Source organism: Panthera tigris, chromosome B2 (genome assembly GCF_018350195.1).
Source record: "Panthera tigris isolate Pti1 chromosome B2, P.tigris_Pti1_mat1.1, whole genome shotgun sequence".
Taxonomy (NCBI): domain Eukaryota; kingdom Metazoa; phylum Chordata; class Mammalia; order Carnivora; family Felidae; genus Panthera; species Panthera tigris.
The window spans coordinates 41,857,836-41,998,155 of NC_056664.1; the positions used below are offsets into that span (position 1 = coordinate 41,857,836).

Here is a 140,320-nt window from a genome sequence, read left to right on the forward strand (position 1 = left end):
AGGGGGGAGACACAGCCCTGCCCTCAGGGAGACCCAGTCTGAGCGGGGGGGGGGGGGGGGGGGGGGGGGGGGGGGGGGGAGACACAGCCCTGCCCTCAGGGAGCCCCAGCCTGAGGGGGAGACACAGGCCTGCCCTCAGGAAGCCCCAGTCTGAGGGGGAGACACAGCCCTACCCTCAGGAAGCCCCAGTCTGAGGGGGGAGACACAGCCCTGCCCTCAGGGAGCCCCAGTCTGAGGGGGGAGACACAGCCCTGCCCCCAGCGAGCCATAGTCTGAGGGGGAGACACAACCTTGCCCCCAGCGAGCCATAGTCTGAGGGGGAGACACAACCTTGCACGCAGGGAGACCCAGTCTGAGGGGGGAGACACAGCCCTGCCCCCAGCGAGCCATAGTCTGAGGGGGAGACACAACCTTGCTCCCAGCGAGCCATAGTCTGAGGGGGAGACACAACCTTGCCCTCAGGGAGACCCAGTCTGAGGGGGGAGACACAGCCCTGCCCCCAGCGAGCCATAGTCTGAGGGGGAGACACAACCTTGCCCTCAGGGAGACCCAGTCTGAGGGGGGAGACACAGCCCTGCCCTCAGGGAGCCCCAGTCTGAGGGGGGAGACACAGCCCTGCCCTCAGGGAGCCCCAGTCTGAGGGGGGAGACACAGCCCTGCCCCCAGCGAGCCATAGTCTGAGGGGGAGACACAACCTTGCCCCCAGCGAGCCATAGTCTGAGGGGGAGACACAACCTTGCCCTCAGGGAGACCCAGTCTGAGGGGGGAGACACAGCCCTGCCCCCAGCGAGCCATAGTCTGAGGGGGAGACACAACCTTGCCCTCAGGGAGACCCAGTCTGAGGGGGGAGACACAGCCCTGCCCTCAGGGAGCCCCAGTCTGAGGGGGGAGACACAGCCCTGCCCTCAGGGAGCCCCAGTCTGAGGGGGGAGACACAGCCCTGCCCTCAGGGAGCCCCAGTCTGAGGGGGGAGACACAGCCCTGCCCCCAGCGAGCCATAGTCTGAGGGGGAGACACAACCTTGCCCCCAGCGAGCCATAGTCTGAGGGGGAGACACAACCTTGCCCTCAGGGAGACCCAGTCTGAGGGGGGAGACACAGCCCTGCCCCCAGCGAGCCATAGTCTGAGGGGGAGACACAACCTTGCCCCCAGCGAGCCATAGTCTGAGGGGGAGACACAACCTTGCCCTCAGGGAGACCCAGTCTGAGGGGGGAGACACAGCCCTGCCCTCAGGGAGCCCCAGTCTGAGGGGGGAGACACAGCCCTGCCCCCAGCGAGCCATAGTCTGAGGTGGAGACACAACCTTGCCCTCAGGGAGACCCAGTCTGAGGGGGGAGACACAGCCCTGCCCTCAGGGAGCCCCAGTCTGAGGGGGGAGACACAGCCCTGCCCTCAGGGAGCCCCAGTCTGAGGAGGGGAGACACAGCCCTGCCCTCAGGGAGCCCCAGTCTGAGGGGGGAGACACAGCCCTGCCCTCAGGGAGCCCCAGTCTGAGGGCGGAGACACAGCCCTGCCCTCAGGGAGCCCCATTCTGAGGGGGAGACACAGCCCTGCCCCCAGCGAGTCATAGTCTGAGGGGGAGACACAGCCCTGTCCTCAGGGAGACCCAGTCTGAGGGGGGAGACACAGCCCTGCCCTCAGAGCACCCCAGTCTGAGGGGGGAGACACAGCCCTGCCCTCAGGGAGCCCCAGTCTGAGGGGGGAGACACAGCCCTGCCCTCAGGGAGCCCCAGTCTGAGGGGGAGACACAGCCCTGCCCTCAGGGAGCCCCATTCTGAGGGGAAGACACAGCCCTGCCCTCAGGGAGCCCCAGTCTGAGTGGGAGACACAGCCCTGCCCTCAGGGAGCCCCAATCTGAGGGGGAGACACAGCCCTGCCCTCAGGGAGCCCCAGTCTGAGGGGGAGACACAGCCCTGCCCTCAGGGAGCCACAGTCTGAGGGGAGAGACACAGCCTTGCCCTCAGGGAGCCCCAGTCTGAGGGGTGAGACACAGCCCTGCCCCCAGCAAGCCATAGTCTGAGGGGGGAGACACAGCCCTGCCCTCAGGGAGCCCAACTGAGGGGAGACAAGTCCTGCCCTCAGGGAGCCCCAGTCTGAGGGGGGAGACACAACCCTGCCCTCAGGGAGCCCCAGTCTGAGGGGGAGACACAGCCCTGCCCTCAGGGAGCCCCAGTCTGAGGAGGGAGACACAGCCCTGCCCTCAGGGAACCCCAGTCTGAGGAGGGAGACACAGCCCTGCCCTCAGGGAACCCCAGTCTGAGGAGGGAGACACAGCCCTGCCCTCAGGGAACCCCAGTCTGAGGGGGGAGACACAGCCCTGCCCTCAGGGAGCCCCAGTCTGAGGGGGGAGACACAGCCCTGCCCTCAGGGAACCCCAGTCTGAGGGGGGAGACACAGCCCTGCCCTCAGGGAACCCCAGTCTGAGGAGGGAGACACAGCCCTGCCCTCAGGGAGCCCCAGTCTGAGGGGGGAGACACAGCCCTGCCCTCAGGGAACCCCAGTCTGAGGGGGGAGACACAGCCCTGCCCTCAGGGAGCCCAGTCTGAGGGGGGAGACACAGCCCTGTCCTCAGGGAACCCCAGTCTGAGGGGGGAGACACAGCCCTGACCTCAGAGAGCCCCAGTCTGAGGGGGAGACACAGCCCTGCCCTCAGGGAGCCCCAGTCTGAGGGGGAGACACAGCCCTGCCCTCAGGGAGCCCCAGTCTGAGGGGGAGACACAGCCCTGCCTTCAGGGAGCCCCAGTCTGAGGAGGGAGACACAGCCCTGCCCTCAGGGAACCCCAGTCTGAGGGGGGAGACACAGCCCTGCCCTCAGGGAGCCCCAGTCTGAGGGGGGAGACACAGCCCTGACTCAGGGAGCCCCAGTCTGAGGGGAAGACAGAGCCCTGCCCTCAGGGACCCCAGTCTGAGGGGGGAGACACAGCCCTGCCCTCAGAGAGCCCCAGTCTGAGGGGGAGACACAGCCCTGCCCTCAGGGAGCCCCAGTCTGAAGGGGAGACACAGCCCTGCCCTCAGGGAGCCCCAGTGTGAGGGCAGACACAGCCCTGCCCTCAGGGAGCCCCAGTGTGAGGGCAGACACAGCCGTGCCTCAGGGAGCCATAGTCTGAAGGAAGAGACATGGCCCTGCCCTCAGGGAGCCCAGGCTGAGGGGGAGACACAGCCCTGCCCTCAGGGAGCCCCAGTCTGAGGGGGGAGACACAGCCCTGCCCTCAGGGAGCCCCAGTCTGAGGGGGAGACACAGCCCTGCCCTCAGGGAGCCCCAGTCTGAGGGGGAGACGCAGCCCTGCCCTCAGGGAGCCCCAGTCTGAGGGGGGGGGAGACACAGCCCTGCCCTCAGGGAGCCCCAGTCTGAGGGGGAGACACAGCCCTGCCCTCAGGGAGCCCCAGTCTGAGGGGGGGGGAGACACAGCCCTGCCCTCAGGGAGCCCCAGTCTGAGGGGGAGACACAGCCCTGCCCTCAGGGAGCCCCAGTCTGAGGGGGGGGAGACACAGCCCTGCCCTCAGGGAGCCCCAGTCTGAGGGGGGAGACACCGCCCTGCCCTCAGGGAGCCCCAGTCTGAGGGGGAGACACAGCCCTGCCTTCAGGGAGCCCCAGTCTGAGGAGGGAGACACAGCCCTGCCCTCAGGGAACCCCAGTCTGAGGGGGGAGACACAGCCCTGCCCTCAGGGAGCCCCAGTCTGAGGGGGGAGACACAGCCCTGCCTCAGGGAGCCCCAGTCTGAGGGGAAGACAGAGCCCTGCCCTCAGGGAGCCCCAGTCTGAGGGGGGAGACACAGCCCTGCCCTCAGGGAGCCCCAGTCTGAGGGGGGAGACACAGCCCTGCCCTCAGGGAACCCCAGTCTGAGGGGAGACACAGCCCTGCCCTCAGGGAGCCCAGTCTGACCAGAAGAGATAGGAGGTGTGCCTTCAGGGAACTTCCAATGCGATGAGGAAGTTGTACTGACGTCTGCCTAAGGGAAATCACCCTGTGAAGAGGAGGCTGAGCTCTGCTCTCAAGAAGCCCCAGCTTAGGCGTCCATGTCTGCAGGAACACATGCTTGAGTGAGTGCTGTGCCTTTGGGTGCTGGCACCTTTCCTGTCTTCCTTCAGACCCCCTACTCTGGTGGGGGAGACATGACCCCCACCCCGGGAGAGCTCTCTGTCTGAGGGCATGTGTGCCCACGAGCACGCAGGCTGAAGTGAAGGGGAGTGGGGTACACGTGACTCTGTGGAGGCCCTGTTCTTACTAGGGGATGCCTTCCTGATGGGGGCGGGGGGAGGCGGGTAACTCCTCACAGGAGGGAGGGAGGATCCTTGGTTGAGCCCGGGTTGGGGATCTTCCCCAGAAATGCTCTGAGAGCCTGGAAGATAGAGGGTGGAGGGACACAGAAGTGCGGCCACATCTGGTCTGGGGGTGGCCGGGCGCGCTGCCCCAAACAGCTGGGCCACATCTGGCTTCCAGACATCCACTCTTGCTCCATGATTCACTCCAGCCTCACATGTCTGCCGAGATGCAGAAGGCAAGGGCTTCAAGCTGCACATGTTGTCCCGCACGCATGCGCAGCCCTGGCACACCCAGGAGAGGGTGCCTGGGGCTGGGAGTCGGCAGGCGCCCCTTCTTTTCCTACCCCTGGCCCCGGTGTCACCTCTCACACGAGCGCTGCTGCCATGGGGATGGGGGTTCAGTTCGCCCTTGAGTCACCATGACTCAGTCTCCCGCCTGGAACCCTCACACTCAGGCTTCGTGGGCTTTACACGGGGACGGTGAGCAGGGTTGGAGTCAGCAGGAAGGAGGGGGCAGAGCCAGACAGGAACTCCTGATGCCCCTCACCCAACCTTTCCTAGGCAAGGAAACCTCCGTGAGAGCAGGGGATGGGGCCAGGGACAGAAAATAACATGCCAAGGAGGGGAAAAGTAAGAAGCATATGGCATTCCCCCCTCACACACTGGGGTTCCCTGAGGACAGGGCTGTATCTCTCCTCAGACTGGCGCCCCTGAGGTAGGGCTCTGTCTCTCCCCTCAGACTGGGGTCCCTGAGGGCAGGGCTGTGCCTCCCCCGCTCAGACTGATGCTCCCTGAGGGCAGGGCTGTGTCTCCCCCCTCAGAATGGGCTCCCTGAGGGCAGGGCTGTGTCTCCCCCCTCAGACTGGGACTCCCTGAGGGCAGGGCCATGTCTCCTCCTTCAGACTATGGCTTCCTGAGGACAGGGCTGTGTCTTCTACCTCAGACTGGGTCTCCCTGAGGGCAGGGCTGTGTCTCCCCCTCAGAATGGGCTCCCTGAGGGCAGGGCTGTGACTCCCCTCAGACTGGGGCTCCCTGAGGGCAGGGCCATGTCTCCCCCCTCAGACTGGGACTCCCTGAGGGCAGGGCCATGTCTCCTCCTTCAGACTATGGCTTCCTGAGGACAGGGCTGTGTCTTCTACCTCAGACTGGGGCTCCCTGAGGGTAGGGCTGTGTCTCCCACCTCAGACCGGGGGTCCCTGAGGGCAAGGCTGTGTCTCCCCTCAGACTGGGTCTCCCTGAGGGCAGGGCTGTGTCTCCCCCTCAGAATGGGCTCCCTGAGGGCAGGGCTGTGTCTCCCCCTCAGACTGGGGCTCCCTGAGGGCAGGGCTGTGTCTCCCCCTCAGACTGGGGCTCCCTGAGGGCAGGGCTGTGTCTCCCCTCAGACTGGGGTCCTTGAGGCAGGGCTGTGTCTCCCCCCTCAGACTGGGTCTCTCTGAGGGCAGGACTGTGTCTCCCCCTCAGACTGGGGCTCCCTGAGGGCAGGGCTGTGTCTCCCTCTCAGACTGGGGCTCCCTGAGGGCAGGGCTGTGTCTCCCCTCAGAATGGGCTCCCTGAGGGCAGGGCTGTGTCTCCCCCCTCAGACTGGGGCTCCCTGAGGGCAGGGTTGTGTCTCCCCCCTCAGACTGGGGCTCGCTGAGGGCAGGGCTGTGTCTCCCCCCTCAGACTGGGGCTCCCTGAGGACAGGGCTGTGTCTCCCCTCAGACTGGGGTCTCTGAGGGCAAGGCTGTGTCTCCCCTCTCAGACTGATGCTCCCTGAGGGCAGGGCTGTGTCTCCCCCCTCAGACTGGGACTCCCTGAGGGCAGGGTTGTGTCTCCCCCGTCAGACTGGAGTTTGCTGAGGGCAGGGCTGTGTCTCCCCCTCAGACCAGGTCTCCCTGAAGACAGTGCTGTGTCTCCCCCTCAGCTGTGATTTCCATGAAGGCAAAGGCTGTGTCCTTCCCATCAAACCAGATCGGAACTGGATCTCTTTTAGCTTTAGAACGGGTGATGCATAGACCAACCATATCTTTTGGGTTTTTCAGGCCGGTTGGAGGTAGAAGGGATCAACTTCCCAACAAACTCCCATCCTGAAGGACGACAATTGTCCTCGCTGGCAGGGGCTCCCTCAGTGAGCAACCTGTTCCCAGCAACCCAGCCACCCTTCTGAGTGGTCCCTCCTGCAGTCTAGCCCCAGTAGCTCACACTAAATCATCTGCAGGGTAGGGTGGCCCCTGAGGACGTGTGTGCAGGGCCCAGCTGGACGTGGGAGTCCAGATGAAAGAGTCGGCACTCTCTGGGGTCACCGTCTCATATCTGGCTGCCCTCAGCGGCAGGGGGGTAGATCCAGCTCCCCTTAGACCCGAAGCCAAGCTTGGGGAGCAGTAGACAAGCCTGGGTATCTGTGGCCTGGGAAGGCCAGGCTGGACAGGCTCCGGCTTCCATGAGTCCAAATCAGCACAAGAAGTGGGTCCCAGCCCCCTCAGCTAGTCCTTTTCCAGCATGGTGGCCCCTGGATCAGAGAGGAGAGGCCTCCTATCCCAGCAGGTCACTGCAAGAGGGCCACCCCATCCTATAGTGGGTACGTTCGGTAGTGAAGGAAGCAGGAAGCAGGACGGACAGGCCTGGAATCTCTCTCGAGACCCTTTGTCACCTTCCCATACCCGTAGCAAGGCTCGCCCCAATCTTCTATCCCACTCCTTCCCTCCTACATCTCTTTCAGGGAAATGAACCAGGAGGTCACGCAGCACTGGGGTTGGCGTGGTCCAGAGGAAGCAACAACTTCTGGCCCTCCTTGTCCCACTGGCCACCCCACCTTCAGGCTGGTGGGATCAGAGAGTCCGTGCCTCCCCACCTGGTACTGAGAATTGGGCATTGCCGTGGCTGAGACTGCCCCAAGATGCCAACCCCACTGTACAGATGTCCTGGGACTAAGGCAGAGCCAGGGTGGGTCCAGCCCTGGAGTGAGCCGGCCACTCTGCCTAAGTTAGGGTGGTCCCTCTCCCAGTCAGGCTGTGAGCTCCCTGAGGTCAGGGACTGGTCTCCGGCTTCCTGAAAGGAGCTTGATAAATGTGGGCCGGCCCTGGGGTAGGAGTGGGGGATTCAGGCAGGAAGCCTCCGACCTCAGTGTTGTGGTTGCCTTATTGGTGTCTCTGGCCCTAGTCCTAGAGAGCACACAGAAGCTCGTAGGATTCTCCACATCCTCTCCTCCTTTCCTTCACTTTGTATTGCCCCCCAACCTGACCAGGCTGGCTGCAAGGCCTCCTTATCTCCAGGCCCATCTTTGCCCACAAGTTCCCCTTCTCCGTTCCTGGAAGCCCCAGGTTCCTGGTGCCTGGGGAGGGAGGGTCGAGGGTATACAGGCAGACCTGCCAGAACGGACCATCTCTGAAGTTCCGGAGCCTGATGCAGGAACCCTCTCCCCCATGCTGGCAGGAGGACTGGCAGAAGCCGTCGTGCCAACCTCTGTCCCTGGGCCCCAGACAGGTGGCTGTGCTAGGTCCAGCTCGACCAGTGTCCCGTCCTCTCACCCCTTCCCCTAGCATCACCCCTCTTTCAAGTACAGGCCTTGCTGCAACCGGATGTCCGGGCACAGGCTTGTCCCCAAGAAACCCATCCCCTGCCCTGCCAGTTTCTGCACATCCTGCCCTCCCTCCCTCCTTTCCCCACCCGAGCCATCTCCCTCCGGGCCACTGTGCTCACCACACTCTCTGCAGAGCCCTGACCCACGTGGAGAGCCAGCCATGCCCCGCCCCGCAGCCAAGGAACAACAGAAGGGTCTCAGCAGAGACAGAAGGAAAGGAGAAACGACCCAGCTTCCCCAATAGCTAGCATGCCTCTGTCTTCACCCCAACCCGCTCTCCTATCTCTACCTGTTCTCAGCCTATGCCTGCTCTCAAGGCAGCAAGTTCGCTAGGTGTACTTCCCATTGTGTGGGCGAGGACATGGTCTCTCTCTTATCGGATGCCAAGACTTGCTGCAACCCGACTCGGCAGCAGAAAGAGTTGTCGTCAAGCCCAACCCTCAAATTCACACTGTAATCTAGAGGGAGGCTCTCACAGAACCTTCTGGCTTCAGTCACTATTCCTACGTTATCCAACCTCTTGGTCAGGTAGCTTTCTTCTTTGTACATCTCTTAAATTACACGGGAACACAACATTCACCCTCTTTACCATTTTAAAGTGCAAGTTCGGTGGCATTAAGTGATTCACATTGTTGTGCAACATTACCGCCATCCTTCTCCAGAAGTCTTTTTATCATTCCCCAACCGAAACTCTACCCATTAAACTCTAACTCCTCATTCTTCCCTCCCCACAGCCCCCGCAACCATCATTCTACTTTCTGTTTCTATGTGTTTAGTACCTCATTAAAGTGGAGTCATACGGTATTTGTCCTTTTGTGGCTGGCTGATTTCACTTCGCATCATGTCCTCAAGGTTTGTTCTTGTTAGTAGCGTGGGTCAGAATTTCCTTCCTTTTTAAGGCTGAATAATATTCTATTGTACGTATAGACCACATTTTGTCTCTCCTCTTGGGTAGCCTGTTTATTAACTACTTTTTTATCTTTTTAAATTTTTTTAATGTTTATTCATTTTTGAGAGAGAGAGAGACAGCACATGAGTGGGGGAGGAGCAGAGAGAGAGAGACAGACAGACAGACAGACAGAATCAGAAACAGGCTCCAGGCTCCGAGCTGTCAGCACAGAGCCCGAAGCGGGGCTTGAACTAATGAACTGCGAGATCATGACCTGAGCCAAAGTCAGATGCTTAACCAACTGAGCCACCCAGGCGCCCCAATTAACTACTTTTTTAGAAAGTTAAGCCACTATATTCTCAGAAGAAAATGTCTGAAGAGTTCAGAAGCAAAAAAAAAAAAGGGGGGGGGAGTTCACCCCAATCTGCTCAGAGCAAACCCCTGAAGTTTTTGAAGCAGAGGGCAGATAGATTTATACACAAATAGCGTTTTTTACACAAATAGTGACACACTCCTCGCCGGTACTTCTCAAATGCAAAATTCATCAGAATCCCCTTGAGCGTGTGCTAAAACAGACCTCTGGGCCCCAGCCCCAGGGTTCCTGACCTAGTTGTTCTGAGGCCACCCAAGATTTGGGGTCTGCGGAATGCTGGTGCAGCCCAAGGGGGTACACTTTGCTGACTTCCACCATCTAAGCAGTGTCCTGTCACTTGCTTTTACACTTAGTGAATACTGACACTGAAAGCTGAACCTCATTCTTTTTTTAAAAAAGATTTGATCTTTAAGTAATCTCTACACACAACGCGGAGCTCGAACTGACAACCCTGAGATCAAGAGTCATATGTTCTTCTGGCTGAGCCAGCCAGGCACCCCTGGAGCTCATTCATTTTAACCACCGCATACTACTCTGGTCTTTGAATGCCCTATAACATAGCTAATCAGTGCCTTATGGATGGGCTTGACATTGCTTCCCATTTTTTTAGATCTGGAAATAAAATTGCAGTGAACACAGTTATACATATACTTTGAACACTTGTGACAGTGTATCTGATAAATTCCTAGATGTGGAACCCCTAAGCCAATGGTTTGTGAATTAATTCTGCTCGTGTGTATGGCCAACCCCCTTCACAGGTGCTGTTGCCTTCCCACCAACTCAGAGGATGCCTGTATCCACAGTCAGATTGGGGGAAAAAAATCTTATTGTTTCTTAATTTTGATTTCTTGTATTGTGATGGAGGGTGGGCATTTGCACCTGTTTATTGGCAATTAGTACTCCCTTTTCTGTTCATGTGTTTTGCCCAATTTTCTATTTGCTTTTCTTTTCCTTGTTGACTGTATGAACTCATCTGTCATATATATTGAAAGTACTTTTTTCTGGTTTATTTGCCTTTAGACTTTAAGATACTACTTTTTGAGAGAGAGAGAGAGACAGAGCAAGTGAGCAAGGGGCAGAGAGAGAGAGGGAGAGAATCCCACAAGGGGCAAAAAGAGAGAGGGAGAGAGAGTGGAGGGAAGAGAGAGAGAAGAGGGGTTCAGCCGAAGCAGGGCTCGAGCTCACCCTACGTGGGGCTCAAAGTCAAGAACCACGAGACCATGATCTGAACCAAAGTCAGATGCTTAACCAACTGAGCCACCCAGGTGCACCAAGATATTACATTTTTATGCAGCCCATTTTTTTAAGTCTTTCCTTTTGTGACTCCTATGTTTTGTGTCATACTTTCCCCAATCCAAAAATATGTATTTTTTAATCATGTTAATATTTTCTTCTAGTAATTTTATGATTTCCTTTTTACATTTAAATATTTGGTCCATCTGGGATTTATTTCAAAATAATGAATAGAAAACTGGGCTTTTTTTTCCTAAACAGCTAGCAAGTTGTCTAATTTGATTATAATTCATTTTTTTTTCTCTAACATGTTCCTTTATCACATATTCAATTTCCATTTGTTCATGAGTGTGTGTCTGGACTCTATTCTGTTCCTTTGATCTGTCTGTCTGTTCTCGTGCCAGTACCCAACTGTTTTATTACTGGAGCTTTATACAACATTTTAGTAGCACTGGCCACCCCTCATAATGCCTGTTTTTCAGAATTTTCCGAGCTCCTTTTGTATGTTTACTTTTCCAGATGAACTTTAATATAATTTGTCAAGTTCAAAAGATCTTGCTGTTTTTCACATCCACGAACAGATGTGATTTTCTAATTTCTCAACCCAGAGCAGAAGAGAAACCAGTGAAGAATGAGGTGGGGTTGTGGTCTGCAGGCAAAGTGACGGTGATTGATAGGGCAAGCGACCGCTGATCGGGAGAGAGTTGATGAAGTGAAGGGAATAGAAAAAGGAGACACAAGAACCGTGAAACGTAGCCATCATGGAATGGGCCTTTAGTGGGGGGCCCAACAAGACTATATTACAACCAGGATAGTGATGGCCACTTGTAACCACAACTCTGAGTCATAAAGACTCACATGGTCTGTAACCTCTGATTAAGAAGGCAGGAAAGTGTGTAATACCCACTAGTGATTTCCATTCCAAAATACCTTTTTAAGGGCTCAGATATTAATGTTTGGAAAACTAATGTGAAATGGTTCATTCTTGGATGATGACAGAAGTATGACAATGTTACTGGTTCCACTACAGTTTTCTCAAAACCCACCCCTAAATTCCAGTGAGCTGCCAGCTCTGGGATTTGAATTTATTCCATCCGTGGAGATGCAGCTGAGGGAAACGTCCCCAGCCTCTCAGCCAGTTTACACACAATAATACAAAAAGATTTAGCTCTTACTGAGCATCTGTCTCCCAACACGTGAGGCATGTGAGATGCAGACTACATTTTAATTCCCAACAGCCCCCCGAGATGAATGCCATATTCCCATTAGACAGGAAAATGTAGCTCAGAGAGCTCAAACTTGGGCAAGTTCAAGTTAACGTGTGTGACAAAGAACCCTCAGCCACCGTCACCCACATGCCGCTCACCAGCCCCCTTCTACTCATTCCCACTACCACTACAGGAGGTCCAAAAGGGAACCAATCCTATCCACACACCCCTTCACAAAGCCTGGTCCCTGCCTTACCCAAAGCCTGCACAGCTTAAAGAGGCCTCATCCCATGTCTCAGCCATAGGGAGGGTGGAGTGAGGATACTAAGTAAGGAAGAAAGGGACAGCTCCCAAGCCACCCACTTACCAGCCCCTTGAGATCAGGGACTCAGGAAGTCCCAGGAGGGTGCTCCTGGGACTTGGCACACACTTCCAAGACCAGCACCACCTGCCACAGCCTGGCATGGCCTCCCGGCACTCACTGGTTATGTCAAGGCATAGACTCTGTGTTCACCATACCACACCTCTGCCAGCAGTGTGGGCTGAGCCCAGTCCCATGCAGGACACCCCAGGGAGTGGGAGTCTGCAGGTGACAGACAGTGGGAGGAGGTGACAGGGAAAGGCACACCCTTGGGAGTTCCCCATCTCAGAAAAGATAGAGGTCAAAGCATTTTTCCTTGACAGCCGGTTTTGAAGGCCCTCTAGAGGCCTTACCGGCCTGCCCTGGATTCAGGTACAGAGAAGTGGGAGGGTGAGGGCCTCCAGGCTGAAAGCTACTGGGGCAAAGGCAGGGCTATAGGCTCCTGAATCTAGTCCCCAAGGAACCAGAGTTTTCAGCCCTCCACGACCCCCTGCCCCAGCCTAGGAACCTGCTGACTGTAGAGCAGTGACCCCGAGGGTGAGGAGGGCAAGCAAATCAATTCATTCCAGCACCCACTAATCGCGAAGCGCCTACTATGAGCAAAGGACCGTGCTATTGGGGTGGAAGATGAAAAGGGGACTGGGTAGAGGTGAGGTTCGCTGGAGTGGGGACGGAGGGCGGTGGGAAGGCCTGGAGCAGCGGAGGCCCTACTCCCTGAGCATCCCCAACCTCGGCACACAGAGGAGCCGCTCGCTCCGGAGCCCGGCGCGCGCGCGCTCAGGGCACGCGCCGCACGCGCACGCGCGCTCGCAGCCGCTCCCCCGCCCGCGCGGCTCCGGCTCCCGCGCGCGCGCACTTGAGGCCTCCCTTGTGCGTCTCCTCCATTCGCTACGTGCAGAATGGTCCGTCGGCAGCAGCTGCAGCGCCGGGTGGGAGGGGGAGGAGGAGGGGAGGGGGAGGCGGCGCCCAGGTCTGGAGGAGGGGCCGCGGCGGGCCTGGCTGGGGAGAGCTGGGGGAGAGGGGCTGGCGGAGAGGGGCTGGGGGAGAGCCCGGGTGGGCGCATCGCTAACCCCTTTCACCTCCCTCCTTTGCCATCGTCCGCTGCTGCTAGACCATTATGGCCATCCCCCTGTTCCCAGCTTGGGCGTCCTGGAACCTAGCCGATCGGGTTTTTCTCCGTGTTGTCCCCTCCCCAAACCCCAAACACAAGAAAGAAACACTCCTGGTGTCCCGTCGCCCTTCCCCCCCTCGCGCCCCCCCCCCCCCGCCGCCCCGTCGCAGTCCCAGTAACATTCCCAGGCTTTTGTGTGAGATGACCCAACAGTAAGCCTTTCCCCACCTTTCATAGGGTGGGGTACCTAAAAGATACTGTAGCCCCACTCCCCTTCTCCTCTCTATTATGTCCCTGGAGGAAGTGGAATGTTCAGGATGAATACAGAGCCTATTTCCCAGTATTTCCAAAATGGGAAGGCCAGAATCTCACCATGCACACCCTGACAGGATGGCAGAAAGGTCTGATGGCCCAGAAGAGCAGGCTGCTGCCCAGGGCCCTAGGGCCACATTCACAGAAATGAGTGTCAGGGCCCCTCCTAGACTGCAATGAATTCACCCTTATTACCAGTTTGTGCCCTAGACACCTGTTTGTAGAGAACTCTCCAGAAATGTAATGGTGAGAGGCCACCAAGGGATGGATCTTAGATCCCTGGTGGATCCCAAATTGACCAGCTCTCCCTCCTACCAGGAATCCAAATGTGGCCCGATATCCACAGCAGCCCCTCCCACCGGGTGGGATAACAGCTATTTTCTGTGGCACCTCCCAACCCTTCTCCCAGGGACAGGGGAGGAAACGTGCCATTGTCCAGTGCCCCTTCCCCATTAGGGCTGCTGGGAGGGGGCAGCTCCCTCATCCTTTCCTTCCTGGCCCCGGGGGGGGGGGGGGGGGGGGGGGGGGGGGGCCACCTGGGTTCATCTCCAAGACAGCCACCTGGGTTCAGCCTGCAGTCTAACCTCTGGCACTCTGCTGACAAGTTAAGTCCAGATCCTCAGGAAGTAAGGCATCTTGGGTCAGTTTCATTTTACACAAACGGACCCATGAGCCTGGACTTTGTACAGAGCTGGATCCAGGGAAGCGGATTGTCTGTTCCTTCCCTGGTGCCTCAGTCTTTGGGGGGCGCCCTCTGCTGGCCACTGGGAAGTGCAGGAAAGAACAGAGTTCTGCAGATGCACTCTCGGAGGGTCTGGAGAAGGGGACAAGAGTCAGAGAAACAAGTGAAAACCAGGAGCCAGCTGAGAGTGGCATACTGACCACAGATAAGAGAGGCATGCTGAAGCCTTTCTGGAGGTGGGGAGTTTTAAGCTGGCTTTCAGTAGACAGAGGAGGGGAAGCCACGCTGGCAGATGGGGGCTCAGGACATACCAGAGGCAGCCTTTTCCGTGTGTGGAACCCTGCCCTGCCCTAAATGGCTCACACACCCACTGATGTGTGTGGTGCCCTGCCAGGACTGGGAGAAGTGGCCCCCAAAAGAAGTCCGCAACTGACAAATCTCTGCGTCCATCCCCCCCCCACCCCCCCCACCCCCAAACACAAGGATGGCCCAAGCCCAGGTCTGTGGCATGGTGGGGCTCAAGGTGGGGTAGGGGCCTGAGTCACAGCCTGGTGTGGTACTGCCCTGTCTCGGGAAAGGCCAGGTCAACAACCCATCACTCTGCCTCTGGCCGCCAGACATCCTCCTCGTCACGTCTCACACGTGGGGCCAGGGGGGTGTCAGGGCAGTGTCAGGGTGGTGTGGGCCATGTTAGTGCTAGGGCCTGTGCTTCAGGGCCACAAATGGGCAGGAGAAAAAGAATGAAGGGCTTCTCACTGCTGTAGCTGGAGGAGTTTGGGTTAGAGGGAGGAGAGACTGGATGGACGCCTGGGCATCTGGAGTGCCTCCTGGTATGTCAGGTAAGGGAGGCAACAGGTGCCACCAAGAACTGGCAGCTCCTAGAATCTGTCCCTGAAGTTGCTTTTTCTAAGGAGGGTCACCCTCAGGGCCTCAGTATCTGCACAGGCCCTTGGGCCAGGTCTTAACCTCCAAAGGTGGCCCACTGCTTTCAACCATCAGGCCCCACAAGGGTCTATGTACCCCAGACCCCAAGAAAGGCGGAGGCTCTGGCTACCCAGACCACTCCGCAAAAGTAAATGGTTCTGTGGGTTTCTCTCCTCCCCTGCTCCACTCACTGATTCCCAGACTTCCACCCTAATGGCCAGGCCTCCTTCCAGACCTAGCCTGGGTGAAGGGGACTCCCAGGGGCGGGGATTGAGGCCCAGGAGGGAACAGAGAGCACGGCACTTTAATTGGAGGTAATTAGTTAATTTACTCTGAAAGCAGTAGGGGGAGGGGATGGGTCTGTGTCCTAATAGGGCTCAAACTCTGCTGAGTCTCTTTCTGAATAGAGCTGACCACCCACCCAGGAGACCCACTCTTTGGCCCCAGGTCAGAGCAAGGCCCAGAGCAGACCTGCAGTGGAGCTGCAGAAAAAAAGCAGGTGCCTTGGGGTGGTGGGAACAGGCCTTTTGAGGTTAGGCAGGGGGGAACTGGCATGATTGGGGAGGTGCAATCTGGAATTGGAACTGGTTCCTCTCCTCTCACCTATACTTCCATCCCTCCCAAGGTCATTGCCCTCCCAAGTTGGGAGCCCACCCCCCTCCTATGGTCAGTGACCTCCCAGAGCTGCCCACCCTAAGGGCAGCAGGGCCTGAAGGCTAACCTCACTGCCTCCTGCTTCGGGAAGCCATTCCAATAACCAATAACCGGGAAAGGGGCGCCAGAGGGGAGAGCCCCTGGCGGGCCCCAGGGGGGCGTGTCGTCGGGGCCGACGCGTCGTCGGCGGCAGGAGGGAGGCCGGGACGGCGTGGCGGGGACTCTGGGCGACAGCCTCCGGAGCCCCGTCTGAAGCAGCTGACCCGCTGGTGGCGGGCCAGGTCGCGGCGGGGCCGGGAGGCAGCAACGTGCGGCGCGGCATGTCGCGGCCGCAGCGGCAGGGAAATGTGGGGGCGGGCCGGCGCGCCGCCACCCCCACCCCACGCAGGCCCATTCATAAAACCCGCAGGCATTGCCCGGGCCTGGCAGCCTCCTCTCCTAATTGCAAACTCATTAAGGAGTTTGCATCTAATTTGCATGGAAATCATTTCCTGGCCCTAAACAGAGCAACTCCCCCTTCTTTTCAGACCCCTCTGCCCTGCTCTACGCATACAGCCTGTGAGAGGAGGTGGGGGGGGGGGCATTATCTCTGCCCTGAGCCCCCTCCCATGCCTCATTTCCCCCATCCTCCTGGCCGGGAGCCGGGAGCCGGGGAGCGGTGTTGGCAGAGCACCCACCTAGCTGGGAGTCCTGCCTGTGCCCTAGGTGAGCCCGCCCTGCACCAGTGGGTCCAAGCAAGGGGAGGTACCCGCCAAGTCATTTGCCCCCCGGCTTGGCCATGCCCAGGGAAGGGAGGAGGCGGACGGCGGGCAGCCGCAGTAGCTGGTTGTACCTGGCAGGAGTACGGTTGGTAGGTGAGGCTGTTCGTGCCCAGCCTCACGTACGTGCCCCCACCCCCACACCCCTCACCCCACAGAACAAGCGCCCAGTGACTACAGAAACAGACACCCAGCCTCTGCTCACAAAGGCACCCACACCAGGCCAGCCATAATGGCTGCCGTCTTGGCAGCTACCCTCAAGGGCAGACAGATGCCTTCACAGGCCGTTTGGTTCTTCTCCAGCACCCAGACAGGGTTGGGGGGAAGGGGCTTCTTTTAAGACTTCTCTTAACACTTCTCTCTTAAGGCTTCTCTTAAGCCTCATAGAGGGGCTCCCTTCTGTACCCAAATGCGGCCTCATGCCCTTCTTCTCCCACAACCCATATTCATGGAGGTCCCCCAAGTGCTGGGCCCTACATGAGGATCTACCCGGCTGAGGGGGACACAGGGGCCTCTAACCCAGGAGGGACAGTGGAGGTGGCAGCCCCAGAGAAGGGGGCACCTAAGTGCTTCCCCAGATGGGCTCTCTCCTTCCTGTAGTAGGTGGAATGTTCCCCAACCTCTGGGAAGGGGGAAATGGCATGGTTTAAACTGTTGGAAATGGAACAGAACTACCTGAAGTACCTGAAATCAGGTACTACCTGGGGCACAGTGCCCTGGTCCTGTATGTCCTGAGACAGTGTAAAATGCAATCACAAAATTTTCAGCATCAGGATCGAAAATTAAAACCTGCCTCTTGTCTGGATTATCTGGATCTCTCCTCAGACATGGCCCTGCTTCTGCTTCCTGTCTGCCCACACTCCCACCTGCTGTCCCTGAAGTTTCTCCCTTCCATTGCTAGGTCCTGGAAGGGGTGGGCAAGGGTGTTCTGGAACACTGACCACACATTCATCTTGAGCAGAGTTGGACCAACACTCTCCTCTCATCTCCTAGAACAGTTGGGGCTAAAGTATTGTGTGTATATGAGTACAGAGGTACAGGAGGAAAATAGTAGGGCATCTATTTTTTTTTAATCTCCTCTTTTCACTTAGGTTGAGTGTGGTTTATAAGGTAAACAACATAAAAATATGCTTATATTACTAGTGTCTCTCAATAATGTTTTTTTATTGTTAGGGAGCATGGCCAAACACTCTTTGGAGACCACTGGTCTAGACTTCAAGTCTAGACTTGTGACTGCAGGTGGGGGGGGGGGGGGCTTGTCTTGTCCCTCTTAGTATCTGTCCTTGAGAAGTGGTCAGTACAGAGGCCAGCAGGAGGCAGGAAGCCGGGACAGTGTATTGGATGAACAAAGTCTGCCCCTGGAATTGACAGGTAAAGAAATTGAAATAATTCTGGGTGGGGGAGTTTGCTCAGAGAAGCACATGGGCAGACAGAGTACGTCTCATTGCTGCTGTGTGTGCAACCTGCACATGTCCAATACCCACAACGAATCCAGACTCCACTCCCAGCCACCCCAGTGGATGTGGAAGTGGTTCCTTCCTCTGCCTGGGGGCAGCATGACCTGTCTGAGCTCCTCTCTAGCCAGACAGCAGGGCCACCAGCCACATCCACTCCAAACCCAATGGGAAGCCTGCTGCAAGTTACCTATCCTAGGACTCTCTGGAAGTAAATATGGTGTAGGAGAAAGAATTTAGGCTCCAGAAAGCCCTCAATCCTTGTCCTGCTGGGTAACCTCAGGCCCAACACATAACCAGTATGAGCCTCGGTTTCCTTGTCTATAACATGGGACTAATAATCGTACTAACCCAGAGGGTTGTTGTCAATACTGAATGGCCAACTGTGTGTACAGAGTCTGCACATAGTAGGTGTTCAGTAAAATTACCCTATGTGTGCAGCAGGTGCCCCATAAAGAACCTGTTGAATTGGGATTTGCTATCAGCATGGGAGGGAGAATTCTGAAGGCAGACAAATGAGGCTTTGTACAACACCTTCCTGCAGAAATTAACAGCCATCCCACCATCCCGGGCCCTCTCCAAGCTCACCCACTCCCAGAGGGGGTGTGGGAGGGGAGGGATGGGTCCTCCTCCCTTTCTCCAGCCAGCTCCTTTTCCTCTTCCTGTGCTGCTTTCACTTCAAGCATGAGCTGAGGGTGACACCTGACGGCCATTCCTGTAGCTGCAGGACCCATACCAATGACACCACAATAAGAAAGGCAAGAGGTCTGGTGGGAGAGGGAGCCATTCTTTCCAGCACTTTCCTTCCACTTCACACCTCCCTTCCAGGGCCCAAGGAACCTCTAGAAAACCACCCCTCACTCCACCTGAGAGAGCTCTGACACTCATACCTGCCTGAGGGGTGTGATGATCAAGGAGGCCTCTGCCCAGACCCTGCCCTGGCCCTAGGCAGAAAGCAGAAAGATGAAGGTTACTCTTCCCCCATGTGCATTCAGGGCCTTATAGGCATCATCTCATTCAATTCTTATCACTAGGGCCTATTATCACAGCAGGGAAAGCAGGTACAGCAAAGTTAAGCAACTTGCTCAGGGTCACACAGCTCCTAAGGATCTAAATGATGAAATGAATGGGACACCTGGTAAGCCTCCAGGTGACAGAGGAGGCCAAGAGGAAGTGGCCTGCCAGAGGGTTAGAAACACCAAGTTCCAACCCAGCCTTGCCCAACTAGTGGAGTGACCTCCCTCAAGGGCCTTCTGCTGGCTCGAGGGCAGTGGGGTGTTGGATAGAGCAATGATTCTCAAACTGGCCCTCCCTCCATGAGAATTATCTGGGGAGAATTAAAAAAAAAATTAATGTTTATTTATTTTAGAGACAAGAGAGACAGAGCACAAGTGGGGGAGGGGCAGAGAGAGCCAGAGACAGAATCTGAAGCAGGCTCCAAGCTCTGAGCTGTCAGCACAGAGCCCGACGCGGGGCTCAAACCCACGAACCATGAGATCATGACCTGAGCGGAAGTCAGACACTCAACCGACGGAGCCACCCAGGTGCCCCGGAGAATTTTTTAAATACCAATGATTGCCCCAGCCCTGGCTGATGAAATCAGTGTCAGTACGAGTGGGGCTGAGGTATGGGTATTTTTAAAAATCTTTCTAGGTGATTCTAAATGAAGCTAGGGTTGAGATTGTGGCCTCTGGGAGTTTTCCATCTTTAGACCTCCCTGCCCTCCAGAGGTCAGCTCCCCAGGGCTTCCCCTGTCCTGAGGGCTCTCCAGAGAAACCACGCCTTCCTTCCCCAGTGTTCTCTGGACATCTTAACGTGTCCACCCAGACCCCCAGGGCAAGCTGCCTCCTCACCCCTCTGTGGCCCCAGGGGGGAATACTGTCCATCAGCTCTTCCCAGAGGGGGCCCAGTGGGCTTGAGCCTCCTGAATCTCTGACCCCAGGCCTGGCCACTGTGATGGGGGCAGGGAAGGCCACTGAGAGCTTAACCCCAACAGGATGAAGGCGCCATAATTAGGGTCAGGTGGTTGGCTCAGCCTGCGGAAATCCCCAGCTTAGTAGGGATAGGGGGGCTTCAGCCTGGGAGGGGAGGGGGTCAGAGCAGAAGTGAGGGGGCAGGGGAGCCCAGGCACGTGGAGACCCCAGGACCTAGCCCCTAGCCACCTCCTGGGAAGGCCCACTAGAAGCTCAACCCAGTTCACCCCACCCTGGGTCGCTGACCCCCAGGGAGACAGGAAAAGACTGACCAGCCCCCGAACCCCAAATGCCCCGCTGCTCCTTCGGGCTGGGGTGTGCCAGGATCAACTCCCAACCCCAGCCTTTGGTGGGAGGAGGAGGAGGAGGAGGGTACTGGTGGGAAAGGGCTACGTGAGTGTTCCCAGGGCAACACAGGCTTCTCTCTGGCCCATAATCCTCAGGCCTTGAGTGAAGGATCGCTTTCTTCTGTGGAATGTAACAGTGAGGGGACAAAATGGGGCAGAAGGAGAGGGGGGGTGGAGGGAGCAGATTCCAGGGAATAAACTTTGCTGGAGGTTCTTGCCAGCCCCCAAATGGTGGCAGCTACAAAGAGAAATCCCCACCACTCCCAGATCACCCCAGGGCACAAGGTCTTGGGCTGGGCTGGCCAGGTAGCTCCCAACAGACCCCCACCCAGAGTCCCAGGGGGCCTGAGTGATCACCTTTGCTAACTGGGCATTTGTGAGGGAAGAAATGGGGTCTAAGAGATTAGAACCAGCCAAGTCACGTAGCATCAGAACCACACCCAGAAGCTCCAGCTTCCCAAGAGACTACCCAAGTGAGCCAGCAAGAACCAAAACCTGCTCCCACACTCACCTGGGCCAGAGTCCCTCTGCCCCCAAGCTGGGCACCCCTCCCCCCTGCCATCGGGGTCATGGGCTGGGCATGGCTGAGCAAGCAGGGGGCAGGTACATACCAGTCCACAGGCCATGATGGCTGGGACCAGGGGCCAGCCCACTGGCTCCCTCATTGAGATTCAAAACTTATCCTCCAGGAAGCCTTCCAGGCTGTTCCACAAAGGGCTGGTGGTGCCAACCCGCACACACTCAGCCTTGACCTCCCAAAGGATGTTTTCCCCTCCCTTGACTTCCCCTGGCCCATCACAGAGGTCCTACATAGGCCCCCGTTCTGCTAGCTCTAGGCTCTCCCAAGAACCCCTGAGGGCAGGACTGTGTGGGCACAAGGTACTGTGCCCAGCCCAGCACCAGCAGCAGGGAGACTGGGGAACAAGAGTCTCTTAGAAAGGGGCCAAACTTGGGGCCCCTGGGTGCTCAGTCGGTTGAGTGTCTGACTTCGGCTCAGGTCATGATCTCACTATTCATGGGTTTGAGCCCCACATCGGGCTCTGTGCTGACAGCTCAGAGCTTGGTGCTTGCTTCAGATTCTGTGTCTCCCTCTTTCTCTCTGCTCCTCTCCCATTCTCACTCTCTCTCTCTCAAAAATAAATAAACGTTAAAAAAATGTTAAAAAAGAAGAAAGAAAGAAGGAAAGAAAGAAAGGGGACAAACTCAGCTGCAGTCACAGAACCTGGAAAGGACCTGCAGTGGGAAATCACCTCAAAAGGCATCTGGTTCTGGTTCAGCCCCCACCCCCCACACCCCGTGACCTTGCAGTTGTGGGATAGCCTTCTGTCTCAACACCTGCAGAGATGGATGTCCCTTCACGGATCCGTTCACTCATTCATTCACGCAATGCTCCTCACCCAATCATCTTCCACACCTCAGGGGCCGAGGCAAATTGTTTTCAAGGTCGTTGCGGGGGTGGTATCTGTCGATCACCCTTCCTGGGCCAAGCACAGTGCTAAGTGGAAATAAAAGATCCCGGCTGGCAACACACGCCCGTGTTCATGTTGCGCCGTGGCACTTACAGTTTGCACACCCCATTATTCCTTTCAGACCCCAAGCAACCATCCTGGGTGGTGTTGGTCCTGCTCACTGGCAGCAGCTGAGACTCCGAGGGGGCATGTCTTTGCAGCTGGGAGAGGGGTGGCCTCAGGACACAGCCTGCACAGCTGCGCTTCCGGTCCAGCGCTCCCTTCACGCACCCACTGCCGGCCCTCTGCCAGCTGGAGTTCCCATGTGGGAGACAGGCTTTGCCCAGGGGAGAAGAGGGCTCCTAGCTATAAAAATAATAGTGGGGAAGAGTCAGACTCCCGCTGGGTCCCAGACACTGTGCCGAATCTGTTAGCGGCAGGGGAGTCAAGTGCTGACCCCGGAACTCCCACCACCTGTCCTCTGGGACCGGGCCCGCAACAGGGACCCGCACAGCTGGCACATGCATACGCGCACAGACACACCCAGGTGGCATGAGTCCCTGCACGTCCTAGGAGACGGGCTGTCCCGGCCCATTCACTCCCCTCTGATAACCCAGCAGCTTCTAGCAGGACACGCACGTACCTCCAGGCTGGTCACCTCGGGCACATGCCAGGCCAGCTGCCAGGGCCCAGATCACCAGCCCTGCTGGGCCCTAGAGCGTGACCTCCTCCATGGCTCACCCTGTTCGACCTCAGGAAGGGGCGTGACCCCATGGGATGTGAGGTCCAGAGGCCCCACCGACCCCTCCTCAGGGCCAGCAGGTGCTGCAGGGCTGGGGTCTAATGAGGAGCCTCAGGGACACCCCCCGCCAGGCTCCGTGCAGGCACCCAGCTCGTGGGCACACTCCAGGGAGATGCAGAGTAACAAAGAGAGGCCTGGAAGGGCTGACAAGGCTCTAGCAGGGAAGGGGGCGGAGGGGGAGGGGGGAGGCAGAAGGGAAAGTAGGAGTAAATCTGGGAAAGGTGGAGGTCGAGGTTTGGGATCAAGGAGACGCACAGAGAGGGCTTGGCCAGGGAATGCTAACAGGGCAGCTGGAATTTAGGAAAGGGAGGACCCGTGGGGCGTGAGCAGAGGCAATTAAGAAATGGACCCTGGAGCAGGCAGAGCTGGGTTAGAATCTTTGTCCAGCCACGTACAAGCTGGGTGACCTTGGGCAGGTGGCTTACTCTCTCTGAGCACCGTGGTATAATAGTACCTGCCTCACAGACTTGTGGGAAGTAAATGAAGCAAAACGCCAAGCACGGAGCCTGACACACAGGACCTGCTCGACTCATAGGAGCTGTTGCAAGGAAAATCCAAAAGGCTCTGAGGGCAAACCTGAAAAACAAGTCAAGCCTGCCCTGGGCCTAGCAGAAAGGGGGCTTAGGGAGCAGAGAGCCCGGGGAGAGACTGGGGCCATGGACCCAGGGCAGCCTCCCCACAAGGTCCTTGTCCCTTGAAGGGGATAGGGGGTGAAGAAGAGGGCAAGACAGCCACTGCCGCCATGTTGGCATCATTCCAGGGATTCTGAAAGGTCCCAGGAGTGCTTCTCTCCACCCCAGGCCCTCATCATTCACATGAGAGGACCTAGGTCCAGCGAGAAAAAGGAACTTGACCAAGGTCACTCGGAGACGGCAGATCTGCTAACCCCCAAGCCAGCCTCCTTTTCCTGGCGAGGCACCCTGGGCCCTGTTCAGAAGCAACAACCAGGGAGAAAGACCCCTCAACTCCATGAAAGGGAAAGACCTAGAAATCATATTCCCTGGAAATAAAGATGAAAAACTCCACTCCTATTCCCACTTGCTGAGGCCTGGAGAACACCCATACTTCCTCCGAAGCCCAGACCAAAGGTACCGCCTCTGAGAAGCCCTCCCTGACCAGCGATGGCAGTTGTGCAGGTGACATTCTGCAGGGCCCTCTCTCTGAGGCCTCTATCTAGCCACTGCTATAGTCAGTGGGTGTGTTTTGTTTTGTTGTGTTGTTTTTTCCCTCCACTGAGCTGGAGTTTTTGAGGCCAAGGGCAGGGTCTTAATCAAGTTGGAGGGCCCAGGTCCGACATCATGATCCAGCCTAGTGCTGCTGTGTGTGTGAACGAAGGAACCAGTTGGATCCAGATCTGCCGGGGCAAGGACACCCTAGGGGTGGGGACGGGGCTCTGGGGCAGCTGCCTTCCTGTCCTGGCCAGTCTCTCCCTCCCCCAAGCCTGAGAGCCCGTGCTAAGAACAAGTTCCTGGTGCAGGCTGTACCCTGTCCCGGATGCCTGGCATTTACCAAAAGGGCAGAGACAGTGAGAAGGGCCTCACCTGTGCCATCCACTCAGAAAGGAGCCGGGCGGCCGGCAGGAGGGAGAGGAGTTAGGTTTCAAAGTGCCCGAAGATGACAGACTGATGGCGGAGGCTGGCCATCTCAGAACCTGCAAAGGATTAGTACCTAGATGAGATGATACAAGGGGCATCTGCAGAGCTACGGGAGGATGGCAACCCTACCCCCAAAATGGGCAAGAGATATGAGTGGGCAGTGAAGGGAGACAAGACCCCAAAAGCGAACACACATGAGAAGAGGTGCTGAAAATCACCAGACATCACTTCTTTCCAATGGATGGGCAAAGATGAGAAAACTGGATAAAGCCCAGTACTGGTGGGGATGTGGGGACACGGGAGCCCTTTGCATGGCAGGCGTCGGCCCGATGGCACACCGTGGACTCGGGGTGGCCATGCTTAGTCAAGTGAAATACCAGGTGTCCTGTGACCCTGCAGCTCCCCTTGTGACTACATATTGAGAGTCTCAGGCGGGTCCCTCTGGTCCAGGCAGAGCTGGCCCGCAGCTCATTCCCTCCAGGGGGGTGGGCAGAAAATTGTGGGGTTGGCACATCATGGGATAAATGACAGCAGGTTGGAACAAAAAGTTTTGTTTTTTTTTTTTTGAAAGGGAGAGAGAGAGAGAGAGTGGGGGAGAGAGGCAAAGGGAGAGGGAGAGAGAAAAAATCTTGGGCCCCATGCTCAGTGCAGAGCCTGATGCGGGGCTCAGTCTCATGATCGTGAGATCATAACCTGAGCTGAAATCAAGAGTCAGATGCTTAACTGACTGAGCCACCCAGGTGCCCCAACAAGGCTAGATTTTAAAAGAGTGCTGAGCAAAGGAGATTGTGACACAATGACATTAACCGAAGTTGTTCCAAAACAACAGTGCCTATTTGCAGGAAACATACAAATGGAAAGATCCACATCCAATATTGTGAGGGGGGAGAGGAGCGGTGTGGGGGGCTGAAAGGAATATATGCACAAACTAGACAGGCCAGTGATACCCACTAAGCCTGTACCCGAGGGCCACAAAGGGGGATGGCCCCAAAGCCCTGAGCACAGGCCACAGGTGGAGCCAAGGGCCCCATGCAGGTGGGTCAGAGCCCTGCTGACCTCAGAGGTCACCCTCCACTCTGGCAGAGAAGGATCTTGGCCAAAGTCAATCCACTGCACACTCAGAGCCCACCCAGCATGGGCATCTTTCATGCCCTGGAAATGGAGGCAGAAGGAACCTCGAACCTATGGCAGTGGGGTTCCCCTGAGCTGGAGGCAAGGAGGAAGTGAGAAGTGAGTCCCTGACCTCCCAAAAGTCTCTATGATTAAGGGGCTTTGTACTTTTCTTGAAGGAGAGTCTTTATCTTCAGATGTACATTCAGGGGCATCTGGGTGGCTCGGTCGCTTAAGTGTCCTGCTCTAGGTTGCAGCTCAGGTCATGATCTCATGGTTTGTGGGTTCAAGACCCCCATGAGGCTTGTGCTGACAGCTGTGGAGCCTGCTTGGGGTTCTCTGTCTCCCCCTCTCTCTGTCCCTCCCTTGTTCGTTCTCTCTCTCTCTCTCAAAATAAATAAACAAACATTAAAAAAAAAGAAAAGAAACATCTGTGAAATGATATGCAGCCTGAAGTGTGCTTCAAAATCATCTAAGGGTGGGGGCAGGGGAGAGTGGATAGGTTGATGAAACCAGATTGACCATGAACTGATGGCTGCTGAGTCTGGGGATGGGTGCATGGGAGTTCATTATGCTTTATTCTCTACTTGTGATTGCAAATTTCTCTAATAGAAACTTAAAAAAGGAAAAAGTTCCCCCTAAGAGAGTCTATCATCTGAGGAGAGTAGCCCCTGAGCTCAGGGAGCTCCCAGTCTGATAGGGGAGACACAGCCCCCACCCCCCGCAACTGCCCCCCACCCTCTGTGTGGCCACGGCCTTCCTGCATCTTCTCAGCCTGCCTAACTGGTCAGGGACCACACGTGGGACAGAGGCATGGTCCTGTCACTGGGAGCTGAGCCCCCAGACCTGGCCTTTGTCACTGAGCCCCAAGGGTCAGGCACGGGTGCCACGCCTAAGCAGAGCTGGCTCTGGTTCTGGCTCTACCTGCTTGTGGCCTAGGTTCCTCACCTTTACAGCACCTGCCTGAGGAAATGCCCCGGGGGGTCCAGCTGTTATCAGTGGGGAGACGTCTCTGTTGACCCAGCCCCTCCCTGACCAAGTCTCCCTGTCCGTATTGTGGTTACTCGGCTGTTGCTGCCTCTGCCTCCCTGCTTGTATGATGAGGACCAGCGAGTTGGAGGCAGTGTTTCATAAATGCTCACACTGTCACCAGGACCAGGGGAAGGAGCTGGCCAAGGTCACACAGTCAGATAGTGGCAAAGCTGGCTTAGTCACAGGTGCAGAACACTGAGCCAGCTGCCCCCTCACTCACTATGAGGCCTGTAGGCCGACAGACAGAGTGCCCTCGTTCCGAGTTAGGGTGGGGTCCCCGGGACAGTCCCCTTCAAGCTCCCAGTCCCACTGCCAGGACCTCTGACTCAGAGGAGCACCAGAAACTCCACGTGGGTGAGACGCAAGCCAGAGGGGGGAGGCTGGGGAAAGAGGGAGGTAGAAGCCTTTATCCTGCACCCCCTCCAGGTACACAGAGGGGTCCAGGGACATCTGTCCAGGAAAGCAAGTCCAGACTCAGGGGCTCTGCCAAGAGCTGCTGGGTGAGTCAGGAGTCTTAGGCAGGCCTGGACACCCCTCTCGTGACAGTGGTAATAGCAGTCAACGCTTGTATAGTGCCTGCTGTGTACAAGGCAGAGTTTACAGATGGGAAAACCGAGGCATTGAACGATTAAGTAATTTCCCTCAAGTCACTCAGCTTGTAAACGGCAGAGCTAGGGTTTGATCCCAGGCGGGCTGCCTTGAGTCTGTGCTCTCAGCCACCCCAGTACACTCTCCAAGGGCAACAGTCTGGCTTCTCCTGAGACAGTTCTTCTGATTCCCCAGGGGTCTGGTGGCCGTTGACGTAAAGAGGGGGGGCCTCTATCACAAAAGGGCATAGGCCAATGGCCACAGCTCCTTCCGCCATGAGAGCCTGAGAGCTCCTGGGAGCCCAGATGGTATAGAGACCGGGCAAGGCAGCAGCTAGAACCCTGTTTATACCACAACCCATGGGATGGGCTCTTCACCTGGGGCAGACCGCACTGCCCTGGGGCAGGACCTCCACTCATCTCTTGCTCTGGAAAGCAGAGTAGAAGGTAAGTGGGCAGGGAGTGACTGTGTCAGAGAGATGGGCTTGTATTTATTTATTTTTGTTCTTAATTAATATCATTCACAGAAAGTTAACCAAGAGGGGAGCACCCGGGTGGCTCAGTCAGTTGAATGCCCAACTCTTGACATTGGCTGAGGTCATGATCTCGTGGTCACGGGATCGAGCCCTGCGTCAGGCTCTGCACTGGGTGAGGAGCTTGCTTGGGATTTTCTCTGCCCCTCTCTCTCTCTGTGCCCCTAACCCCCTCTCAAAATAAATAAACCTCAAAAAAAAAAAAAAAGGTTAACCAATATCAGCAACAAATTCTTTGTGAAACACCCTCACAACCAGTCACCACGTGGGCCCTGGAGAATCTCTGTCCTCTACTGAATGGGAGCAGCTGAGGCCACCCCCTCCCCCCTCCTCCTGAAGCGTGGCCCTCTGCCAAAAAAAATGCCACACCGTGTAGTGGTGGGTCGGGAGTACGGACTTCCGGAGCAGAAGCCGGGGCTCTGGGTGAGTGCTGCCACTTCCACACTGAAGTGCAAGACCACATATTAGGTGACTTCTGGGCCTCGGTTTTCTCATCTGCAAAGTGGTGGTGATAATACCATCCCCTCACAGAGGGTTACGGGGTTGTTGTGGGTTGTGTTTTTTTTTTTTTTTAATATTATTTATTTATTTATTTATTTATTTATTTATTTTGAGAGAGAGCGAGAGAGAGAGACCAGAGGAGGAGCAGAGAGAGAGAGGGAGACAAAGAATCCCAAGCAGGCTCGGGGCTGCCAGTGCGGAGCCAGACACAGGGCTCGAACTCACAAACCATGAGACCGTGACCTGAGCCAAAACCAAGAGTCAGACGCTTAATAGACTGAGCCACACAGGGGCCCTAGGTTAGGGGGTTTTCATGAAGTAAGGTATGTCAAGTGTTCAGCCTGGTGCCTGATACATAGTAGGTGTGCAACATTGGCTTCTTAGCGTTACCACTGCTGTCAGGATCAGCCCCAACCAAGCTGTGAGCTCGTTGGCGGAAGGAACCACATCTTGTTAATCACGGTCTGTCTCAGCATTTTGCACAGAGCTTGGGATACTGTAGTGCTCCTGGCTTTAGGTCAAGTTCCCCAGAAGCAGATCCTGCGATGGGGAATCCCAGCTCATGACTTCCTAAAGCAGTGCTCCCAGGGGGATCAGGGGCCAGGGGGACACTGAAGAGAGACTGGGGGAGGCAGGGGAGGCCCACAAGGGTGCAGAGGCTGGCTTCATCCTGTCCTGCAGGGGACTCTGCTGTGCACGTTACACCTCAGGGCTCTCCCCATGCCACGCAAGGGAACTGAGCCCTCTCTCACCTGCACTCCATTTGTTGGCTAAGAGCTACTTTGGGGGGCGGGGTGTAAACTTCCAGGCACTTCCACTATGCTCCAGGAGCTGAGTGCATTATCTAGAAAGAGAGCCTACAGAAGGGAAAGCACACAGGGGGCAGGGAGGGTGCATGGAAATGGGAAAAGGGAGAGTAGCCCAAGACAGCCGACTTTGAGGATTGGGTGTGGGTGAGGAGAGGGTACACATAGCTGCTAAATTCATCACTCATGCACCCCCAGAGGAATTTAATGCAGTGTTCAAGGATGTCCGGCTACTACTTAATAATGACAATCTCCTCAGGGAAGGGGCAGCACATGCATTTGCCCAGTATAACGGGTCAGTTCACGTCTGTGAAGATAGAAGGATATGAAGATCAGGTCTTAATTACAGAACACGGTGACCTGGGCAATAGCAGATTTTTAGATCCAAAAAACAAAATTTCCTTTACGTTGGATCATTGACGGAAAGAAGCAAGTGACCCCCAGCCAGAGGACGTAGATGGAGGTCTGAAGTCTTGGAGAGAATCCTGTGACAGTGCTTTAAGGGCCTATGTGAAAGATCATTATTCCAATGGCTTCCGTACTGTTTACGCTAAAACTATAGGTGAGCAACAGATCATTACTGCATGTGTTGAAAGCTACCAGTTTTAGCCTAAAACCTTCTGGAATGGTCGTTGGAGATCAGAGTGGAAGTTCACCATCATACGACCTACAGCCCAGGTTGTTGGAGTACTTAAGATTCAGGTTCACTGTTACGAAGGTGGCAATGTTCAGTTGGTTAGTCATAAAGATGTACAAGATTCAGTAACTGTTTCGAATGAAGTCCAAACTGCCAAGGAAGTTTATTAAAATCATAGAGCATGCAGAAAATGAACATCAGACAGCAATTAGTGAAAACTATCAAACAACGTCACACACCTCATTCAAGGCCTCGCGCCGGCAGCTTCCGGTTACCCGCATGGAAATCGACTGGAACAAGATACTCAGCTACAGGACTGGCAAAGAAATGCAGAATGCTTAAGAGGCTGAATGTAAGATTCTTCAGTATGCGGAAAGAAAGGATTCGACATGCGGTCATATGATAAATCAGTGATTTATAAACAAGAGTGATATTTTGCAGGTTTTCTAGCCTCATGGAATGCTGTTTAACCTTGACTCTTTTGTGTTCTCTGCCTTGTAATTTTCTGTTTTCACTACATTTAGTTGTTTTTTTTTTTTGTTTTTTTTTTTTTAATTCTGCCACATTTAATGATGGAGAAGGAGATCTATCCTGGAGTCATTTTACCTTTTAGAAATTTTTCCTAGCCGTGAAGCCCTGTCATTGATATAGACAGGTAATACACTCAGCACTTTTCTATTCTATCCCTATCCTTCAGAGCACTTCTGGTACTTCCATGGTTTTTACTGATCCACCAACCGCTAACGATGCTATGTTACAAACGTGCTGAAGGGAAGACACATTCATCCTCTCCCTCTGACTGCTTTGATCATCATTTATAGCATCCCATAACTGTAGTGTTCAAAAGTTTGGATAGGGCTTTTCAGGTCCTTTTGTGGGGGCAAAGGAAGTTTTCTGGAAATGCCATCATAGCCAGCTTCTCTGGGGAAGTTGCTTTTAAATCCAAAGACTTGAACCACATTCCCTGCACATGAACGTGTTTGCTTTTTTCTCTTCCCTCATTGTCTCTTTCCAATCTAGCACCATTATGGTTATAGACATCTGCATTTTTAGAAGAGTTTTACTCATTTACTATTCTTTTTTTTTTATTATTCAAGAACTGCTGACATACTAGGAATGCAGTAGAGTCGAAAACGTGAAAAAGTGCAGATGTTGAAGGAAGAATAGGTATCTTGTGCTTTAATACTTTGTGGCTGGATTGTACTATAAACAGATGATTCAAACAACTAAGTAAATCACAAACAAAACCAAAAAATGAACCAAAGTGAGAAGGACACGTCCCAGGCAGTATCTTTCTATTGTAACCTGTTATTTGAAGGGATACTAGGGATTTGTTCTAAACAGGATGGAAAACTGCTTCCAATTTACTTGTCCTCAGTCCTGCCTGCCAAGAACATGAACATAACTGTGATACAGCAACCCTTCCCAGGTATACTGGCGGGTGTATGTGTGATCTCAGAATACACGGGGGACACAGATATGGTATGACAGCTGGTCATGGTGGATTCATTTCCATTGTTTACACTTCTATGACCAGGCCTTATGGGAAGGTCAGTTTTTAAAAAACCAAGTAGTGTCTTCCTACCTATCCAAATACATGTCAAAAGAGAAGGGTGCTTGTTTTTGCTCAGTAATATAGTTAAGCAAGTCTGTTTCCAAGTGACCTGTTGACCTATATAAGCATTTTTGTTTACTTCAAATAAAATATATTTGTATTAAAAAGAAAACGAAAAAAGAAATGGACAAAGGGCCTCAGCGGATCTTCTATGCTCCAGAAACATCTTCTTGGTTGGCTGGAAATCAGTCCCAGCCCAGCCTCTGAAGGGTCACGGATCCCTGCTAGTCCAGGGAGGTAGAGGCAGAGAGGCACAGACCGCAGGGCAGAGGGCAACAGCTCTAACTTACCTGCAGAGTCCCAGCCTGTCAGAGCCAGGAGGGTCCCCTGAGCAGCAGCCTCTCCCCTAGCTGAGCAAGGGTGGGGCTGGGGCCGCCTGACGTGGTCTTGAGAGCCCCCCTGCACATCCGGCATGGGTGCTAAGTTCTTCTCATGGGTCACTCGCTTCACTCTCATACAGCCCTGGATAGTATCCCGGTTTAGACACCAGGAAACTGAGGCGCGCAGAAGGCAAGGGACTTGCCAGAGTTCCCCCAAAGAGTTCAGGGCAAAGATGATTAATGCGATTAGTCATTAGGAAAATGCAATCAAAACCCACAATGAGATACCATTTCACACCCACGAGGATGGCTATAAAAAGGAAAATAACCAGTGCTGGCAAGGAGGTGAGGAAATTGGAGCCCTCACATGCTGAGAACATATAATGATGGAGCTGCTGTGGAAACAGTTTGGCGGGTCCTCAATAAGTTAAACATAGAATTGCCATATGATCCCTATGATTCCACTCCTTGTATGGACCAAAAGAATCAAGAACAGGTGTTCAGATGGAACTTTCATAAGGATGTCATAGGAGCACAATTCACAACAGCTAAAAGGTGGAAACTACCGAAATGTCCATCAACTGACAAATGAATAAACACAATACAATATATCCATACGGCAGAGTATTATTCAGCCATAAACAGGAACGATGTACTGACGCGTGCTACAACATGAGTGAACCTTGAAAACATCGTGCCGAGCAAAAGAAGCCAGTCACAAAAGGCCACATGTTGTAGGGGGCCATTCATATGAAATGTCCAGAATAGGTGAATTTGTAGAGACAGAGTAAATGGGTGGTGGCCAGCGGCTGGGGGAGGAGGCATAGGGAGGGACCATCTAATGGGTGTGGGAACTACATAGCAGGGATGTTGCAGAACCCTGTGAACATTCTACGTGCTACTGAGTTCAGTACACCTCAGTGTTTAGTTTATTTATTTATTTATTTATGAGGGGGTGAGGTGAGGCTCAGAGGGAATGTGTGTGTGTGTGTGTCTGTGTGAGAGAGAGAGAGAGAGAGAGAGAGAGAGAGAGAGAGAGAGAGAATCTTTAGCAGGCTCTGTGCTCAGCGCACAGCTGAACTCAACACGGGTCTCAGTCCCACCACCCTGGGATCATGACCTGAGCTGAAATCAAGAGTCAGATACCAGTCAAGTGCCTGGGTGGCACAGTCAGTTAAGCCTCAGACTCTTGATCTCGGCTCAGGTCATGATCTCACAGTTTATCAGTTTGAGCCCCCCATCCGGCTCTGTGCTGATGGCCTGGAGCCTGCTTAGGATTCTGTCTTTTCCTTCTCTCGGCTCTCCCCCACCATCTCTTTCAATAAAATAAAATAATAAAATAAAATAAAATAAGTTGGACAATCAACCAAGACACCCAGGCACCCCCTGAATTGTACTTTTAAATGGTGCAAATGGTAAATTTTATGTTACCTTACCACATTTTTTTTAAGTTTTAAAAAAAAGTGACTTTTTAAATTATCCTATGTCCTTATTTAACAAAATGAGATGCCAGCAACCCTTGCATCAGTTCCCAAAATGACTTTTTTTGCAATTTTGTTGGTAAATCCTCAAATCTAAGAAGCATGGTCCTGCCCGACCTGCCCGTCAAGTTTCCCTCTTCTGGCAGAGGGTGAATCGGGTCTCACTTACTCAGTGAGTGGGAGGAGGGTGGGGCCCCTGGGGACCATCCCTGGCAGGGTGGCTCTTTGCAGCCTGCCCCCCCCCCTGCTGCCCCACCCCTTCACACAGCAGCATCCTCACTGGCCAACCTCTGCTTACCCCGAGGCTGCCTCCTGCATCCTGGTACCAGAGGCCTGTCCTCCAGCAGCAAAGGGGGACACGTGGCACCCTGCCACTCTCCCATTTACCAGACCTCTAGTTTGGCTTAAGAAGAGGCAAGCCATGGGGCTCCTGGTAGCTCAGCTGATTAAATGTCTGACTCTTGATGTCGGCTCAGGTCATGACCTCACGGTTCCTAAGTTTGAGCCCTGACAGCACAGAGCCTGCTTGTGATTCTCTCTCCCTCTCTTTGCCCCTCCCCTGCTTGCTCTCTCTCTCAAAAATAAATAAACTTAAAAAAAAAATATATATATATATATATATAATATATATATACATATATATTATATATATATATATATATATATATGGGCAAGTCATGTTCACGGACCAATTTTCTTGTGAACCAAATGAGGCTTCATTAGACCGTGTGGACCACACTCATCCTGAGCAGCTCACAGCCAAGTTCTGAGGGGGCTGTGGGCATCACTGGGACCTCTTGGCCCTCTCCAAGTTTCTCAGACTAGCCCAGACCATTCTAGGTGTGATGCTGATGCTGAGGGCATAGTCAAGGCCTCTGATGCTACAGCCAGGAATGTACCACAAACTGCTCACTTAAAATCCTGTTTTGGGCTTGGCAGTAAATTAAGTGGCAGAGACCTAGGGCTTGTGTGGGAGGCACTGCTACTCCAGAAGAAACCATTAGAAACCATCAGGAGACCATGGGGAGCTGTGAAGGGAAAAGAAGGGAGAAGAACAAGGATGGACAGACAGACGACAAACATGGCCTGAAGGCCCACTCTGGGCCAGGCACGGTGCTTGGTGCTAAGAGTAGAGCATGAAAGAGACATACTCCCTGCCAGGAGCAGGGGCATACACCTGAATGCCTGATGAGCAGGTGGAGAGCCGGGGCCAGGACTAACACTTATCAAGCCTGGTCATCTCCATAATCCTGGAGACAGGAGCTTCATCCTCAAGAGCTCACGAGCTGCCAACCAAGTCAAAAAGTAGGAAACTTCCAGACCGAGGTAAGACTGAGAAGAAAATAAACAGAAGGCGGGACAAAGCAAAATGGAGCCAGCAATTCAGGGGGTGGTTGCAGAGGGCCTCTCTGAGGAGGGGACATTGGAAATGAGGTAGAGGAGAAGGAAGAGCATTCCAGGTGGGGAACAGCAGGTGCGGGGGCCAGGAGACAAGAAAGGACCTAGCGTGTTCAAGAATGAACAGTGTGTGGAGGCTGCTGTGGCTGGAGTGTGTACCCGCAGAGGGGCCAGAGACAGGTCAGGCAAGACCTTGCTGACTGCAGCGAGGAGTCTGGGTTGGGTAATGAGAGCTTCATTTGCATTTAGCAGATAAGGAAACTAAGGTTCAGAGAAGAAAATTTCCAGGGCGCCTGGGCGGCTCAGTCAGTTAAGTGACAGACTCTTGATTTTTGGCTCAGGTCATGACCTCATGGTTTGTGGGATCGAGCCCTGTGTTAGGCTCTGCGCTGACAGCAGGAAGCCTGCTCAGGATTCTCTCTCTCCCTCTTTCTCTGGCCCTCCCCTGCTCGCGCTCGTTCTCTCGCTCTCAAAATAAATAACACTAAAAGGAGAGAGAGAGGGAGAGAGAGAGAAGATTCCTCCACACAGTCTGTTGTCAAAACCCACAGGTCTTTATTTTCTCAACAGGCACTGGAAACCAGACAGTGATTAATGACAGCTGATTTAATGACAGGGGCCTGGAGGTGGCCAGTTCGCCAGGGAAGCCTTTGTGGTGGTGCTAACATCTGAATTGGGCCTTTAAGGATGAGGAGGACTTTACCAGGCAGAGAAGTGGGGAGGGAGAGTTCAAAGCAGCTTAAGTAGAGGGGAGACTGGAAGCACGTGGTCGGTTTGGGGGATGAGAAGCAATGGAGAAGAGGCGCCTGGGCGGCTCAGTCAGTTAAGGATCTGACTCTTGATTTCAGCTCAGGTCGTGATCTCATGGTTTGTGGGTTTGAGCCCCATGTCAGGCTCTGCACTGACAGCACGGGATTGGGATTCCCTCTCTCTCCCTCTCTCTGCCTCTCTCCTGTTCATGCTCTTTCTAAACAAACAAACATAGAAAGAAAGAAAGAAAGAAAGAAAGAAAGAAAGAAAGAAAGAAAGAAAGAAAGAAAGAAAGAAAGAAAGAAAGAGAGAGAATTGCCGAGTTGGAAGACAAGTGTGATAAGGCAGGTTGGGCCAGATTATAAGGGACTTGAGTGCCTATCAAGGATGTCTGAATTGACTCACAAGCAACAAGAAGCCAAGGAAGGTTCTTGAACAGGCTAAGCTGTTCTGTGCTTTAAGAAGATAACGCTGGTGCAGGAAGCAGGAGAGGCTGGGGATGGGGGGGAAGGGACAGCTAACATAAATAAGGGGACAGAATCTGAGGGAGAAGAGAAGAAGGAGGAGGGGAAGGGGGAGGGGGAGGAGGAGCGGGAGAGTAATGAGTTGTGAACTGCAGAGGGAGGTGAAGCAGGGTAGGACCCCCTCAAATCCCAGAGATCAAGACCACCAGCACTGCTGGTACCCCCCTGCCACCACTTCCAGCCGGGGACATACTTATCCTGATTATACATGACCTCCACAACCTGTCTGGTGGGTACTTGGGAGAGCAGAGGAGTTCAGGCCGCAGATAAGGAGGTATTTTGCAGGACCTCACCCCAGGACCCCACCCTGCTTCACTCCACCCACCCCTGGCCTGGGTCCATGGTCCATTCTTAGCCAGTGGCCCCAGGCCCTGGTGCCGGTGATCCCATCAACCCCAGGCTTCCTGTCCATGCCCACAGCCCCCAGGCCCATCTCCTTCCCTCTTTGCTTTCATGATGATCCTGCCAGATGATTCCTGCCAGGACTCAGGGATTTAGCATCTGGGCCTCACCCTCTGCCTCACCCCCTCAGGCAACACCTGCCCGCCTGCTACAGCTGGTGATGAGGAGCTCAACTGGTCTGAAGCTTCCTCTGCCCCTGAACCAGTGCAAGCCCCCCAACCCTGGTTTGCCCACAGCAAACCCCAGCCAGCCCATCCCTGCCCCTCTGCTGAGGGGCCCAACCAGGCAACCCCTGCCGGGGCTGTCCAGACACCAGGATGGCGGCTTGGGCTCTGGGACCGGGGAGCTGGGAACCCTTCTGCCCACTAGATGTCGTGATGCGCACAGAAATGTAGGTTTTACAAGCCGGCCTCCCTCCTCACCTGCCCAGGGATGGAATTTTCACCACGCCCTTTGTCTTTATCTCGTTTTTTATTCCCACTCCTTGCCCCCACCCACAGCCAACCATTTGTATGTGTTCTTGCAAAACAGGTGCATGTATTTTGTAATTTCCTGTTTAGTATGTCATATATTTCTTTGTTTTCTCAGTACCCTATTTTTAAGCCCTATCTATGTTGCTAGGCCCCCGTGGGTACCTTCCACAGTTTCTGGCTGAGAGGGTGACAGGCACCCAGGTTCCCTCCAACGCCCCTCAACAATCCTGCCATGAGCGCCCTTGCACATGTCCCCTGTGGACCTGCCTAAAGATTCAAGGAGTGGAACTGCCCAGTCACAGGGTTGACCTGATGATTTGAGTCCTGCCAGCCAGCTCTCAACTCACCCAATTCATGGATGCTTACCGGGAAGAGACTCCAGGCCTCCACCTCCTGGACTGCCTGGCCTGGCCTCCCTCCCTCCCTGTGGGTGACCCTGAATCCATCCAACAGGAATCTGCCTGGGCCTTAGGAGAGTTGGGGGATGGCTGTCCAGAGTATCTCAGTGACTGAGAGACCTCAGGTCTCGCGGTCTCCCCTGGGCCTGCTCTGCCCACCTGTACTGAGTGCTCACCAAGGCCCCGCTGGCCCACAAGGGCCCCACGTCTCTGTCTTCAGGACTCTTCCTGGTAACAAGGCCCATTTTCTCCCTCTTCCCCTCCCAGAGAACTCCCTCAGTTTCCTGCTTCTTCCCAAGTTCTTTCTCTTCCTCGGCCCATCCCTTCTGTGTGATCAGTTCTTCGCTTTCTAGCTGTGTCTACGGGCAACTTTAGACTCTCCAAGTATCCTTGTCTATAACATGGAGATAAGGGATATCATTACTAGTAACAGACACACAGACATGATCCCTCCTCACCTCTGCACACAGCCCTCTTTCAGACTCCCTGCTGCCCTCCTTCCTACACATGGTCAAGTCACTTGAACTCCTCCTTCAGGAAGTCATCTCTGATTGAACCAAATATGGTTCCTAAGCCATGTTACCTGTCACCTAGTAAGAGCTCAAATGTTTTGTGGGCTGAAATTTGAAATCACAATAATGACTGTGATTCATCGATCACGTGCTATGTGTTAGGAGTACTTTATGCTACTTCACTCACACAAGAGCCCTGGAAGGCAGACATTAGCATCCCCATTTCACAGAAGAGGAAGTTGAGGCTCGGAGAGTTGAGGTGACTTACCCAAGGTCACAGGCAGATAATTGTCGAAGTCAGGACTGGAATACAAAATTGTCTGACATAAGGTTTTATGACCTGACCCCACACCACCTCCTTCAGAATCCCTTCCTCCTTTCTTTTTTCCTCCATATACCCAGTATGTATGCTGCATTTTAAAATGAGTGATTTATTTATTTATTTATTTATTTATAATGTTTATTTATTTTTGAGGGACAGAGACAAAGAGAGACAGAGCACGAGCAGGGGAAAGGCAGAGAGAGAGAGAGGGAGACACAGAATCTGAAGCAGGCTCCAGGCTCTGAGCTGTCAGCACAGAGCCCAATGTGGGGCTCGAACTCATGAACTGTGAGATCATGACCTGAGCTGAAGTCAGACACTCAACTGAGCCGCCCAAGAGTCCTTAAAATTAATTTTAAGTATACAAATAATACAGAAGTATATTCTCCTCGGAAACATTAAAGCACTGTAGATAGAGCTTTGTCATATTTGAACAGGATTTCCCACCCTCCCCATAGTACCCCCTACTACTAACTGTCCTGGATATGATCTCAGTCCTTTTCTATGCATTCACACACATTTTTCTACATGTGCAGAAGTAAGTAATATTGTTAAGTGATTTTATTTTTACATAAATGGTGTGTGTGTGTGTGTGTGTGTGTGTATCAATCTTCAACATGCTTCTCCCCACCCCACCCAACAATATGTCTTAGACAGCTACGTCTATTTACACCTACACCATTCTTTCTTGGAACCGTTGTACCTGGATCGGCTTTACCTATCAAACCGGCCCTTCCTGCTGGCTGTTCAAATTGTTCCCAGTTTCCATTATTAAAAACGGGGCCGTGGGGCACCTGGGTGGCTCAGTTGGTTAAGTGTCCAACTTCAGCTCAGGTCACGATCTCACGGTTCGTGGGTTCAAGCCCCTCGTCAGGCTCTGTGCTGACAGCTTGGAGCCTGGAGCCTGCTCACATTCTGTCTCTCTCTCTCTCTCTCTCTGCCCCTCTCCCACTCACGCTCTCTCTCTCAAAACTGAATAAACATTTTAAAAAATTAAAAATAATTAAAAATTAAAATGGGGCCAAAATGAACATCCTTGTACAGACTTCCTTGTACACTGTACCAGGAGGCCTTGTCTGTCACACTGTTAATGAACACCGCTGATGGGAGTTCTCAACCTGGAAGCCACTGAAGGCCTCGGGGGGCCTTGAACCCCTGAAATCATACATAAATTTACCTACATGTGCCTCTGCATGTTTGGACTATTCTGGGGAGAGGGGCCATAACCCTCACAGGTTTTCTGGTTTTCAGAGGCCCTCATAAAAGCTAAGAAGCACTGACCTGTGTTAACTTTTGTGCCTTTACGAAATACCATGTTATGTGCTTAAAAGGACAAGGTGGACAACATAAAACAGCTTCCCTCCCAGCGGTTTTGCTGACAAGGATTCCATCTACTGCTGAGACAATCTCTGGAGCCCAACCTAGCCCAAATTCTGGTGCCACCCCTCACTGTGGGCAACTAATGAACACCAGCCTCAGTTTCCACTTTACAAAGTGAAGAAATGCCTGCCTCATAGGACTGCTGTGAAAACAATAAGATCACCGGTGCCAAAGTGTCCGGCACATGCATTAGGCGCTGCTCTGTGTCCTTGTCCTTGGCTTCCTTACTTCTGGCCAAGATCTTTAGACAACCTGAACCCTCTCAAGGGCAGGGACTGAGCTCACCCAAAGTCTGCAATCCCCTTGGGCTCAGAGCCTAAATCCATTCTGGACAAGTTGGGATGCTGTGAGCAGAGTCCTTGCCCTGCCTCTGCGGGTCACACCACAGCAAAGCCACAGGACAAGCCCGGCGCCTGAAGAGGTTCTGCTGGGGGGACCTCTGACTGAGGTGGTATATGCATGTGTGTGCACGTGTGTGTGCATGCATGTAAGTACATGCGCATGAACATGGATGTGTTCATGGGAGTATGTGTGTGTGTGTGTGTGTGTGTGTGTGTGTGTCCATGTGTGTTGGAGAGGCAGAGACCAAAGGTGAAGGCCAAGGTTTCCTAAGAGGCAGGATCCCCGGCCCTCCCCCCTTAAGGAGCTTCCAGGTTGATTTAACAAATATGCAATCACCTACTGTGTGCCCAACACTGCTTCCGTCCTCGAAGAATTCATAGGGGACAAAAGCAAGACAGTTGGGTTCAAGCAATATTTCCAGGTGGTGGCCTTGTCCCCACCCCTTAGAGTCAGACTCATAATTCCACTAGTGTAACCTCATACATGGCGCCTTGGAACAGAAGCGTGTTCAAGGGGCGCCTGGGTGGCTCAGTCGGTTGAGTTTCTGACTTCGGCTCAGGTCATGATCTCACGGCTTGTGAGTTCAAGCCCCACATCGGGCTCTGTGCTGTCAGCTCGGAGCCTGGAGCCTGCTTCCAATTCTGTGTATGTCTCTCTCTCTGCCCCTACCCTGCTCACACTCTTATCTCTCAAAAATAAATAAACATTAAAAAATTAAAAAAAAAAAAAAAAGAAGCAGCAGCATGTTCAAGACCCAGAGTAGAAAAGGGTGGAGTCAACTCTATCCTGGGGCCACAAACCCACTGGAAGAGAGGGGGCATTTCCACTGCCGGGCCTTGCCAAACCTGACCCACGATGTCCCCCGCAAGGCACTCTCCTCCCTTTCCCACACATGGTCACTGAGCCTTGCTCAGTGCAGACCCCTCTTCTGCACAGGCAGGAAACCATCGGGGCCCAGCGCCCTAGTGCACTACCAACCCCTTCTCCATTCTCAGCTTTCTCCCCCAGGTGGGCAGCTGGTCCCCATCTTTCCCACCCCTACCCCACTCTCAGCAGACAGCCTCCCTCTTACAAGGCTTTCAGGAGTGAACCCTTCAATGTCCTGCCCACCCAAACCTATACAAAAACTGACCTCCCTGAGCGCCCAGCCTGCCACCAGGCTCAGGGATCAGGTGTCCCTTCGCTTGTTCGGGCTCCCCTGCTTCCCCCTCTGTTGGGGCCTCCTTCCACCAGTCACCATGCCTCCACCTCCAGCAACAACTGCACAGGCCCAGCACTCCAGCTCCATTTCCTGGCCCAAGGACCTGAGACAGCGGCTCCACCAATCAGAGCTTCAGTCCCCACGTCAGCACAGGGCACAACCCAGGAACACTGACAGAACCGACCTCCTGAGGTTTTGGGAAGATGAGATAACATCAGCACATGAAATGCTCAGAAGTGGGCTGGCAGGCAGGGAGTGTTCACTAAATGTGATTGCAATTGCCCTAACCCCTAGGCGACACCCACCTGCCACAAAGGCACCTTCTGGTGATCACTAGGTGCCCATGAATGCAGTCCCCCTGCATGGGACGGCACCGATAGCTGCCTACCTGCCCCGTCATATCCACTTGTGGTCTAAGTCAGAGGACCTTCCCCCAATCCAACCCTCCCAGGGCCTCTGCCCATCTCCACCCGAGGCCCAGGCTCTCCATCAGGCAGCATTTTGTTATACTTTCCTCCCAGGGGTCACTTTCCTTGGGTCTGGGCATCACTAGAAGGCCTTCAGAATGAAACACAGTCCATGCTATGGGGTCTTCTCATGCTGATAATATTGACCTAGTACTTACCAGGTATCAAAAGTTCCAAAATAACAGAAGTAAAACCAGTGAATCATCCAAGCAGTAATTTTTTTTAATGTTTATTTTTGAGAGAGAGAGAGAGAGAGAGAGAGCGAGCATGAGTGGGGGAGGGGCAGAGAGAGAGAGAGAGAGAGAGAGAGAGAGAGAGAGAGAGAGAGAGAGAGTTACAGAATCTGAAGTAGGCTCCAGGCTCTGAGCTGTCAGCAGAGCTCAACATGGGGCTTGAACTCACGGACCAAAAGGTCATGACCTGAGCCAAAGTCGGATGCTTCAGACCACAAGGTCATGACCTGAGCCAAAGTCAGATGCTTAACCGACTAAGCAACCCAGGCGCCTCCAAGCAGTAATTAATAAAAGTTTATTGTGCACACACACCAAGAAGACAGTTTACAAACCAGCGCTCAGCACTCCCAAAACATGGTATGAGGGAGGCTCCGGGTGTACTGTTTTAAAGCAGTTTACACAGTGAGAAAGCAGTGACTGTTTATTCTGCACAGTGACTGGTCATATTAGACTCCTCTTAAATGACTGGGAATTAGAGGTTACTTCCTATCAACCTTGGGAAAGTTTCAGTTTTGCTTGTGATTTCCAGAGGCATAAGCAATGGCCCAGGTCAAGTTTGTCGTGCAAAATAAGCTCAATTAAGCTTTGCTTGTATGACTAACCTGGTTTTGTCTGCTCAGGGAATTTTAAGTGTTTTTGTTTGTTTGTTTTTAACGTTTATTTATTTTGAGAGAGAGAGAGAATCCCAAGCAGGCTCTGTGCTGTCAGCCCTAAGCCTAACACAGGGCTCAATGTCACTATCTGTGAGAGCCACCCAGGTGCTCAGGGAATTTTCAACGCTGGTCTCCATTTGTTTTTGATTTTCACATATGCTAGCATCTTCTTACCAAAGACCCCCTCACAGCAAGGAGGAGAATCCACCTGTCTACAAACTGCTCGGGTCTCTCCCAACCTAAAGCATCTCTCATGCTGTCCTCTCTCCTCTCCCCTCGTCAAACAAACTTCTTGAAGAAATTCTCCTCCTTCCTCGTGACTGTCTGCTTGCTCCCATCCCTCCTCGCCCCACTGCAGACTGCCTCTGACCTCCCTCCACCAGTGACAACCATGTGGTCACTTCACCCGACCCTCTGTAGACCTCACCCCAGATGCAGACCCCCATCTGACAAGTGGGGTGACCACTTCTTCCTCACACCTCACCTCTGCGCCTCCAGGACTCCACTCCCCAGCCCTCCTCCTCCTCCCCATTTCGTGTTGATCTCCTGCCCAGCTTCCTCCTCCTGCACCCACCTCTTAAATACCAGTACTCTCCAGTCTCTCCCCTTCCTCTCCCTGAGGGTGGGGAGGCGGGGGGCAATGGGTTTCCCGATGCCTCTGAAACCTTTCATCTGTTCTCTCCTTGACCTTGTGTTTAGACGATGTCCCCCCAACACTTACAGCTCAACAACCAGAAAAGAGCTTCCTTCCTCCTCTCCTCTCCTTTCTCAGGGACCCACCAGCCCCCCAGGCTGCAGACCTAGAAGGCACCCTGGCCTCTGTCTACTCCCAAATGTTCACCAGATCCTGCCCATTCCACATTTGGGCAGTTCAACAGTTGGCTGGCCCAGTAGGTTTAAGACCCAAGGTGCAGGATGCATGGATGCCCTTTTATTTCAGGAAAGTGGCTCAGAGGAAGGCAACTGAGCAAGCCCCACACCTCTAGTCACAGGTAGTCCGGCCTGGCCTCCAGGTGGCCCCAGCTGCATCGGGGATGCTGCAGGCAGCTTCCTCTCCCTGCCTTGACCCAGGCCACTGCCAGTCACCCTCTGAGCTTGCCTCGCTCCCTGCCACAGGCACAGCTGGCATTTGCCCCATGCTCAGCGGCTCCCCTCCCCACCCACTCTCCTGTTTCCCACCACACGGTTCCTCTGAACACAAACCTCAGCCCTCAATAACCCATCCCCACAGCCCAGTTGTGCTGTCTTGAGTTTCTAGACCCCTGCCCTGTCTCCCAACATGACTCCCCTATTCCAAACTGTCTCAACCTGCTAAATACCTATTTCCCCCAAATATGTCCTGAATCCCATCCTTCATCCCTGCCTTGCCCTACCCTGGTGCTCTTACCATCTCTTCAACTTACTGATTCCCCTGCCACCTACCTGGCCCTCATGCCACCCCTTAGAGAGGTCCTCCGCACAATAGCCTGGCCCAACTTGACAAATGCAATCTGGGATGAGGAGCTCTGGGGGCATTTGAAGCCAAGTGGTGAGGAGGTCAGGGTCCCGGGGCTGGTGCGGCCCTGCCAGCCTCCACACTCACTGCTGGCCTCCAGGGTCCCCAAACCATTGGCAGGTCATGGTCCCTCTCACTCAGTGTCATACATCTGGCTTTGGCTAGGATGAAAGTAGCTTCCACTTTAGATGTCACTTGACCAATCTTCTGGCTTCCAGGAATCTCTTCAGGAAGTCTTTCTGGGTCCCCCAGACCAATGGCTGCTGAGGCAGAAGCTTCCTGACACTTCCCATAGAATGAACCAACCCCATCACCTCCCAGGAGCTTCTCAAGGGCAGGGACCATTGTTTGCCATCTGGGTTCCCACGGTCCATGTTTGTATCCGGCAGGGTCCTAGCAGGTCACAGGTGGCCCACTCCAGTCAAGATCATCTGAAGAGAGTTAAACAAAGGTGCAGGCAGCACAGTGGGCTCCATGGTGCCCCAGGGGCACAGCTCTTGGAAGGAGAGTGGCAGAGCTGCTGTGAGAGGGGACTGAGGGTGCGGCCAGCCCTACAGGGGCAGGGGACCATGACAAGTGCTCCGTACCCATCCTGTGCACTCCTGTTAGCGCTTCCCACTGGCCAAACCCAACTGGAAGTCAGAAGGCATGGGAGTCCATACAGGTTACCCTCCAGGACATAACTAGGCAGAAAGGGGGCATGAGGGGCCCCAAAGGGCAAATTAAAAGATGTCCAGCCGGGGGCCCAAAAAATGCCAGTTGATCCAAACTAACTGATGAGGTGTGTGAGCAGGGCTCCATAAGATGACTGACAGCGTCTCCAAGAGGAAAGGACACTCCAAGCTGAACATGTGCAAAGGCACAGCTGTGGGCTCGTGTGGCTCACCTGGGCATAAAGATACCAGCCAAGAAGGAGGGGTTCGAGAAACAGAGCCAGTTCAGGTCTCCACGCTGATGGCACCTGGCAGGCAGAGCTGTTTAGTCGGCCTATACAGGACTTCCTTGGCCTGGGTTTTGCAGGTGGGAATGGGTTCAGAGAGGCAGAGGCAGCCTTTCGTGGGGCTGGGGAAAGACCTATGCTTGATAAATCATTCAGCAAACACTGAGAAGCGACCTGGTAACTGGGTGCTGAGAGCTGAGCCGTGAGCCAAGACCAGGTGCCAGCCCCAGGGAGCCCAGTCAGCTGGGCACAGAATGCAAGGGGAGGCCCACTTCCTTGGCCAGAGTTGAAGCTCAAGTTGCAAGGGACAGGACACTGTGCTGATAAATAAGGCAAGGAGCAGGCCTCCACCAGCAGGAAGCACTGCCCTTGGCTGGCTGGCTGGAACTGACCTCAGAGAAAACTGGAAGCAACTGTGGGTATCTGCCATCCAAATGATGCTTCCGGGAGACAACTCAGCTGAGGGAGGGCACGTTACCAAGGAAGATTTCCACCACAGATCAGTGCAGCAGAAGGAGCGGGAGCTGTGAGGTCAGACGGGCCTGACTTCAAATCCCAGCCTGCCACCAGCCTGGATTTGCTCACTCACATATCAGGCACAACACTCACACAGTGTCATCACAAGGGCTACTTGGAACACAACGTGTAAAGTGCCTGGCACAAAATCAGCCTCATACATGGGTTACTCTTCTCTGTTCCTACCACCATGCGCTACAGACCCCAGGCTGAAAGAGGTATGATGTCTACACCGAGAGCCGTCTCTGGTGGGCGGCTGCATTGTCACAGTGACTCGGCAGCAGACAGCAGCATGTCGGGACTATGTGGGGCCCCGGGCTGGAGGAGTGCCACTCTGCTCTAGGAAAACGGGCAGCACTCTATGAAAATTAATAATAAATAAGGAAAACGGGACAAACCCAAAGGGATTCCAAAGTTGTAAGATCTGTGAGGTAGTAAGGCTGCTGGTGCCACCACTAGGACAGTTGTGGAGAATGGGGGCGGGGGCGGGGACAGAAGCCAAAGCTCTGAGAAAAGCAACTAGCCTCAGTGACCTAACCCATGAGCAGGTGGCTCAGCCCAACCTCCAGCCATGCCCTCAACCCGAGCCCACAGCTGAGACCCAGTCCAGGGCCCAGTCCTCTGATGGTGACTCTGTCGGTCTATTTCTCAACGCTTCAGGAAGCTGCAACCCTTCTAAATCCCCCACTACCTGCTGCTCTACCTTTAGGGCTCAAGCCAAGGCAATGGCAGATACACTGTGGTCAAGTACAGAGTTTCATGGATTTCAGTGTTAGAGGGTTTCACTCCTCTAATTCAACACCATTATTTAGGAACCAGTGGTTCACTGTGACTCCCGGATGTCCTCTGTTCCCTCACGCACGACTAGTCTTACCCCAGGGTTTCTTATCCTTGGCATTATCAATACTTGAGGCCAGATGGCTCTTTGTTGTGGGGTCTGTCCTGTACATCATAGCATGTCTAGCACTGACCCTGGTCTCTACCCACTAGATGCCACCCCCAGTTGTGACAACCACCAATGCCTCCAGATGTTGACAAATGTCCCCAGTTGAGCACCACTGCCTTATCCTTTCCACAGCTTTCTTTTCTCCTAAACAGGGTGAAGATTTAAAAAATCTTGGGGCGCCTGGGTGGCTCAGTCGGTTGAGTGTCCGACTTCCGCTCAGGTCATGATCTCACGGTCCATGAGTTCGAGCCCCACGTCGGGCTCTGTGCTGATGGCTCGGAGCCTGGATCCTGCTTCGGATTCTGTGTCTCCCTCTCTCTCTGCCCCTCTCCTGCTCTTGCTCTGTCTCTCTCTGTCTCAAAAATAAATGAACATTAAAAAAAAGATTTTTTTAAATTCAATTTAGGGGTGCATGGGTGGCTCAGTCAGTTAAGTATCCAACTCTTGATTTCAACTCAGGTCATGAGCCCATGGTTTGTGAGTTTGAGCCCCACACCTGGCTCTGTGCTACCAGTGTTGAGCCTGCTTGGGATTCTCTCCCTCTCTCTCTCTGCCCCTCCCCTGCTCACCTGCTCTCTCTCTCAAAATAAATAAACTTTTTAAAAAATTCAACTTTAGTAAGAAGCTCATTTACTCAATATCTTCCTGGGTGGGGACGGTGGAGGAACCAAGATGGAAGAAGGTGGAAAAGCTCTGTCAACAAGAAGCAACTAACAGCCTAGGCACTTAATGCTGAAACCAACTTCTGGTGGCACATTGTCACTCTGTCACATGCATCTCTTCCTTTCTTTTCCATTCTCTCTTTCTGTCCCGACTAAGACTGAGGACTGCTGACTGCTTCCAAGGACATCATTTAAATCCGATGAACTTGAGGCAAAGGTTGAGCTATGTATGTTCATCTCACTCCTTCCATCCATCCCATAGACATTTGTCCAGCCTGAAGGGACTGCTGTCCTCTAAACCCTTGTACAAACAACTGCCTCACAAGCCACCTTGTAACTCTCTTAATTGTTGCCTAAACATTTGAAGGTTACTAAAATTTTTGTATGAATGAAACCAAGTTTAGGAGGGGGGACGGTATTTTATTGTTTGGGAAAAAAAGAAAGCAAGTTCCAGTAAACGGTTTCCTTTTTCATCCTGGCTAGTCCTGGAAAGAGGTATCAGAGGTATGGCCAGAAGCCCCACTCATCATGGGTTCTCTCGAAGAAAGCACATACTGATGGTTTGGACATGAATGTGAACTCCAGTTTCGCAGGGTTACCAGCATGGGCAGACATCCTATGAGCTGGAAACTCTGGGCATCCACTGTGTGGATGAAGTCCATGGGTAAGGATCTGCACAGAGACGTGCGACACTGTCCAGCACTCGTCCTTGGAAATACTCCGTAAATGTCTCAATTTTTGCCCATTCCTACACTAACCATCTAAACACAGACTCCTAAATTGAGAATCCAGATTTTAACCTTTGAGCTGTCAATACTCTTGTGTACCTACTGAGCACCCGGGAGACAGCAGAGAACAGGACGGACACTCCTGAGTAATTGGGCCTGCCCAATTACAAAGTGGTCTGAAAAGTGCCATGCTGAGGGGTACGAAGCACGGCGGAGGCCCCACAGATCATAAAAGGAACGCTGGGCCCAACTCCACTGCGTACTCAGTCAGTTTTCTATCTATGAAATAAAGACCTAGCACCCAGAGTCGTCACCGAGGCCGCAGTCACAGAGCGCAAGGCTGGGAGACGCTGTTGCAGTGGGTGCGAGGGAAGACCACCGAAGGGAGAGCTCCCCAGAGGCAGGGGTTTGCCAGTGGCGGTGTCCACAAACCAAGCGGACCCCTGGGAGGAAGTGCCCTGCTTGCTACTCAGGGGAAGGAAGAAAAGGCAGAGAGGTGGGCTCTGAAGCGCTGGGACCCCGGGGGCGGACACAGGGTCCAGGGGAAAGGCTTCAGCCCACGGCAGCAAGAGCGCCCTGCCTCCTCCCCAACCAGCCCCACGGCACCCCCGCCCCACCCATCCCGGTCACCCCACACGCCTAGGAGTCTCCCAGCTCCTCACACCAATAACTGCTTTCTGCCCCAACAGGTTGGGTGGGTGGGTGGCCCCTTCCAAAAATGGTTTTCAGAAAGTTCACCATATTTCTAAGCTCAGTGGTGACAGTGCTCAGTGATACTGTGAGGTGCAGCGAAAAGAACTGGACTGAGAACCAGAAAATCCTAGTTCTCATGCTGAAACTGCTTCTTTTGTCTGTGAAATGTGGGGAGATCCTCAGTCCTCCAAGTCATAGTGAAAGATTCAAACCACACCAGTTTTCTTTTGAAATAAACTCAAGCCACAGTGGGTTAGAGCTGACATGGCCCGTGAGAGAGGGACCCTATGCTCCCAGCCGGGTGTCACAGAAAGGAAAACTCAAAGTACATGCTAGACGAACAGTAGTTACTTAGGAAGCACAGAATTCTCCTTTCCTTTTTTTTTTTTTTTTAATGTTTATCTATTTTTGAGAGAGAGAGAGAGAGAGAGAGAGAGAGAGGGGCATGAGCAGAGGAGGGACGGGGCGGGGGGCGGGGACAGAGGATCCAAAGTGGGCTCTGCGCTGACAGCAGTGAGCCTGATGCAGGGCTCAAACTCACAAACTGTGAGATCATGACATGAGCTGAAGTCGGACACTCGACCAACTGAGCCACCCAGGTGCCCAAAGTTCTCCTTTCTTCTTTTTTAAATTTTTTTTTTTTTTAACATTTACTTATTTTTGACAGACAGAGCAAGACAGAGCACGAGTGTGGTAGGGGCAGAGCGAGGGGGGTACACAGAATCCAAAGCAGGCTCCAGGCTCTGAGCTGTCAGCACAGAGCCTGATGCGGGGCTCGAACTCACGGACCGCGAGATTGCAACCTGAGCCGAAGTCAGCCGCCCAACCGACTGAGCCCCCCAGGTGCCCCCTCCTTTCTTTTTAAACGCTCACCACAAACTTGAACAGACATGATTTATGAATTCAACACTTACTGCATGTCTACTGTGTGCCATATGTTAGAACAGAGTTACAAACACTACAGCCACATTCCTGAACTGGAGGAAGGAAAGAATACAAACCAAGCCCAGGCCGTGGGGCCAGGGGAGGGACAGTGAGAAAGGCACAGCCAGAAGCAGGAGCGTGGGCAGCAGCGAGCAGACTGAACAGCTTCAGCTCCTGCCATCTGAACCGTCCGGTCCCCAGCCAGCTCAGAGCCACAGGCTCAGGGGACCCACAGTCTGGGCACTGACTAATGGGAGCACATTTCAAACACAGGTTTGATTTTATCATTAGAAATTTTTTTTTAAAGGCAATAATTCCTTTTTCTTTTATCCCTATCATTATTTTGAAAATGTCAAACCTAAAATAAATTGAAAGAATAGTAGAATCCCCATATACTCCTTTTAGATTCACCAATTGATAATTTTCTACAGATATCAAGACACTTAATTCCTAAGTACTTCAGCATCTGGCTTTTTAAAAACATAAATACATGACCTTCCAAAAAATGGAAATGGGAGGAAAACTCCCAAACTCATTCTATGAAGCCAGCATTACCTTGACTCCAAAACCAGACAAAGACCCCACTAAAAAGGAGAACTACAGACCAATTTCTCTGATGAACATGGATGCAAAAATTCTCAACAAGATACCAGCCAACTGGATCCAACAATACATTAAAAAAATTATTCACCACGACCAAGGAGGATTTATACCTGGGGTACAGGACTGGTTCAATATCTGCAAAACAATCCATGTGATACATCACATCAATAAAAGAAAGGACAAGAACCACATGATCCTCTCAATAGATGCAGAGAAAGCATTTGACAAAATACAACATCCTTTCTTGATAAAAACCCTCGAGAAGGTAGGGACAGAAGGATCATACCTCGAGATCATAAAAGCCATATACGAAAAACAAACTGCTAATATCATCCTCAATGGGGAAAAACTGAGAGCTTACCCCCTAAGGTCAGGAACACAACAGAGATGTCCACTCTCACCACTGTTATTCAACATAGTATTGGAAGTCCTAGCCTCAGCAATCAGACAACACAAAGGAATAAAAGGCATCCAAATTGGCAAGGAGGAAGTCAAACTTTCACTCTTCACAGACATGATACTCTATGTGGAATACCCAAAAGATTCCACCAAAAAACTGATAGAACTGATCCACGAATTCAGCAAAGTCTCAGGATATAAAATCAATGCACAGAAATTGGTTGCATTTCTATACACCAACAATGAAGCAGCAGAAAGAGAAATCAAGGAATCGATCCCATTTACAATTGCACCAATAACCATAATATACCTAGGAATAAATCTAACCAAAGAGGTGAAACATCTATACACTGAAAATAATAGAAAGCTTATGAAGAAAACTGAAGAAGACATGAAAAAAAGGAAAAATATTCCAGGCTTATGGATTGGAAGAACAAATATTCTTAAAGTATCGATACTACCCAAAGCAATCTACAAACTTAATGCAATCCCTATCAAAATAACACCAGCATTCTTCACAGAGCTAAAACAAACAATCCTAAAATTTGTATGGAACCAGAAAAGACCCTGAATAGCCAAAGAGATCTTGAAAAAGAAAACCAAAGCTGGAGGCATCACAATCCCGGACTTCAAGCTGTATTACAAAGCTGTAATCATCAAGACAGTATGGTACTGGCACAAAAACAGACACTCAGATCAATGGAACAGAGTAGAGAACCCAGAAATGGACCCACAAACGTATGGCCAACTAATCTTTGACTAAGCAGGAACGAATATCCAATGGAATAAAGGCAGTCTCTTCAGCAAATGGTGTTGGGAAAACTGGAGAGTGACATGCAGAAGAATGAACCTGGACCACTTTCTTACACCATACACAAAAATAAACACAAGATGGATGAAAGACCTAAATGTAAGGCAGGAAGCCATCAAAATCCTAGAGGAGAAAGCAGGCAAAAACCTCTTTGACCTCGGCTGCAGCACCTTCTTTACTCAACACGTCTCCGGAGACAAGGGAAACAAAAGCAAAACTGAACTATTGGGATGTCATCAAGATAAGAAGCTTCTGCACTGCAAAGGAAACAATCAGCAAAATTAAAAGGCAACCGACAGAAGGGGAGAAGATACTTGCAAATGACATATCAGACAAAGGGTTAGTATACAAAATCTATAAAAAAAACTTATCAAATTCAACACCCAAAAAACAAATAATCCAGTGAAGAAATGGGCAAAAGACATGAATAGACACTTTTCCAAAGAAGACATCCAGATGGTCAACCGACACATTTTTCGAAAAAATGCTCAACATCACTCATCATCAGGGAAATACAAACTAAAAACACAATGAGATGCCACCTCGCTCCAGTCAGAATGGCTAAAATTAACAACTCAGGAAACAACAGATGTTGGCGAGGATGCAGAGAAAGAGGATCTCTTTTGCACTACTGGTAGGAATGCAAACCGGTGCAGCCACTCTGGAAAACAATATGGAGGTTCCTCAAAAAATTAAAAATAGAACTACCCTACGACCCAGCAATTGCACTACTAGATATTTATCCAAGGGATACAGGTGTGCTGTTTTGAAGGGGCACATGCACCCCAACGTTTATAGCAGCGCTATCAACAATAGCCAAAATATGGAAAGAGCCCAAATGTCCATCGATGGATGAATGGATAAAGAAGATGTGGTATATATTTACAAAGGATTGTTACTTGGCAATCAAAAAGAATGAAATCTTGCCATTTGCAACTACGTGAATGGAACTAGAGGGTATTATGCTAAGGCAAATAAGTCAGTCAGAGAAAGACAGATATCATATGACTTCACTTGTATGTGGAATTTAAGATACAAAACAGATGAACATAAGGGAAGGGAAACAAAAATAATATAAAAACAGGAAGGGAAAAAAATAGGGAGGGGGACAAAACATAAGAGACTCTTAAATATACAGAACAAACTGAGGGTTGTTGGAGGGGTTGTGGGTGGCGGGGATGGGCTAAATGGGTAAGGGGCATTAAGGAAGACACTTGTTGGGATGAACATTGGGTGTTATACATGGGGGATGAATCACTGGAATCTACTCCTGAAATCATTATCGTACTATATGCTAACTAACTTGGGTGTAAATTAAAAATTAATTTAAAAAAAAGATAAAATAAAAACAAATACATGATCTTATAAATAAAAGGAGTAAAAAGTAAAAACTAAAATTAACTTTTATATGGAACAAAAGGGAGAAAAAAAAAACGTGTATATATGGACTCTCTCTGCAAAAAGTCACCTACCAAAAATCAACTTAATTAAGTACAAAGGGAAGCCTATGGGACAGGAGATCTGCGGCAAAGTCTCTTCCAAATACGTGGAAAACTATGTAACTAATGCTCAATGTTTCGCGTATTTTGGGGACAAACCTGGAGAAACAAAATCCACAGACAACCCTAAAACTTCATTTCAAGCAAGGGTTTCATTCTCCTTCACCAGCAAACCTTTAACCAGAGCTGGCAGCAAATCAGTACGTTCAGGTAGTTGGTTAAGGACAGGGACAACGAGGTCCACGGACTAAGGGAAGCTCCACCCCCTGGCCCTGTGTGCCAACCAGGAAGGGCACTGGCTTAGTCTGTGGGCATGGGGTGGCACAGCCACCTCCAGCCTGTGACATCCAGTACAGGCCAGGAGCAGCATCCCTTGAAAAAGCCAGCATGTGAGAGAGGCCTCTTTCTCTCTTCTTGCACTGGCACTGTGCCCTCCTGCCTTCCGGAGTGGTACAAATCAACAGGGAGCCCAGAGCAGGGAGTGGGGACCTGGGAGGGTGGCTCTGATCCCACATTGGATCATCAGTCCCGATTGACCAACAGTTGCCTCTATTTGGCAGGTAAACATTTGGCCTAAAAGCAATTTCAAAGGAAGGTTTCAAACTATCCAAGGGTATCCCGATTATTCAAGAGCTCTTGTGAAATTCCCAAAATGTTTAAGTTCACTTCCATTAAAAAAAATAAAAACAAAAACAAAACCAGCTTATAGTATGTCTTGAGATAGTCTGTCATAATATCAAGCAAATGACAAGAGGCATTACTGTTCCTGAATCTGGCTGGAAACCACTGGCGTTAAAAAATCATAAAGGCAAAAAAAAAAAAAATCATAAAGACACTAGCTTGATGCTGAAAACTGAGAAGCAAACTCATGACCACTGTGAACCTGGGAACTCCCAACAATTTGGAAAATGACTAATATTTGGGAAAACAATTCAGCAAATGTCCAAAATGCCAAGGGGTACTGAACTGTGATCTCTATCCATCCTCCAGGTGGGAAAGAATAAAACAAAATCCTGAAACTTTTTGTTAAAGGTTGAATTACAAAATCAGAGGAAGGAAGAAATGCAGCTGCCAGAACAGATTTGAATTTCAGTTAATCATTTGATTCCAGTATCATGCAATTTTCATCAAAAAGAAGAATTCTCAGCAGCTGAGAAAGAACCAGAGAGAACATGAGGAAGAGGCCAAGAAAGGCAATGAGGGGAGGGAGCAGGAAAGCTAAGGAGGCTGTGCCCAGGAGAGGCCAGAGCCTGTGGGCTCCAGAGGAGGCAGCCCCTGGGGCTTGCTCCCCTGCTGAGGGAGGGGTTCCTCTCCTCCCATGAGTCCTGCCTCACAATGGTGTCTCTCTCTCTCTCTCTTTCTCTCTCTCTCTCTCTCTCTCTCTCTCTCTCTCACAGCCCGCCCTCGCTAAAGCAAGGCCGGGCTTAAGTCTCAAGAGGGAACTGCCCTTCACCCAGGAAGAGACCACCCTGCCAGAGGTGCCTGGCTTCTGTTTGCCAGGAATGTTGGTGGCAACAGGATGATCTCTGCACATTCTTTGACCAGGTCCCCACCTGCAGCCAAAGACATACTCTTCAAAGTGGCTGGGGCAAGGGCTGCAGCCAGAAGCATGTCTGGACTACTCCAGAGGCACCCCACTGGCTGGGTCCCCTGAGCACCAGGCCCCTGTGCAACTCCCTGAGGCTGTGGCTTGCCCAAAGTCACAAAACTAGGAAGTAGCATAGGCCCAAGTGGAGTGCAGGTCTCCCAACCTACAGCCCTTCCATCACATTTCTTTGATGGCGCTGTAGCAGAGGGAGTAAAACCACAGGTAGAGCCAAACACTGCAGGAGGCAGAGTGATGATGCCTATGAACCAAGAGACATGAGGCTCTTTGACCTGTCAGGGGCAGCTTCTTAAGGGCGCGGAAGGGAAAAAAAACAAAAGCAAGCTTATACTCATAGGGAAACATAATCTGTGATTATAAATATTTCATGAGCAAAGAAAGTGGTACTGGCTGAGAGACTGGGGCGGGGAGGGTGGACAGCAAATTAGATCCCAGTTTGCAAAGTGATAGGGCAGCTGGAAAAGCAGCAAAGCTGAGGCTATTCTGGGCTGTGCGCCGGGAAGGCCTGCGTCACAGGCGGAGAGCAGGGTCCGGCCACTCGGCTTTGTGGAAACCACAGCCTTCCAGTGGTCAGCACAGAACACCTTGGGGAAGAGTGAAGAGCAGAGGAAGGGACAGTGAGGACAGTCATTTGAATGACTTGGGTAGGCCCCAGCGGCAGAGGGAATGCGGCAGAGCGGCAGGACCCTGCAAACTCATGAAAGGATCCACACCACAAGCTGGCTGCTGACTAAGGGCACAGGAAGGAGTGAGTCTGACCCCAGAAAGCAAGTGACCTGTGACGACAAAGGGTAGCTCAGGAAAGAGCAAAGGCCCAGCCCCCGAGCAGGTGGTACCCGGCTGAGAATAACAGTTCTGCTTTTCCTTTGCCTCAGGACAGGGGTCTCTTTCCCCCAAAGCCTTTGGGAAGCAGCAGCCCAGAAAGCAGAGAAATTAAGAGCTTGCTGAGTACCAGCTGCTACAGTTGGAGACACTCAACACTGACAAAGCAGGACCCAGGCTGCGTGTGATCCCTCCTCCTTGGCCACGGTGAGCCACTGCAGCAGAGCATGTCAGCCACAGACTCTATCAGTCCTTCCACAGGGCCAGATGGAAAAGGACGTTAGCTCCTCAGGTACCCAGGGGGACCCTGAATCAAGCTTTGTCGGAAGGGCCCTGGGGAGCGGTGCACGCCTCAACCAAGTAGACGGAAAACTACGAGCCCTCACCTCACTGCAGTCAAGACATAGCAGGTAACAGGCTCCAAGGTGTACCCACTGACTTCAGGAAACGCAAATTATCCTCTAGGCTCACAGCTAGAGAATCCATTCAAGGTGGGGAAGACTCATCGACCACAAAATTAAGACCCCATAATGCTGTGGGAAGACTCCGCAGTTACAAGTCCCAGGATCTGACTTCCAGACCAGCTTTACTACCTAGGAGTTTTAAGACCCTGTGAAATCAAGTTACCACTGAAGCTCAGTGTCCTCATCTAAACCATGGACCAATGCCTGCCAAACCTAAGGACTGTGAGGAATCCAAGGACAGACATACACATACTTTCAAAACAGATACTAAGTGCCATTCCAATTTAAGAGATCATTTATATCCAGCTACCTACCTGATATCTCTTGGATGTCTCAAAGGCATCCCCTTCCAGATGCCCCTAATTGCTCCCTCCCTGCTACCCAGACCTCTCCTAGGGTACTGCCCCCTCACACCATCCAGGCATGGAAGCCAGAAACCCATGACCCATTCTTGGCCATCCCCACCATCTTCATGCACCACCAAGCCTAGTCAACTGTACTTCCTAAAGGCTTCTCCTTCCCTCCTTTACTACCCTCCTCACCCAACACATCATCATTTTCACAGGGCCTGCTGCAGAGCCTATGCTACCCATTTTGGCTTCCCTCAGCCCCTGTCCACAGAGCAAATCTAAGCACATCTCCTCTCCCACCACCCCTACCCCACATGCTAAATACCCCACAACAGTACCCTCAACGTAAGCTGGAAAGGCAAGGGAAGCTGCCTGGGGCCTATGAGGCCTCGCACAGCCTGGCCCTGCTCTTCTCCTACTCTCAGCCAACACCACACTCCGTCTCACTCTCCCTGCTCTGGCCACACTGGCTTTTTCAAGTCCCTGGTACTTATACCATTCACTCCTGCCACAGGGCTTTTGCACATGCTCTTCCCCCTGCCCGGAACATTTTTCCCTCCTCTCTAGCCTAACTAATGCCTACTCATTGATTTTTGCTAAGGTATAATAAAGCACAAGATGTGCATAACTCAATAATTATTTATAGATCTATACCCATAATTCCTGCCTAGATAGGTTTCCCTCTTCCCCTTTCCTGTCCACACTCCTCCCCACCCCCACCACTATCCTGACTTCTATGACTTCTATTCATTTCTCAGAAAGCAGCTGATGCAACCTTTTCTCAGAGAAGCTGCCTCCAATCCCTCAGAAAAGTCCAACCCCTCTATCACAGGCACTTTCACACCTGAGAATTTGCATTTGAATTATGTGAGCTGTGTTGATTTCCCAAGGGACACCGTAGGCTCCATGAGGGCAAGGACCATCCCTACTTGCACTCACTGCTGTTTCTCAGTGCTGGCACATGCATAGAAATGACAACAAAAAACAACTAATACCTACTGAATGCTCATTATTGCCAGGTACTCAGACGTACTACCTCACTGAACTCTCACATCAATCCTACCAAGTAGGTGCCATTGTTATATCCCCATTTTACAGGTGAAGAAACTGAGGAACAGAGAAGTTAAAGAACTTGCCCAAAGTCATTAAGTGGTAAGTGGCGGAGTCAGGATTCAAACCCAGGCAGTCTGGCTACAGAGCCTGTGTTCTTTATTTTATTTATATTTTAAACGTTTATATTGAGATAGAGTGAGCGCGCCTGTGCCCACAAGCACAGGGAGGGGCAGAGAGAGGGAGAGAGAGAATCCCAAGCAGGCTTTGCACTCTCAGCACAGAGCCCAACACTGGGCTCAATCTCACAAACCATGAGATCACGACCTGAAATCAAGAGTCAGACGTTTAATCGACTGAGCCACCCCGGTGCCCTGGAGCCTGTGTTCTTGATCATTGTGCTACTCTGCCTCTCAGAGGCCACTGGAATATACTACAAGCATGTGCTCAGGATAACTTGAGTGAATGGACTTACAAACGAGTTGATGAGATTTCGTTAAGGGAACTAAGGGAGACCCCCCAAATCTCCCTGAGAAGATCAACAAACAAATGGGACCCACCTACATAGGCCCAAGATTAGGTCATCTGCAAAACCTAAGGGCTCGTCCATTCTCCCGGCAGTCAAGGGCAGAAGCTTTCTACTGAACACAGAGGAGTGCTTCTGCTCCCTAGCAGAGGGTACTCCACAGCAGAGAGAGGATTACCGTCTGGGTTCCATTGAAGCCTGAAGGCAATATTCCACTAGATTAAACAAGTCCCTCTGCTCTTTTTCATGCTAACCCTGTAATCCCCATAACCATTTAACATCTCAAACCCTCTGACACACAAAAAAATTTCTGGCTGGCAAAAAAATAAAACAAAATAAAATCTTGCCTGGTTAGAAAGTGACAGAGTCCGGGGCGCCTGGGTGGCTCAGTCGGTTAAGTGGCCGACTTCGGCTCAGGTCATGGTCTCGCGGTCCGTGAGTTCAAGTCCCGCGTCGGGCTCTGTGCTGACCGCTCAGAGCCTGGAGCCTGTTTCAGATTCTGTGTCTCCCTCTCTCTGACCCTCCCCCATTCATGCTCAGTCTCTCTCTGTCTCAAAAATAAATAAACATTAAAAAAAATTTTTTTTTAAAGAAAGAAAGTGACAGAGTCCAAGTGCACATGAATGAATTGGCATTTGGTTTATACATCCATTCTCCAGAGCTTGACAATCCTGGATGGGCTCATAGGCTACTTCCTGCAAAGACCGCCATCTTGTGTGGCCAGACAAGGGTTGGCCACCTTTTAACTGCTTTGGTGCCATTTACCTCATGACTACATCCCAGAAAGCTCAGGAAGGAACACACAGGAAAAGGTTTATTTTTTCACAGGACACTGTTCCCTGGCATGAGGCCCCAAGTTCCCTCCCATGAGTCCCAGTGCAGCCAGTGGCCTGGCCACTGCTCACACAAAGTTCTGAGCAATGGCCAGCACTTTGGAAAATTCACCTTCCCTCTGGCGCAGGCTGGTGGGGATGGGTGTCTTAATTCGGGTCCCCACAGGGTTCCCATTGTCCTCAATGAGGACCACATTGTTAGAGTCAAACCTGGGGGTCATCCGGGGACCAGGCATGCGATGCCCCACAATGAGTGCCTTTTTCTTCTGTCCCTTGATGGCCAGCAGTATCCGGTCACCCACCTTGCCCACCCCACTCTTGTTATAGACGTGGATGCAACGAGGAGGGCGATGGTACGGGGTGTTCCCCAGGGCACTGTTGTCCACCACACGTACGCGCGTCATCTTCTGAATTGCATCGAGGCTCCCAGTGGTGCTAGGGAAAGAGAAAAAATGTCTGAAGTCTGTATCTTTCCTGGCCAGGGTGCAGAGGCCTCAGAGGGCAAGGCCTGGGAGAGATCAAACGTTAGCAACAACATGCTGAACAGAGCAAAACCCAGGGCCCTGACAGAAAGTCGGGTTCTTGTGAAGACTTCTCTGTGACCAAGACAGTTTCCTCACAGTCAAAAGCTTCTGCTGCCAGGTCAACATCTCAGCTTGGAGGGGTTTTAAGGAGAACCCGATTCTCTGTTACAACAATCTTCATGGCAACCTAACTGAAAGCCTTTAGTATTCAAAAGAACTCTTGAGGATTAAGGGAATATTTTACAGGCCAGGCCTCACCCATTACCTAGCCTGCAAAACCTGCTCCCCCACAATACACCGATTCCCAAACTTCCCATCTGTGTGTTGCTGGGAACTAGACAACATGAGTAGGTTTGCTAAGGGGGTCCCCTGACATAATATAGGAGAAACCAGAAATAAGTCAAGGTAACAATCTTTTGTCTCAATGCATTTGCCCCACTAGACTGGAATTGGTTTTAAAGAATACCTATTAAAGGCAGACAAACTATTATTAAGCAGTCAGATAACAGGTGGATTTCTATTTTCCTGAAGTGCTGGCATTGTCCCGGGTAATCCCAGGCTCTCCCCTCCAATTCCACATGCTTGCTCCAGGTAATCTCATTGGTTCCCTCTGCTTCCAACTAGTAAATTTCATCTCCGGCCCCACTTCTCGCCTATACTCTAGCCCTGCATTCACTCCAAGCTCCCCGCAACGTGTCCTACTGATACTGCAGGCTCAATAGGTCTCACAATGACCTCATCGTCTCCCCTTGCAAACCTCCCCCTGCTGCCATATTTTCTTTCTAGAAAATGGCTTCTCCAGCCCCCAAGCCATAAACCTCTCTCTCCATCAACACCCTGGCTGCCAAGTCCTATTGCCACTACCTGCAAAGCCCCTCTGTCCCTTCCCTCCAACCCCACCAACACTGTCAGTTCCACAGCTTTCTCTCTTGCGCCAAGACTGTTACATTAGTGTCCCAAGTGGTTCTGTGTGCCTCACATTGCAGACCAAGGGCTCTCATCAGAACATTAAACTGAGGCCAACCCCCCCACCCCCACCACCACTTAAAACTGTACAGTGGTCCACCACTGTCTACACTGTCGACAGTCTGGCCCCCCCTTACCTGCTAAGGTCCACAAACTCTTCCCATTGACCAGAGTGACCTGTGCCCTCCGGGCACACCATGCCTCTTAGCCCTCCCTGGAGGCCTGGACGGGCCTACTCCCACTTCCCTTGTGGGAAGGCTGCCTCCGCTCTCCCTTCCCCCTCCTCGTCCATTAGCAGCTCCTGTCTCAAGCCATCCAAAGCACCGTACAAACCTCTATTATTATACTGGTCACATTTCCTCAGAGTTATTTGTTTCCAAGTTTGCTCCTGTGGCCAACTGTGAAGACTCTTTCAGGACAGGAAGCAATTCTTATTCATCTATGACCAACCCTAGGCACAGTGCTCAGTAAACGCCAGGGAGTGAGTGCACGAATGGGGCCAGAAGGCACGTTTGCCAACAGGAACACACCCAGTGCTCTGCGTCCTGGCTTAGCATCTATAAGGAGGGGAGGCTGTCATACTTCCACCGTGCCTGAGTTTTGGTAGTAAGCATGTAACTTTTTAAAAAGAGATTCCAGGGGTGCCTGGGTGGCTTGGTCGGTTAAGCGTCCGACTTCGGCTCAGGTCACGATCTCACAGTCCGTGAGTTCGAGCCCCGCGTCGGGCTCTGTGCTGACCACTCAGAGCCTGGAGCCTGTTTCAGATTCTGTGTCTCCCTTTCTCTCTCTGCCCCTCCCCTGTTCATGCTCTGTCTCTCTCTGTCTCAAAAATAAATAAACGTTAAAAATAAAAATTAAAAAAAGAAAAAGAGATTCCATTTTTAAAAGAAAAGGTTTTCATGCACTGGGGGAATGACAAGGTCAAGAAATGTCAGAGTCCAGCAAGGACCGAAGTTACATCTACCGTAGGCCACTCCCCACTCTACCTCCAACAGCAAAGTCACCTCCTTACCAATCCTCTTACCTGACCTGACCAAACCCCAGCCGCTCTGGCCCCTTAAGCTTTCCCAGATGCCAAGCCTACCTCTCTGGGTTCCCACTCCCTTTCGAGTCATGTGATGCCCAGCCCTGATGGGAGGTTTACTCAAAGACACAGCTTTTAGAACCGAATGGGAAAGTTACCTGAAACTGCGCTGGCTGAGGGCTCTGCCTGCACAGGTGAAGGGGCACCAGAGCCCAGCAAAGAAAGCCATGGCAAATCCTGCAGGAAAAGAGGGGGAAAGGGGTTATTTCTAAGTCAGTGTCCTTACTCAGAGCCAACCTGCTGGGGACTCGTGTGGGAGGTGGTACTTCTAGCATAAGATCATTAGTCACTAAATATAAATCTTAGTGGTTAAAAGATACACAGATGATTAGGTGGAACTCTAGCTCCAATTTTGCTGATTCATATTCTCACTGGGGTCAGAGAGCTGGCACGGCCCACAGCAGTTCTTGCTATAATACAATAGCACAGAGGATGCCTTCCTGGTTACAGACTTCCATCGGCAGGAAGAAAGCAGGAATCCTCTGGTACACAACCAGCCAGTGACTCCTTCCCAAGTCCTCCACAGAGGAGAGCCTACACACCAGTGCCTCTGACACTCCTGTGTCTCCTGAAACCAGAACTTTTACTCCCTGAAAGCAGACTGCCTGACCAACTGCCAGCTTGTCTTGTCACCATATCACCTTTCCCCAGATATAAAAGCCAGAACACCTGGATAGCTCAAGGCTAGTCAAGTAGAGCCAAAGGATGCCCTCGCCACGTCACCGACCAAAGCCTCTATCTGGGTCAGTCTCCCAAACAACAATATAACACAGAAAAATTACCTGCCCCACTCTACAGCTGAAAGCCGTGTTTGGGACAACAAGGTGGAGACAGAAGAACAAACACCAACCCCAAACCGACTCCTCCAACTTGCAGAACCCCAACCCCACAGCTCCCTAGCCCCAACAAATATGGCAGCCCCAGCTGCCTGCAAGACCTGGGCATCAGTTAGGGGTACGTTTAAGAAAATCCTATAGCCAGCCAGCAATTCTAGCTGCAAAACATGCCCGTTCTTCTATCCAAATATTTGGCTACAGAGGGCCTCATCGAGAACTTTCTGCTGAGAAAGGCCTCTACCACTGGAGTATTTACACACAGCCTTCCCTCCTGTAACTTCAAAGCACCTCAGATAAGATTTTATTTAACAAGGGTGGGAGCGGGAGCCACTATTTACTTCCACAGAAACATCTAGACACTCCAGAAATGCTTATTAACTACAATTTAGCCTCAAATTACAAGCTTATTCTCCAGTGTTTTCCTTAAGACAACCCAGAAAGCATTGACCAAAATGTAGTTATGATCAGAAAATTAAATGCAAAGAAAGGCAGCTAACTTCTAGAACTACTAACGTCTGACATACCGAATCAAAGACAATCAGAAGAGGCCAGCTTTACCTTTACAGCTAGGTGACCCTGGACAAGGAACTATGAGCTTCAATTTCCCCATCTGGAACACCTACACACAGCTGGTCATGAGATAAGCCATGAAAAGGACAGAGCATGGGGGAGCCTGGGTGGCTCAGCTGGTTAAGTGTCCCGATTCTTGACTCTGGCTCAAGTCACGACCTCACAGTTTGTGGGTTTGAGCTGCACATCAGGCTCTTTACTGATGGCACGGGGCCTGCTTGGGATTCTCTATCTCCCTCTCTCTTTTCCCCTTCCCCACTTGTACTCTCTCAAAAATAAACAAACATTAAAAAAAAAAAAAAAAGATGAAAAAAACAAAGGACAGGGTGCCTGGGTGGCTCAGTTGGTTAAGCATCCAACTTCAGCTCAGGTCATGATCTCGTGGTTCATGGGTCTGAGCCCCGTGTCGGGCTCTGTGCTGACAGCTCAGAGTCTGGAGCTTGCTTCGGATTCTGTGTGTGTGTGTGTGTGTGTGTGTGTGTGTGTGTCTCTCTCTGAAGCCCCACAGCTGGCCATGGGCAGAACCAGAACCAGAACCGGGCCCAGCTTCAGCCCAAGGGTCTTCCCACACACTGTACAGCTTCACTCTGCCATGCAAAGCTCACTTCTCAAAAGGGAGCTTAGGGCAAGAAGCAGTTTTAAGGGTCATCTGGTCTTTCTCGGTTTTCTTTCTTTATGAAAATTTACCTAATAGTTAAAAGCATCAGGCACTAGACTAAGTGCTTTACATTATCATCTTCTTTAAGCCTCACAAAACTATAAAATAGGTATTAGTATCAGCCTCATTTTACACATGAAGGAATGAGGCCCTGCGAGGTTAGATAATTTGCCCAAGGTCACACGGCCAGGAGTGACAAAATTGAAATCTGAACCCATGCTCTTACTCAACAGTTAACGTGGTTTAACTTTAATTTTACTATTAGTATTTTTCCAACTGTTAAATCATCCCCATTCCATCACTGGTATCACATACACATTTTACTCATCCCCAACCCAGTGCTTGCTGAATCAACCGAACTATATAAGCACCAGGTGAAAATTATTCACTTTAATCCAATTTAAGTTTTTGAGGACAATGTGTAGTGTAGGTGGCAAGAAGAGTTCCACACTCTGAGCAATAACTAAAAATTGGCCTAAAAAAAAAAAAAGGCTCTGAAAAGCAGTCCGTCTGGTCCAGGCGGCGGCTACCTCCGATCTCAGCCAAGCTTTCCCATCTGACGCTGGCGGGCCCTTGTTCTCACTCCCAGGGAGGAAAGAGGCTCCTCAGCTCCTCCACAGAACCCTCAAGATTAGCCCAGCACCACCCACCCACATTCCCTCTCCCGAGAACTGCAACACCCTGCCTCTTCACACCGCACCTCTTCCTCAGTGACACTTACGTTAGTCCCAGGGCTGCCGAAGTGCTGGGGGCTTCCCAGAACTTTCCCGACTTGGGTACAACAAACCCACGACTCAAGGCACCTCTCTAAAATCCGCAGGGCAGCCTGGGCACAAACCCAAAGCCAGACCTCCTCTCCGTGCCTTGCTCACAAGCCGCCCCCACAACCTATGCCCAGCTCTGCCCAGCTAAATCTGCCCTAGTGCCAATCGCATCTCCCCCAGGCAGCCTTGTGTAAAACCACAGCATCACTTGCTACCCCTCCTGCACACCGAGGACATCTGGGGATCCTGTGCCAGAGGAACTCTCACAGCGCCAACGTTCACTATCCAAACTCAGTCACCGCATAAATTTAGATACTTTTTTGAGATAAGGCTGATAACCCCTAACATTCCAGTCCTTGCTACTCTCCAAAACTCAGAGACTCTGCAGAGATCTTGATAACATGGCATCTGAACTCACTACAGGAATTCAGGGGTCATATAGACTCAGATCACGAGGATTATATGTACTGCCCTCAGACACAGGAGTAATACATTGACATCTCCAGCAGGTACTTCCATTTTCACAAGAAAAGGTCCAATTCAAAGACTTTTCACTAGCCCTTCAGTGGATCTGATAGTGACCTCCACACCCAAAGGACTTAAGACATCAAATGGACAGCAGTAAGCATTCCCATGAACTTGAAAGCACACAAGAACCAAATATATTCACTTATTGTACACGTGTCCCTTATTTCTCAAAAAAAAAAAAAAAAAAAAAAAAAATCTGTGGTCCCCTCTACTCCCACCCCAGCAGGTCTTGATAGAATAGGAGTGCAATGAATACCTGTTGAATAAAATAAATGAGGTGGCCAGGGCACCTGGGTGACTCAGTTAGTTAAACGTCTGACTTTGGCTCAGGTCATGATCTCGCAGTCCCTGAGTTTGAGCCCTGCATCCAGCTCTGTGCTAACAGCCCAAAACCTGGAGCCTGCTTCGGATTCTGTGTCTTCCCCTCTCTCTGCCCTTCCCCCAAGGGCAAATTTTTTAAAAATTTTAAAATGAGGTAGCCAACAGAAAGAGAGACTCCCCTCACCCACGGCTCCACACAGAAGGAAATCCAGACCCTGTAGAGCTGTTATCTGTGTATCAGGAACCAGGACATCACATGCAAACATGCTTTGGGAGAACCATGGTGCTAGTCATGGGAGGATTAGTCCGTGCCATGTATACCAGCCCCTGGAATCATCTCCTGGGCCTAGTGCCTACAGTGCCCACTGTGGAAAGGTCCCTCATCCCACCACTAAATAACTGGTTCGGATCAGGCAAGAGTAATAATGGAAGCAGCAATTTACTTCAAAGCAACTCCAACTGACCCTGATGTTATTTCCTAGCAAAAATCCATCATGCAGACACAGCCCTGATTCACTTCAGTCTATATATAATGCTTTGTTTCACAAGCAATGTCACTCTGAGTCTTGTGTGCACAGGAAACTAACCCCAATGATATTTCCTCCTCTACAACACTCTCACTCAGAGGCCAGCTATTCGGAAGACTCCAGTGCCAGAGATGGCTTTTCATGCCACTTCCTGGTCAGCACCAAGTATTGCCCTCCAGGTTTAGAGTATGAATCACAACCTCTCCAGGGAGAGGGGGATGGGGGAGCAAGAGAAGGAAGGAGGGAAGGAATGAAAAGAAAGAGAGAGATTACTTAATAAAATCCAAGAATTGTGCTCACTTTCCATCCTGGTTTAGCTTTAAGATCTCCCTTCGGTTTTGGAGGCCAGGGAGGGCCAAGCAGGTGAGTATTTTACTTAGCATGGCCCTATAGGTCCCATCAGAAAGACATTCAGTGAGGGCAGGGACCTGCACACTCAAAGGGCTCAGCACAATGTATCCAAATGGAGTTCACTAAGTATCTGTTAAATGAATACAATTAATCTACAATTGCAATTCGTTCCCCTCCAGTCCCAGAGAGGCCCCATGCTGGGGTTGGGGGGGGGGTCTTTCTTGTGCCCTTCACTCTGGCTCCTAGTGACTTGGGGAAGCCTCCAAGACACAATGAACATGTTTAGCTAATTTTAACACATAGAGACTAAGCTGGAAAAGCAGACAGAAAAGAGCCTATACCTCTGGTGCTTTGTGGAAAGCAGGAATGTACCATTCCTTGAGCAAGGAGTAGCAAAATGGTATACTTAGTGTCACAGGTACATGTTATATATACATATATATTTATTTATTCATTGTTTCCACCTGAACAATTTCCATCTTTAAGTGCCTGGCATGTTAGGTACCATATAAAGCCGTCTAAAGAGGAACGGACTCTTAAGAAAAGAGACAAAAATAAAAAGTTCAGCACAATCACATAGGCATGTTCAAAGGACATGTCAGTAAATGAAAAGAAACACATAACAAATGCAAGGCCCAGCCACAAAAAGGAAATACACCTACCGTAAGGATAGAAATGTCCTTCTTAATTAAAGCAGGAAAAAGGAGAAACTTGCCGGCTTCCAGGAATCAAAAAAAGGACTCCCTGACCTATCATGCAGGAGTCCCTCCCATCTCCTGCAGATCTCACCCCAATCTTTCTGTACCAATAAGTACCCCTACTTGTTGCTTTAAAACTCATTACTGTTTTGTTGCCCAATTATTCTCTTTTAGGAAATTTTGTGGGTTTTTTTTTTTTTTAACCTCACACAAGTATAACATGCTACAATTCTCAAAGTACTTTCATAGATCATTTTGTTGGGTGGTTACTTTTTCTTTTGAGATTTTATTTTTAAGTAATCTCTACACCCAACGTGGGGGGCTCAAATTTACAACCCCAAGATCAAAAGTTGCATGCTTTACCGACTGAGCCAGCCAGGAGCCCCTGGATGATTCCCTTCTTGAGCACCAAACAGAAACATATAGACAAATGATAAAGAGCAACAGTCTGTAAGGGGTTGACTCTGTTAAGGGTTTTGAATAGTTCTGGGGGCTCAGTAAAGTACCATTTTGCAGATAAAGAAATGAAGTCCAAAATGCTAAGCAACTTGTCGACTGTCCAAGGTCAGAAAGCTGTTTCCACTGTACCCTACACAGCTAAGATGCTGCTTTAACCATTAATAAACTTCACAGAAACAAGCATGCCACACAGAGGGCAAGCGCTCTTTCTCCTCTGTCAAATCTTTTAAAACTCGGAAATTAAAAAGCTGTCTCTTCATAGGCACCTGGGTGGCTAAGTCAGTTAATGGTCTGACTCTTGATTTTGGCTCAGGTCATGATCTCACAGTTGTGAGATTGAGCCCTGTGTTGGGCTCCACGCTGCGCTAGGAGCCTGCCTAAGATTCTCTCTTTCCCTCTGCCCCCTCCCTACTTGTGCTCTCTAAAAAATAAAATAAAATAAAATAAAATAAAATAAAATACAATAAAATACAATAAAATACAATAAAATACAATAAAATACAATAAATAAAATAATAAAATAAAATAAAATAAAATAAAAATAAAATAAAATAAATAAAATAAAGCTGTCTTTTCAATAAATATCTACACTACACCCAGCCCAGATTAGGACCGAAGCTGAGCTGATCTGATTCACTGGCCAAAGTGTCAGTTTTCCCAGCATCACTATCAATAAACAAAGCATCCCTCCAAGGCACAGTGGGCTGTTTCTACAAAGGCTACCAGTGAGGACCCCATTTCTCAATGTGATTCACAAAGATAAAATGTTTCCAGGGTCCTTGACCTAGGCTTGTTTATTTATTTACCTTATGCTCCACCCTGTTACAAAAGTATTTAAATAGTGGTTCTTGGGACGCCTGGATGGCTCCGTAGTGACTCAGTCCATTCAGCTTCCGACTCTTGATTTTGGTTCAGGTCAATTCACCCGATGGAGCCCCCTTGTCCTGCATCAGGCTCTGCGCTGACAGCACAGGCTCTCTCTCTGCCCCTCCCTCTTGTGTGTGCAGGAGCACACTCACTCTCTCTCTCTCTCAAAATAAACACTAAAAAAAATAAAATAGTGGTTCTTTAATGTATATGACAATTCTCAATTATTCAAGTTGGTTTTTCAATATGTGGATTTTATCTACTCTAGACTTGCTCCCCCTCCTTCCTGACCTCACAGGTGTGCAAACACCTATAGTTCCAGAAGTAAGTTTGTAACAATCTTGGTTTGGTCAAAACTCAGAAAAACCTATAAGGCAAAGTTAAGTTCTACTTAATCAGTTACATACTTCCCTCCCATTAGTACCTCTACTGGGCCAGTGGCAAGGAGCCAGGTTTATGGAACTGTCAGTTGGGCAGGCCTGCAGTAGAGAAAAATAAAAGCCTAGGGGAGCCCCTGGACTCAAAGAGAGGATGCTGCTGACGGAAAGCATATCTCTTCCACCCTCACCCTCCCCTGGAATCAACCTCTCCAGGCCTCAGCAACTCTCTGTCAAGCAGGGGTCATAGTGAAGAGAGAAGAGGCATGGAAATGAAAATGCTTTAGCGGGCCTCATGAAGAGGGTCATCTTAAGCGGGGAATCCCTCTCTGGATTAACCAGTAAGGACCAGGTCTGCACTGTAAGCAGTTTGTTTCCCAGATGCTGACCAGGGAGAAGAGCCTTGCTCCCTGATTCTCAAGGCAGCACTATGGGTATGTCTTTTAATTAACTGATTAATTAATGTTAATGTTTATTTATTTTGAGAGAGAGAGAGACAGAGCACAAGCAGAGGAGGGGCAGAGAGAAGGAGAGAAAGAATCCCAAGCAGGTTCCACGCTGCCAGTGCAGAGCCTGATATGGGGCAAGAACTCACGAACCACGAGATCATGAGCTTAGCTGAAACCAAGATCTGGACACTCAATCGACTGAGCCACCCAGGTGCCCCTACATTTTTTAACATTTGTTTATTTTGAGAGAGAGAGAAAGAGAGACAACACAAGTAGGGGAGGAGCAGAAAGAGAGTGAGAGAGAAAATCCCAAGCAGGCTTCTCACTGTTAGCACACAGCCAGACATGAGGCTTGATCTCACAAACAGAGATCATAACCTGACCCAAAATCAAGAGTTAGACCCTTAACCAACTGAGCCATCCAGGTACCCCCCACTATGGGTCACTCACTCCTAAAAGTGTTTTTCAGCTAAAAGTAAACATGGAAAAGTGCTCCTTTCCTTTTCTAAAGACATAAATGATTTTTAGAAAGTTTTTGACAGGGGGACTTTCCCACTCTGAGTTGTGTTTCAGGAATAAATAATGAGCTAACTGATGTGTTAATAAGAAAGCATATTACCAGGGCGCCAGGGTGGCTCAGTCGGTTGAGCGTCCAACTTCGGCTCAGGTCATGATCTCACAGCTCGTGAGTTTGAGCCCTACGTCAGGCTCTGTGCTGACAGTTCCGAGCCTGGAGCCTGCTTCAGATTCTGTACCCCCCTCTCTCTCTGCCTCAACCCACTCACATTCTGTCTCTGTCTCTCTCAAAAATAAATAAACATTAAAAACAATAATAATTAAAAAAAAAAAAAAAGAAAGAAAGAAAGCATATTACCTCACCCAGAGCAACATTTCTGGAATTTGAATCAGTTCTCTCTTCCAACCTGGTTGTCATTGCTAATACACATGTAAAATCGCACAACGGTGAGGTACAACCCAAAGAAAACCATCAGCCTCTAAAATGAGGGCTAACTCATAACCTCTAAAAGGAAGGCTAACTTGTAACCTGATTTTTGAGACCTTCAAAAAGAGACCTTTGGGGGCCCCAAGGCCCCCCGCCACACAGCCATAATAACTATCCAAGTAACAAAAACAAAAGGAAAATCCATTTTCCCCAGCACAAAATTGGGACAAAATAGGTTTTAAAGGACTTTTACATCATCTAAGATTCTAAATGTCGAGGAGAGCCTAAATAATCATGTCTAGCACCCAACAGAGTACCACCCAAAAATGGACTCCATGCAAGGTTTTTATCCCTGACATTCAGGAGCAATAATAAAATGTTTTGGCCACCATTTCTTCATGGATTCCACAGCACATTTGATTCAATTATCATTTCAGGCTTTTTGAAAAGTTCCTTCTTCTCTCCAGTAATATGTGGTTTAAAAACCTTAATTAGGCACAGGCAGAAATAGACCGGGAATCCCCCACATGTTCAGATTAAGAAATAGTAATACATAGGGGTGTCTGGGTGGTTCAGTTGGTTAAGCATCCAATTCTTGGTTTCGGCTCAGGTCGTGATCCCACAGTTCATGGTATTGAGACCGGCATCAGGCTTTGCGCTGACAGCCCCAGGCCTGCTTGGGATTCTCTCTCCCTGTCTCTCTGCCCCTTTCCCCACTCATGCACACACACTCTCTCTCCCTCAAAATAAAGAACTAAACTTACAAAAAATAGTAATACATAAGAAACACCTTGTAGTGATCCTCAGAGATCCACTTCCATGACAAGTGCTATTTGGCAATGGATCACACCAGCTTTACAACCATAAAATCAACATCATATGCAAAAATGTCCATAGGAAACATACACCCAAGAAGCTCTAAGGGTTAAATGAACAATTCCATCCGTGAAAAAACAAAAACCAGAGCACACCCCCTTTCATCTAAACTCCTTGCTCCCACTCAAAACAACTCCCGGAATCCAAACTTACAAAGACCACCAGGGAGTGTACCAAAGACAGGTTCATCCTCCTTTCTATCCTTCCTAAGTAAACCAACGTACTTCCTACTCCAACAAAATGCTTGTTCTTCAACTGCATGTATCTCCACGAGTGAAGAGTAAATTGTCCTTCTTCTTGGAAAGTACCTCTCTCAAGAGACACAATCTGCTCTTTACTGTACGTTCCCAGTGTGCTGAGTCTTGTGTACATTTTCAAATGACTGAACACTCAGGCTGAGGAAGGAAAGGCAGCAAACAGGAAGATAAGGGAGACCAATCCATTTCGAAGTTTTCTGTGACACACAAAGAAACACATGGTATTAACACTTGACACATTCACATATGTATGAATGTATGTATACCTGAAGCAAGTGTCAAGAAACAATACTTGGTCTTACTAAGTAAAATGCGCCCTGATGGCTTCTACCTTTTTTTTTTTTTTTTTTTTAATGATGGCTGTGATCCACTAAACTGGATTTCAACTAACCAATGGAACTCAGTTTGAATGGGAGTTCAGTTTGAAATGCAGTAAATCAAACCTTACTGTTGCATTCCACAAGCTTTTAATGATCCCTTTAAAAAGCCAGCAGACAGTAGAGACAATGACCAATCACAAGAACCAGACACAACCAGGTAAGCAGTGCCCTTCCTCTGTCCAGCAGCCCGGGTTTAAGTATCTCCCAATCTCCCAGCTTTTCCCAGGTAACCCAACATGACTCCATCATATGCCCTTTTGTTACCCCGTTTATAAATTCAGTCCATTCAATCTCCCAGGATGGCAAAGTTCATTTACTGCCCAGTATGGAACGCAAAACTTCCTTTTTGTTCCCAAACCTCCCTCTTCAAGCCTGAAGGGAAGATAGAGCCTTCCAGGAACCCAAAATTCAATGAAAAAGTTTGTACTCTGCGTGCCTTTGTGATCTATTTGCGTAGGTGCTATAAAAGAGGATACACACGGCCTGTCTGTTCCCCCCTCTCTCCCCCTCTCTTCATCTTTCCAGTCTTAATCCCTGGCTGATGCAGCCTCTGGTGAAATGAGAAACCAGGGAACCCCCTGGAACAGGGGGGAGCCACTCATCGGCATGACAGTGAAGGCAGTGGACTCACTCTCCACACCACAGAAGCGCCTGGCAAACGAGTCACAAAGTCATCTCAAGACCCAAGCTGGAAAAGGGAAGGGAAGACAAGAGAAGCAGACAAACTCAAGGAGCCGGGGCTGGGTAACGGGCCGGAGGCCAACTCGCCAAGGCTGGACCGCAGCCCGCCCCTCACCAAGCCAGCCCCACATCCCTGGGAAGGGCAGGTGAGCGCAAGCGGGGGTCGCGGGGTGCAGAGACCCCGGGAGCCCCCGCGGCCCTCGGGGACCGGGGTCAGAGGCCTCCCCTCCCCACTCTGACCCCTCCCACTGGCCCTCTGCCCCCAAGGGGGCCCACTAACCTCCCACTCCGGCTTTTCCCCGTCCACCCCGGGGAGTGCGCCTTCCCTAGTGCAGGGGAGAAAGGAAGCGGAGAAGGAGGAGCGTGACGCCCATTCCCCCAGTCACAGGGTCGTACCGCTCTCACCGCCCCGGAATATCCCGCGGCGGGCCTCTCTGGCCCAGCGCCGCCTTCCTCCCCCACGCGGCCTCTCCACTGCGCCTGCGCGCCCGACCCAGCCAGGCGAGCGCCGATCTGAGAGTGCGCGCGCTCCTTGCGTGTTCTGGCGTGGGGGGTGGGACCTGTGCGGCCCCGCCCCCTCCTCATCCCCCTCCCTCCTCCCGCTCCCCCTCCCCCAGACACTGCCGCGGCCGCCGCAGGAGCCCGGAGCTCGAGCCGCCCAGCGACTCCCCCTCCCCCTCCCCCAGCCCCGCCCCGCCCCAACCCGGGGCTCCAAGCCGGAGCCGAGTCTGCGCCTGGGGGTAAGTACGCGACCCTTCCCCAACCCCTTCTCTTTTCTTTGAGGCTCCTACCACCACCCAAAGAAAACCCCAGACTCAGCTACGTGTCCCCTCCCTTCAACCTCCTGCGGGACCCAGAGGTGCCCGGGCCCGCGGGACCCAGTGGTGCCGCGCGCTGCCCCCAACCTCGTACCATCCTGAGCCAAATGCGAGTCCTCTGACCCCTGCCGAGGGTCCAGATGTGCACCGCCGTCTGTCCCCACCCCTAGGGAGATCCCGAGGGGTGGGACCCCCGCCCCCGGCCCCCAAGCGCCACTCTTCTCCCACCTGCCGGGTCCAGGTGCGCGTCCCCCCGCATGCCGCTCCAGGGTTCCAGCTGCGCCCCCATCAGCTCGCCGCCGCTGTGGGGAACCTGCCGCCCCCGCCCCCGAGTTTTGGATTCCAGGGTCGCCAAGTCCAATGTCCTCGGTCTCTTTTATCTTTTCTCCTGTTCCCGGGGCCGAGAACCACCCACCCCCCCAAGCCTGCCCGGGGCAGGGGTTCGGGCTCGGACAAGGGCAGGGTTCGCAGGTGCTGGCTGGAGGCCGGCCGCTGCCCCCAGCCCGTCTGGGGACTGGTCTCGGGCTGAAGAGGCGACTGGCCCCGGGAGCGTGTCCTCTCCTTGCGCCCCGCACAGTGCAGTTCATTCATGAGCCGCCCGGGCCTGCGTTGGAGGGTGCGGTGGGGAAAAGCTTCAGAGGCGGAACAAGGAGTGGGGCAAAGGCCCTGTTGGGGGGAGGGGGCGCGCTTTGTCCCTCCTGGCCTTCTTGACCGTCTAGCGAGGACAGCCCCAAAGATTTGGCGCCTTGCTCCTCAGAAGAGAAGGTCGCTTGGGAAGTGGAGAGGAGAGGTCAGAGGGGCCAGCTGCCCTTGGGGCTCTGTGCTGCCACCTGCCTGGGTCCCCTGGGGGGAGCTCTGGCCGCTCAGCACTCCACTTCCCTGCGGGGCAGGAGGGTCTGGGCTTCTGTACCCAATACCACTCTCTACCCTTTCCCTGGGTCTGCCCGGGAAAAATGAGGCTGTGCTCAACCCCTCTTGAGTAGGGACCCCCAGTCTTGCTTCCCAGGCCGTGAGAGGAGAGGAGTGGGAGTGTCTACCAGGCTTCCAGCCCTGGTTGTGCTGGCAGCATGACTGTCCTCCAGGGCACCAGAGGGTCCAGGCCCTGGCTTGCTCCAGGTGGCACAAGCTGGGGCCTGCTGTTGGCTCATCCAACTCAGTCTTGGCCTATGGTTGGGTGGTGGGTGGGGATGTGGCAAGGCAGAAGGCAGGTGGTGAGTAGCTAAAGGTAGTTAGGGAAGCTAACCCCCTTTTGGACATCCTACAAGTTCCCTCCGATTATGAGTCTTGGAGACCTCAGTTCAAATTCCAGATCTGCTATTCTTTAGCTGTGTGACCTTGACAAGTTACTTAACCTGTCTGAACCTTAGTTTTAATTAAAAAGTGCATTTACTACCACCTCCTTACGAGATTTATCATGAGGATCAACTAGATAACACAGGTAAAGAGCCTGGCACCCTGCCTCGTTGTTGATCAATAATGGGTTCTCTTCTCTAAACTTCTGACCCATCTTGGCATAACATCACCCTCCTGGGCTCCCACCTTTCTGGTCTGCTACAGATGGATTGGATATGTCTGAAGAGTCTGGGAACACTCCCTGCCACTCAGCGGCAGAATCCTGAAGGCCATATAAACCCTTTAGTCTAAACAAGAAGCCCATCCTGACTGAGGGGCTCTGTCACGTTAAAGTCTGTTTTCCTTTATTTTGATTTTTACCAGTTTTCCTTCACTAAACCAACCCCTTTTATGCCAACACTTTATTAATAACAGTACCTAATATTTTTAGAATCTGTCATGTGCCTTGAACTGTATTAAGAGCTTTACATAAGTCATCTTGTTTAGTTCTCAAAACAACCACACAACTGAATTGTGATTCCCATTTACTGATGAGGGAACTGAGGCCCAGGGTGGTGAAGTAATTTGCCCAGGTCAGTAGCCAGCTCTGTCTCATCCTAGATAAAGCCTGAAATCACAGTCCCACAGTCTGAGTGGGAGGGTCTGGCAGCCACAGGCAAGAAGGAGGGCAAACAGGTAGAAATAGGGTGTGGCATTTTTCCAGAGCTGGAGCTGGCAGCCCCCACCCCCACCAGGTCCCTGATGGAAGCTTCTCCTCCGGCCAGGGCAGCAGCATGCGGTTGTCAAGACCACACACTTAAGCCGGACTGCCTGGGTCCATATCTGGATCTGTGACAGACTGACTGTGTGACATCGGGCAAGTTCTGCACCCTCTCTGTACCTCAGTGTCTTCTCAGGGTTGTGATGGCTAGTAAATGAGCTAACATGTGTAAAGCACTAAGAACAGTGCCTGGCACAGAAGAAGAGGGAAATCAATATTTGATAAGTGCATTCTTTTCCTACTAGTTTTTTTTTTAATTTTTTAATGTTTATTTATTTTTGAGAGAGAGAGAGACAGAGCACGAGTGGGGGAGGGGCAGAGAGAGAGGGAAACACGGAATCCGAAGCAGGCTCTAGGCTCTGAGCTGTCAGCACAGAGCCCGACTCCGGCTCCAACTCTGGAACGGTGAGATCATGACCTGAACTGAAGTCGGAAGCATAAGGGACTGAGCCTTAAGACGTCCCTTTTCCTGCTACTATTTATCCTCTTTTGCAGATACTTTTTAAAAAAAAAAATTTTTTTTTAACGTTTATTTATTTTTGAGACAGGGAGAGACAGCCTGAACGGAGGAGGGTCAGAGAGAGAGGGAGACACAGAATCTGAAACAGGCTCCAGGCTCTGAGCTGTCAGCACAGAGCCCGACGCGGGGCTCGAACTCACGGACCATGAGATCATGACCTGAGCCGAAATCAGATGCACAACCAACTGAGCCACCCAGGCGCCCCTGCAGATACTTTTTTTACCCATCCCTGTGAAGCTTGGAGGGGTGGAGCAAGGATATTAATACCTCTTTGCTACAGTTTGGAAGACTGAGGCCCAGGTTACATAGTAGCAGAACTGGCCCACATCATCATCCCCTCCCTTCAGAACACACAGCCTTCCTGATCCCAAGCCCTAAATGAAATCTTCCCAAGTAACTCTGGAAGAAAAAACTTTTACCTTCTAACTCCCTCACCCTCACCATGCACACGCTTTTTAATGGTAACATAACAACATTTAGATAGCTAGAACTAAAATCCTCCGCCATTTTGGGGGCGCCTGGGTGGCTCAGTCGGTTGAGCGTCCAACTTCGGCTCAGGTCAAGATCTCACGGTTCATGAGTTCGAGCCCCGCGTTGGGCTCTGTGCAGACAGCTCAGGGCCTGGAGCCTGCCTCGGATCTGTGTCTCCCTCTCTCTCTGCTCCTGTCCTGCTCACACTCTGTCTCTCTCTCAATTTTTTAAAAATTTAAATAAATAAATAAAATCCTCCTCCACTTTCTACATACTGCCAGCTAAAGTCTCAGTGTCAGACTAGAGAAATTCTAGGATACACCTGGCCCAGGGGATGAACTGCCCCCTCACTTAGTCCTCCCCCCAAATATTCCGCCTCAGTTTCTTCCACCCTCCCAGCTGCTCTCCCTAAAAGCTTTGAGCAGCTGCCCTAGGTGAAGTTCAGCCCCCCCCGCAACCCTGCCCCCCACAATTAGGAGCACCAAGGAACCCAGTGAGCCTGAAGAGCCACTGGCCCTGACTCCACACTTTACCTGCCCTGTGACCTCATGTGAGTCGCTTCTCCTTCTCTCTCCCTGGGCCCCTGCTTCCTCCCCTGTAAAGAGGGGATAGTGATCTGATCCAGCAAGTACCTAGCCTTCCTTGGGGGTCAGGGGTAAGATCAATGCAGTTGTTGGGGGAGGGGGGGAGTGCTTTGTGACTGTAAAGAGGGAAGCAGCAGATAAACACCATAATTTCAGTTACTAAGCATCTACCTGGACCTTCACCCACCCTATGGGGCCCCCTTACTGCAGAAGCTCGCAGAACGTTCCACCTTCTTTCAGTGTGGACAGGACTGGGGGGGGGGGGTGGTGCGTGGTACTCCAGGGGTTTGTACCCATTGCATTCTGGTCTGATGGAGCCTTGGAGTTGGGGAGAGAGACAGGCAAAAACTAGGAATGGGCTCTCTTGATTGCTGGAGTATACTGGAGCGGGGGGCGGGGGCCACTAATTCAGAGGGCTGCCAACCATCACAGACCCAAGATCCAAGATACCTATACCTACCTTTAACCTCCACTTTAACCCTGGTACCGCAGGGTTCTACACACCTCACGTTTACATATCCAAGCTTCTAGGCACACCCACACACCCCCCAACTTACACACCAGTCTCCTACCTCCCCCCCAACACACACACACACACATCAACACATGTCTGCACACCTAAACATACACATTCCCACAATGCTCTAGTATTCTCTAGCTGGAGAATGAGCATTTATGAAACTTCTGTGTTTTGTGGAGTCCTCCTGTTCTAGGCACATCAGAAAAGCATGGTGCCCTGAACAGTGTTCTAGCTTTAGAAGGAAGTTGACCTAGGTTTGAACTCCATCATTTTATGAGCAGTGTGACTTAGGGAAAGTTATTTAACCTCTCTGAGCCCCTGTGCCCTCATCTTAAAATGGCAATAAGATCCAACTCAGGATTGTCAAGGATTAAACGAAATTGTGTATGTATTATTCTTGAAACAGTGGGTACTAGATAAGTGATGCCTGTTGTAATTACTAAATTCATGGGGTTTTGGGGTTTTTTTAAGGCAACTTGGGCTGGAAGGGAAGAGGGAGGCATAAACACTGGGCAGTTACCACTTTAGCCTTCTTAATACAGGCTTTTCAGAGACTCCCTGGGACCAAGTGAAACATATAAACAACCACAGCTTCCCCCTCCACTTGAGAGCTGGTGCCTCTTCCCCTGCAACTGAAGTGTCAGGAAGGGGAAAACCAGGGATCGGTGGGCAGGAGAAACCCTCTGAGTCCCCCCAAAGGGCTAGAGGATGCTTGCTGCCAGAGTTACAGTCACTGATTCTCGGTTTGTTGTTCTCTCTCTTTGTCTGGTTTCCTCTCTTCCCTAGGGACCCCCACCCCCACCCCAGGCAGAGTTTCAGTGTTGTCAGCAGAAGGGGCCCCCAGGGGCCCCCAGTAGGACGGGGTGGAGCAGCGTGCCTCGGCCACACTTCTCCACCGTAGGAGCCTCCCCAGAGCCCTGCTAGGTTCCGTCCCCAGACACTCCCAGAACCCAGGTATCCGGGCTGGCTGCCCCTTCCCTCCTCCTCCCTGCCCCACCCACCCAGCCCAAAGAGGGCCGGGCAGCCCGGCAGTGGGCAGTGGCGGGGAACCGGGCTGGAGGGCAGTACCCTGGCTGCCGGGGACTTGGGCGGGCTAAGAGGCCCCTGCCCACTCTCTCTTCCTTTGCCAATGGAAAAGCTCGCTGGAGGGCACAGCATTCCCAGCCTGCCCTACTCCGGAGGCAGGAACAGGGCACTCTGGGAGTTGTAGTTCTCACACCACTCAGGTGACCCCTGTGCTGAGATCGTTGGAGAGGTGAGGAAGCTGGAGGGGAGGAGCTGCTTCCAAGGCAGAGAAAAAGGAATGAGGGTAAGCAGGAGTGACTGGGACCAGGCAGATAACGCAAACCCAGAAGTCCTAACTTTTTAACTGACTTCCCACGCTGACCCCATCCTCAGGTCCCTACTCTGAGGACAGAGAGCCAGCTCTGAAGCTGAGCATCTTTTTTTTTCCTTGTTGTTGTTGTTGTTGTTTAATGTTTTTATTTATTTTTGGGACAGAGAGAGACAGAGCATGAGCAGGGGAGGGGCAGAGAGAGAGAGGGAGATACAGAATCCGAAGCAGGCTCCAGGCTCCCAGCTGTCAGCACAGAGCCCGACACGGGCTCGAACTCACAGACTGTGAGATCATGACCTGAGCCAAAGCTGGACGCTCAACCGACTGAGCCACCCAGGCACCCCCCTTTTTTTCCTTTGTTTTGAAGCCAGTTATATCGAGAAAGTGATTAACAGTGCCGAAATCTCTAAGCAGATGAAATCATGCCATTTTTCTAATAGAGGTAGAAAGAGAAGATCAGGATGAGGTAGCTGGTTCCTGACTCATCTTCCCCTGGCCTCCTCACCCCACCTTTTAGCCTTGAACCCTCAGACCTAAGACCTCTCCCCATCTTCCCTCATGTCTCTGCCTGAGACAGAGAGAGAGGGAGAGAGAGGGAGAAAGAGAAAGCAAGCATGAAAGTGAATGTGTGTGTGTGTGTGTGTGTGTGTGTGTGTGTGTGTGTGTGTGTGTTTGGAGAGTGTTTGTGTGTGTGTATGGAGGTGGTGGGAGGTAGGCAGCAGAGACTCACAACTTCCAACTTAGAAAAACCAGTCTCCCCAGTGCAGATCTGGGCCAAGTTCCCCAGACCCTGGGTGGGGTCTCGGCCTCAGAGCCAATGAAGGTAAATCCATGTGACTCAACCCTCCCCTCCCCAGGCTCTTATCTCTGGAAGCCAGTGCTTCCCCCCACCCAGGCAGCCGGTGATCTGCCCTCACTCCCTCTCCCCATGCTTATGCTGGGAGCCATGAGGGGGACAGGGGATGAGCCCAGCTGACCATGGTGCTCTCTGCTCAGGAGGACCATGCGGCAGTAGCAGCCATGCTGCCCTTCCTTCTGGCCACCCTGGGCACCACGGCCCTCAACAACAGCAACCCTAAGGACTACTGCTACAGTGCCCGAATCCGCAGCACCGTCCTGCAGGGCCTGCCCTTTGGGGGTGTCCCCACCGTGCTGGCTCTTGACTTCATGTGCTTCCTTGTGAGTGCCCACACATGCCCCCCCCCGCCCCCCATGCCTGGCATCCACACCCTGTACCTAGCTAGCTAACACCTGTAGCTCTAACCACTCTTCCACCTGACCCTGACTCCCCAGGCTTAACTATGGGAGGGATCCGTGTCACGCAGCCCAAGCCTAGCCTCTGGCCATTCACCCAAGCCAGGGTCAGCCCTTTCTAAGGCCAGATTCCAGCCCCTCTGCCCCTGCCCTCCAGGCTAGTCCCGTGGGTGGACGGTCTCTCTACCTGCCAACCATTCCCTCTGCCCACAGGCACTGCTGTTCTTGTTCTCCATTCTCCGGAAGGTGGCTTGGGACTATGGGCGGCTGGCCTTGGTGACAGATGCAGACAGGTAAGGCTTGGGGACTCTGCCTCACCCCTGCACACATACACATGCACACTCACTGTCACTCACTCAACACACACCCATCACTCCTCGGGGATAGGAAAGAGCCAGCCCTCTCTCATCCCCCTTTGTCAGGGGGATGAAGAGGGACCAGTCCCAGAACAGCCATGGGGGACATGAAGGCCTACAGTTGGATCTGTGTCCTTTGTCAGTCCCCCGGGACCCTCCCCCACCTCCCCTGTTAACCCTGTCTGTTCTCTGTCCCCAGGCTTCGGCAGCGGCAGGAGAGGGAGCGAGTGGAACAGGAATAGTATGTGGGGCACCTGCCCCCTCATCCCCACTAAACCAGCTTTCTCTTTTCTTCTCTCATGCTTCTTTTCTCTTCCTGCCTCATTACTGGTTTCTCTTTGCAGTTTTCTCCTCTGCAGGCTCATGTTTCGGACTAACGCAGGCGGTGTGCTTTGCAGAGCAGGGGACTCCCAACTTGTCTCTGCCTCGCTCCCCCATCTCTCCCTCTGGCTTTCTGCCTGGGAGAGGCCCCTCCCCATGTGCCTGGCTCTCTCTATGGTGGCCGGTGGCCAGGCTGGAGGGGCTGTCCTCCCGGAAACTTAGAGGACGCTCACCTGTTGGTCCCAGAGACAAGATTGGGTGTCCCCAGTGGCTTGCCATCCCCTAACAACTAGTTCTTCATATTTCAGGGTTCCCTGCTCACCCCTTCTGGAGGCCTGGGAGGGGGGCCTCCCACCGAGCCCCGAGTCTGGCCTTTTGTGTCACATCATTGTCTCTGTCTATAGGACTGGCGTTGGAGTTGCAGCAGCTGCTGGGGTCAGGGAAGGGGGAGGATAGGGTCCCACCTGGGAGGCATCCCCCAGTCCCTGATCCCTCCAGCCCTTCTGGGGCTCTCCTAGTCCCTCCTTTCCTTCAGCTCCCCATTGCCCTGTGCATAATACTAGCTCTGTCGCCCCCCTATCCCGTCCCCTGCTGGTCAGCCCCAGAAATGCAGGGCCTCCTCACACTCTCGCTCCAGCCTCCAGGGAGTAAGATGAAGACACCCTTCTCCCTTCACTCACTGCCCTGCACTGGTGTGCCCTCCAGGTGCTCTGAAGGAAGGAGGTGCAATTAAGGGAGGCAGGGAGAAGGCAGGCGTTCATCCCCGCTTCAGCCTCTGCGCTTTCTGTGCTTTGTCTAGCCCCTGGAGCTCTGGAGGGGGAGCCCCCCACTTCAGTCCCGCTCCCCAGGAGCTCAGACTCACCAGGCTCTCTGATCTCTCACCTCCCCACCCCCAGTGTGGCCTCAGCTATGCACGGGGACAGTCATGACCGGTATGAGCGTCTCACGTCTGTCTCCAGCTCCGTCGACTTTGACCAAAGAGACAATGTGAGTGCCCTCCCCCAGACTTGTTAGCCACCCACTCCTTCTCCGGGGCAGGGGGCTTAGCAGCCTCTAGCCTCCAGTGATACAGAGTCAAGGACCTGGAATGTGGCCTTCTCCTCAGCAAGGGCAGTGCTCGTCTAAGAGCCACAGGATGGCCACCCAGACTCGCTCTGTACTCCACGCCAGCCTCCAAATCAGCACAGACCTAGCATTGTGAATCCCACACTTTGCACCACGTAGAGCCCCACGCCCATCTCCACCTGTTAATCCCAAGGACCCCTTCTTCCTTAGGGTTTTAGAAGTAATGACAGGCCTTTCTGCCCCATGGAGTAAAAGCAGGAATTCATTGCGTTGCTCAGAGATTGCAGGCTGGTGGCCCTCGTCTAGATGGGGCCAGTTGTGGGTTGGGGCTGAGTGGCAGAGGTCCTTACAGATAAGGCGATTCACAGCAGTCCCCGGACCCTCATGCACGCCAGACCCAGTACTCCAACATTACCTGCCTGGCCCCTGTCGTTCTGCCAGGGTGTGGGTCCTAGTCAGAACTCTAATCTTTAGGCCCTAGGCTGGCCCTGGGCAGTCCGGCTTGGGCTGGGTGGCCTGGGGGCAACAGCTCCTGTAGCAGCCATAGTAGAAGAAGCCTGTCAGCTTCCTGAGCTGGACTCACACCGGTAAGTGGCAAAGCAAAGCTATCACCCTTGCCCGCCAGAGGTGTCCACATGGTCCCCAGACTCAGGTGATGTTGGCAGCAGGCAGCACAGTCCTGCGTCTTAACTGGAAGCACCTCTGTCCCCGATCCTGTGTTAAGCCTGGACCTTCCACTGGTAGGAAGGTGAAGGAGGGTTCTCTCTGCCCAGCCCTCCCCCTTGTATCCCGACCCTTCTCTCAGTGGGGTCTCTGCTGCAGGTAGGCCTGGGGGCTTGAAGGTGGGAGACTGAAGCTCACAGGCACCCGGGGGTTGGTCCCTCTGGGCTGTATTGGAAGAAAGGTGGCAGGAACTCGGGAAGCCTGGCCTGCCCCTCTGCTGTAGGCAGAGCCATGTTGCGGACTCTTCTTGTCTGGATCTGGAGTCCCCACTGCCTCTCCTAGAACCCTGAATCCCACTCCTCCCTACCCTGACCTACACCGCTGCAGGCCTTCCTTTGGTTGCGCTGCCCCGTTGGCTCTTGGCGGGGATATGTAGCTCTTGACATGAGCATCCACAGATAACTCAGTTTGGCCTTAGTCCCTTTCTCCTTTGAGGGCTGGCACCTTCCCTCTCCCCCTCTGGGATGAGCTGCTTTCTTTGGGGGGTTGTGGAAGTTGTTCCAAGGTGAGCCCAGCCTGGAGGTGATTATGAGAATGGGGCAGGTGGGATTTGAGGGGGAAGGGAGGCTGGGGGTGGTGGGGTGGTGGGGGGCTCCAGCTGATAGCCCTCTGTCCCCCCCACTCCAGGGTTTCTGTTCCTGGCTGACAGCCATCTTCAGGATAAAGTAAGTGAACAGTCTTCAGGCTCTAAGGAAAGAGAGAAACAAAGAAAAACTTCAGAACCTGTTACTTCCCTACAAAATCCAGAGGCCAGCAGCTTTGAGGGCCTTAGTGCTCCTAGCCAGCCCAGCACCCTCCTCCTTCCTCCAGGAGGCCAAGCCCTGGGGTCCTGGCCTCTGCTGTCCCCTGAGCTGGCCTCACTCTACCCCACGGTCTCCTGTATGCCCCCCTGCCTGGTGGGCCCGCTCTGCCCTCAGCTCTCCGCACCCCTGCCACCCTGTGAGGGCAGAGGCCAGAGCCCCCCCACCTCAGAGCCTCCGTGCAGCCAGCGGGGTGGGGGACAGCAGGCAGGCTGGGAGCAGCCAGCCAGCAATAGGCAGGAGCCAGTGTCCAGCAGACAGAAGTCAGGAGGTCGAGCCAGAGTGCGGCAGGCAGGCAGTGAGCGCTGAGAGAGGCAGGAGGCCCAGACAGGTCAGCACCACCACTGCCCACGCCCCGGCCCCCAGGGCCCCTCCCCAGGTGCACCACATAATGTGATTCTCCAGCACCCATAAGGCGCTGCTCTATCCCCAGCCTCCGTCCTCCCTCCTGCTCCAACCTCTTCCATCAACCCACCTTCCCTTTCAACACCCCCTCTACTCCCGGCCCTTTCTTACCCTTTCTTCCTCTCTGCAATCTTCCCCTTTCCCCTCTGTTCCCCTCCTCTCTCTCCTCTTCTCCTTTCCCTCCCTGCATCCTTCCTTTCCTCCCTCCCCTTCCCTCTCCCTTTCTCATCCCCCCTCCCAATAATAGGGGGCCCAAAGACCCTAGCCCACCCCCATACTGCTGCCAGACTGGCAGGGGCTAGGGTGGACTTGGGGGCGGGCAGGGCAGGCAAGCTGTGGCCCCTCTGCCACCCGGCCCTCACCTGATTCCTCTGCTGCCCCGGGCCTGCAGGGATGATGAGATCCGGGACAAATGTGGGGGCGATGCTGTGCACTACCTGTCCTTCCAGCGGCACATCATCGGGCTGCTGGTCGTCGTGGGCGTCCTCTCTGTGGGCATCGTGCTGCCTGTCAACTTCTCAGGGGACCTGCTGGGTCAGTGAAGGCTGGGATGGGTGGGGCGGGGAAGGGAGGAGAGGGGGCAGGAGGGCACGCGTCCTGACCCCAGCATCATCCTCTCCCTCTTCCTGCCCCCTCCCACCCCCAGAGAACAATGCCTACAGCTTCGGGAGAACCACCATTGCCAACCTGAAATCAGGGTAAGATTGGGAAGCCAGTCAGTGAGGTCAGAGTCCAGCTGTAATGAGGAGGGGTGCGAGGGGGAGCACTGTGGGGAGAGGTGGATGTGGGGCCCTGGGGACTTGGATTGGAGACAGAGTAGGTGGATGTCTGCTGGGAGTCCCCAGAGATGACCAGATAAAGAAGCTGCTGTGTGACTTCAGGCCAGGGAAAGATGGCAGGGGGTAGTTAGAGGACAGTGTAGCCAGTGCACAGGGCAGGGAGAGATGACCTCTTGGGGACATTTCAACTGCAGTGGAATAATGTTGGGACCCGGACGGTGTGATGTATGGGGCCTGCCCTGTGAGGGGGCCAGTGCCAGAAGACCACTGGCAGTAGAAGGGCCTTGAACCAGGGCTGAATTCACACCGGGAGGCTGGGCGCTGTCTGAGTGGGTTCCTGGCCCCAGTGGCTCCATGTACCCCTCTGCCCCACCCAGGAACAACCTGCTATGGCTGCACACCTCCTTCGCCTTCCTGTACCTGCTGCTCACCGTCTACAGCATGCGTAGGCACACCTCTAAGATGCGCTACAAGGAGGACGACCTAGTGAGTAGAGCCCAGCCGGCCTGCCCCGCCCCCAGCCTCTTCCCTTCCCTCTGGGCCTCTCTCCCCTCGGCCCTAAGGGGTGTCAGTGCCAGGGTGAGGCCGCCTGGGTTGCATTCCGGGCTCAGCAACTCAAAAGCCCCTATGCTGCAAGTTCAGTTACCTCCCCAAGCCTCGCCTCCTGGTCTGTAAAATGAGACAACAGCAGAACCTTCCTAAGATGGGGGGCGTTGGGGGGGGCGGTAGGTGATAGGCGTAGAAATCACCCATGCTGTGCCTGGCCCTGGGGAAACAGCAGTGGTGATGCCATGCTTGGGATGCTCCCTCCCTCTCCGCATCCATCTACCAGCCCAGTACTGAATGCCCACCCCACAGCAGCCACGGTGCCGGTGCCGGGGGGCCGGGGGGCCGGGGCCTTGTGGCCTGAGGGTCAGAGTAGTACCCCCTCCCTTGCCCTGGATGACCCCTCAGGAGTGAGAGACCAAATGGCTCTTTCATTAAGCTCCTGCCTGATTTCAATTAGATGCACTCCCCTGCTTTCCCTGGAACCTGGTTTATCCCTAAGGCCTCCTCCCACCCAGCTGCTCCTCTCTGCTCACCATTCCCCATGCCCTCCTGGCATTCTCGAGCCTCCTCTGGAAGGTACATGCGCTCCCCTCTCACCCCAGGTGAAGCGGACTCTCTTCATCAATGGAATCTCCAAATATGCAGAGTCAGAAAAGATCAAGAAGCATTTTGAGTGAGTGGCCACTCCTACCCCCAACCCCAGGTCCTGTGGGCCCTTCTTCCGCCTTTCAGCCCCTCAGACTTCTCACACCCTCCGGCTGAAGTCTGGGCTGCAGTGGGGTGGAGACTAGACCACTGAAGGATTACGTGACCCCAGGGCATTCTAGCACCAGGGCTGGGTGATAGCCACCCCCGCCCCCAACAGCAGGGGAAATATAAGAAATACTTGTAAAGTGAGAGAAGGAAGTGTATGTCACATCCCCTCCTTCCTCTCTCTCACCACCCCCCCCCCCCACTCCACCTCCCCTCTCAGCTTGAACTGGGTCATGGGTTGTTGGCCTGGGATCCAAGGGCCCTTCAAGGTGTGTGGCTTCAAAACCGTAGGTGACATTCTGGGGTTTGTGTGCAGATTGGCAGGGAGGAGCTCTTGGCTTTCAGTGGATCCTGGGGGGGGGGGGGGGGGGGGACTGTGGACCTGAGCTGCATGTGTTCTCAGGCTCTTTTCAGCTCTGGAGTTGTGTCTCAGAGGGGAAGGGGAATATACACCTCCAGGAGCTCCAGGTGGCCGGAATGGTCCGCATCCAGAATTAAGGATCCCGTCACACATTCATCTGTGTGCTCAGCAGACTTTCTCATGATATTAAGCCTTGGGACCATAGAAACGAATGAAAGATCGTTGAGCTCTCTGGACGTTCACATGGTGGAGGTCAGCATCAGGAGCTGGTCCAGGGTCTGATCAGAGATTGGTCTGAGGCCAGCCTGTGGCCAGAATTAGGAGTTGGCCAGTGGTCCTGATAAGGGACATTGGCAGTTTGGATCAGGGCTCAGTCTCTGCTCAGGATCGGGACTTAGTGAGGTCTGCATCCACAGCCAGTTGGCCTGGATCAGAAGCCAGTTCTTGTTCTGGATCAGAACAGGATTGGGAGTCAGCATCTGGCCGAGGTTAGATTGCAGACCCCTTTGTTGCAGGCAAATGAGTGGTTTGTGATCAGCATCAGCGGACAGATAATCATTCATTCAACATGCATTTATTATCACTTTCTGTACTCCAAGCATAAATAAATTAGAAACAGGCCCTGCCCACACAGAAGTTCAAGAACAGCGGTCAAAATTAGATCATCCTCAGTCAGTACGAGAGCAACTTGGGATCCTGTCTGGATTCCCAGCTGTGATCGGCATTAGGGGGCAGTCCGAGTCAGGATTAAGGACAGTGTGTGCTCAGAATTAGGTGGCATCTTAATATCACTGTCCTGTTGGGATCAGTTGTCAGCTTGTACTGGTTAGTCCTTTAATGACAAATCCTTCTTGAGCACCTGCCGGGCACCCGCCCTGGAGGGGGACCTAGGGTTACAGCAGTAAACAAAGAAAGAAAGCCCCTGCCCTTGTCCGCTGGCATTCTGGTGGGCGAGACAGGTAATAAACAAACGAACTAGTAACAGACATTGTGTCGAGTAGGGGTGGGTGCCAGGAGGAAAACCAAAGCAGGGAGAGGAACAGAGTGAGGGAGTCAGGAAGGGCTGCTGTTTCCAGTGGGGGGGAGGGAGCGGCGGGGGGCATGCTGACAGGGCCCTGCACACAATGAGGAAGTAAACCCCGCTAACCAAACATCCATTCAGCACACACTCATTGTACACCTACTGTGTGCTTCCTACCAGGGAGACAAAAGAGAACCAGGCCTGATGGGTGTCCGTGGGGAGCTCGTGGTTCAGGCTGTTTCAGGAGTCAATCTACGGTTTTGTTTAGGAAGCAGACTGTGATTAAAATTTAGTGGTCAGCCTCTAAGCAGGGGATGGGGGGGAGACTATAGTCCTAATTGGAGTTTGGGGGGTCAAGGAGGTGAGCATCAGGGAACAGCCATCTCATCAATCCATTCATTCAGCGCATGTTTATTGAGTACCTAGTATGTCTAAGCTGCTGGCCCAGGCCCGAGCACATGGTGATGAGTAGGGCTTGTGATCCAGGTCTGGGGTCTGTCTGAATTAGAGGACTGACCCAGCAGAATTAGGGAATATCCCGTGTGTAATATCAGAGAGCCTGCATGGCAGGGATTAAGGGGTTAGAGATTAGTCGGGTGAGAATGAGGGCTCAGCCTGCCACAGGGTTCCAGGCCCTTCCAAAGAGGAGCCCTAAAATGGTTAGAGTAACACCGTGTCGGGGGAAAAGTCTGTAGTGCATTTCAAGGACCGCATCCCAGATTTAAGTTTGCAAATTCTCGTGCTTTGGGGAACTAGATATTGTGCATCTGTTAACACTTGGTGGTTCTTCATTTAAAAAAATTTTTTAAAGATGGGGCTCAGTCTAGATTGGGGAGCAGGGAGCAGTGTGCGATGAGAAGTGAGAAGGAGCCGCAGGCACCCCTCGAGTCCTGCCAGGTACCAGCACCGAGAGTCACATATAGTCTCTCTCTGCTCGGTTTCAGGGCAAGGTGAGGGTCAGTCTCGGGTCAGGGTTAAAAGGTCAGTCTTGGGTCTGCAGACCGGGCCGTGGGTTGGTTGGGATCAGTTGGACCGTAAGGCAAGGCTAAGTGTTGGACTGTAACCAGGTATTCTGGAAACAGGGTTGAGAGAACAACCTGAGTAGAAACCGTTTCTCTCAACTGAAAGTTCAGAGCTCTGAACAAGAGTCAGACCACGGCCGTGGCCTCCCCTAGCACCGTGCGGGGGTGCACTCACATCCACGGTCATCATCGGGGTGTGCTCAAGGTCCCCGTGCCTCAAGGCTCCCCGCTGCTGCTCAGTTAAACACAGGGAGGAATTTCCAAGTTTCATTCTTACGGAGCTCCCATTTTTGTAGACCAGAAAGAGGGAGCTTGAATTGGGGGTGTATGTCTTCACGGTCGCGGCTGCAAGTCGGGGGCAGGTGGGCAGGGTCGCCACAGAAGATGATGGTGGACTGTATTGCAGGGAGGCCTATCCCAACTGCACGGTTCTTGAAGCCCGCCCGTGTTACAACGTGGCTCGCCTCATGTTCCTCGATGCAGAGAGGTAATGGGGGGGATGACACCTGGGGGCCCCTGCCTATTATAGAGGGCATCTCAGCTGCCACAGGGGAACCTGGCTCCCCATCCAGGTGTTTCCCAGGGCATTTGATTTTAATTCAACCCCTGGGTTGCCTGTCAATCCAGCTCTGGAAAGAGCAGAGCCTGGAGGTTAGCGTTTGTTGCAAGAAGAAAGGAGCCCACCATCCCCACCCCGTCCAAGGACATCCCCTTCTCCAGCTACAGTGTGAAAACTTTAGGCCAGACTATAGGAAGAATTTCTGGCCCTCAAGGGATGGGCGGGAAGACCCTGGAATGGGGACATATCTGAACCATACATTCTAAGCAGATCCAAGAGTAAGATCGCCCCTGTCCTCAGGGAGTGGACTTAGGTGGCCCCTCAGCTGGGCTCCCTACTCACCCTCCCAGCCATTCCTGGCCCCAGCTGGGTGGTGGGTGACTGGACCCCTGGATCCCACAGGAAGAAGGCCGAGCGGGGAAAGCTCTACTTCACAAACCTCCAGAGCAAGGAGAATGTCCCCACCATGATCAACCCCAAGCCCTGTGGCCACCTCTGCTGCTGCGTGGTGCGAGGCTGTGAGCAGGTATGAGGTGACCTCAGGCCCCCAAAGCTCCTGCTGGATACGGGGAGGGGTTGGACAGATCTTGGGAAGACAGATCACAGTAGAGATGGGCACATTCCAGGTGCGTGTCCCAAGACCCCGGGAACACACACACACACACACACACACACACACACACACACACACACACAAATGGGTCTGAAACATAAACAGCCAAAAGTAAGGGACGCTTGGGTGGCTCAGTCAGTTAAGTGTCTGACTTAGGCTCAGGTTATGGTCTCACGGTTCAGTTCTTGAGTTCAAGCCCCGCATCAGGCTCACTGCTATCAATGCAGAGCCTGCTTCGGATCCTTTGTCCCCCCCCCCCTCCCCCCTCCCTCCCTGCCCTCAAAAATAAATAAAAAACACCAACGGTAAACAGACTCCCTGAGGAGGCAAGGCCATGCGGCCCAGGGGCTGGAGGTAGGGTGCCAGGATGGGGAGCAGGGCACAACCCTCCCTCAGTAGGTCCCCACCTGTTCCTACAGTCCTTGAAGCTCCAGTTCCACTACTGGGTTTGTACCCATCCCTCCAGTGACCAAATTTTCAGGGCCCAAGTCAGAAGAGGTCAGCCAAGAGGACAGTGCTGTGGTGTATTTACTAGCTCTGTGGCTTTAGGCGAGTTTTCTGACTGCTCTGTGCCTCAGTTTCCTCATCTGTAGGATGGAGCTAATTGTACCTACCTTGGGCTTATGAGGATTACGAGTTAACACATAGAAAGCCTAAAGCAGTACCTGGCCCGTAGTAAGCCCTGGGGCAGCGCCGCTGGGCATGGTGGGGACCAGCCCAGCTCTCTGACCAGAACCTTCGCCTCACCCGCCCCCCCCCCCCCCCCCCGCCACCGGCAGGTGGAGGCCATTGAGTACTACACGAAACTGGAGCAGAAGCTGAAAGAGGACTACAAGCGGGAGAAGGAGAAGGTGAACGAGAAGCCTCTTGGCATGGCCTTTGTCACCTTCCACAATGAGACCATCACCGCCATGTGAGCCCCTGCCCTGCCTGCCCAGCCCAGTCCTTGCCCCCCACCGACCAGCCGGGGCTCCCGGGTCCCCACGCTCACGGCCAGCTGTCGGCAGTGGGGTCCCCAGCGGCTGGCGCCCTGGTAACCGGTGCCCGTCCCCCAGCATCCTGAAGGACTTCAACGTGTGTAAGTGCCAGGGCTGCACCTGCCGCGGGGAGCCGCGCTCCTCGTCCTGCAGCGAGTCCCTGCACATCTCCAACTGGACCGTGTCGTATGCCCCCGACCCCCAGAACATCTACTGGTGAGCGCTGGGGTGGCAGGGGCACGTTCCGTGGGGCCTGCTGGCTCCAGTGGGTAGAGGGGAGGTGTCTCCGGGAACCATCAGCATGCGGTCCCCAGGATGACCCTCTCCCCTGCCTTCCCAGGGAGCACCTGTCCATCCGAGGCTTCATCTGGTGGCTGCGCTGCCTGGTCATCAATGTCGTCCTCTTCATCCTCCTCTTCTTCCTCACCACCCCGGCCATCATCATCACCACCATGGACAAGTTCAACGTCACCAAGCCTGTGGAGTACCTCAATGTGAGGCCCTGCCCCGCCCCACCCCTCTATGCTGTGTCAGGAGACACAGATGCCGGGCCTCGAATCCCTCTTCGGGGGGAATCCAGAACACCCTCCTGCCCAGTCTGGCTCCTCTCCTGCTTTTCTAGCCCAGCCGCACCAAGCACTCCCACACGACCACGGGCTGTAAAGCCCTCTGTGAACTTCCCTGGGGCTCCCTGCCACCTTCTCCTAGCAGAGACCACCCTTGGGTTTGCGCACATCTAGAGAGACACCGGGGAAGAGAGAGAGCCCAGGGCCAGTCCCTTCTCATCCCCCAGTCTCTCCGACAAACGAATGGAGGTTCAGACTACATCCCTGGCTTCCAAACTCAGATTCTGGTGCCTTTATCAAAAAGACTCTTACATGAAACCCAGTGTGGAAAAGCAAGGCTGCTCAGATGGCGACAGAGTGACGGTCACTTCCACCAGCTCTCCCCTCACCTCTCCTGCCACGCACATGGCGTACCTCCTTGGAGTCTCAAAGTCCAAAGGAAGATAGTTTAAAAAATTACTGACTGATAAGAGCAAAATACATAAGACCCGGTTTTTCTGGGTTCAGATTCCACCCCCCTTCACTCCTCACTAGCCGGGTAACCTACTGAATCTCTTTGTGCCTTAGTTTCCTCATCTGTAAAATGGGGTAATATCGTGAGGATCAATACACGTAAAGCATGTGATCAATGCTGGGTACTTAGTAGGTACTCAGCAAGTGCTAACTACTGATGCTGTTCATAAGACCCTGGCCCCCACAGGTTCTGGACGTCTGTCATGGGGCCCTGAGAGCTGCGGGGCCTGGGGCTCAGTGGGGGAGGGGGCCAATAGGCAAAGCAAGCGGGACCGGGGCCGCTGCCCCTGCCTGAAACGCAGCCCCGTGCCCCACTGCAGAACCCCATCATCACTCAGTTCTTCCCCACCCTGCTGCTGTGGTGCTTCTCGGCCCTGCTCCCCACCATTGTCTACTACTCGGCCTTCTTCGAAGCTCACTGGACACGGTGAGACCCTTCACACTCACTGCACTCTGGCCCTCCTAGGTGTGCACCCGTCCCCCCACCCCCACCCCGCCGCCCCCAGGCAGCCCTTTCCCCTTCAGCCTCCCCGCCCCAGGCGGCCCCAGAGCTGCTGGGGAAGGGATGCTGGCCGGCATCCTCACCCTGGGCGGTCCCCATCCCAGTGGGGCCTCCTGTGATGCCATCCTGGCTAGGGGAGCAGGCGTGGGGGGCTGGTTCTCCTGACCTCTGCCCCCGTGCCCCCTGCCCCAGCTCCGGGGAGAACAGGACCACCATGCACAAATGCTACACCTTCCTCATCTTCATGGTGCTGCTCCTGCCCTCACTGGGACTGAGCAGGTAGGTCGCAGACGATGGGATGGGAGATGGCGTGGGGGTGTTGCAGGGTGGGCGAGGGGAACGGTCCAGGCTCCTACCTCCCTCACAGAGCGGGGGGACCCAGGTCTGGGGGGGCATCCCCAGAGGCTCACGGACTAGACTCCCCTGGTGTTCTGGGCCATTCCAGCCTCCCACCACACCTCTCCACTCCTCCTCTCCAGCCTGGACCTCTTCTTCCGCTGGCTCTTTGACAAGAAATTCTTGGCTGAGGCAGCTATTCGGTTTGAGTGAGTGACCTGGGCCCCCAGGGAAAGAGACCGGAGGGCGGGGGTGGGTATGCCTGGGACACACTGCCTTTCCCCATGGGAGGGTGCCTCGAAGCTTCCCACCCCCCCGCTGCAGGGAAGAGGAGGGGGCTTACAGGGTGTGGCAAGGCCATCCCAAAGCTTGCACACAGTGTCTCAGGTGTAGACGTGGGAGATATCCCTGGGGTCTGTGTTGGGGCTCATTCTCCGGGAACCCCTCTAGAGGTCACCTTCAAAGTGTATTTGGGGCTTTAGGACCCACACTGGGGCATTTCTCTGACCGTCTCTAGAGCTTGTATTCTAGGACTAACTGTGGGAGGCGAGTTTCACTCAGGAGGTTTGGAAAGGTGTCTGTAGTAGGATCTTGGCCATACTTTGGGAGAGATTTGGGTGTATCCCTGAAGGGCTCTGGAGCCCACACTTCTGAGTATTTATGGAAGGCTCTTGGGCTCCCAACTCTGGAGTATTTACGGGGAACTCTGGGGCTCATACTTTGGGATGTTTATGGGGCACGGGTTCTGGGAACACCTCTGAAGTTTCAGGCTCTTATCCAGAGGTGTGACTGTGAAATTCTTTATAGAGCACCTTTTCTGGAAAGCCCTATGAAGCTGTTTGGGGGTGGGGGTGAGGGGCCACGTGCCATGGCTGTATATGTGGACACAAGCTCCAGGGGTCTTGCTCTAGGCCATCTGTGATCATCTTGGGCTCACACTTGGGGTATCACAGGCACTGACAAAAGTTCTTGGGCTCCCCCACTGAAGATCTTTGAGGAAGGGTCTCTGGAGCTTGTGTTCTGGAGGTGGCTGAGGCTCACGCTCTGGGGGTAATAACCATGGCTTAATTTCAGAGCTAAGGGGTAATTTCTGGGTATTCCTAGGGCTCACGCCCTTGGGGGTCTTTTAGGATCTCATGGGGGTTGTCTGTGGAGACCTCGGACAGTCATACCCTGAACTCCGGTGGCATCAGGGCTATGGAGCACTCTCCATGGGTCTTTATAGCACACAAGTTCTAGGCGCACTGCTGAGCTCACACTCCCAGGTTGCATCCACTCGCACTGGGGGTGTTGGAGGTGTCTGTTGAACACTCTGGCATCTGCCCCTGGGGTTCACACTCTGGGGGGAAGCGGGGGCACAGGTGCTTGAGAGCTGACCTGGGGTGTCCACATGGAGGAAGGCGCGTTGGGGGCGAAGGTGTGGTGTGCTCTCTGGCTGGCAGTGGGCAGGCCGCCGCCGGGTCTCCCAGGGTGCAGTGCTGGAGCACTTGGTGCCTGCAGGTGCGTGTTCCTGCCCGACAACGGCGCCTTCTTCGTGAACTACGTCATTGCCTCAGCCTTTATCGGCAACGCCATGGACCTGCTGCGCATCCCAGGCCTGCTCATGTACATGATCCGGCTCTGCCTGGCGCGCTCTGCCGCGGAGAGGCGCAACGTGAAGCGGGTACGGCCGCCTGGGGCCGCAGTGGCCCGCACAGCGCCCCCTGGTGGGCCCAACCAGAAACAGTGGCAGTTCTGCTAGGGTGTGGGGACACAGGGGTGCCGGAAGTTGCAGGACCCAGTTCCGAGGCCTTGGGCTATCCCTTTCCTTTCTGGAGCCTCAGTTTACCCATATGTGCGACGATGGATCAACATAGAGAACCCCGAAGGCACCTGCCAGTTCTGACAGTCTAGTGTTCCCATGGGAGTTGGGGGAGGTCCGGGTCCCTAGACCTAGGGTCCCTGTGCCCTCACCCCACACGAGGTCTCTGGGCATCCCATTCCCAGGCCTACCAACCTACCAGCCCCTGATTTCTCAAAGAGCCCCCCCCCACCCATGCCCCGTCACTGTACCCACCCTGACTCAGCCACAGCCCCTCTTTCCATCTGCTTTGCCCTGCCCCACCCTGGATATTGGGTTCCTTTTCCCCACAGCTTCGTTCCTGGCCCCCTGCCCCCTCCCACCTGCCCTGTGCCCTTCTAGTCTGTCCCTCCCTTCCCTGAGCCACCCTCCTGCCCATCTCCCCCCCAGCATCAGGCCTACGAGTTCCAGTTTGGCGCAGCCTACGCCTGGATGATGTGCGTCTTCACGGTGGTCATGACCTACAGTATCACCTGCCCCATCATCGTGCCCTTCGGTAGGCACCGCCGCGCCGGGACCTGGGCCCTGCTCGGGGGGACCCAGGACCTCACCCGCTTCACTCCAGTAAGGCAGGCCGCCCTGAGTGGACAGGGCCCCGGCTGGGAGGCCGACCCCTCGGGCCTCCCGCCCGGTCCCTGCCTCAGTCTGGGGCCGGGCCTGGGGGGAGGAGGGGGAAAACCATCTCAGCTCAGGTTGGCTCCAGCTGGTGTGCTGAGCCCCTGGGCAAAGCCACCCAACGTGGCCATACTCATCCACACCAAGTGCCTTCACTCAACTGACATGCTCGGACACACATCACATACCCACAGAGGTATTCACACGTGCGCACACACACACACACACACACACACGCACACTGTCACTCCTACACAGCATCCGCGGGTACACGTGGACACAGTCCCATAAGCTCAGGAAAGACCTTTGGATTCCAGGGTGGGGTTGGACTCTTGCCACTCACAGAGACCCACTGTAGCTGAACTGTGCGCCTTGGACAAGTCCCTCTTCCTTCTGAAATTTAGCAAAGTTTCTCTTCACCTGTTGCCCTACTAGTGACCTCTCCTTTCCCCCTGGTAACATCCTAACCCCTTAACCGCCCTCCCTGGTTATTGAAGGCTCCAAAATAACCCCTTTGTCCTCATTTGAAAGCTCCCATTCCCTCAGCCTCCAGGAAAACAGAACTTACCATCTAATTTATACCCATCTGTTTAGGGACAGGATAGAAAAAAACCGAGAAGGGTTTCAAGAGGAAGCTCATTGACCCAAATGAATGGACTTCTAATAGTAGGGTTTTTAGCGAGGGGCAGCAGAACAAAGCAGGGAAGCTGAGGAAGCTGACAGTCTGTGATCCTGCGATGGGCTTGGGGCTGGGGCAGGAGGAGGGAGGCCAGCCCTTCAGCGATCTCGGTAGGACTGGGACAACCTGTGACGGACACACCGAGGTCCGGTGGCGTTGGTTCCGAGGTCAGGGCCCGTGTGGCTTCCCCCAGGGCTCATGTACATGCTGCTGAAGCACCTGGTAGACAGGTACAATCTCTACTACGCCTACCTGCCGGCCAAGCTGGACAAGAAGATCCACTCAGGGGCCGTGAATCAGGTGGTGGCCGCACCCATCCTCTGCCTCTTCTGGCTGCTCTTCTTCTCCACCATGCGCACGGGTGAGGGCCACCCCCCCACATGCCTCAGGGAGCTGGGGGAGGGGGACCCCCATTCAGAGTCAAGGCAGAGCAAGCCATGGGAGGGTCCATGATGGCCAAGGGCCACAGGCAAGGAACCTGGGAGAAGCCACAGCACATGGAAACGTGGGGTTGCATTCATAAGGTAGCGAAGGTGGGGGGGTGCCCAGAGGAAAGGTAGCAGCCCCATCCTCTGCCCCCTCCCCCACCAGGGTTCCTAGCCCCCACGTCCATGTTCACATTCGTGGTCCTGGTCATCACCATCGTCATCTGTCTCTGCCACGTCTGCTTCGGACACTTCAAATACCTCAGTGCCCACAACTACAAGGTGTGGGGCCAGGGGGGCAGGGGATGGCTAAGGGCAGAAGCTCAAGGGGATGGGTGGGAGCTGAGGGCAGGGGTGCCAAGAGGGTGCAGGGTCATGATTGTGGCTGAGAGCCAAGGACATCTCCCCACTCCCTGACTCATTCTGGACCCCTCAAGATTGAGCACACGGAGACAGATACTGTGGACTCCAGAAGCAATGGACGGCCCCCCACTGCTGCCGCTGTCCCCAAATCTGCGGTGAGTGCCCCGATTCATGGCCAAAGGTGGGGAGGAGCCTCTGATTGAGGCTCAATCCAAAGTTGGGGATTCCATTAGTCCTTCAGAAAGTGAAGCCCATTCCAGACCCCAGAGGCAGGGAAAGATCTGGCTTCACTGAGGGGTCTGCCCACCTCTCCCTCGGGGGGAAGATCACTGTCCCGCTTCCTGGAGACCCTGAGATTCCCCCAATCAACCCCTCGCCACCAGGAGCAGCTGTCCACCCTCACCCTCTACTCCTCTCCCCCTTCAGAAATACATCGCTCAGGTGCTGCAGGACTCAGAGGTGGACGGGGAAGGGGACGGGGGTCCTGGAAGCTCAGGGGATGAGCCCCCATTGTCCTCGTCTCAAGATGAGGAGCTGCTGATGCCACCTGATGGCCTCACGGACACAGACTTCCCGTCTTATGAGGACAGCCTCATAGAGAATGAGATTCACCAGTAAGGGGAGGGAGGGGCCCTGGAGGCCACGCCCTGCCCCCACCCGACCCACCCCCCCTCCCCAACGGACACTAAAAACGCTAATAATTTATTAGATCTAAAGCCCCTTCCTCCCCCCATCCCCTGCTTTCATTAAGGTATTTAAACCTGGGGATTCCACCACTCTCCCCCCACCATGGAGGGAGGGAGGGAACCCCCCCAACCTCAGTGAGGAGAGCCCCGAGCCGGACCCGGGGCAAAGAGGGGTGCGGACAGGGTTCCCCCAGATCAGTGCCCCCCAGGCTAGTAGTATGGTCAGGAAGGGTTATTGAGAGCCAAGAGGGGTACCTGGTGCCATGGCTGGAGACCTGGGGGGGGGGGGGAAGGCATATCAGGGGCCACCCCCCCCCCCCAGATCTTTCCTCCCCCCAAGGCCCCCTGGGATCTGGCACTCCAGGGAAATGGAGCCTCCAGCCCCTGTGGGTTGCATGAGAGGGGAGGGGCTGCTGAGTGGGAGGAAGAGTCAGGCCCCCAGCCAGGGAGGTGACCTAGGGGTGGGGGGTGGGTATGGCTGACACTGGAAAATGGGTTTTTGCACTGTTTTTTTTTTTTTTTTTCCTTTAAAATAAAAACAAAAAGAAAAGCTCTGAGGCACGTGTCTGATTTGTGCTGCCGCCCCGGACACGTGGGCTAGGGACCAACCACCCTGCTGTATCTGGAAGATCTGTTTGGACCCCGGGCAAGAGACTTCCTGTGCGGGACCTCAGTTTCCCCAGGGAGAGGAGACAATGGGCCTGGGAGACTGCAGGGGAGTCTCAGGCAGGCGGAGCCTGCTGAGTTCACACCGCCACCCTACTCTGGCATCTACTAGCTCTCAGCTCTGTCTTCACCCCCTGCCCGGAGGAAGCTGTAGGACCACTCAGTCTGAGGGACAGCGACACAAACCCACACACCCAAATCCCCAGGAGCCACACAGATGGGATGGAGATTCAGGGAGAAAGGCCATGCAAAACCACAGGTTCCCCACTGTCTTCTTGAAGACTTCCTGGAGGAGGAAGATCCCCAGAGGGCTGCTTCTAGAAAGGGGCTCAGCCGGTGGCTCTGGAGGGTGAGAGAGGCCAGAAAATGGGGCCACAGTAGTCCCGCAAATAATGCCATTATTATTTGTTGTCATTGTTGCCATAACATATCGAGCAGTGATGTGCCTGGAATCCTACTGAGTGACTCTGTTACCTGTTTTAAAGCATTTACTCACCAGAGAGCTCACTCCAGGGGTCAGGCATGGGTTCACTGCGAGGAGGATTATGTGAGGCAATATAGGCCAGATGCCCACTTGGCCCAGCGCCTAGCCCATAGGAAACACCCAATAAACGTCAACTGGAATTAATTCTGTGATCATTAATAGCACTTGCAACCCAGGTGTCATTTTCCCTCTTCTTGTGGAGGCTCAGGGAGGCTGCGGGGTTTGTCCAAGGTTACGGGCCTGAGAGGAATCTTGGAAAGCCCTTCTGAGAATCTCAGTGAGCCAGGCCCCCAGCCCGTCTGTCCCTTCCCCCTCAGGAGTGCCTGAGGCCCTGCCCGACAAGTCTCCTGCCCAGTCAAATCTCCCACATCCCCAGACCCAACTGTAATTCACTTTTTTTTTTAATGTTTATTTTTCTTTTTACATTTATTTATCTTTGAGAGACAGAGAGAGACAGAGCCCAAGTGAGGGAGGGGCAGAGAGAGAAGGAGACACAATCTGAAGCAGGCTCCAGGCTCTGAGCTGACAGCACAGAGCCTGACGTGAGGCTCGAACTCACACACCGCAAGACCATGACCTGGTCTTGGTCTAAGTCGGACGCTTAACCGACCAAGCCACTCAGGTGCCCCTTTTAATGTTTATTTTTGAAAGAGAGGGAGACAGGGCGTGAGCAGGGGAGGGGCAGAGAGAGCAGGAGACACAGAACTCGAAGCAGGCTCCAGGCTCTGTGTTGTCAGCACAGAGCCCAGCATGGGGCTCAAGCTCACAAACCATGAGATCGTGACCTGAGCCGAAGTCACTGCTTGACCAACTGAGCCACCCAGGCGCCCCAGTAATCCACTTTTTGTAAGAAATTTCCTATGGCCACTCTAGCCCACCCCCGAGAGGCCCACCCAGCCACATGGTCGCATGCAATGTACATTGCGTGTGCAACGGGTCTCCCGGCTCCTGGAGAACCGAGAACTCCAGTCCCGGTTCTGTCACTAACGTGCTGCGCGACCCTCGGAAAGCCGCCTCTCCTCTCTGAACCTATCTGCTCATCGATAAAACCAAGGAGTACGACCAAGTGACCCCAATGGCCCTGAACATCCAACCCATCCATTACCCACCACCCATCAGCAGGACCCCGAAAAGAAAGTGAGTCAAGGAACTCCCAGAGGAGAGAAGAGGAGAGACCCCAGGGGACCAGGCAGAGGAAGAGAAAAAGCAGATACCACAAAGGCTTACGGATAGTCGACCAGAAACGACCAACAGCAGGGATAGCAAACAAAGCAAAAAGCCCGTGAAAGATTGCCCAGGCACTGGCAGGGGGCAGGAGGCACACGGTGTGGGGCCCACCCACTCCCAGGCTACAGACAGATGTTCCCTGCTTGGAAGGCCAGTGTTCCCTGGGGGGACCGCCGTGGGCAGCTCGGCCCAGGCCTCAGCCCTCACGTGTACGACAGTTGCACAGTCTTGTGAAATGTGGACCTCCAGGTAGGGTCCCCAGAGTCCCAGGGTTGGGGAGCAGAGTGCTGGCCGGTAGGTGGGCTGAAACTGGCTGTGAATTTCAAGCAGGGAGCACGCGCAGCAGGCCTCTGAGGCCTCAGACAGCAGCCCCTGATCCCTCCATGAAACCCCCTCGAGTACTCCTGTGCTCCAGACCCTGAGCTGGGTGCTGGCAACATAGCAGCAAGGCTGATTGTAGAAGCCCACGGCCCGGCGGGCAGGCCAGAGACAGATCTGAGCACTCACTAGGTCCAGCACCCTTCTGACCACCTTGTCTGAGTTGAGTCCTCAGAGAAGCCCTATCCCAAATTCAGAGATGAGGGGCCTGGGGCACACGGTGCTCATGTCCCTTGCTCCTGTTAACATGACTTTGGGTGCAGGGGTGCTAGGACAAGGGTGAAAAAAATCTTAGGATGATATGAGAGCCCCAGATCAGGACTATCTTGCCTATTCAAACTTTTTACTGTTCAGCCAAGAAGGTTGACACCCAAAGAGGAGGAATGACAAGAACCCACAACTATTAAGGCCAAAATGGCCAGCGTGGTACCAGATGCCTTCCCCAGGGTCATTGGATTAAACCAGAAACACTCCCAGCATGTGTTGGGAGGCTGGGAATGGTGGTGGGCAGTGGGGCGACCCTTCATCAGGTCAGACAGAAAAGTCCAGAAGGCGAAGGAAGACTGGGGAACTGGGTTAAGGGGCAGCGAACAGAAGGGGAGGGGTCGGGGTCCAGGTAAGGACTCACTGGCAGAGGCTGTAGGCAAGCAGGGAAGCATTCTGGGGCTGGACACCTGGGGTCCTGTGAAGGTCCCACAGGTTCTGATCTGTTCTTTGGAACAAAACAGAGGAAGGAAGAAACCAGGTGTGTTTTGGGTCACGGGGGAAGGACCACTGGTGTTGATTGAGAGGGGGCCCTAGGGGGGTGCTTTAAGTAGCCAAGAGAGGTTTTGAACCAAGCACCTTGGTTCACGAAAGCCCCTCAGCTCCCCCGAAGCGTGTTCTCTGTACAGGTGGGCAGGCACAGCACCACTTGGCCTGGAAAACCCCGTTAGCTGCGCAGTGTGGCCTGAGACAGACCGCAGCCTAGACCCCCAAATTCCTCACCTCCCTGGCTTCCCTCGAGGCGGGGTCTCCCCTAACCCCACCTTACAGGGTCTTCTCCCCTAACCCCACCTCACGAAGCCCAAAGCCAGGTTCAAGTGTTGCCAGTTGTGAAACTCCAGGTGATGCCGAAACAGCAAACTGAACACAGGTCCTGGGGCGAGCACGGCCCCGAGGTGGGAGACTGTAATACAGGAAGATGCCCGCAACCACCCAGCCCCTGCCTCTGGTGCCCCCTCACAGGCAGAACCCAGGTCAGAGAGGGAAATCACAACATGCTCATTTCACAAACATTTCCTGAACCGGGGCTGAGGGTCCGGCTTCGCCCTGGGTGCCGCAAAGGATCCTCGAGGTGCGACGGTGGAGTCACGGAAGGAGGCCACAGGGAGCCCCAGAGTCCGCCTCTCCTCCCTCCCTTTCCAGCTGGGGCCGGCAGAAGATAATGGGCAAGAGCTGAGGATTTAGGTTCAAGTCCCTGCTCAGCCACTTACCAGCTGAGTGACACTGGGCGAGTTGTATCGTGCCTCTTGAACAGGAAAGCTCCTGATGTCCTCACACACGAAATGCTCTGACACCAAAAGAGGGAAGGGGGCTTTTCCCACATCAACCAACTCTCCAACTATCCAGGCACCAGCTGGGTGTCCCACAATTCTGTTCGGTTCTGACACCGTCTACCTGGAGCTAGCATCAGACGCCCAGGTGGTCACCTGCGCTTCCGCCCGACTGCCTATATATCAGGATTTATAGCCCTTCCTCAGGTTTTATCATTTGCTATGACAGGGGCGCCTGGGTGGCTCAGTTGGCTAAGTGTCCGACTTCAGGTCATGATCTCACCGTATGTGAGTTCAAGCCCCACACAGGGCTCCAGGCTGACAGGGCGGAGCCTGCTTGGGATTCTCTCTCCCTGCCCCGCCCCCCCAAATAAAGAAGCTTTTTAAAAAATCTTATCATTTACTACGACAGCTCAGCAGAACTCAGGGAAACACATTTATCAGTTTCTTGTAAAAGGATATATTATAGGACACCAGTGAGTGGCTGGTCGAGGAGGTACCTAAGGTGAGATCAGAAAGGTCCCAAGCATAAGAGCTTCTGTCCCTGTGGAGTTGGGGTGCCCCGCCCTCCCAGCACGTAAATGTGTTCACCAACCCAGAAGCTCTCTAAACCCCATATTTAGGAATGTTTCTGGAGGCTTCCTCCAGATTGGGCCTGATTGATGATTAAGTCAATCTCCAGCCCCTCTCCCCTCCCTGGAGAATGAGGAGTAGGGCTGAAAGTTCCAGGTTTCTAATCACGGCTTGGTTTTTCTGGCCATCAGCCCCCATCCTGAGGCTATCCAGGAGATCTCCAGGAGTGACCTCATTAGAACAAAAGACGCTGTTGTCACTCACAAAACTCCAGGGGATTCAGGAGTCCTGTCCCAGGAACCAGGGGCAGAGACCAAGTGTGTATTTCTTATTATGTCACCTCTGGCCCTCACTTTCCTCATCTGTAATGTGAGGATAATGATAACGTCCTTGAGCTGTTTTAAGGATTAAACAAGCAGCAAGTTCTTAGCCCAGCATTTGGCACATAATAAGAACTTAATTAACTGTAATTAATGTTCTTATAGATGAGGAAGTTGAGAGATCCAGAAAGGGGGGTGGGGAAGACTTGTCCGAGGTCAGCTTGGAACAGGACTCTATGATTCCATTCAGCAGCCTGAGCACCTGCTCTGTAGTCAGCACTCCACCAGGCAGGGCGGGGGGACACAGGGACGACTGGACAGTCCCTGTCCTCAACGGTCATACGCTCTTGGAAAGACTATACTATAGGGAAGGTTTCTCATGTCAAAGAGTTCACTCTTTCCCCTGGATAGACATGACAGCCAGGCCAGTGGCCTAACCATGCCAGGGAGAGTGTTATGGGTTGAATTGCGTCCCCCCAAAGATGTATTCAAATCCTAATCCCCCCAGTCAGTACCTCAGCATGTGATCTTATTTGGAAATATGGTCATTGCAGAAGTAAACAGTTAAGATGAAGTCACGCTAGAATAGGGTAGGTCCCTAATCCATTGCAACCGGTGTCTGTATGAGAAGGAGACACAGAATGCCTTGTGAAGACCCAAAGACACACAGGGAGAATGCCATGTCAGTGGGAAGTTGCCTTTCAGAAATGAAGAGGTTTTCAGGATACAAAGGTCAAGTTGGGGTGTCAGGGCCACCCCCTTCCTGGAAGGCTTGGGCTGGAGGAGAGGGACTCAGACTTGTCCTGATTGGACAGTACGGTGAGGACAGCCAGCATGGTGGAGGTGCCCCCGGGGTAGGGGTGCTGGGACTCCTGTCTCCACAGGAAGATGACCCTATGGGCGGCAGGTAGGGCCCAGGCAGATCGAAAGCGGCTAGGTTGGGGCGCCTGGGTGGCGCAGTCGGTTGAGCGTCCGACTTCAGCCAGGTCACGATCTCACGGTCCGTGAGTTCGAGCCCCGCGTCAGGCTCTGGGCTGATGGCTCGGAGCCTGGAGCCTGTTTCCGATTCTGTGTCTCCCTCTCTCTCTGCCCCTCCCCCGTTCATGCTATGTCTCTCTCTGTCCCAAAAATAAATTAAAAAACGTTGAAAAAAAAAAATTAAAAAAAAAAAAAAAAAAAAAAAAAAAAAAAGAAAGCGGCTAGGTTACTGACCATGCCAGCTATGAGGGACAGTGGGAAGGAGGACAGAAGAGGAAGGCAGCTATTAAAACGTGCCACTGCCCCGCGGCCCCCACTGCAATTGGAGAGTTCTAGGTGGGGGTGGGGGTTCCCATCCCCCTCCCCACCCAGAGCCTTCAACTGTCAAGCACCATGATAGCCACCAACATGCCGTACTCCCCAGGTAGGCACTGATGGGCTTGTACCTCTACAGACCAGGGCCTCCCCGCCCCCTACCAGGGAAGAGGCCATGTCCCCTCGAGGGTGACTCTCCCATCGGACTGGAGGCTCCCTAGGAGCAGATGAGCCTCTTCCCCAGACGGTCCACTGATGGCCAGACCCACAGGACCCCTTCTTCCTGTCTCCACTGAAAGGTTGGAGTCGAGGAGCCGAGAGGGACCTCACACCCCACTGTCACAGCTATCTGTGAGAAAGGCTTGTATGAGGGAAGCCCCAGAGGCCATTAGAAAAATAAACCTCAGGGAACAGAGAGAACCCCTCCCCATCCCAGAAAACCTGGCCTCTTGATCCAGAAAGACCAGACCGTGAGAAGGCTACAGGAGCAGGACTCCGTAGGCAGGCCTGGGGACCTGACCTCAGGGCCTGAGGGAGACAGCCCTGGGGAGAGGGGTGCTGGGCAGAGCTAGGCTGTTCTGCAGGGTGGAAGGCAGCCAATCCCAGCCGGCAGAAGGGCTCAGCACTGCACCTCACCCAGCCTAGGAGGGCAGCTGGCTTCTGCTATACAGGGCACCCTAGATCCTGGCTTCCCCGGCCCTCACCGTCTGCCTGACCCCTGGAGGCGTAGGGCTAGCCCGAGGAGAAGACCAAAGCCAGTCCTCACTCTTCCAAAGTGCCCTGAGAAGTCTAGACACCCCTGGGCCAGAGAGCTTCCTATCCCTTCATGCCTTGTTTTACTGCATTGCTCTGGCCATTTGCCTGTCTTTCCCACCGCCAGGCTTATCTGTCTGTCTGTGTCTCAGCTTGCCCACGCCCCTAGCCCACCCGCCAGGGCTCGAGTCTGTCACCCGCTCTGGAGACATTTTTGGTGACGACTGTGGTGGAGTGTGCGTCTGTGTAAGTCTCCCCGCCAGCCAACTGAGTAACATGCTCAGACCCGGGAGACTTGGTACACAGGAAGTGAAGCTGGCGACAGAATGGTGGGAAGTGACTTCTCAGGCTGGGTGATGATCGGAGGGCATGATCACAGCCTTGGCCTGCCCCCTGGGGTTCTCCAGTGTTCTTGGACACCAGCACCTCCTGTGGTCCTTCTAGACCCGCAGGGGGAGCCCAGTACATTCACTGCCATCAGTCAGAGTTGACCTAAGGCAACCTCGTAGTGGAAGGGCACAGAGCGGTTCACCTCACTGTCTGAATGACCTCGGGCCATTCACTCACCCCCGGTCTCTCACCCTTAGCAGCATCGCCGGCCTCTCCCCTCTGGATGCCAGTAGCACCCACCTGGTCCCCAGTTATGACAGCCCAAAATGTCTCTAGACATTGCTAAGTGGTCCCTGGGGCACTATCTCACAGGTTGAGGACCACTGCCCTAAGGCCTCCAGGCAGGCTCTAAGTTAGATGTAGGTCAGATGGGCCTAGTCGTTCCTGCCCTGCTGACGACTCGGGGTAAGGGCCAGGTGATGAGACAAAACCAGTCCTCAGGGATGCCACTGCCCTGGGACTTCCACTGTAATTGGAGAGTTCTGGGTGGGGGTGGGGTTCCCCTCCCCCTCCCCCTCCCCACCTAGAACCTTCAACTGTCAAGCATCACGCTAGCCACCAGCATGCTGTATTCCCCAGGTAGGCGCTGATGGGCTCGTACCATTCCTGTACCTCTGCGGACCAGGGCCTCCCCCAGGGAAAGGGCGTGTCCCCTTGAGGGTCCCCCTCAGGGATGTTCTGCCGCCTACCTCTTTGGACCCTCTTCATCTGGACCCCTTCTTCACCCCCCAAGATTTGTCCCCCCACCACAGGCCTCCCTCTAAGTCTTTCCCCTGCTCTTTGAGCAAAGAAATTAGCCACTTCTTCCCCTGCGTCCCCAACACACCCCTTTATTCACCCTACCTTAGGGGAGTGGAGTGAGCTTAGAGGAGGGAAAAGGGGGCAGTCACTCTCCCCAAAAACCTCCCAATTATCCCACCCGACCTGGTGGCCTCTCTCCCTGGCACCTTCTCCCTGCCTCCGTGGCCCATGAAGCTGAAACTGAAGGAGGATAGTCGGAGGAAGGTCCTCTCAGAGCTCCATGCAGGGGTGGGTTCGCTTCTGACTCCTCGGTGCCCGGCACAGAATACATGCTCTGAAAATGTGGCTGAGACGAGCTACAGTTTGCTTCAAGGACCGCAAACGGAGCAGCAGAGACAGACAGGCTCACAGAAGATCCCAACATATAGAGTACAAGTGTTCCTGCATCCTTATGATCACTGAGTCCTGGGAGGGAGGAGGGGTGCTATATGATCCCAGGAGGAACTCCATAAATACTAGCTACCCAGCCGGGTCAGCGAGAAGGCAACCAACAATTTCTGAGCGCCTCGTGAACGCCAGCCTTTTTCATGTCTGTTGCACCATTTAATCCTGAAACACCCTGCAAGGTAGGATACGACGGCCTCTTTAGAGAGATGAGAAAACCAAGGCTCAGAGACATAAAGCAGCGTGCCCGAGGTCACACAGCTATCCACTCTGGTATGGGGCAGCCCAGGGCTGCAAAAGAGGAATCAGCTGCCTAAAGGGAGGTGACTTCACAAAGACTGCCTAGAGGCTGTAGGAAAGTGGAGGAAGCCTAAGCCGCGAGTGATGGGTAGGAGCATGGACCAGCCTGCCTAGGTGTGACCCTCACTGACTCTGCTGCCCACCAGGTATCCAGCCTTGAGGGAGTTCAACCTCTCTGGGCCTTGGTTCTCCCCCCTGTAGCAGGGAGACATAATAATAATAAACCCAGCCAACAGCGTTGTGAGGATTCCCTGAAGTAATGCAGGTAAAGCATTTAGAACCATGCCAGGTACGCACTGAGTCCTCAAACACTGTTAACTATTATTTTTATAACTGCTCTGTAAGTGCTAGTTACTTTTTTTTTTTTTAAGTAGGCTCTGGGGTCCAGTGCGGGGCTTGAACTCACGACCCCGAGATCAAGACCCAAGCCGATATCAAGAGTCGGACGCTCAGTCAACTGAGCCACCCAGGCGCCCTGGTGCTAGTTACTTTTACACCTGGGGGAGATTCCTAGTATCTTCTCGTCACAAACCATAGGCTCTGTGGAAGAAGCAAAAGACAGGGTCCCAAGTCTCTATTCAGCAAACTCATTCTAATCCTTACAGCCAATGGACTTTTCTCAGTGGGGGCCAGGAAACTCCAGGCCCCAGGGACCCCAAAAGGGGACCCCAGAGAAGCCTTTAGGCTGTGGTCAGGGACTTCGCTCATCGCCTGCACCAACGCTCTGTCTTCCCTAGGCTGGGGTGAGCTCTTTTTTGTCCCCAGCCCAGGCATGGCCCGTGGCAGTGGTGGGTGGGAGTCTGCAGGTCCCTCCATTTACCAGGCATCTGCTCTAGGGTCAGCTCTTTGGGAGGATTCTCCCTAATGGAGTGGAGGGTCCCAGGGATGAGCCACATGACCATCTATCCCTTCACAGGGAGAAACTAAGATGCTCCTCCCTTCTCTAGAAGCACTGGGGAACATCATTCAAAACATCTATCGAGCACCTACTATGTGCCCAATGCAGCAGCAAACAAACGACAAAAACCCCTGCTCTCCTAAGCTTTCATTCTAGTGAGGGAGACAAATAATAAATAAAGTGTATAGTATGTCAGGGACCAAAGAGGGACAGGGAGCTGGGGGTCAGGGCAGGAGAGAGAAAACAGAGATTTGCAAACATAGATGAAAAATCACTATAGTGCAATGCAAGGCATTCATTCATTCATTCATTCATCCACTGAAAGCATTTCTGAGCCCCTGCTGGGGCCAGGTGCTCTATGAGACAGATGGAGTTCATTGTACTTTATTTTTTAAGTTTATTCACTTAGTTTGAGAGAGGAGAGAGAGTGAGTGCACGGGGCGGGGGGGGGGGCAGAGAGAGAGAGGGAGAGAAAGAATCCCAAGTAGGCTCCAGCATAGAGCCCAGCATGGGGCTTGAACCCATGAACCGCGAGATCATCACCTGAGACGATGTCAAGAGTCGGATGCTTACCTGCCTGAGCCATGCAGGCGCCCAAAGAGACAGATGGAACCTAATAGTGGACAGAGGAGCCCCCATGTCCACCCTTGAGAGCTCATAGACAAGTCAACTCAGCAGGCAGGCAGTGATGGGTGTCACAACAAAGGAAAGTGTTAGACGTGACGGCGGCCCCACACTCTGGGCACATTAGGGGAGGGCTTCCCCAAGGAGATGGCATTGAGCAGGGACTGGAAGACTGAGCAGGACTGTCCCCAGTGCACCAGGTGTGTGCGTGGGATCAGGAATGACCCCGGGGCGGAGGCACAGAGGCAAGAACCATCTGGTACAGCTGAGGAACAGGGGCTGCCTGTGCAGGAAGGCTCTGGGCCTCTAGGTGGCAGCCTGGCTTGGGTTTGTCAGGCTCCAGGGGGAGACAACAGGAGCGTTACCGGACCTAGAGAAGTCCCAAGGAGACGCTGATGTGGGACAGGGGAATGGGTTGGCTTGGTTGGGGTAGCGTGAAGAGTAAAGAGGCCTCAGATAAATTTAGCCACAAGTGGCCCGTGATCCCCTTAGTTGGTGAAGATGGGAAGATGGTGCTAGTTCCACGGGACTCCCCGCTGAGGAGAGGGGCCTCCCTCTAGGAGGTAGCATCAGGAAAAGGTCACGGTCATGGGTCAGGGCGCCTGGGTGGCTTAGTCGGTTAAGCATCTGACTTTGGTTCAGGTCGTGATCTCACAGCTCATGGATTCAAGCTCAGCTCAGAGCTTGGAGCCTGCTTTGGATTCTGTGCCTCTGTCTCTCTCTTCCCCTCTCCTACTTGGGCTCTGTCTCTCTCTCTCAAAAATATATAAACGTTAAAAAAAGATTTTTTATTTAAAAAAAAAAAAGGAAAAGGTCACGGGCCTCGTTTGGGATCTGCAGTCAGACTTAGACCCATGCCCAGCCCTCACCCTGTGACCTTGGGCAAATTCCTTGACCTCCAGGTCCCTGCTTCCTCTTCCAGTAATTAAGGGTATTGCATGGATCTTTCTCAGGGCTGGTGTGCCTGGCACAGAGCAGGCACTCGGCACTGTTAGCTCTGCAATTGTAATTCTTCTCCTTGTCTGTCAACAAGGGAGGACGAATAGCTAAGACCCCCTGCTCTTGCCTCTGTGGAACTCAGCCCCCTGTGTGCTCAGTCTGGGTCTTACCTCTAGACACCCCAGAACCCTCCTGCCCTTCCCTGTAGCTGCCCTTTCTTTTCCTCACTATGCATTCCTCCCATGCCCTGGCACGAACGGGGATTTGTTTGACTCAGACCACATCCTTCTACTACTCTCTATCTCTATGTAGATTGGCCTATTTGGGGCATTTTATATAAATCTGACTGCCTTTTTTCACCTACATCCATGACAGCATGGATGAGTACTTCATTTCTTTTTGAATGATATCCTTGTACGAATGATATTCCGTTGGATGTCTGTTTCTCGTTTTTTGTGCCCATTGATCAGCTGCTGGACATTTGGGGTCTCCTCCCACTTTTTGGCTATTGGGAATAATGCAATGAACATTTGTGTCCAAGTTTTTGTACGGACATATATCTTCCTTTCTCTCAGGTAAATGCCTAGAGGTGGAACTGCTGGGCCATATGGTAATAACTCTATGTTTAACTGTTAGAGGGAGAGCCAGGCCATTTTCCAAAGTGGCAGCACCCTTTCATATTTCCACCAGCAAAGTACGAAGGTTCCAACTTCTCCACATCTTTGCCGACACTTGTTATTATCAGTCTTCTTTATTATAGCCATCCTAGCTGGTGCGAAGGGGTGTATCACTGTGGCCTTGATTTGCATTTGTCATTGACGACCAGTGGTGTTGAGCAATTTTTCACATGAGTGTTGGTCATATCTTCAAAAAGAAATCTGTCCAGATCCCTTGTCCATTTTTTAATTGGGTTGTTTGTCTTTTCATTATTAAGCGGAGGCGGTTTTCACCAATCAGGGAATGGCGGCTCACATCACCCACTGCCGACTCAAAGCCAAGGGCATGGGCCAACACCACAACGCCCAGAACTTCCATAACCAGAGCTTTGAGGACCTGCAAGCAACCTGTCTGAGGAAGGGGGAGCTGTTCGAAGACTCCTTTTTCCCTGCCGAACCCAGGTCCCTGGGCTTCAAGGAGCTGGGTCCCAACTCCAAAAGCGTGCAGAACATCTCCTGGCAGAGGCCCAGTGTGGGTACTGGGAGGGAAGGCATGACTCATCTTCGGGGTGGAGGGCTGTTTGTAACAATGTCCCAGTCACTTTGACATTTCCAATCTCCCAACCTCCCTAATCCTGGCCCTGGAACTAGTCTCCACCTCCATCAGGGCTGGAGACAGTTCTGGACATGCTTAAGCAAAACCTCTCAGATAACCCCTGGGAAAGTCACTCACTGACCTTTGCTATCACATCCGACAACTACGTCAAACTGGTCTTGTGCCCTCCTGCACCCTGTTTTCCCCTAGAACTTGGAGGTGGGCATCATGCCCCGGGAATGGCGAGATGGAGGTTCCGGGGAGGGGGGCGGGGCATGTCCTGCACCCTCTAAGACCTTTATTCCTTTACTGCAGGAAATCACAAGCAATCCTCATTTCATTATGAATGGGATCAGTCCAACAGACATCTGCCAGGGTGTACTTGGTGAGTGAGGAGCAAAAAAGCCGGTCGGGGGGGAGGGGGTGAATCGGGGAAGAAGGCTGAGGTAGGGGGAGTGCCAGAGTGTCTTTTGAGGATGGGAAGCTGGGACTCCTAGATTCAGACAACCTCTCCTGCTTCCCTGCCCCTCTGTTTCTGTGAAGAGGATAATGAGACTGTCAAGTATGTTCTTCCTGTTACCTCCCCCCCCCCCCCCCCCCCCCCCGCCCCGGTCTGATCCCAGCCCCTCCCGCTGCTAGCTGGGTCTGGGAATAAGCTGGGTGGTATACTAGTGACCCATTGCTACACAATAAACTGCCCCGGGCAACGACAAATACCTATCATCTCCGTGTTTGTGGGTTAGTGATTTGGAAGAAGCATAGGTGGGTGGGTCTGGCTCAGAGTCTCTCATGAGGCTGCAGTCAAGATGTCAGGCAGAGCTGTGCTCACCTGAAGGTTCCACGCGAGCTGAAGGATCCACTTCCAAGATGGCGCACTCACGGGCCAGGAGGCCTCAGTTCCCTTCCATGTAGGCTTCTCCATAGGGCCGCTTGAGTGTCCACACAACACGGTAACGGATTTCCCCAGACGGAATGATATGAGGGAGAGGACAAAGAGGAAGCCATCATGCCTTTTACCACCTAGTCTCAGGAGAACACACGCGGTCGCCTCCACCACATTCCATTTGTTAGAAGCAAGCACAAAATCTGGCCCACACTCAAGGGAAGGGAATTAGACTCCACCTCCTGAGAGGATTGTCAAAGAGCTTGTGGACATATTTTTAAGCCAGTGCCGGTTCCAGAACTTCCTTAGTCTGACATATTAAGTAAAGGAGCACTAGGCTCTTCAGCCCCCTCTCCCATGGGCTCCCATGACAACCCCAAGGGATATCTTCCTCCTTAGGGAAGGATTCCTCCAAACCCCTCATCGCATTTTCAGGGATAAGACCAGCATGGGCTTCCTCTGGGGCTGAGTTCTGTCATATTTGTGGCAGAGAAAAGGGCCAGTTGTAGGCAGGGCAGAAACCAAGGAGACCTCAGGCCCCGTGTCTGTCACCGTGGCTTACTGGGCCACAGGAAGTGACCTGGCTTCTCTCTATTTAGGTGTCCTTTTGGCAATGGAAGATTGGAGTGTCCTTAACCCTCCTTTTCCCATCCTCTGCCTCCCACTAAGGGTACCTCAGGCAACTAGGAAGCCATTGGTAATCGCAGTAGCTTTCCGAGAGACCCTCAGCCTCAGCCTGGCCCAGGACACTCACTCAGGCTACCACCCTGCCCCACGGCCACCCCAGGACATCTGAGATACCGAGAGAGTACTCGATGGGTGACCTCAAACCAGGGTTACTGCCCCTGTGCCCCATCAATGCCTAGCCCTGGGGACCTAGCTGGGCTACAGCCTAAGCCCCTTGGGTGTCTGGTGTTATGTGACTGATACCAGGGAGAGATGTCTTGATTGCTACACTAATGTAATCATGGCGTAGAAGTAGAAGGAGGCAGGGCATGGGGGAAGGTGACTGGATTTGTTCAGGGGGGGGGGGGAGGGGGGAGAAAACTGGCTCTCTCCCAAAGAAAGTAGATCCCAGAGTGAGAAGCAAGACGAAAGCCAAACACCTCCTCCCCAAATCTGAAAACAAAAGCATCCAGCTCTAATTTGTGAATCTCTTCTGTAATACAGAAGGTAAAGAGGCTCACCTCCCCCCAGAGCCTGTTCTTTCAGCCCTGTTTCTCCCTACTAGATTCCTTCCTGAACACTTGTTAGTGACAGGGCTAAGGGAGGGGGCCACGGAGTCAGTTCCTGGGAGTAGAGGAGAGGCAACCCCCTTCCTGTCTTTCCAGGGGACTGCTGGCTGCTGGCTGCCATTGGCTCCCTCACCACCTGCCCCAAACTGCTGTACCGTGTGGTACCCAAGGGGCAGAGCTTCAAGAAAAACTATGCAGGCATTTTCCATTTTCAGGTGAAGGATGATTTGAAAGCCAGAGTTGTTTTGTGGTGTGTGTGTGTGTGTGTGTGTGTGTGTGTGTGTGTGGCAGAGACAGAGACAAAGTGGGTAGGGAGGAAGAAGAAGAATTAATTATATTTGCTTTGAAGTTACATTTTTTCTTTTTGAAAAATGACATTTATTAGAGTGGATTTTTGTCTAATTATCAGAGAAATATCTGGTCACAAAAGAAATCACGTAAGCTAATTTTTTAAAGCCCTCAAAGAAAATAATAATAATGATCTGTTGTTGGTGGCCCTCCTTCTCCTGCTTCTCTCCCTCTCCCTCTCTGTCTCTTCCTGTTGGTAGAAACACACATGTGTGTGAATGTGTGTGTGTGTGTATGACATTGGGAGTCACTGTCACATAGTTTTGGTAATCTGCTCTTTAAACTTAGCGACGTGTGGACAAATTGCCCGTGTTGCAAAATATTTCTGAGAATCACAAGAATTTTTTTAATTCCAAATTTAAAATCCTAAAGCCCAGCCAAGGTCAAAATGTGGGTGGGGTCCCTCTGGGGCCCAAGGCAGAAACTGGAGATGAGGCTGGGGTGACCTTCAGGCTTTTCATAGCTTTTCACTCACTTTTCAGCCCTTCTGGGGAGTGGGCTCTCTGACACTGGCGTGTCACTGATCCTGGCCACCAGGAGGTGCTCGTGTAACACAGTTCTCATATACGGCAGCGGGGGTGGGGTGGGTGTGAGGGTGTGTGCCAGTAGGCACACATGTGCTTGTAGGATGGCCGGGGGCACACACGTGTCTTAAGCCCCACTGAGGTCCACCTTGCTGCCCACAGATTTGGCAGTTTGGACAATGGATGGACGTGGTGGTGGATGACCGGCTGCCCACAAAGAATGGCAAGCTGGTGTTCGTGCACTCAGCTGAGCGCGCTGAGTTCTGGAGTGCCCTGCTCGAGAAGGCATATGCCAAGTGAGTGCCCCAAGCCTGGGCTTGCCTCCAAGCCTGCCCGACAACTGGCAGCTATGGGGGCAGCTGACTCGGGGGAAAAAGCAGATGGAGGTCAGGGCATCCCTTCCTGCCCTCACCACACCCTCTCGTGTCCAAGCTGGCATCTCTAACCCAGAGCATAAAAGTGCCCTCTCTGTGCCCGCAGGCTGAATGGGTCCTATGAAGCACTGTCGGGGGGCAACACAGTAGAGGGCTTTGAAGACTTCACAGGGGGCGTGACCTATAGCCTCCAACTCCAGAAGCCCCCTCGGAACCTGCTGAGGATTCTTAGGAAGGCCATAGAGCGATCCTCCCTCATGGGCTGCTGCATCGAAGTAAGCCATACTGGGTCCTGCCTCAGGGCCTTTGTACCTGCGGTTGCCTTCACCCAGATGGTTCTTTCCCCCAGGTAGCTGCGCGACTAGCCCCTTCTCATTCACATTTCAGTTCAAATGCCCTTCCTCAGGCCTCTCTTCCCTACCTCCCACTCTAAATCAGCTGCTTCTACCTCCCTTTGCTTTCTACTTTGTTTTTATTCTCTCCCCAGCATGTATTGTGATCTGAAATGGTCTTACTTATCAATATAGTTGTTCCCAGCCTATCTTCTCCCGACAGTTTCGTATTCCATGGGGGCAGTGACCTGTCTCATTCACTGCTGGATCCTGGGACTTAGGACGCTGCCTGGCATATGCAAGAGACACCCAGCAAATATTTATTCAAAGAAATAAATGAGCCCAGGGTGGAACCGTACGACCCTGCCTTTGCACTCTGGGCATGTAACCCCGAGAAACGAAGACTTACAAGCACATGAAAGCCGGCACACAAATGTTCATAGAGGCTTTGTTCATAGTAGCCAGAAAGTGGGAACAGTCTAGACGTCCTTCACGTCCTTCACGGAGTGAATAGTTAAACTGCGGTGCACATAGGCCATGGGATATAACTCGGCAATAAGAGGAAATGAACTACCAATACATGCAACTACTTGGCTGAATCCCAAGGGAATTATGCTGCGTGAGGAAAACCAAGAGAGTTCCATACTGTGCGAATCCATTCACATGACAGGCTTGAAATGACAGATTTTTTAAATGTTTATTTATATTTGAGAGACAGAAAGAGACAGAAACAGAGTGCAAGCAAGGGAGGGGCAGAGAGAGGGAGACACAGAATCGGAAGCAGGCTCCAGGCTCTGAGCTGTCAGCACAGAGCCCGATGCGGGGCTCGCACTCAGGAACCGCGAGATCGTGACCTGAGCCGAAGTTGGACGCTTAACCGGCTGCGCCCTCCAGGGGGCACCTAGGTGGCTCAGTCGGTTAAGCGTCTGTCTCTGGATTTTGGCTCAGGTCGTGATCTCACGGTTCATGGGATGGAGTTTTGAGTCCGGCTTTGCACTGACAGCACGGAGTCTGCTTGGGATTCTCTCTCTCCTTCCCTCTGCCTGCCTCTCTCTCTCTCTGTCTCTCTCTCTCAAAATAAATAAACTTAAAAAAAAAAAACCCTGGACCCCAAGAGTGCTCACATCTCTTCGGGTGCCCTGGTGCATCTGACCGGATCCTGAATTCCTTTCTTTCCTCTCTTTTCTGTAGGTCACCAGCGACAGTGAGTTGGAGGCCATGACCCAGAGGATGCTAGTGAAAGGGCACGCCTACTCCGTGACCGGCCTCCATGATGTGAGTCTGCCAAGGGCACCCTACCTGGAGACACAGAACAAGGAGGACAGTCCCTCCTGCCCCGGACCTTTAGCCACACCCCTGCCACCACACCCTTTCTGCCAGGTCTTCTACAGAGGCAGGACGGAAACCCTGATTCGGGTCCGGAATCCCTGGGGCCGGATCGAGTGGAATGGAGCCTGGAGTGACAAGTAGGTGCCCCTGAGCAGCACTGTCAGGTGAGGGGCAGAGCGCACGGCCGGCTCACGAGCCAGGCAGTGTCACAGATGGACCCTCTGGCGTCCCAGGACCAGCCTCTCCCCCCTAGTGTCTTTCCCTCTAACTCAGGACCCCCAGCGGCAGGAGTTCAGTGGGGAGGGAATCCCTTGGGGAGGAACAAAATACCTTCTGAGCCCTGCCTTTCTCCTTCCACCTCCTGTCTCTGATCCAGTGCCAGCGAGTGGGACAAAGTGGCCCCAGAAACCCAGAAACAGCTGCTTCAGAAGAGGGAGGATGGGGAGTTCTGGTCAGTGCAGCTTGGGTGGGCTTCCTTCTGCCCCCATGCCCGTCCCTTCTTCTCCTCTGCCGCCCTCCCACCCTTGCCTTTGATGGGGAGGCTCTGAGGGGGAGCCTCCGGGTGTGACGGTGCCACAGGCTCTAGCCGTTGCGCCCTCCACCACAGGATGTCCTACCAAGACTTCCTGGACAACTTCACGCTCCTGGAGATCTGCAACCTGACACCTGACACGCTCTCCTGGGACAACGGGGGCTGTTGGCACACCACCTTCTGCGAGGGCAGCTGGCGGCGGGGCAGCACTGCGGGGGGCTGCAGGAACCACCCCGGTGGGTGAGGGGATTCGGGGTCCGCGAAGGGGTCAGGGGACCGGCAGATCCCACGAGGCCCCGCCGAGGAGGCAGGCGTGTGGCCGGGAAGCCGGTCCATCCTGGGAAGGGCAGAGCCATGCTGACCTGCTTCTTCCACAGACACATTCTGGACCAACCCCCAGTTCAGGATCTCTCTCCCGGAGGGGGACGATGACCCAGAGGACGACGAAGTTGTCTGCACCTGCCTGGTGGCCCTGATGCAGAAGAACTGGCGACGGGCACGGCCCCACGGAGCCCAGCTGCAGACCATTGGATTTGTCATCTACTCGGTGGGTGCCCCAACACCTCCCCCAGCCACTCTTGCTCCCTCTCCTGGCCTCACCCCCTTCAAGACCCTGCCAGAGGCCTTAATGAATAGTAACGCCTTCCAAGAAGAGGAAGGAGACAGAGCGCCAGGGAGGTGAGGTTACTTACCCGAGCTCACACCCCCAAGGCTCAGAAGCAGATTATGTCCTGATTTCCAGATGTTCTGAGACTTCACATTGTCCCCAGGTGTCCCCCCCCACACACACACCCACCCAGACACACCACCCAGAGCGTTGACTCCAGCAGCCAAGAGGTATCCCAAGGGGCGCCTGGGTGGCTCAGTCGGTTGGGCGTCCGACTTCGGCTCAGGTCATGATCTCACAGTTCACGAGTTCGAGCCCCGCATTGGGCTCTGTGCTGACAGCTCAGAGCCTGGAGCCTCCTTTGGATTCTGTGTGTCCCTCTCCTGCTTATGCTCTGTCTCTCTCTGTCTCAAAAATAAATAAAAACATTTTAAAAATTATAAGATACTTCATCTTTAAAAAAAAAAGAGAGAGAGACACAAGCCTTGCCCTCCTCCTAGGCTGGGAGCCCACCAGGTTAACAGACACCAGACATGCCTGAAGATATTTCCAAGATTAGGGGTGCCTGGTGGCTTGGTCGGTTAAGCGTCTGAATTGAGCTCAGGTCATGATCTTGTAGTTCATGAGTTTGAGCCCTGCATCGGGCTCTGTGCTGATGGCTCGGAGCCTGGAGCCTGCTTCAGATTCTGTGTCTCCTTCTCTCTCTGCCCCTTCCCCGTTCACTCTCTCTCTCTCTCTCTAAAGAATAAAGAAACACTCAAGACATTTAAAAAATATATATATTTCCAAGGTTAGCTGTGGTCCTTCAGGAAAGGTATATACTCTACCTCCCACCTGGGGCTCTACAGGGCATCAGCTATGGGTTTTCATCATCCCTACGGGGCAACAACCCACTTAATCTTTTTTGTTTATTTTATTTATTTTTGAGACAGAGAGAGAGAGACAGCAGGGGAGGGACAGAGAGAGAGAGAGAGACAGGAGATAGAGAATCCCAAGCAAGCCCCGTGCTGCCAGCACAGAGCCCAATGTGGGGCTCAAACTCATGAACCGTGAGATTGTGACCTCAGCCAAAATCAGGAGCCGGACGTTCAACTGACTGAGCTACCCAGGATCCCTTACAACCTACTTATCTTGGTTTAACTCACCTTTTTACAAACATATTTGTGTCCAATGGTCAGTTTCAATAATCACCTGTTAACTACCTGCAGGATACGAGTGTTCCATGGAAAACGCTCGTGTTCTGGAAAACGCTCTCCTCGACTTTCATCCTAGCTCTTTCACTTTTTAGCAGTGTGAAATTGGGCACGTTACCTCACCTCTTGGGATTCGGTTTCCTATCCTTAACCTGCAGGGGTAAAAACCTCCCCCTGGCAAAACTTTGTGTAAACTATGCTTTGTTGTCCAAAACTGAGGGATTATTAATGTTAACGTTAGGACTTTTGGCTGTCAGAACCCATGCCCCACCACCACCACCCCGCTGTAACACCCCCAACACACACACATGTGCACGCGTGCACACACACACACACACACTGCCTGACTTCTACAGGCCTGAGCCCTTTCACCATCCTGGGAGTTTGGCCTTCCTCTCTCTTCTCTTCCTAGGTCCCAAAGGAGGTACAGAAGACATGGGCTTGATTCTGGGCAGGCACTGCCCCACCTCTGGCTGCGTGTGGATGGGCAAGGGGTAGAATTCAGCCAAGGGCTCTCAGGGCTACTGGGTTAGGATTCTACTGCATTGGGGCCCCGGATGGGAGTCAGGGCAGGAGATCAAGGATTAGGGAGTCGGGCAGGAGATACTTTGGTTACCTGCCAGCTGGGTGGTATCCAGGACTGGTCAGTTTGTGGTAATGCCTCCCCCGGAGACTTGCCCCAGTAAGCTTCACTTTTGGGGTCCCTCTCTCTGCCTATACTCACATGCCAGCCCTGTACCCACCTCCAAGGCACATATAGTTTCAGAACATCCAGGATACTCGCTTGAAGAAGGACTTCTTCATAAAGTATCAGGACCATGGCTTCTCAGAGATCTTTACTAACTCGCGGGAGGTGAGCAGTCATCTCCGGCTGCCTCCGGGGGAATATGTCATCATTCCCTCCACCTTTGAGCCACACAGAGATGCCGACTTCCTGCTACGAGTCTTCACAGAAAAGCACAGCGAGTCCTGGTGAGGAGCCCTACCTCACTGCTCCAAGACCACCTGCCCAAGAGCTGTAGGATGTCAAGCTCAGGGGGCCGTCATCTGGTCCTCCCCAACTCTGTCCCTAGTTTAAATCAGGGAAACTGGGGGCGCCTGGGCGGCTCAGTCGGTTAAGCGTCCGACTTCAGCTCGGGTCACGATCTCACGGTCTGTGAGTTCGAGCCCCGCGTCGGGCTCTGGGCTGATGGCTCAGAGCCCGGAGCCTGTTTCCGATTCTGTGTCTCCCTCTCTCTCTGCCCCTCCCCCGTTCATGCTCTTGTCTCTCTCTGTCTCAAAAATAAAATAAACGTTAAAATAAATAAATAAATAAATCAGGGAAACTGAGGCACACGGAAGGGGAGTCTCAGTAGCAAGCCAGAATCAGAACCCAGATCCCATGGAACCTGTTGCACGCTGCTTCAGATACACGACACGATCTCCCCACAAGCACCCCACTAAATTCCCTGTCTCCCTGATCCCGCATAACCACGAACCTTCCTTCACTTTTGCGCAGGGAACTGGATGAAGCCAACTGTGCTGAGCTACTCCAGGAGGTGAGGGGAGGCTGTGGGGTCGAGGGACCGGAGGAAGCATCTGAGGAGTGTGAAGGAACTTTCTTGACTGGGTCCCTTTCCCACTCCTTTCCCTCCAGGAGAAGTTCTGTGAGAATGACGTAGACCAGGACTTCATACATTTGTTTGGGATAGTGGCAGGAGGAGAGGTGCGAGGCCGAGGGCTGGGCACCCAAAGCAGGTGGATGGGGGGAACGTGCCAGAGCTGGGATTTATGGTCGCCCTTCTTAGGACAAGGAGATAGGCATGTATGAGCTACAGAAGCTGCTCAACAAGGTGGTCACCAAACGTGAGTCTTCCACCCCCCCCCCCATCCTGCCACTCACAACCCTTCTCCCGCAGCTTGCACCCACCCTGGGCCGCTCCCTGCATCCCCTGCGATGCCCCACTCACTCCTTCTCTCTTCCTGCCCCTTCTCTCCCTCACAGTCAGAAACTTCAGGACCCAGGGCTTCGGCCTGGATGTGTGCCGCTGTATGGTCAACCTCATGGATGTATCTTCTTGTCCAGTGCTCTCCCACCCCTCACCCCTACCCCCAAGCCTGGCCCCCAGGTGACCATCGCTCTGGCCAGACATGCCCTCCTTCCTGCCGGGGATTAGGCTCTGAGGTAGCAAAAGATGCCAGTTTTTCTGGCTGTTACCATAGGGACCACACAAGATCCCCGGGTCTCATGTCTCCCACTCAGCAAGCCCCTCTGCTTCCCTGGCCCCAAGATGCCCTCTTCACTCCCTCTTCTGGCATCCTTGACTACCACCCCCTCCCCAGAAAGATGGCTCTGGCAAGCTGGGGCTTCTGGAGTTCCAGATCCTGTGGAAAAAAATCAAGAAATGGACGGTAAAAAACACTGAAGGAACAGTTTATGGCGGGGAGAAAGGGAGGTCCTCAAGAGTGACGGGGATTAGTAAGGACGATGCTAGAACCTGGAGCCCCTGACTAGACACACACACACACACACACACACACACACACACACAGAGGACAGGATCTGTTGGAGTGTTGGTGCATTAGCTAGTCAGATTAACAACCAGTATAGTCCAGGCATCATCAGTTTAAAGGACTGGTGCAGAGGGCCCAGTTGGGAGTGGGTCTTTCAGACCCCTGACTCTGGTCTTAGCCCCCTCCCCTTGCCAGAGGCCCCCTACAGTCACTAGATGACAGGAATATTGGGCGCTCAGGGCGGGGGCCAGGGTAGGCAGCGCTGGGGTCTTGGGTAGTCCTTGTAGGTTAACTATACTGAAGTATTTCATTATTTCCACCACCGTGCTATGCACACCCCCTCTGTCTATCCCTTCAGGACATCTTCCGAGAGTGTGACGAGGACAACTCAGGCAGCTTGAACTCCTATGAGATGCGCTTAGCAATTGAGAAAGCAGGTTAGCAGGGGGTCAGGGGAGAGGGTCTGGGGCAGCGAGGGAGGACGCGGTGGCCAGGGGGCTGGACTCCCCCGCCGCACTCCTCTCTCTCCCAGGCATCAAGCTGAATAACAAGGTGATGCAGGTGCTGGTGGCCAGGTATGCAAACGATAACATGATCGTGGATTTTGACAGCTTCATCAGCTGCTTCCTGAGGCTCAAGGCCATGTTCAGTGAGTCAGTCATCTGCCCACTCCCCACCGTGGGTCGGGGACCACTGGCCGCCTCCCACACACCCACATGAGGAGCCCTGCTCCCAAACCATCCCCCTCTTTAGGGCACAGATGATCTGGGTTCAAATCCCAGGCCCACCACTTGTTGGCTGTGTGCCTTGAGCAAGGCGCTTTATCTCTCTGTGCCTCCGTCCTCTGTTCTCATCTATAAAATGTGGGCAGTAACAGTATTGCCCTCATAGGACGGAGCCACAGAACATATGAGTTTCACGCGTGGTGACGCTCTGTGTGTGGCTCATGGCGAGGCTTGGAGTTGTTATCATTAATTCCTTCCTGGGCTGAGGGTTAGCCTGGAGGCAGCAAGGGACAGCTTCTGATGCCCTTTCTGACCTCCTGCTTCTTTGGGATTGGGTCTTGCAGACCGCAGACTCGGCTCTCAAACCCCTTCCCTTGCCTCCTCTCCCAAACAGCATACTTTCTATCCATGGACCCCAAGAACACTGGCTATATTCGCTTGAATCTGAACCAGGTACTCACGGCTCCCCCTGCCCTCTACTCCCCCAGCCATCCTGCCCCACCCTCCCTACCGGCCTTGGATCTGCTTCTCTCCTCCCCACAGTGGCTGCAGACAACCATGTGGGGATAGGGGAGCCCCAAGAGCCCGGCTCCCACCACCACCACTACGGGGCTCCGGGCTCAGGGACAGGGCACTCCTTACTGCTCTCGGCTCTGCATTCCCTGCCAATGGAGCGGGCTCCAGGTAGTGGCACCTGGGCCCCTTACTCCAGCACCAGGCCGTCCATTGCCCACCCCCCCCCAGCCCGAAGTGTTTCTCTTTTTCCCCAGCCAGCTTCTGGTGGCTGGATTTCCCCCGGTCTCTCTCCCTTTCTGAGTATATTCTACTGAAGATTAAGTGCCACTTCCCCAGTGGCTGTGGAGGCTCTCCACACTTTCCTGCTCACACGTACCCACTGCCTACCTCTCCAAGCTTGGGCCCTCCTCTCTCTCCCTCACTTGCGGGCACTGTTATAATAAACAGCCATTGCCACTGGCTTCTGTGTCTCCGTGCTTCTATGCCAAGAAAATTCTGGCAGGGGTGGAAGTCACTTCCCCAGCACCAAAGAGGGGCTCCAGGAGCTCTCAGTTAGAGTGATCTCACCCCTACTTCCAGGGAGGCATGTGTGACTGTTACAAAAACTAGAGGGCGCTGTTGACATTTATGGGCAGTACCAGAGACGCTAAAGGCACAACGGTCCCTCCCCGAGGACCCGTACAGACGTACAGACGTAGTACCAAGGAGCAGCATCTGAGGACAGGGCATTGGGCAAAGTTAGGGGCCCTTGGGACGCCAGCCTCCTCTCTCGTCCCCTCCCCCAACCTGGGGTCTCCAAAGGTGGCATTGCAGGTGTCTCAAAGGCCAAAAATCTGGCATCCACGTGAGCCAGCCGGTCATAGAAATGAAGTGACCCTCCTGGGTGCGAGGCGGGGAGGGGTGAAGATTATGGCAACAGATGAGCTCCTTCCTGCGTGAAACGTGCTCTGATTCAAATCATTTGTGTTGTTAGACACTTGCTACTGCTGAGCCACTGCCCTCACAGGAAGGCTCAAGGGACCCTTGACCTGTTCTTGACCTTGGAGTCTCTGCCCAGGTGCCCTCTCCCCTAGTCTCCAGCCTCTTGCTGCAGCGAGAAGTCCAGACCATCTGCAGCAGCCCCTCAGCTGCACATCGCCCATCCTTCCAGATCTTTCCCTGGCTTCCCCTCTGGTCTCTCTGGGCTGGACACCCGGGCCTGTGCATGTGAGCTCTTTAACCTCTTGGACAGAGGCAGCTTCCAAATCCCTTTAGCTTAGGGACCTGTCCACCTTACATGCCTCTAGATCCTTCTTGTGTCTGTGTGCCCTTTCGTCCTGTCTTCCCGGCTGGTGGCTGATTTCAAGTTCCTTCCTACAGCAGTGGTCCGTGGTGGCTCCCTTCCATTTGCACGACACCCACCCACCCCTCTTATGCTTAGTGGGGGGCTGGATTTCCAATCTCCCCTGCCGCCTGTCTCCTTTGTGGCCTCAAAGACTAAACTAAGTAAGCCGCCCTCTCCCTCCTCTGCCGCCCCCGCTCTTCCCAGGAATCATTTCCGCCAGCCACCTCCCTCTTCCTCCTCCTGCCCTCTGCAAGCCTTGTCTAAGAGAAAGTCACACTCTCTTGAAGAACCTCTTAAAGACCAGTAGTTCCTCCACACCACTTTCTGCCTCCTTTTTTCCACAGAGCTGCTCTCTAAGGTTCCTGGGGGGCAGGGCAGGGATCGTTTGGGGAAGCCCCAAAACTAGCAGGTCCTTTGAGCTTTAGAGAGGCCCTGGGCAGTCCCACTGGGTTCTGGGAAGCCCGGCAAGACGCTGACCCCACCTGTTGTTCCTTGCCCTGGTGCAAGATGCCGCCAACTTCTGTCTGGGTGGCTTCGGGGCAAGTTATTTTACTTCTCTGAAAGTCCCCTTTTTCTCACCTGTGGGTTAGGGATGTGAAATAACAAAAATTTATCTGAGTAACTGAAAAGATCAAATTGGCTTGACTGAACAATTCATGAATCGGGCAGCATCCCACTTAGCGAACAGAAAAAAGCTCTGTCCAGCTGTAGAAACAGGTTTGTAAGGGCAGGGGGTGGGGCAGCGGAAGGAAATTATTAGCAAAGAGTGTATTGTTTTAGGTAAGGTCACCTCCCTAAGGGGGAACAGAAGGAGTCTATCCGTAAATGTTCTAGTGCTGCAGGTAATCCCAGATTGACTGGTTAAGGGTCACATCCCTAGGAGGGTTAAAACTACAGTTAGGTTAGGTATGAAGTCTTGGTTTCCTGGTATGGGGCCTTGACATAAGTGACTCCATGATCCATGTGGGGCCTGGGGATTTTCTTTTTTTTTTTAGCAATTTCTTTTTTTTTTTCTTTTCTTTTCTTTCTTTCTTTTTTTTTTTTTTTTTTTTTTTTAAGAAAGGGAAAGAGTGCACAAGCAGAGAAGGGCAGAGGGAGAGAGAGAGAGAGAGAGAGAGAGAGAGAGAGATTGACTGACAGAGAATCTTAAGCAGGTTCCATGCTGAGCGTGGAGCCCAGCTTGGGGCTCCATCCCACGACCCTGGGATCATAACCCGAGCTGAAATCAAGAGTCAGATCCTCGACCTACTGAGCCACCCCAGTGCCCTTCTTTTTAGACATTTCTCCTTTTTGATTCGATTCTAAGCTTAACTGAGAGACGTGATCGAAATTTAAGACATTCCGTGACTAAGGTAGTCACAAGTTACAACTTCAGGTTCATGGGTTTTTTTTTTAAAGTCATCTCTAGGGGCACCTGGGTGGCTCAGTCGGTTGGACATCCGACTTCGGCCCAAGTCATGATCTCACGGTTGGGGGGTTCGTGCCCCACGTCGGGCTCTGTGCTGACAGCTCAGAGCCTGGAGCCTGCTTTAGATTCTGTGTCTCCCTCTCTCTCTGCCCCTTCCCTACTCGCGCTCTCTCTCTGTCTCTCAAAAATAAACAAACATTGAAAAAAAATTTTTTTAAATAAATAAAGTAATCTCGATACCCAGCGTGGGGTTCAAACTCACAACCCTGACATCAACAGTTGCATGTTCCATGGCATGGATATCACGCCTACCAGGAGCCCCAAGGTTCACCATTTTTAAGTCAGTTCATCCTCTTTGCTCTTTTTCTGACGGTCCAGTCTTCGGGAGATCGTGCACTTGGTGAAGTACAGCTGTGAACACGCATTCAAAGCTTTTGAGAGAGTACAAGGCACCACGGAGATTATCGTGATGAGCACAAACAGGATAATCCCCAGTGTCTGCCGCACACTTCAGAGCCATGGTCTCCAAGACCCAAATAAGTCAAAGTAAGACTCTGCTGAAGGAGTCACTGTTTTAAGCCCTGTGGCTAGGGCAGCGAGCTCGTGCAACTGAGTTTCAGCCTCCCCAGAAGTGTTAATCCAGGTACAGCGGATGGCATTGGCCACAGCACAGACACCTCCTTGCTCAGCTAAAAGATAATCAGGGCTATCCTGTTATCGAGGACAGCTTTACTGCAGAGTTTAAGGATCTTTGTTGGCCAGCTATTGTCTGAGTGACAGATTCTACAATATCTTTAAGAGTTAAGGAGAGGTTTCTGATCATATTCTTATCTATATTTCCTCCTGACCAGGTAAGTATGGCTCTGCTAAAGGAAGCAAACCCTGAGTTGTGAATCCCTCCTGATAGGTCTTTTCTTTATTCCTTTCTTTCTTTTCTTTCTTCCTTTTCTTCCTTTTCCTTTCTTTCATTTCTTTCTTTCCTTCTCTCTCCTTCTTTCTTTCTTTCTTTCTTTCTTTCCTTCTCTCTCTTTCTTTCCTTCTTTCTTTCTTTCTTTTAAATTTTTTATTTTAGAGAGAAAGTGAGCAGGGGAAAGGGGCAGAGGAAGAGAGAGAGAGAGAGAGACGATCTCAAGCAGGGTCTACGCTCAGCACTCAGCACCGAACCTGATGCAGGGCTCCATCCCACGATCCAGCTGAAATCTGATCTGAGCTGAAATCTGAGATCTGAGATCTGAGGTGAAATCAAGAGTCAGATGCACAGGATGCCTACCTGACTCAGTCAGTTGGGTGTCTGACTTCGGCCCAGGTCATGATCTCGTGGTTCACAAGTTCGAGCCCTGCGTCGGGCTCTGGGCTGACAGCTCGGAACCTGGAGCCTGCTTCAGATTCTGTGTCTCCCTCCCTCTCTGCCCTTCCCCTGCACATGCTCTTCTCTATTTCTGTCTCAAAAAATAAATAAAAACAGGGGCACCTGGGTGGCTCAGTCGGTTGAGCGTCCAACTTCGATTCAGGTCATGATCTCGCGGTTTGTGAGTTTGAGCCCTGCATCAGGCTCTGCACTGACAGTGCGGAGCCTGCTTGGAGTTCTCTCTCTCTCTCTCCCTCTCTCTGCCCCTCTCCCATGGTCTTGCTCTCAAGATAAATAAATAAACTTGAAAAAAATAAAATTTAAAAAAAATACATAAATACATAAATAAAAATATTAAAAAAAAAAAGAGTTGGATGCTCAACTGACTGAGCCACCCAGGCACCCCTGGTAGGGTGCCTTTTCTAACTAACTCAATGATGTAAATCCAGGGGAGTCAACCAGTGAGATGTCTTATTTCACTTGTGACAAGTTGGGGACACAGTGAGATAACCTAAGAAGCATTGCCCGGCTGTGCACTGATGGGGAGAACAAAGACCAAAGGAAATGAAGATAAAATTCAATTTCCTTATATCCTGCAGCCCATTGACAAATACTTGAGGCCGGCAGAGTGTGACATTCTTCCAGGAATGTCTTGTTATATTTTTTAAAAAGATTTTATTTTGAAGTAATCTCTACATCCAATGTGGTGTTTGAACTCACAACCCCGAGATGGCGAGTGGAATGTCACCTCTCCACCCACTGAGCCAACCAAGCACCCCCACAACTGTCTTAACGCTAATGCCTTGCTAGAGGGAAAAACGGACTTAGTCGACAATAGCTAGGCCTCCAGGATCCTGTGAGTCTTCTTTAACATAAGAAAATCCTTCTGGATGTGGAGGTTCCTTAAAAAATTAAAAATAGACCTACCCTATGACCCAGCAATAGCACTGCTAGGAATTTACCCAAGGGATACAGGAGTACTGATGCATAGGGGCACTTGTACCCCAATGTTTATAGCAGCACTCTCAACAATAGCCAAATTATGGAAAGAGCCTAAATGTCCATCAACTGATGAATGGATAAAGAAGTTGTGGTTTATATACTCAATGGAATACTACGTGGCAATGAGAAAGAATGAAATATGGCCTTTTGTAGCAACGTGGATGGAACTGGAGAGTGTGATGCTAAGTGAAATAAGCCATACAGAGAAAGACAGATGCCATATGGTTTCACTCTTATGTGGAACCTGAGAAACTTAACAGAAACCCATGGGGGAGGGGAAGGGAAAAAAAAAAGAGGTTAGAGTGGAAGAGAGCCAAAATATAAGAGACTCTTAAAAACTGAGAACAAACTGAGGGTTGATGGGGGGTGGGAGGGAAGGGAGGGTGGGGGATGGGTATTGAGGAGGGCACCTGTTGGGATGAGCACTGGGTGTTGTATGGAAACCAATCTGACCATAAACTTCATATATTAAAAAAAATGCAACAGGGGCGCCTGGGTGGCTCAGTCGGTTAAGCATCCGACTTCGGCTCAGGTCATGATCTCGCAGTCCGTGAGTTCGAGCCCCGCGTCGGGCTCTGTGCTGACAGCTCAGAGCCTGGAGCCTGTTTCAGATTCTGTGTCTCCCTCTCTCTCTGACCCTCCCCTGTTCATGCTCTGTCTCTCTCTGTCTCAAAAATAAATAAACGTTAAAAAAAAAATTAAAAAAAAATGCAACAGTATATACCAGGCATTGTGTTACACCCTAAATATATAAAATAAAGCAAGAGCAGATTTAATTTAAAAAAAAAAAAAAGAAAAGAAAAGAAAATCCTTCTGGAAACTTCCTTTGTTTCTTCCGCCCCTCCCCACTTAACCCCACTTAAAACGTTATCTAACCAATCACTCCTCACAATCCTGGTGCAGCTCTTTCTGCCCATAGATCCTGTCTCTGGGCTTTAATAAAAACCACATTTTTTTTTTTTTTTTTTTGCATCAAAACCGTCTCTAGAATTCTTTCTTGACCGTTAGTTCCCGAACCCCACTTCAAATCATATCTTGCACCAGCTCTCTAGACATTTGTAGACCCAAGGAGAGTGATGACCACCAAAGACAAGGGACAAACCCCATCCGGTCACAAACCACTTCCACTAAGGTGGCGCTGTGAATGTGGACAGATAGGAGTTTGGGATGACGAATCCAGCAGGCCGAAAGGCAAAGGTTATCCCCCTTCACACCAATGAGGGGGGTCATCTTTCCAGGCCAGTGCCATTGTGAAAGAAAGAAAAAAGAAAGGGTTTCGTATCAGTTAAAGTGTGAGGTCTCACGATCTGGCCTCTTGGATGTCTCCAACACTTGCACAGGACCAGATGCCAGGGGGAGCCTTCTCCAGCTCCAAGGTGCACATCCAAGGTTTAAGGCGCTGTGGTTTGGCTGCCATCTGACTAGTGAGGAGGGCCTGCTATAGTCCCTTCCAAGGAGATTCAAGAGCAGGCTTTGTTCTCACCAGTCCAGTTGTATGATCGGAAAGTTACCAGAAATCTGTATTCTACCGGTTCCGGTGTGGCTCAGTCGGTAGAGCATGTGACTCTCAATTTTGGCTAAGGTCGTGATCTCGCAATGCGTGAGTTCAATGGTACTTGGCAGACTCCTTTCCATGAATTTCTCTGAAGATGAAACTCGCTTACAGGAAGCTTCTATAAAAGTATCTGAGTAAAACAATAACTGCTGTAAATGATAAAGGACTTAAACATGACCTGGGTAAAAAGATCTGATGAGAGTTCATTGTAATGCAATTGACAAAGAAACTTGGGTATTCTTGCGACATACATTTTAAGACAGTAATTAGAATTACAAGTGCCGACATTATATTAGGACACATCAGATTGCCAGGAATTTTACAAGTTTTCCAGAACATGTATATGAAAGAGCGGACCTACGCCGGCCGACTCCATCTTGTTCTGCGTCCTCCACCTTGAGTGACTATGTCCCCGACATGGCCCCCTTTCCGGGAAAATCGCAGAAACCTCAGACCACGCCTCCTCCCCTTGAGTAACCTCCCGCTCACCCGTTCAAACTTCCCGATCAAAACCCATCCAGCAACCTGCCTAACGGGACTCTGACCCTTCCCCAGCCAATTGGCTGAGGCCACGACCCTTCCCCAGCCAATCGGCTGAGGCCACGACCCTTCCCCAGCCAATCAGCTAAGGCCACAACCATTATCTCACCAACTGCCCCTAGACTCCTATAAAACCTTTGTGCTTTTGTTTTTAACATTTACCAACGTTTTTTATTTATTTTTGGGACAGAGAGAGACAGAGCATGAACGGGGGAGGGGCAGAGAGAGAGGGAGACACAGAATCTAAAACAGGCTCCAGGCTCTGAGCCATCAGCCCAGAGCCTGACGCGGGGCTCGAACTCATGGACCGCTAGATCATGACCTGAGCCGAAGTCGGACGCTTAACTGACTGAGCCACCCAGGCGCCCCAAAACCTTTGTGCTTTTAAAACTTGCTGGCTCTCTCCGGCATCTCACCGCTGCGTAGGTACAGGTAGGGGATTGAGCTGGAGCTAGCTCGAATAAAGGCTCTTTGCTTTTGCATCGGACCCGGCTCCCTGGTGGTCTTTGGGGATCGCAAATTCTGGGCATAACATATACAGGCATAATATAAAGAAGGCTTAGTACCAATGCAGTTTGACATGTTGAGGTTCGAAGCCAATGGCCAAGAAAGAATGCTTTTCGTTAATGTTTGTTTGTTTGTTTGTTTGTTTGTTTGTTTGTTTTAAACGTTTATTTATTTATTGAGAGGGAGAGAGAGATTGAGAGAGTATGAGCCCAGTAGGGGCAGAGAGAGAGGGGAGAGAGAATCCCAAGCAGGGTCTGCACTATCCTTGTAGAGCCTGATGTGGGGCTTGAACGCATGACACATGAGATCATGACCTGAGCCGAGATCTAGAGTTGGACATTTAACCTCTGAGACACCCAGGTGCCCAAATGTTTATTTACTTTGGAGAAGCGGGGAGAGGAGCAGGGACAGAGAGGGACAGAGGATCCAAAGCGGTACGGGGCTCGAGCTTGTGAACCATGAGATCGTGACCTGCGCCGAAGTTGGACACTTAACCTACTGAGCCACCCAGGCGCCCCAAGAAAGAATTCTTGAGAAGTCTTTGGTGCAAAAGGGTGGCTTTCTTAAAGCACAGGGACAGGACCTCTGGGCACAAAGAGTTGCACTGGGATTGTGAGGAGTGACTAATTCCATAGTTGGGAGCTGGGGGAGGTAAAAGCAAGGGGGAAGTTTCCAAAAGGACTTTCATGTGCTAAGAAGACCCACAAGATCCTGGAGGCCTAGCTATTGTCAAGCTAAGGTTGTTTTTCCCTCTGGCAAAGCATTAACAATAAGATAGTTGGGAGTTCCTGGAAGAATGTTATTCTCTGCCTGCCTCAAGTATTTGTCATTGGGCAGCTGGTTATAAGGAAACTGAATTTTATCTGCATTTCCTTTGCCTTTTGTTTCCCACATCAGTATTATTTCTTATTTGACAATGCTCCCCGTGTAATTTAATATATCAGATAAGCCTAATTAAGTTTGATATCTCCCTTTTTATAAGGAGAGAGAACAAATCCTTTGAGATGTTCCGGGAAATGTCTGGAATAACTCAAAGGTAGTTCAAGGTCAAAAAGACTATTTAGGATTTGATTTGGGGGAAGCTCATCAAAAATATCAAAAAGGTTGGGGCACCTGGGTGGCTCAGTCAGTTAGGCATCCGACTCTTGATGGCGGCTCAGGTCATGATCTCACGGTCCTGAGCGTAGAGGCTGCTTAAGATTCTCTCCCTCCCTCTGTCTCTCCTCCTCTCGTGCTCACCCACTTTCTCTCTCAAAATCAATCAATCAAAAAGGTTTTAAAACACTTGGGCAAATAGAATCATGGGTCACTTTCACAATACTTAGTTATCCATTTAACCAAAGCAAGAAGTAAAGACTTTGCAAGCAAATACAGAAAGTTAAAATAGTTATTAAAAATTTCAACTCTTTTAGCATTAAAAAGATTCCAGGTTTTTTTTTTTCCTAAGTAATCAGAGACTCAATAAAGGCAAGCATACAATCTTTGCATTTCTAGGCAGATTACATTAAAGGTGAAGAAAAACCTTTGTTTATAATGTCTTCTTAAATACAGGTCAATAATCTAGAAAAAATATTCTTTTTTTAAGTTTATATATATATATATTTTAAGTTTATATATATACATATATATATAAAATATATATATATATATATTTTTTTTTTTTTTTTTTAAGTAATCTCTACATCCAATGTGGGGCTTAAACCCATGACCCCAAGATCAAGAGTCACATGCTCTTCCCACTGAGCTGACCAGATGCCCTGAGAAAACTTTGTCCTTTTGACAGCAAGAAAAGCTAACTTCTAATTTTGCAGCTGTTTACTTTTGATACTAAAGCTTATTTTTTTTAATGTTTATTTATTTTTCAGAGAGAGAGAGAGAGCAGGGGGAGGGTCAGAGAGAGGGAGACAGAGGATCCAGAATGGGCTCTGCGCTGACAGCAGAAAGCCTGATTCGGGGCTTGAACTCATGAACCGTGAGATCATGACCTGAGCTGAAGTCAGGTGCTTAACCACCTGAGCCACCCAGGCACCCCTAAATCTCATTTTTAAATAAGTTCATTTTAATCTTAGCCAATTTGATCACATATTAAAATTCCTTTTGAAAATTTCCCTTTCCACAAATCTTCTACAACTCTTTCTGTTTTACATTCAGATTTTGTCCTCTATTTTCCTCTTTAAGTACCCCTATTTTAGAACAAAATTACTATATTACAAAAAGTAATGCGAGAACAGGATGTGTGCTTTCAGTAAAAGAAGTTAATGGAAATGCATTTTTGTAGACAGAAATATAGTAATTTTGTAATATTATCTTTTTTTTAAATTTTTTTTTAACGTTTATTTATTTTTGGGACAGAGAGAGACAGAGCATGAACAGGGGAGGGGCAGAGAGAGAGGGAGACACAGAATCGGAAGCAGGCTCCAGGCTCCCAGCTGTCAGCCCAGAGCCCGATGCAGGGCTCAAACTCACAGACTGCAGGATCATGACTTCAGCCGAAGTTGAACACTTAACCGACTGAGCCACCTGGGAGCCTCAGAATATGCTTTTTTATAGAAAATTTCTCACCATGGCATAAACCATGTTTATTAATAGAGACAATTATTTTTAGCTTGTCTGTAAAAGGAAGCAAAAAAAAAAAAAAAAAAAAGGAGAAGCCTGTGTTCAGTAATTAATGTTTCAGCATTTTATCTTATTTGGAAATGATCTAGATATTCTTTGAATTTAACTTAACTCATCACTTGGCAAAACTTTAAGATTTCAGGTTACCGAAAAGACTTGAGGAAGGGGTGTCTGCCTGGCTCAGTCGGTAGGCTATGCAAATCTTGTTCTCAGGGTCAAGCCCCAAGCTGGGTGTGGAGCCTGCTTTGAAAACAAAACAAAAAAGATGTTTAAAAGATTTCAGGAAATTTTTTTTTTTTTTAAGTAATCTCTTCTCCCAATGTGGGGCTCGAACTCACAACCCTGAGATCAAGAGTCACATGCTCTTCCGACAGAGCCAGCCAGGCGCCCCGTGAGGAAATTATTTTAAAAGTTTACCTAAGATTTTTTTATCTTATTTATATCTACTCAATTTATTTTTTCTTAACAATTATGTTTAGATTACCCACAAAAACTTTATGAGACATTAGATAAAATCAACTATTGTCCCAAGGTATTTTTCTTGTTGACAAATTTTGTAACAGAGATAACGTGACCTTCCTCGATTAGCAAACCAGGGTAGGATAAAAGTATTATATTTAATGCTAATAACTTCAAAGACATGTTTATTTTAATTAAACTAACAACCTTAAACTAGCTTTAATACTAAAATATCTTCCCAGAGCATGTGAACCTGAAAAGCACTTGGATTAGCTTCTATTATACTTCTGAAATTTAGAAATATTTCATTTATAAGTGTTTATTTTTAAGCCAGTTAAATAGAAGCCTTCGCAAATTAATTCTAGCAATTCCACACAGAAGTAGAAAATGTCACCTATCTACAATAAACATATAAACAGAGACTTTACAATTATCGTTTTAAAATTTTTAGCCACGAGACAGGCATGAAAATACAAAACCCACTAGTTTATAAAAGAACAGTTAGATCCAAACTTTTTCTGGCAGATGAAATAAGTTCAGGTGACTTGCTCAGATTGCTAAAGATTTTTCTACTAATATTTGTGGAAGAAAACACATGACTTTTCATTCGTCTAAGTTTCTTTTTTTTAACATTTATTTTTGAGAGAGAGAGACAGAGCAACAAGGGGGAGGGGCAGAGAAAGAGGGAGACAGAGGATCTGAAGCGGGCTCTGTGCTGACAGCAGAGAGCCCAGTGTGGGGCTTGAACTCACAAACTGCGAGATCATGACCTGAGCCGAAGTCAGACATTTAACTGACTGAACCACCCAAGTGCCCCCATTCATGTAAATTTCAAATGGCCTGTGGTGCCTGGGTGGCTCAGTCAGTTGAGCTTCTGACTCTTGATTTTGGCTCAGGTCATGATCTTATGGTTGTGGGATCAAGCCCCTCATCAGGCTCCAAGCTGACTATGGAACCTGCTTAAGATTCTCTCTCTCTCTCTCTCTCTCTCTCTCTCTCTCCAGATGGCTGTCTCTCAAATAAAAAAGTTTTTTTAATTAAATTAAAAAACTTCTAATTGCCTTTCTCCCTTTCATTCTACTTCTGGTAAGAATTACTTTAGGCAAAATAAGTGAAGGGAATTAAAACATACAGACTTCTAGAATTAAGACATTATTAATTTCTAAAAAAAATTTTTTAATGTTTATTTATTATTGAGAGACACAGAGAGATAGAACATGAGCAGGGGAGGGACACAGAGAGAGGGAGACACAGAATTGGAAGCAGGCTCCAGGCTCTGAGCTGTCAGCACAGAGCCCGACGTGGGGCTCGAACCCACAAACTGCGAGATCATGACCTGAGCTGAAGTCGGATGCTTAACCGACTGAGCCACCTAGGCACCCCAAGACATTATTAAAAAAATTGTTTAAAGAGGGGGAAAGAATGGCTTTCCTGAAGTTTGTACTTTTAATATTTTTATCTCAAAGTCCCAGGAAGAGAATGCAAATTCCTCCAAGAAGGACTTTGGCTTTGTAAAGTCAATCATTTACAAGCCGCTTGAGATAGGGGAGGTTTGGGAATTAGTAAAGAAATAGGTGAACTTTGAATTGCCTTTAGAGCTGCAAGTCTAGTTTTGTAAAGATTTGTAAGATAAGGACAGTTGCCTTTAATCCCTCTTCTGAAGAACTGGGCTGTAGCCTGAATGTGGAGGACTGACATATCCACCCACCTATGGTGAAATGTTTGTTAGTTTCTTTCTTCGTGGGTACATTTCACTGACAGGAAACAGCCTTCTAGCCAGCTTCCATCAGTTTTTCCAGGATCCCATCCTAAGGTTCTGAGTGGGGCTTAAAGTGGAGAGAGTATAGCTCTGATATTTACTAGAATTTGGCAAGGCTTTGTTTGGCTTTTAATTTTAGTTTTCCTTTGGCTGTGTCAGGGAACAATGTAGCAGCTTACCAGATTTCCACAGAGTCGCATCAGCTCTGGGAGAGGCTCAAGGGGGGTAGGCGGGGCTCCTTTGACAACAGATATGGTGGTGTCTGTAAAGTGATTAAACCGGTGGACTTTTGTCTTCAGTCATGTAGTGTAAAGGCAATTCAGACAGAGGATAACTAGAAGGAATCTTTGAGTAAAGGATAGAGGGAGGGGGAGGCAGTAAGAATTAGGACAGTCTTACAGTCGTTTGTATTACTTCTGTGTCTTCGTAATTTTTTATCAGCTTTTTTGCACCGAAAGTTTCAATAAAGCTGGTTTTGCAATTTTGAAGCCTTTGTTTTTACGTGTACTTCTTAAATGATCTTATCTGATTGGAACATTCTTCCTAATGGCCACTGTAATTCCCCTGAGGGCTGGTAAAGGAGTTTAACCTACATTTCTGTCCAGCCAGATCTAGCTGTAAATGAAGTACAACTCACTTTGGCCTTATTTTGGGGATCGCCACCTGACGTTTATGAAGCCAAGTTCCTCAGAACGCAAATCAAGCTTAGTAAGATTTTGCCATTTGTGTAAATATCTATAGCTTCCAGAACCGAAGTTCTTAGACATAAAATAAGCAGGTGCGCTGGAAGGTGGTACACTTGACTCTGTAAGAATTAAGGATCCCATCTTTATTATTTATTTACTTACTTTTATTGTTTGTTTGTTTTTTTCATTAAGCTTCTGGGTTTCTCGAAGCCAGATTAATACCTAAGAAAGATGCACATGGAATTGGTTTTGTGTGGTGTTTCAGTGTTTCACCTCATTGCACAGAAATTGTCTCTTTTTTTAAATGTTTATTTACTTGTTTATTTATTATTTATTTTGAGATAGAGAGTGGGGGAGGGGCAGAGACAGAGGAGAGAGAGAGAATCTCCAGCTGACGCCGCGCATCAGCACGGAGCCCACTGCGGGACTCGAACCCACAAACCATGAGATCATGACTGGAGACAAAATCAAGAGCTGGATGCTTAGCTGACTGAGCCACTCAGGCACCCTAAATGTTTATTTATTTTTGAGAGAGAGAGATGGGGGGGGAGGGGGAGGGGGATGAGGGGGGCGGGAGAGGATCTGAAGCAGGCTCTGTGCTGACAGCAGAGAGCCTGACACGGGACTCAAACTCAAGAACCCTGAGATTGTGACCTGAGCCAAAGTCGGACACTTAACAGACGGAGCCACCCAGATGCCCCGCGCGAAAATTTTCTTGAGGTTGGTAGATGACTTAGTGTCAATCTAACCCATTCTGTGGCCAACTTATCCTAACACGGGCGTCTTTGGGTCAGGTGGCACTCTTCACACTCTAACAACTCTTAAATGCTGAACCCATGACCACCAATTTTTGTGGCTTTTTGGCTTCCAAGATCCCCATCAGCAATTACACCTTACCTTGTGGGTACACTAACAGAAAGCCACAGAAACCAAGGAAACCGACCGTGGCCGCAGCAGTACCCAAAGAACTAGGGGCTGGGGAAAGGTCAACCCGACCTCAAAGGATGGGGACTGCAGACTGATTCCATACAAATGGAGAAACACAGCTGCCACCAGCAGCTCCCTGCGTGGAATCTGAGGACAGAACCAAGAACGAGGATTTAGAAGTCACTGCGGACCAGCCCATAGAAGACTGCACAGTGCCAGCAATTCCAGTGTGGACTCCACAGGCAGACCTCAGTCTCCCTCTCGGGCGAGCAGTTCCAAACCACTGGGAACTGAAGACTGAACCAAGGGCTCCAGCCTCAGCTTGCCATCTCAAACTGACCCACTAAGCCCTGGACCGGGAAGCCAGTTAGATCAGGAACTCATCGCAAAGAAAGCCCGGTTCCCAACTGAGAGGGACTTACCCACAGCCCTGGGAAACGGTGAGAAAGACAGTGAACTCAAAAAGGGGTTCGCAGCTACCACGCCTATCCACAGTCTTCTTCGGGGTCTGCCGCGGCCGCCAAATCTGTTAAACAACCAAAATTCAACTGAGTGGTTGGAAAGATCGAACTGGCTTTATTGAATAATTTATGAATCAGGCAGCGTCCCACCCAGCAAACAGAAAAAAGCTCCGTCCAGCTGTAGAAAAAGAAAGGTTTGCAAAGGCAGAGAGGAAGCGGGAAAGGGAAATTATTAGCAGTGTATTGTTTCAGGCAAAGGGAACGGAAGCAGTCTATCTGTACATTTCCTAGCGCTGCCCAAGAAATTCCAGGTTGACTGATTAAAGGTCACATTCCTGGGAGGGGTTGAAACTGCAGTTAAGTCAGGTATTAGTCTTCGTTTGCTGATGTGGGGCCTTAACCTAAGTGACTCCATGAGGGGCCCGTGGTTTTCTTTTTAACAGGGGTGCCCCTGGCTACCTCTCAGGGCGTGTCGGGTGGACAACAGGGATCAAAGTGTGCTCAGTGCTTGGTGAGCAGTGAGCGCTCCCCGGGGGGTAAACTCATCATCATCATCACATTTAGATGAAGGAGCCCCACCTGTAGTTTGTGTGCCGACCAATCAGAGGGAGTGTCATTCACCTAGATGGTGTGGTGCACGCCCAGAGTTGCACCACATGGCGGCTGCCTAGCATTCGAGAAGTGAAATGAATTAGCATACATGTGATAAATGCATATAGTGAACACACGCGTCTAACACATACGCAAGCGTGCATGCGTCACATTCTCCCACATCCAGACTCTGAAACAGAAGTGCCCCCCCAGCTACAGCCAGGCCTGTCTGGCCTGCCCCCTGCCAAATCTGCATCCCGCCCCCTGTTTCTCCAGTCCCTTTGGACTTGATGCCAGCTCAACTTCATTTGCCTGCTCTCTCAGCCTAATGCCCTGGAAGGTCATTCCCACTTTGTCCTTGCTGTCTCTCAAGGATCTGTAACTACACTTTCTGATCTTCTCCCCTGGCCTTCATTGTGGCTAGCTTCCTCTGTGCACGGAACCGGGTGGTAGGGTTTGGCTGGGGAAGGGCCCTGGCCCGTGCTGCCTGCAACCTGCACAGCTCCGGCTGGGTGACCTTGATCGAGGCCATGTGGCAATCTAGATTTCACATCTTGATGACTAACTGCCATTCTCTGCAGCTGCTGCCCCCATTTCCTTCAGGCCCCCCTCCACGGCTTCCAGTTTTTCTGCAAGGATGAGGCCACATCACAGGAACCCCCTCAGCCCGACTTCTCCAGTCCCTCAGAATAGCACCATAGCTTTGTCTTCTGGTTTCTGAGAAAGCGGGGTCTAAAGTGGGCCAGAAATCTTGCCGTTTGCAACAACATGGATGGGCTTTGAGGGCATTATACTGAGTAAAATAAGTCAGACAAAGACAGACAAATATGTATGATCTCACTTATGTGTAGAATCTTAAAAAAACAAAAAACAAAAACAAAGCCAAAAGCAAAAAATCTAACTCATACATATAAAGAACAGATTGGTGGGGATGGGGGTGTGTGCAAAATGGGTGAAGAGGGTCAAAAGGTATAAATTTCCAGTTATAAAATAAATATGTCATGGGGATGTAATGTACAGCTTTGTGACTATAGTTAATAATACGGTTGTATGTTTGAAAGTTGTTAGGAGAATAGTTCTTTTTTTTTTTTAAGATTTCATTTTTAAGTAATCTCTACACCCAACGTGGGGCGAAGTCACAACACTAAGATCAAGGGTCAGATGTTGCACTTGCTGAGCCATCCAGGTGCCCTGCCCAAAGAGTTCTTAAAAGTTCTCAACACAAGAAAAAAAAATGGAATCATATTTGTATGTAAACTAATATAATGTTTATAATGTATATAAACTAATATAATATAATGTCATATGTCAATTATTTCTCAATTTAAAAAATAGAATGTGCTAGAAAAACTATGGACTACCACATAACAGGAGCAGTGGACTGGACACCACACAGCCACGGCTATAAGATTCTGAAAATACGCTGAGTGGAAAACAGTAAAGCAAAATGAACACGGTAACTTTTTTGTACATTTTTTAAATGATGGTTTCAACAGAATATAAACTTTCCCATCTTAACCATTAAAAAAAATTTTTTTTTAACATGTATTCAATTTTGAAAGACGAGAGACAGAACATGAGCAGGGGTGGGACAGAGAGAGAGGGAGACATAGGATCCGAAGCAGGCTCCAGACTCTGAGCCGTCAGCACGGAGCCAGATGTGGGGCTCGAACTCACAAACCGTTGAGATCATGACCTGAGCCGAAACCAAGAGTCGGATGTTTAACTGACTGAGCCACCCAGGTGCCCCCAAACATATTTTATTTCTCTACCCTCTTTGCACAAAAGGTAGCCTGGTATACTCATCAGTCTGCACCCTCCTTTTTTTCTTAATTTTTTTTTAATGTTTATTTATTTTTGACAGAGAGACAGAGCATGAGTGGGGGAGGGGCAGAGAAAGAGGGAGACCCAGAATCCGAAGCAGGCTCCAGGCCCTGAGCTGTCAGCACGGAGCCCGACGCGGAGCCCAAACTCACAGACCTCGAGATCATGACCTGAGCCGAAGTCGGACGCACAACTGACTGAGTCACCCAGGTGCCCCTACACCCTCCTTTTTTCTAAAAAAAAAAATTATTATCTTGGGAATATTACAGATAAGCCAGGAAAAGAGGCTAGATGATCCATGTGGTCATAGATCAGACTTGGAGATATCAATATGAATTCACGTTTAGCTTAACATAGATACAGATGATTACATACAATATATTTATAGATATGTGTGTATACTGGGGTCAGCATACACACACGCATTTCCTTCCTCTGCAGGCTGAGAGGGCCCAAAGCAACAACACTCCAGTAGCAATGAGCACACCAAGTGCCCAGTACTTGGTTTCTAATACCATTCACCAATAAACAGAACTGGGGCTTGTGGGAGAAATGTCTGATTCTAGGGCTGGTGCAGGAAAGGTATAAGATGAGCCCAACGCGTCTTGTGCCAGAAAGTAAGGAAATGCTCAAAATAATGGCAAAAACAAAGAACACAACGATGAGAGTACGTCAAAGGTGATTGCCCACCCCTTAAGTGTGGGCAGCACCTAGTGACTTCCTTCCAAGGAGGGCAGTATGAAAAGTGGGAGGAAAGAGTAACTTTATGGTAGAGAAACCTGACAAACACAACTTCAGGCAGCTGATCAAGGTCAGCGTCAACAGGAATGGCTTTTTACTTCTTTGGTTTCTTTCCCCCCAACCCCAACACTCCAGTCTAATCATGAGAAAAACAGACAAATCTCACCTGAGGGACATTTTGCAAAACACCTGCCCAGGATTCCTCAAAACTGTCAAGGTCACCAAAACAAGGAAAGTCTGAGACACAGAGCCAGGAGGAACCTAAGGAGAAAAAGACAACTAAGTGTCATGTGGTCTCCTGGATGGGACCCTGGCACAGAAAAGGGACACTGGGTAAAAGCTAGGGAAATCTGAATAAAGTATGGGTTTCAGTTAATACTAATGTTATCAATATCAGTTCCTTAACTGTACCGAACATACTATCCTAAGGTCAGATGCTAATTATAGGGGGAATTGGGTGTGGGGGATACAGAAATAGTCTGTACTATCTTCACAATTTCTCTGTAAATGTAAAACTATTCTCAAACAAATAGGTGGGGCGCCTGAGTGGCTCAGTCAGTTAAGTGTCCGACTTTGGCTCAAGTCATGATCTCACTGTTCGTGAATCGAGCCCCACATCAAGCTCGCTGCTGTCAACGCAGAGCCCAGATCCTCTGTCTCCCTCTCTCTCTGCCCCTCCCCCTCAGAGATAAATAATAAAATAAACTTTAAAAAATAGTTTATTTTTTAAAGTAATTAAAATAGATACCTTGGAGATATTTTTCTATTGGTGCACAGAGAGCTTCTGTATGATTTTTTTATAGTGGCATAGGATCTCACTATGTAGTGAAGTCTTGACATTGACTTTGTCTGTTCTTTCCTGACAGTTGTTCCCAATCTTCAACTATTATAATCAATGCTACAATGAATGACACCACACGTGGCGTTTCATATAATGCAGATATTTCTAGAAGATATGTTTCTAAAAGTGGGATATTAAGTTAAAAAGTATATACATCAGGGGCGCCTGGGTGGCTCAGTTGGTTAAGCATCCGACTTCGGCTCAGGTCATGATCGGGAGGTCCGTGATTTCGAGCCCCGCTTCGGGCTCTGTGCTGATGGCTCAGACCCTGGAGCATGCTTTGGATTCGGTGTCTCCCTCTCTCTCTATACCCCTTCCCCATTCATGCTTTGACTGTCTCTGAAAAATGAATAAATCTTAAAAACAAAAATTTTAAAAAAGCATATACATCAGTAATTCATTATATATATTAAGCTCCCTCCATATCGGGGGAATTTATACTGCCACCAGCAATATGAGAGAGTGCATATCTCCCCACATCAACACGGTATGTGGTAAAACTTTTACATATCTCTAATCTGGTAGAAACAAAATTGTTTCTCAGTGTCCTCATAATTTGCATTTTTCTTATTGCAAGTTGAAACTGAGCTAAGACTCTCGTTTTGCTTGCATTTCATTTTCAGTGAGCTGCCTCTGTATATTCTTAGTCCATTTTTATACTAGGCTTTTGTGTTTTTCCTTATACAAGTCTAGGAGCTATTTATATTTTAGGAAGATTTGTCTTTGTTCTGCCGTAGGGGCTGCGAATATTTCCCTTTGTTTGTCATTTGTCTTTCCACTGGTTTTTTTTCCCTAATGTTTATTTATTTACCTTTGAGAGAGAGAGAGACAGACAGACAGAGAGACAGAGCGTGAGAGGCAGAGGGGCAGAGAGAGCCAGAGACACAGAATCTAAAGCAACTCCAGGCTCTGAGCTGTCAGTATAGAGCCCGACCCAGAGCTTGAATTTGTGAACCACAAGATCATAACCTGAGCTGAACTCGGACGCTTAACTGACTGAGCCACCCAGGCACCCCTCCACTGGGTTTTAATGCCTGCCACACAGACCCCACTCCTCCCTTTCACTCCAGCAGAACTGCTTTCCTCAGGCCACCTGTCCCCTCTCAGAGCCACGTCCCAAAACCCCTCTAGTTCCTCATTCGTCCTGGTGACATTTGACCTCTTGGTGACATCTGGCTCTATAAAGACTCTTCTTATTGTAAATAACATTTATTGTGTCCTTTGACTTCTGGGATTACATATTCTTTTTTTTTTTTTATGTTTGTTTATTTTTGAGAGAAAGAGAGCATGCGTGTGCAGGAGGGACAGAGAGAGAGAGAGAGAGAGAGAGAGAGAATCCCAAGCAAGCTCTCAGCTATCAGTGCGAAGCCAGGGGTGGGGTTCCAACCAAGAGATTGGTACCTGAGCGGAAGGTGGATGCTTAACCGACTGAGCCACCCAGACGCCCCCCAGGATTACAAATTCTCATTAGAACATGGAAAATAGAGAAAAGCACACAGAAGAAAACCAAAATTCACCTTTCAGCCTACTTCCCAGGATAACCACTTCCTGTTTCTCAATGCCTTTGTGTGTTTGTATCTGTGGGTGCATTTATTTGCAAAATAAATTTCTTTTTTTTTTTTTTTTTTTTTTTTTGCAATTTCTTAAATCTCCCTTTTGGGAGTCTATTGCTACACTTTCACACCCCTCGCATTTCTCCTTGCGTTTATTCTGTCTCCACAGGCAGGTCCGCCGGAGGTGCCCCTCCTGCCCATCGCCTCTGCAGCCTCATTCTCTCGCCCAACGCGCCACATTTCTCCCACGCTGCCCGAGGTTAACCGCTGCACACGCTCCTGCCAGAGACGTGAGCCTCTAGGTCCCGTGGGTCTTGCAGAAGCACCTTCACCTTGTTGGAAACTTGGCTTCCTCAACCCGTCCCCCAGAGCGAGTCTGCTGTCCCTCTTTCCCTTAGTGGCACCAGCTAGTCAGAACCACCCAGACTCGCCCAAGCACTGTTTCCAGCCCCCGCCTCGCGCGCACCGGACATTTCCTGAATTCACCCCGCTGTTTGACCTCCATCTTGGCTCAGGCTCTTCCTCATCTGGATTCTGTTCCTCCTCCCTGCAGCAGGGTCGCCCTCTGCCCCCAGCGCACCTTCGGCCTCTGCCTTCTCTTCCTGTTTCCTCTCCGAACCCCCGCCCTCGCCTAGACCTCAGCTGGCTTCGAGCTCGGCCGGTCTTGTGGGAGGCCTTCTAAGAGAACTTCCACGCCTGCTCCCCAGGCCATGCTGGCCAGGCGCCCTGGACTCCTCAGGCGCCAGGCACTTTTCCCTGGCAGCACAATCGTCTCTCCTTATTGTAATTTCCTGTTTACTCCTCTGGGTGCCTTACTGACAGCCGGTGGCAGGGCTGTCTTTCACTGACTTATTTCAAGGTATTTCAAGTGCCTTCGCAGGAACACTAACTATGTTTGTTGAGGAGGGAAATGAATGGGTGTCCTAGCTAACGTGCTCACTCCCTATTTCGAACGTCCAAAGCTCTCCACCAAGGACGCCTCTTGTGGGGCCAACCTGGCCGTGCGGGGTATTAGAACCCTCCTGGGTCTGAGGTGCAAACTTCTCTACCTCGACTGTCTTCCCCGCACCCTCTTCCGACTGTCACCGAGGTCCTCTCTGAACCTCAGTTTTTTTCATCTGTCTAGGGAAGAGAACACTCCAGGGAAAATTATAAGGACCGATGAATATGAGATGTGGGTACATTATTAAAAAAACAAGAGTGCTACCATTCACTGAGCA

At 51.9% G+C, this 140,320-nt stretch overlaps 3 protein-coding genes and 1 pseudogene across 10 annotated transcripts; 3 read left to right on the top strand and 1 right to left on the bottom strand.

The window, feature by feature from the left end:
• The first annotated feature begins 27,568 nt into the window (after window positions 1–27,568).
• LOC102957046 lies at window positions 27,569–29,654 on the top strand (annotated as a pseudogene).
• A 27,791-nt stretch (window positions 29,655–57,445) lies between these two features.
• Window positions 57,446–71,107, bottom strand: MRPL14 (mitochondrial ribosomal protein L14). Of its 4 annotated transcripts, XM_042986447.1 has the most exons (4): window positions 71,003–71,103; window positions 69,597–69,742; window positions 60,163–60,241; window positions 57,446–57,925 (listed from the first exon to the last, which is right to left on the bottom strand). In XM_042986447.1, the coding sequence occupies exons 2-4, from the start codon at window positions 69,658–69,660 to the stop codon at window positions 57,559–57,561; spliced, it is 510 nt and encodes a 169-aa protein (XP_042842381.1). In that variant the 5' UTR covers window positions 69,661–69,742; window positions 71,003–71,103; the 3' UTR covers window positions 57,446–57,558. The 4 variants fall into 4 exon arrangements, with proteins under 4 accessions (XP_042842381.1, XP_007085194.1, XP_007085193.1 ...); XM_007085132.2 differs by lacking the exon at window positions 69,597–69,742 and having other exon boundaries at window positions 70,887–71,107; XM_007085131.3 differs by lacking the exon at window positions 69,597–69,742.
• A 185-nt stretch (window positions 71,108–71,292) lies between these two features.
• On the top strand, window positions 71,293–95,588 carry TMEM63B (transmembrane protein 63B). Of its 2 annotated transcripts, XM_042986449.1 has the most exons (24): window positions 71,293–71,346; window positions 77,965–78,147; window positions 78,436–78,515; window positions 78,778–78,819; window positions 79,796–79,886; window positions 81,315–81,352; window positions 82,284–82,426; window positions 82,539–82,590; window positions 83,049–83,157; window positions 83,823–83,893; window positions 86,784–86,864; window positions 87,339–87,462; window positions 88,329–88,462; window positions 88,605–88,742; window positions 88,867–89,020; window positions 89,926–90,032; window positions 90,300–90,386; window positions 90,587–90,652; window positions 91,944–92,106; window positions 92,674–92,779; window positions 93,771–93,938; window positions 94,169–94,284; window positions 94,440–94,520; window positions 94,792–95,588. In XM_042986449.1, the coding sequence occupies exons 2-24, from the start codon at window positions 77,989–77,991 to the stop codon at window positions 94,981–94,983; spliced, it is 2,502 nt and encodes an 833-aa protein (XP_042842383.1). In that variant the 5' UTR covers window positions 71,293–71,346; window positions 77,965–77,988; the 3' UTR covers window positions 94,984–95,588. The 2 variants fall into 2 exon arrangements, with proteins under 2 accessions (XP_042842383.1, XP_042842384.1); XM_042986450.1 differs by lacking the exon at window positions 78,778–78,819.
• A 5,983-nt stretch (window positions 95,589–101,571) lies between these two features.
• CAPN11 (calpain 11) lies at window positions 101,572–119,418 on the top strand. Of its 4 annotated transcripts, none has more exons than XM_015538911.2 (22): window positions 101,572–101,636; window positions 107,551–107,804; window positions 108,183–108,252; window positions 110,082–110,200; window positions 111,020–111,153; window positions 111,338–111,506; window positions 112,755–112,838; window positions 112,944–113,029; window positions 113,269–113,343; window positions 113,500–113,660; window positions 113,802–113,971; window positions 115,637–115,648; window positions 115,985–116,196; window positions 116,723–116,762; window positions 116,861–116,929; window positions 117,012–117,069; window positions 117,209–117,273; window positions 117,547–117,615; window positions 118,076–118,154; window positions 118,250–118,292; window positions 118,837–118,895; window positions 118,986–119,418. In XM_015538911.2, the coding sequence occupies exons 1-22, from the start codon at window positions 101,606–101,608 to the stop codon at window positions 119,270–119,272; spliced, it is 2,346 nt and encodes a 781-aa protein (XP_015394397.1). In that variant the 5' UTR covers window positions 101,572–101,605; the 3' UTR covers window positions 119,273–119,418. The 4 variants fall into 4 exon arrangements, with proteins under 4 accessions (XP_015394397.1, XP_007085192.1, XP_015394399.1 ...); XM_007085130.3 differs by having other exon boundaries at window positions 118,250–118,366; window positions 118,986–119,114; XM_042986451.1 differs by lacking the exon at window positions 101,572–101,636 and adding an exon at window positions 103,183–103,249.
• The last annotated feature ends 20,902 nt before the right edge of the window (window positions 119,419–140,320 follow it).

What these genes read in the sequence shown, in the direction of transcription:
- MRPL14 (XM_042986447.1), bottom strand. Translation starts at nt 69,660, where the DNA reads ATGTACACAAGACTCAGCACACTGGGAACGTACAGTAAAGAGCAGATT. An exon ending in GATTGTGTCTCTTGAGAGAG is followed by an intron (nt 60,242 to 69,596) that starts GTACTTTCCAAG and finishes CTTTTCCTGCAG; the next exon opens with GATTTGCCATGGCTTTCTTT. An exon ending in CTCAGCCAGCGCAGTTTCAG is followed by an intron (nt 57,926 to 60,162) that starts GTAACTTTCCCA and finishes CTCTTTCCCTAG; the next exon opens with CACCACTGGGAGCCTCGATG.
- TMEM63B (XM_042986449.1), top strand. Translation starts at nt 77,989, where the DNA reads ATGCTGCCCTTCCTTCTGGCCACCCTGGGCACCACGGCCCTCAACAAC. An exon ending in AGCCTGTGGAGTACCTCAAT is followed by an intron (nt 89,021 to 89,925) that starts GTGAGGCCCTGC and finishes GCCCCACTGCAG; the next exon opens with AACCCCATCATCACTCAGTT. An exon ending in AGAGGCGCAACGTGAAGCGG is followed by an intron (nt 92,107 to 92,673) that starts GTACGGCCGCCT and finishes TCTCCCCCCCAG; the next exon opens with CATCAGGCCTACGAGTTCCA.
- CAPN11 (XM_015538911.2), top strand. Translation starts at nt 101,606, where the DNA reads ATGATAGCCACCAACATGCCGTACTCCCCAG. An exon ending in GAAAAGCACAGCGAGTCCTG is followed by an intron (nt 116,197 to 116,722) that starts GTGAGGAGCCCT and finishes ACTTTTGCGCAG; the next exon opens with GGAACTGGATGAAGCCAACT. An exon ending in TTCGCTTGAATCTGAACCAG is followed by an intron (nt 118,896 to 118,985) that starts GTACTCACGGCT and finishes TCCTCCCCACAG; the next exon opens with TGGCTGCAGACAACCATGTG.